The sequence below is a fragment of the Spermophilus citellus genome (genome assembly GCF_964194105.1).
Source record: "Spermophilus citellus genome assembly, chromosome: X".
Classification (NCBI taxonomy): domain Eukaryota; kingdom Metazoa; phylum Chordata; class Mammalia; order Rodentia; family Sciuridae; genus Spermophilus; species Spermophilus citellus.
The window spans coordinates 87,625,365-87,769,543 of NC_138190.1; the positions used below are offsets into that span (position 1 = coordinate 87,625,365).

The 144,179-nt window shown below is 39.6% G+C and overlaps 3 protein-coding genes and 1 pseudogene across 7 annotated transcripts; 2 read left to right on the plus strand and 2 right to left on the minus strand.

Moving 5' to 3' along the window:
* The first annotated feature begins 15,359 nt into the window (after window positions 1-15,359).
* TRMT2B (tRNA methyltransferase 2 homolog B) lies at window positions 15,360-63,361 on the plus strand. 4 transcript variants are annotated; one of them, XR_014020140.1, is made up of 16 exons: window positions 15,360-15,615; window positions 16,206-16,288; window positions 17,384-17,520; window positions 21,186-21,424; window positions 22,457-22,511; window positions 24,959-25,123; window positions 25,883-25,982; window positions 26,902-26,972; window positions 50,908-51,054; window positions 53,233-53,327; window positions 53,680-53,894; window positions 54,052-54,153; window positions 55,108-55,227; window positions 55,432-55,531; window positions 62,407-62,591; window positions 63,144-63,356. XR_014020140.1 is itself a non-coding variant. In XM_081278379.1 (16 exons), the coding sequence occupies exons 4-16, from the start codon at window positions 21,204-21,206 to the stop codon at window positions 63,155-63,157; spliced, it is 1,470 nt and encodes a 489-aa protein (XP_081134505.1). In that variant the 5' UTR covers window positions 15,360-15,615; window positions 16,206-16,288; window positions 17,384-17,520; window positions 21,186-21,203; the 3' UTR covers window positions 63,158-63,361. The 4 variants fall into 4 exon arrangements, 1 of the variants encoding a protein (XP_081134505.1); XR_014020141.1 differs by having other exon boundaries at window positions 24,959-25,093; window positions 63,144-63,353; XM_081278379.1 differs by having other exon boundaries at window positions 53,233-53,354; window positions 62,407-62,444; window positions 63,144-63,361.
* A 15,112-nt stretch (window positions 63,362-78,473) lies between these two features.
* Window positions 78,474-89,835, minus strand: ARL13A (ARF like GTPase 13A; the record flags this gene model as incomplete). The annotated part of the gene is made up of 8 exons (XM_081277720.1): window positions 78,474-80,344; window positions 80,432-80,716; window positions 80,855-80,909; window positions 81,187-81,374; window positions 82,083-82,188; window positions 83,011-83,305; window positions 89,337-89,407; window positions 89,777-89,835. The coding sequence occupies 8 exons, from the start codon at window positions 89,833-89,835 to the stop codon at window positions 80,051-80,053; spliced, it is 1,353 nt and encodes a 450-aa protein (XP_081133846.1). The 3' UTR covers window positions 78,474-80,050.
* Window positions 89,836-95,519: 5,684 nt separating this feature from the next.
* LOC308639491 (growth arrest-specific protein 7-like) lies at window positions 95,520-96,618 on the minus strand (annotated as a pseudogene). Its single transcript has one exon. The product of its transcript is annotated as a growth arrest-specific protein 7-like (transcript).
* Window positions 96,619-123,069: 26,451 nt separating this feature from the next.
* Window positions 123,070-134,294, plus strand: XKRX (XK related X-linked; the record flags this gene model as incomplete). The annotated part of the gene is made up of 3 exons (XM_081278155.1): window positions 123,070-123,404; window positions 127,964-128,232; window positions 133,549-134,294. The coding sequence occupies 3 exons, from the start codon at window positions 123,070-123,072 to the stop codon at window positions 134,292-134,294; spliced, it is 1,350 nt and encodes a 449-aa protein (XP_081134281.1).
* Between the last annotated feature and the right edge of the window lie 9,885 nt (window positions 134,295-144,179).

A 144,179-nucleotide genomic window follows, 5' to 3' on the forward strand; every position in this document is an offset into this window, starting at 1 on the left:
CACCATGTCTTGTTACAAACCAGCTTTTAATATTTGCCTGGCCTAGGGCAAGAGCACAAATGGAGGCCCACATATCACATATCAAGGAACCATGAATTGGAGCATAAAGAGAAGCAAGAAAGTCCATGCTGTTTACTAATGGTTATGAAAGAAACTATTGCTATTGAGAGAGGAAGGCTTTGACAAGTTCATTTGTCTTTTCTATTACTAAGCACTTCTGCTGCTCAAATTCTCCCTGTACTCCCCAGTAGTGTTTGGTTTCATTAGCAACATAACTCACAAACCTTCATGACATTGGATGCATTTACCTTTTGTTTCAAGTACGTGGAACAAGAGATAGGGAGAATTCTCCTTAGTGTGATTAATGTTAATTAGAGAGTAGATGCTTAAGGTTATTTCTTATGCTGTGGCAATACTGGGCACTGGATTCTAAGTGACACAAGTTCCTATGCCTCCCTTCCTTAATAAATTTGTTTTTATTGGGCAGAGTGGACATGCCTTTAATCCCAGATACTTGGAAGGCTGAGGCAAGAGAATCACAAGTCCAAGGGCAGCCTTGCCTCAAAATAAATAAATAAAAAGGACTGGGGATATAACAGTGGTGGCGCATTTTTCTAGTATGTGCAAGGCCTTAAATTCACTCCCCAGAACCACAAAATAGGTTTGTTTTTGAGTATTGGTAATAGTATCTAAAGCATGAAACACAGGGAGAAGCCACTCTTGCTAGGGTCTAAGGATGGTACTGATTACTCAGAACACTATTAAGTATTTGTAAATGGCATCAGCTGAGCTTTGTCTTTGACACTCAATTAATACAGTTATATATTGAGGGTTTGGTTAGCCAGGCATGGTGGCACATGCCTGTAATCCCAGCGGCTGGGGGACTGAGGCAGGAGGATCAGGAGTTCAAAGCCAGCCTCAGCAAAAGTGAGGCACTAAGCAACTCAATGAGACCTTGTCTCTAAATAAAATAAAACATAGGGCTGGGGATGTGGCTCAGTGGTTGAGTGGCCCTGAGTTCAATTCCCAGTACCCCCCCCCAAAAAAAAATCGAGGGCTTGGCTGGGTGTGGTGGTGCACACTGTAATCCCAGCATCTTGGGAGGCTAAGGCAGAAGGATCTTGAGTTCAAAGCCAGCCTCAGGAGCTTAGCAAGGTCCTAAGCAACTCAGTGAGACCTGTCTCTAAATAAAACATTAAAAAGGGCTGGGGATGGTGGTGCTAGGGTTGTAGCTACATCAGTAGAGTGCTTGCCTAGCGTATGTGAGGCCCTGAGTTTGATCCTCAGCACCACATAAATAAAATAAAGGTATTGTGTCCACCTGCAACTAAAAAATATTAAAACAAACAAACAAAAAGGGATGGGGATGTGGCTCAGTGGTTAAGTGTCCCCGAGTTCAATCCCTGGTACCATGAAAAGGTGTGTGTGGGGGGGGTTACCAGGTATCAAGTGCCATTCTAAGTGTTTTACATACATAATTTCATTCATTCCTTATAGTAACCCTCCCAAGTAGGAACTACTGTTATTAGGCTTTGATTAAGCAACGTGCTCAAAGTCACATGCCTGTTATGTTCCTGGGCTTGGATTTGAAACACAGATTGCTCTAAAGCAAAAAGCCCATTTATTTATTTATTTATTTATTTTAGAGAGAGAGAGAGAATTTTTTAATATTTATTTTTTAATTTTTCGGCGGACACAACATCGTTGTTTGTATGTGGTGCTGAGGATCAAACCCGGGCCGCACGCATGCCAGACGAGCGCGCTACTGCTGGAGCCACATCCCCAGCCCCATAAAAAAAAGCCCATTTTATTAACTACTATATTTTACTAACTTCTGTGTTATCATTTATCATAATGTTGGCTATTGGTTTGAGATAGATGTCCTTTATTTTTATAGGGCTATGGAGGCAAAGTAGGATACTGAATTAAAAAAAAATTTTTTTTGTAGTTGTAGATGCACAGCATGTCTTTGTTTATTTTTATGTGGTGCTGAGGATCGAACCCAGTGCCTCAACATGTGCAAGGTAAGCACTCTGTCACTGAGCTACAGCCCCAGCCCCAGGATACTGAATTTTTAAAAATATTTAATAAAACCCAGTGCCTCATACACTAGGCAAGCTCTCTTCCATTGAGCTACAACACCAGCCCCTGAATTTTTTAAAATTTTAACTTGAAACTGAGGCAATATCCAACACCTAGTTTCCTCAAAGTGGTGGCCCCCTTTGTTGTCTCTTAGGACCTGAGAAATACTGCCCTGTTCCATCTCATTCTCTATATCCTGATGCTTGGGTTTTTGTAGGTTTAGTACACTGGCAATAGATAGTAACCTGTTTTGTATTGTGACCCCTGAATACTCTGGAAATTCTGGGATGACTGCTAATGAAGCCACCAATAAGTGCAAACCATTATGTACTCTTTCAGTGGTTCTCAGAGAACCCCAACTGGTCTAGTATTTTCTCAAGGTTCTTCAGGAGTTGGACTCTTAGGATATTGCTATTACTTTGTTTCTGGTTTGCTTTTACTTGGCATCTTACCCAAAGAAGCATCATTTCCACTAAGTGAGGTGATGTATGCCTGTAATCCCAGTGACTCTGGAGGCTGAGGTAGAAGGATCACAAGTTTCTTTTGTTGTTGTTGTTTGTTGTTATTGTTATTGGGGAATGAACTCAGGGGGACTTGACCATTGAGACACATCCCCAGCCTTACTTTTTGTATTTTATTTGGAGACAGGGTCTCACTGAGTTGCTTAGCACCTCATTAAGTCACTTAGGGCCTAGCTAAATTGCCGAGGCTGGCTTTTACTTTAAAATCCTCCTGCCTCACCTCCTGAGCAGCTGGAATTATAGGCATGTGCCACCATGCCCCAGCAGCAGGTTTGAGCCAGCCTCAGCAAATCAGTGAGACCCTGTTTCAAAATAACATAAGATCATTAATAGAATCCCTGGATCCTGGATTCAATCCCAAGTACCAAAAAAACAAAACAAAAACAAAAATACACCACATCATTTCCTCAAACTTCTTATGAGAGAGGTTTGTTGTGACATGTATCAGGTAGATCTTTAGAGTCTTTGCTATCATGATGGCCCTGATTGAAAGACCATGACCATAGCAGAGTGGGTACAAGTACCCACATCTCACAGAGGGCAACTGCCTCATAACTTGCTCTGCAGGCTGAAGGGGCATGAATTAATTTTGTCACTAACTATCATCTTGGGAACAACCACTCTGTGCTAGGTATTGTGCAACTATGGCTCATTCCATGCTGTAGCACAGGACTGGGTTTGTAGCTCATTGGTAGACCATTTATTTGCTTAGCATGCTCAAGGCCCTCTGTTCAATACTCGATATTATAAACAACAGCAATGAAACATTGAAATATATTCTTTTCAATCCTCCTAACAGCCTTTGAAACAACTTCATTGGATTTTTTTTTTTTTGTACCAGAGATTGAACTCAGGGGCATTCAACCACTGAGCCACATCCCCAGTCCTTTTTTTATATTTTATTTAGAGATAGGTTCTCATTGAATTGCTTAGGACCTCACTAAATAGCTGAAGCTGGCTTTGAACTCACATCCTCCTGCCTCAGCCTCCCTCCTGAGCCACTGGGATTACAGGTATGCACCATTGGATTCTATTATTATGCCAATTTTTACAAAAGGGGGAATTGAGGATCAGAGAGGTTAAGCCATTTGTTCATGATCATCTTCTCATTAGCAGCAGAGCTCAAAATGGAGCCTACACAGGAGTGGAGTCTTTTTTTCTTGACCACTATTGGTTCGTATCTTAGTTGCATTAGTATCACCCAGAAATTTGTTTTTAATGCCACATCGGGGCCATCCACATGAATTCTGACTTAAAGTTCTGGGGTGAGGTCCTCAGCATTTTTGTTCTTTTTGTTTGTTTGTTTTGGTACTGGGAATTGAACCCAAAGATACGTTACTATTGAGCTACACCCTCAGCTCTTTTTAGTTTGAGACAGGGTCTTACTAAATTGCTTAGGGCCTTGCTAAATTGCTGAGGCTAGCTTCAAACTGGTGATCCTCTTGCCTTAGCCTCCCAAGTCACTGAGATTACAGGCATGCTCCATCATGCCTAGCAAGCATTGGTATTTTTAAAGAGCTTCCCAAGTGTGTGTAGTCACACTGATGAACAACACTGCACTATGCTTCATTGCCTAAAAGCTTAGTGACCTCAGCTGTATCTCAGGGAACTATAAGGGACAAGGTGAGAAAATTGAAGTGAAAAGACCAGGTTTGGTAGGGTGAGTGTTATGTTCAACTTGTGTCTCTGTCTGTCTACTGTAGGCAATGTATATTCTTTATAAGGTAGGTGTGAACAACAGCTCTGAGGAGAGCTTGCACAGTAATGGCTCTTTCCTCAGCTTCACAAGGTAGTGCTAATGGAGACCCTCCACAGGATCAGGCTGAATGTGTCAATTATATCAAAACCCCAACTGACAGGTATCTGTACTTGGAAAATACTGCTTTTTTATTTTAACTCTTTGAATTACTTCCAAAAGAGAATTAAAATAACATTGTATATGTATCAGCTTTTCATAGCATTAAGGACTTAGAGCCTAACCTAGCATATGTCCAGGTCTTTATAGAAATATTGTCCTTAAAAATTTAATAATATAGGGGCTGGGGATGTGGCTCAAGCGGTAGCGCGCTTGCCTGGCATGCGTGCGGCCCGGGTTCGATCCTCAGCACCACATACAAACAAGGATGTTGTGTCCGCTGATAACTAAAAAATAAATATTAAAAAAAAATTATCTCTCTCTCTCCTCTCTCACTCTATCTTTAAAAAAATTTAATAATATAAATAAAAAGATAAACAAAAAATTTTAAAGAAAAAAAGAAATACGGTGCCCTGTGAAATCAACAGCCCATGCTTTGTGTTCTCTCCCAAAGTAGAATCTCTAGCCAACCATCTGGTTTTTCTGGAGAGACAAAGACTGGTCAGAGTTTTCCCCAGGATGCCACAGAATTCCTAAGCACTAAGCCCTGAGGAGAGTGCAAAACCTCTACTGTGTACAAGTTTCTTCTTAGTTTCATTATTCTTCCATGGGAAGCAGTGGTACAAAATAGAAGTCCTCCAAATGTGGTCTCTGGTCCTGCAACATCAGCATCACCTGCAAATTTGTTAGGAATGCAAATTCACAAGATATCTGAGTGGCTGGGCTTGTGGCTCAGTGGTAGAGAAAATAAAATAAAGGTCCATTGACAACTAAAAAAAAAAAAAAGATATCTGAATTAGAAACTCCTGGAATAGGACCCAGTAAACTGTGTTTTAACAAGCCCTCCAGAAAATGCTGATGCACACTAACACTTGAGGATCACTGGTTAAAATTGAAATATTAAAAGTGAATGGAAGCTGGGAGCAGTGGCGCAGGCCTGTAATCCCAGCGACTTGGGAGGATGAGGCAGGAGGATTGCGAGTTCAAAGGCAATCTCAGTGAAAGTGAGGCGCTAAGCAACTCAGTGAGACCTTATCTCCAAATAAAATACAAAAAAGGTCTAGGTTGTGGCTCAGTGGTTGAGTGCCAGAGTTCAATCCCCAGTACCCGCTCCAAAATTTAAAAAGTAATAATAAAATAAAAAGGGCTGGGGATGCTGGGCGTGGTGGCGCACGTCTGTAAACTCAGGGTCTCAGAAGCCTGAGGCAAGAGGATCTCAAGTTCAAAGCCAGCCTCAGCAACTTAGTGAGTCCCTAAGCAACCCAGTGAGATCCCATCTCTAAATAAAATATAAAAAAAGGGCTGGGAATGTGGCTCAGTGGTTAAGTGCCCCTGGGTTTAATCTCGGTACCAAAAAAAAAAGTGAATGGACTAGGGGTGTAGTTCAGTAGTAGAGTGCTTGGCTAGCATATGCAAAGCCCTGGGTTGAATCTTCAGCCCTATAAAAAAAAAAAGAAATAGAGACATCAGACAGGGAGATTTAAGTTCCAGTTCCATCACTTACTATGTGACCTTGGACAAGTTATATTTTTAATCCCTTTCTAAGTCAGTTACCTCATCTGTAAAGTGTAGCTACTCATGTTCTCATCTGTAAAATAGCTACTCTCATGGGATGCTGTGTATAGAACACTTAACACAACATGTGGCATAAAGTAAAGCAAAATAAGGATTCAATAAATGTTGGATACACATTATTATAAATAGGGACTGTTCATTTCCAACAGGATTGGGTTCCTTCAGAAAAAGCCCTTATTATAAGTTTAAGAACCAAATAGCACATCTTTTTTTGCGGGGGGAGGGTACTGGGGATTGAACTCAGGGGCAGTTGACCACTGAGCCACATCCCCAGTCCTAGTTTGTATTTTATTTAGAGAGAGGATCTCACTGAGTTGCTTAGTGCCTTGCTTTTGCTGAAGCTGGCTTTGAACTCTATCCTCCTGTCTCAGCCTCCTGAGCCACTGGGATTACATGGGTACACCACTGTGCCCAGCCAAATAGCACATCTTAACAACTCCATGGGATGGGATAAAAAGTTTTTCATCTACCAGTTTCTTCACAGAATCATGGAACATAAAAGTGGGAAGGAACCTGAAAAGCAATCTAGTCCTACTGTCCCATTCAACATCACAATGGAGCATAGCATCAGGAAAGAAAGTAGAAACTAGTATCTTTATTAAGGGTTTCCTGAAGACAGTGATTTGGAGAGGATGAAAATTATAGCCTATAGGTGGTTGTAGAATTTGTGCTCTTGGTGCAGAGTCTCAGGCATGAAGTTGAGGTTCAAGTACTGAGAGTGTTCCAATGTGGTGCAGGATATGGAATAGTGATCCCTATGTTATTTCTCTACGTTTAGCTGTGGGTAATGAATCCTTAGTGCTAGAATGCTAATAACATTGAATTACAAATTTCAAAACTATTTAAAAAAGCAAAGGGTTGAGACCTTATTAAGTGAGAAAATGAACATCAGCACCAGCCATGTAAATGTATGGTAGTAAATATCTGTTATCCTAGAAACCAGAAGTATAAAGGTAGCGAGGTACTTTGGAGACAGTTTCCAGGGTAATTCCTCCCACATACAACATAAGAGCTTTGCTATTATGTTAACTCTTTCTCTACAAGTCCACTGGACTTCTACTTAGTGTTCCACTAATACCTCTCTCATCCCTAAAGACTCCCTCTCTGACTTCCTTATTTTTGTTACTGGCAGTATCATTCTCTTAAGTACAATCATCAAAACCCTCACTGTTTAACAGCAAACTGAAGGGCCCCAAAAGTAATGTGTATCTTCAAACCTAAGAAATAGAGTTTAGAAAAAAAATTGACACATAAATCAGGAATGATAGACTCCTCAATTGAAAAATTAAAAAAAGAAGAGTAGATGAAACTAGCCATCTGTGACTCTTCCCAGAAGCAACTTCTGGTAAATACAATTTGTAGATATACTGCAGATGAGATTAAGATGCTTCCCAATATCTCACCTGGGAGCTACCAACCTAGAATGTAATTCATGTAAGATGAGCTGTTACCTTGGCAACTGTGACATGTAATGAGGATAGGAGGTAGGTAATATTGTAATGACAGAATATTTTAGTAACTAGTTAGAGATGGTGGAAAAAAGAACATTGGAGAGTCAGTGTTTATGCCATACTTTTCAAGTAACAGGAACACTAGTCTGGTAGACATGTTATAAATAACTCGGTCAAAGAATTCCCTCAAAAGCATACAGTTCAAGCAAGGCACTGTGACACACACCTGTAATCCCAGTGTCTTGGGAGGCTGAGGCAGGAGGATCACAAATTCAAAGCTAGGGGCTGGGGCTGTAGCTCAGTGGCAGAGTGCATGCTTAGCATGTGTTGAGGCACTGGGTTGGATCCTTAGTACCATATATAAATGAACAAATAAAATAAAGGCATTCTGTCCATCTATAACTAAAAAAAACACATAAAAAATTCAAAGCTAGCCTTAACAACTTGGCAAGGCCCTAAGCAACTTAGTGATACCCTGTCTCAAAATAAAAAATAAAAAGGGTCAGGATTTGGTTCAGTGGTTAAGTGTCCTTGGATTCAATCCCTGGTACAAAAAAACAAAAACATACAGTTCCATTTGTTCAAATGATGAATGTTCTGATTACTAGTTTGGTTTCTCAGGTATGTTAATAGCTAGTAGGGATGATTCTAGATAGTAGATAAGAATATTTCTATCACTGGAAGTGATATTTCTCACTGGTACTTGGTTTGTAAACAAGTCTCCTGTAAATCTGCTTAGTGCAAGTTAGTTCCTCAGAATCTAATCATTCCCACATGAATTGATAAAATCTAGTTCTCAGAGTCCACACTATGGGGCTTCTCCAAGATTCAGCAATTCACTTTTTTTTTCTTATTGTCAGTATAATCCATGTCCACTGTAGAAAAATTGGGAAGTACAGAAATGGAAAAGAAACTGATAAATGAATCATCCCCTAGTCCACTATCCAGAAGCAACCACTATAAGTATTTGCATATTTCCTTCTAGTTTTTATTTCAGTGCATTTTTTTTTTACAAATTTAAGATCATACTGAATGGGTGCAGTGGCACACATCTGTACTACAGCATCTCCATAAGCTCAGGCAGGAGGATTGCAAGTTCAAAGCCAGCCTCAGCAATGGTGAGGCACTCAGCAACTCAGTGAACCCTGTCTCTTTAAAAAAAAAAAAAAAACATACTGAATGTACAATTGTTTTGTAATATGAATTGAAATGCATTCTGTTGTCAGTTATTTATTTATTTATTTTTGTAGTGCTGGCGATTGACCCCAGGGCCTTCTGTATTTGAGGCAAGCACTGTACCAACTGAGCTATATCCCCAGCTCTCTGTTGTCATTTATACAAAATTAGAGTAAAATTTTTTTTCTTTATTCTTTTTAGATATGTATGACAGTGGAGTGTATTTTGACATATACGCATGGAGTGGTTGTACATGATGTAGAGTTACACTGGTCATTATTCATATATGAACATAGGAAAGTTATTTCCGATTCATTCTACTGTCTTTCCTATTCCTATCCCCCCTCCCTTCCTTTCATTCCCCTATTTTATTTTTATTTTTTATTTTGAGACAGGGTCTCACTAGGTTGTTTACAGTCTCACTAAATTGCTGAGGTTGGCTTCAAACTGCCTCAGCCTCCCAAACTGCTGGAATAATAGGCATGTGCCAGTGCACCCAGCTTACTATGAAAATTTTAAAGGCTTTTTAATTGTAATTGCTTTCCATGAAAGTTGTATCAATACTGGCAGTGTATAAGAGTTTCTGCCTTACTGCCTGTGGTCTACTTTTGGGAATATCAGTTCTTATTAAAGCTTCACCAATTTGATGAAATAATATTACCTAATTGATACACTGTTCATGTTCTGTTGTTACTAGTAAGATGCAACAAATGACTTTATTGAGCATTTATATATTAATTTCTGCCCAGGTATGATAGTGCTGGCCTATAATCCCAGTTACTTGGGAGTCTGAAGCAGTAGGATCACAAGTTTGCAGTCAGTTTTGGCAATTTAGTAATACCCTGACTCAAAATAAAATTTTAAAAAGGGGGCTGGGGATGTTGCTCAGTGGCAGAGTGCCCTTGGGTTCAATACCTATTATCACAAAAAAGAAATAATAAATTGGAAAAAAAAACATTTTTTTTCCTGTGAATTATTTCTCCATGCCTTTGTTAAGATCTCTCCTGGGGGGCTGGGATGTGGCTCAAGTGGAAGCGCGCTTGCCTGGCATGCGTGCAGCCCGGGTTCGATCCTCAGCACCACATACCAAAAAAGATGTTGTGTCCGCCGAGAACTAAAAAATAAATATTAAAAATTCTCTCTCTCTCTCCTCTCTCACTCTCTCTTTAAAAAAAAAATCTCTCCTGGGGCTGGGGATGTTGTTCTGTGGTAGAGTGCTTACCTAGCAATGCATGAGGTCCTGGATTCAATCCCCAGTACCATCAACAAACAAACAAACAAACAAAAAACCAAAAAAACTCTACTGGGGTAATCATGCTTTCTCCCTCCTCCATTTTTTTTTTTTTCAATGCTGAAGATTGAACCCAGAACTTTGCACATGCTAGGCAAGTGCTCTACCCTGAGTTACACTATCAGCCCCTTTTATTTTTTAAAATATTTTTAGTTGTAGTTGGATACAATACCTTTATTTAATTTACTTATTTTTATGTGGTGCTGAGGATTGAGCCCAGTGCCTTGCATGTGCCAGGTGAGTGCTCTATGGCTGAGCCACAGCACCAGCCCTATCAGCCCCTTTTATATATTTATTTTTATTTTTTGATAGCAGGGTTTGAATCCAGGGGTGCTTAACCACTGAGTCACATCCCCAGCCTTTTTAAAATATTTTGTTTAGAGACAGCTGAATTGCTTAAGACCTGGCTAAGTTGCTGAGGCTGGCTTTGAATTTACGATCCTCCTGCCTTATCCTCCCAAGCCACTGGGATTACAGGTGTGTGTCTCTGCTCTTGGTTTATATAAACTATTTATACAAAAAATGACCCTTTTTATACTTTATATTTACTGATATTATTTAATGTTATTATTTGTATTTTTATCATATAGATGTTCTTGGTTGATGTAGTAAAATTTACCTACTTGCTTTTTTTCCTACTTTTTTAAATATTATGATGTTCTTATCAAAATTTTAGATGTATAATCATCTATATTTTATTCTAAAACTTTTATTTATTTATTTATTTTTTTGGTACTAGGGATTGAACTCAGGGGCACTCGACCACTGAAGCCACATCCCCAACACTATTTTGTATTTAATTATTTAGAGAGAGGGTCTCACTTGCTTTTTTGCTGAGGCTGGCTTTGAACTAGTAATCATCCTACTTCAGCCTCTGGAGCTGCTGGGATTAAGGTGTGCACCACTGGGCCCTGCATTGTTAGATATTTTGCCCCCTGTACTGGGGATTGAACCAAGGGTCATTCTACCACTGAGCTACACCCCTTCTTCATTTTTATTTTTGAGACAGGATCTTGCTACATTGTTGAGGCTGTCCTCAAATTTGTGGTACTCCTGCCTCAACCTCATAAATTGCTGGGATTACAGGTATGCACCACCATGTCTGGCTATGGTTTGAGATATATTCTCACATATTTATTTAGCTTCAACTAATGATACCAGGGCAAAGACCAGGTAGCTGATTATCAAAGAAAAGGAAATGGGTAGATAGCACTCCCTGTCACCTGGTTGCTAACGGCCTGGGGTGGGGGAAGGGTCACACTTTCCAACACAAGCAATCACACCCTGTGGCTCTTTTCCTGTGGTTTTTGTAAAGTAGGCTTGAGAAGAAAGGAAAACTGAAATCTGTAAAGGTGCTGAACACCCCCAGCTCTGGGCTTCCTCTTCTCTGGAGGAGTATCAGTCTCTCTCTCATTCATGCCCCCCCCCTTCTGTTTCGTAAGTAAAATTTACTTTTTGCTCTTGCCTTGGTATTTCTTGGGTGCTTAATGTTCAACACAGGGGCAGAGGGGGTGAATGGAAACGAGTACCTGATCCTGATTTTCAAGACCGGTTTCACTAATTCAACTGGAATTTCAGTTGGTGTGTGGTAATGGGGCTCAAATTTTAATATAGGCATAATATGGGACGCTTGTTACAAATTCTGACATTACAGAGAAAATTACAACTCCTGATATGACTTCCCCTGAGATTTTGATTCAGTAGGTGTGGGGCTGGGAGTTAGGAATCCACATTTGTTCCACTCACCCCAGTTGATTATGTTGCAGATGGGCCCCTGAACATATTTTAAGTAACGTGTGCAATATGTGGTATAGCATGCCTTAGTACAGAGGCCTGTCACCTCCCATCTGAATGACTGCAGCAGCCTTCCTCACTTCCAGGTCCCCATACTCTAAAATCCATCCTATACACATATACTAGAGTTCCCCTACAGAAACATTTCACAAGAATCCTCTTTGGTAGCTTCCTATTGTTATAAGAACTAGTTCTAACTCCTCCTCATCCTAGCACTCCAGGCCCTCCACTATCATCAGTCCTGTATCAGCCAGATGGCAATGACTTTGTTAACAATCCACCATCTAGCTATGCCTGCCTCTTCATAGCCTTGTACACATATTGCTCATTCCTGCTTTCATGCTGCAGCCCTTACCTTCTCCAAGATTATTCATATCTTATGCATTCAACTCAATTCTCACATTCTAATTCAAGTCTCAGATTCTATCCCTTCCCTGGCTACCAAGATATTGGCTGCTTTCCTAGAATTGCCGATGCTCCAGTTGTTGTGTATTCTCCTCCTGTGAGTTTTGTCTTGCCAGTAAGTCACACTATCCTCCAGGATTTGGTCTGTCTATCTATGCCTCATATCCTCTAGCCCAGTCCTAGGTGTGAGGAAAGTGTATGGAAGGACCTGTTTAATAGAACAAACTAGCTCTAACTGCCAAATAATTTTAATACATGTTAGAAATAACTTTATTACCAGCAAACTATATCACAACAAAGTGAAATCTCCAGAAACTTAAGGAAAAGATTATCTTGGTTCCAGGTCTTATTTAATTCAACAATATTGCTTATCACCTATGACATGTCTATTTATTGACTTTCCAGTTGAAGAGTCTAACCTTCCCTATAGTATGGGCTATTTCTTTCCCCTGTTGCAAATGTAATGATTTCTCCTTTCTTGAAGAACATGTTTTATCAGATTAAATAAATCTAAATGGGTTAATGGCTAAATAATTACATTATGGCTTCCTTAATCTCTTTTCTCTTTACCCCTCAGGGCTCTGCCTTCTTGAGTGACTGATCTACTTTAAATGAGTTTGCTTGGATGCTGGGAATGGGTGGGGATGAAGGAGGAAATATCCATTCCCTTTCAGTAGACAAGGTGGAATTTAGTTCATCAGGTAATTATCCAGCTCCTATTGGACACCTAGCTTTGTGCTGGGCATCAGAGAGAATGTCCAGATGAGAAATTATAAAGGGGTACAAGGGCATGGGAAGGAGAAAAAAGGGAAAGAGGAGCAAGGAGTAGAGTTGACAATCCACATAAAAGGGAACTGGAGGAGGGATAAAAGAGCCAAACTTGCATTCTCTAATCTCACCTGATAGCACCATAAGGAGGATCTAAAAACTTGAAAAACCACATAAAAATAAATAAATAAAATAAAGGTATTGTGTTTATCCCCAACTATAAAAAAATGTAAATGACCTCCCCCACCCTTTTAAAGATCTATATATGTGGGTGAGTGTATGCACACACAGTATATAAAATTATTATTTTTGAGGCACTGGTGTTCAAACCCAGGGCCTTGTGTATGCTAGACATGAGTTCTACCACTGAGGTACATCCCCAGCCTCTAAAATTATTTTGGAATAATAGCTAGGATTTATTGTGTGCTTACTCTGTTCTAAGCACTTTGTAGGTATCAACTCATTTAATTTTCATCATAACCCTATGAAGTAGGTATAATTATTATGGAATTTTTTTTCAGATGAGGAAACAGGCATGGAGCTCAAGTGCACACAACTAATAAGTGGCAGGTGTGACCTTTGAACCTTAGCCCCATTAACTCAATGTTTGCTATTATTTGAAGTTACTGGGCTCTGTTTAACTTACTACTGTAGTCACTAGAGCTAATGCACTGCTTTGCACATAATACTCATGGTATACTTTGAGTAAATAAAGTGAAATGTTGATAGTAAAGTACTTCCCACTTAACCCAATTACTTTTAAGCATAAACATCAAATGTCATTAAATGTAGGTTCACTTTGCTATAAATTTTGTATTAAAGTAATATGCGCCATATATATATATATATATATATGTGTGTGTGTGTGTGTGTGTGTGTGCGTGTGTGTAGTGGTACTGGGGATTGAACTCAGGGGCACTTGACCTCTAAGCCACATCCCCAGCCCTCTTTTTTTATTTTATTTATAGAGACAGGGTCTCACTTAGTTGCTTAGTGTCTCGCTAAGCTGATGACTGTAAAGCAATATTTCTTTACAGCATACACGTGTGCCTACTTCAATTTTCTTTTACTCATTCGGCTGGTCTTCTGAACCCTTTAAACTTAGGGGGATAGAAGAATCAGTGGGTGTGGTCCAGGTGCTGGTGAAAGAACCTTCTGAATTTTGTAGTTGTAGGGGAAAAAAACCGTTCCCTGAGGGTTTATGATTTAATAGCCTTGAGTGGGATCCACTTAAGAAACCTGGTTTACCTTGTCAAAAGTTTTAAAAAGAAAGTTCTGAAGCAACATAAAATAGAGATGCCAGGCACGGTGGCGTACTTCTGTAATCTCAGTATCTTGGAAGCTTGAGGCAGGAGGACCAAAAGTTCAAGGCTAGCCTGAGCAATTTTAGAGACACCTTCTTTCAAAATAAGATAGAAAAAGGACTGGGGATGTGGCTCAGTGGTAAAGCTCCCCGGGTTCAACTCTGGGTGCCCAAAATAAAAAATAAAGGAGAATGAATGCCTGGAAAATTCTACAGCCCAGAATGGGAGTTTTACTAATGGTTGGGTTTTTTGAAAACCATCTTGCCCCTCGCATATAGGACGCCTGCAATTCTACCATTAGAAAATCATTCTTTGGCCAGACGCGGTGGCATATGCCTATAATCCCAGCGGCTTGCAGAGTGAGGTAGGAGGATGCAAGTTCAAAGCCAGCTTCTGCAATTTAGAGGCCCTAAACAACTTAGCAAGTTGTTTCAAGACGCTGCCCCCCCCCCAAAAAAAAAAAAAATACAACGGGTTGGAGATGTAGCTCAGTAGTTAAGAGCTCCTCGGTTCAATTCTTGGTAAAAACAAACAAAACATTCTTTGGGTTGAAAGAGTTAAAATGAACCATTCCTGTGATGGGAAACGCTGTTAACACTAGCGCGAATTTTTAAAATCACTTTTCTAGGTTTAGAGGACTCACCAAATGGGACTGGGCAAAAGAAGCAGGCGGTGGGCGGGGTCACAGGGAGGGGAGGGGAGAGGAGAGGAGGGGAGCGGGAACTTGTAGAGAGAAGTCGGCGGGCCTTTAGGATATAAATACTTTTTTTTTTTTTTTTTACATTTTTTTTATTGGTTGTTCACAACATTACAAAGCTCTTGACATATTATATTTCATACATTAGATTGAAGTGGGTTATGAACTCCCAATTTTACCCCAAATGCAGATTGCAGAATCACGTCAGTTACACATCCACAATTTTACATAATGCCATATTAGTGACTGTTGTATTCTGCTACCTTTCCTATCCCCTACTATCCCCCCTCCCCTCCCCTCCCATCTTCCCTCTCTACCCCATCTACTGTAATTCATTTCTCTCTTTGTTTATTTTCCCATTCCCCTCACAACCTCTTATATGTAATTTTGTTTAGCAATGAGTGTCTCCCTTCAAATTGCAAGGATATAAATACTTTTGAAGCAGGTCCCTGGAGCAGTCCCTGCAAAGAAGTGTAGTGTTCTTTCCAAGTCCAGCGGTTTGGGACGGCGGCTCCGCCCACGTGGGGAGGAGCCCCGGTGGCTGCTGCACCGAGCAGGCTGTGCAGACCGCAGGGACAGAGGCGCCTAGCTTACCAGGAAGTAACTCTTCCTATGAGGCAGCAAGCCAGGCCGTCCGCTGATCTTTTCGTTTGCCGCCTCAGATAACTAAGAGAATTTATTAGTCACGAAGGGAAGGTAAGGCGGGGAAGCCGGGGAAGGATAAGTAGCCCGGAAAACCCAGTTTAAGCCTACTGGGCGAAAACCTGCTCACAGCGCCGAACTGCCCATGGGGCGGGATATAGAGGCCCGAGGGGCTGAGGACAGGATCCGAAAGTGGCTGCACAAGGGTGGCATCCAGTCTGCCCAGCGTCTGCCTGTGCTCCAACTCCTTTGTTCCCCCCTTCCCCACTTCCGGGCCTTTTCTGGCTGTGCAGTCCGTCCCACGTTAAGTCGTAGACTTTCCTGGGGTCGGCTTGGTTAAGCCTTCTTACAAACACGTGCGGCCAGAGTTTGCCTAAAGAGGGGAATGGATGTGCTGGCTGGTGGGGGAAGGAAGGACCTGTCTGCGTGTGCAGTGGTGAACATTTTGCTCCAAGGGTATACTTGGCCCTGCGCAGGTCAGAGCTTTCATGTAATCTAAGTAGAACCTCTGTGAGCCCTGGAGGTAAATAGCCATTGAAGCCCTGCAGGCTCTGGGGCCCTTTCTGATCAATTCCTGAGGTAGGAATAAAGCATTTGTAATATTTTTCTTTTATAAAGGAAAACACGCTAACGTTTATTTACAGGGAAAACCATAAGAAGAAAGTAATCTTTCTGTGAACAAATGCCCACTCTGTCATTAAGAAACAAATGGAACCCACTTTGACAGGTAAAACCAGAGTTTTGAGAGAGACTGGATTCCCTGCGATGCCAACTTCCTTCTGGGTTCTTATCTTTTTTTTTTTTTTTTTTGTACCAGAGATTGAACACAGGGTCGCTTTATTACTGAGCCATATCTCCAGCCCGTTTTATTTTTTATCAGTTTTAGTTTTGAGACAGGGTCTTATTAAGTTGCTTTGCTAAGGCTGGCTTTGAACTTGCAGTCCTCCTGCCCCAGCTAACTGAGACCCTGGGTAGAGTACAATTTTAGACAATGTTTGATATTTGGAGGAAAATACTTAGATGGACAAGGACCCTGTGCTGGGGTACAGGGCAAAAGAATCACAATCATGGTGGAAATCACCAGTGAGAGGATCCACATGATCCCCAAAATGTCCTAGTGTTGTAGCATAAGGATAGCTGTCTTCAAATTCCTCATTTCATCTGTCCTTTAACCAACCCCCAAATAGTCCTATAAGTTTCTTCATCCTTCCTACTTCCCTGCCAGCTGGAGGGACAGGGCCCCTTCTTGTAGTCAGGGCTTCAAGGCCAATGACCTCACCCCAACTAGACCGTTCATCCTTTGTTTCCTGCCTCTCTCTGGCTTTTGCTCTTCACTATGTTAATTAAATACATTTTTCTCATCTTGGAGAAGTGATGATCAGAGGTCACATACTTTAAAAAATTATTTTTAATTGTAGATGTACACAATACCTTTATTTTTATGTGGTGCTGAGGATTGAACCCAGTGCCTCCCATGTGTAGGCAAGTATTCTACCACTGAGCTACAACCCAGCCCAAGGTCACACACTTTAAAAAAAAAATTTTTTTTTAGTTGTAGATGGACACAATACCTTTTATTTTATGACTTTATTTTTATGTGGTGCTGAGGATCAAACCTAGGGTCTCACACATGCTAGGTGAGTGCTCTACCACTGAGCTACAACCCCAGCCCATGAGGTCACACACTTTTGATAGTATTAACAGGTGGTCCTGGGTGGGCTATGATCTCACCACACTGCAACAGACACTCATGCAGAGTCAGGAAAGTGTGTATTATTTTTTAAATTTCCACAATATATCCTCACAACACTTGCCTCACCAGTTTTATAGGTTGGAGATACTGAATCATGAAGAATCTAAGTGACATGCTTCAAATCGTAGCCTGAGGAAAGGCAGTGACACACATTGAACACCTGCTGAACACTTCATATACATGTATTCTCACCACAATTCTGAAAGGTAGGTGTTGCCATTCCTGTTTTTATAGATGGTGATATTGAGATACACAGTGCTTAAGTAACTTGCCCAAAGCCACACAACTAGTGAGTGGGGCTAGGATTACAAGATGGCTCCAAAGCCTATATTCTTTAGTTTTTCTTTTGGCCGTGCTGGGAATCAAACCCAGGGCTTTGCCTGAGCTAAGCAAGTACCCTACCACTGAGCGATATAACCCCAACCCTTGAAGCCTATGTTCTTTTATTTGGGGGGGGGGTGGTACCGGGGATTGAATTCAATCACTGAGCCACATTCCCAGCCCTATTTTGTTTATTTTAAATTTAGAGGCAGGGTCTCACTGAATTGTTTAGCTTTGAACTAATGATCCTCCTGCCTCAGCCTCCCGAGCTGCTGGGATTACAGGCGTATGCCACCACACCCAGTGAAGCCTGTGTTCTTTACTGTGACATCTTATTGCCTCTTGCCAAGGAGTTGAATGGAGAATATTAACACCTGAACTATGGACCAGCTTAAATATATTCTGTTGGAAATTTGAAATAACCCCAAAGTAATCATATGTTGAGATAGCTACTTTCTTTAGTACTTTGTAATCATACAAAATGGTGTATGGAGTAAAATATCAAAGCACCATGTCAACATTCTTTAAGTTATTTATCGATCATGGCAGCTATTTAGCATTAGTAGAGATCTTCATGGAGAGATCCTTGTAAATAAATCCATTGCATACATTGGACTTTAAAATACATTGGGCGGGGAGGTGCAGTGGTGCATCCCTGTAATCCCAGAAGCTCTGGAGGTTGAGGCAGGAGTATTGCAAGTTCAAGACCAACCTTAGCAACTTGGTGAGACCCTATCTCAAAAAATAAAAAGGCCTGGGGTTGTGGTAGAACACTAGCATAGAATGGTTGGGGTTTGAGTTTGATCTCTACCACTGCAAACACGTAATACAGACTTAAGCTAACTTAACGTTGGGACAGCATCTAAGGTATAGAGCAATGGCTAAAAGGTAACTTCTTAGCAGATCAGTAGGTTGTCAGGTCAAATCCATTCAAGTGTTCTTAGTACTTAAGGAAGGTATTCATTCACACAGCAAGGACAGATACCCTTAAGTAAATAGGCAAAAGGACAGAGCCTTTTTTTTTTTTTAATTGTACCAATGATTGAACCTAGGGACACTTAACCACTGTGCAATATCCCAAGCTCATTTTATTTTAGAGACAGGATCTCTCTAAGTTACTGAGACTGGCTTTGAACTCACGATCTTCCTACCTTAGCCTCCCTAGTTGCTGGGATTGTAGGTATGTGCTACCAAGCCTGGCCAGAGCCCTATTTTTTTTTTTTTTTTTTTTTAGAGAGAGAGAGAGAGAGAGAAAGAGAGAGAGAGAGAGAAAGAATTTTTTTTTTTATTTTTTTTTTATTATTTTCTTTTTTTTTTTTTTTTAATTTTTTATTGATTATTTAAAGCATTACATAGCTCATGATATATCATCTTTCATACATTAGACTCAAATTGTGGAGAAAGAATTTTTAAAAATATTTATTTCTTAGTTTTTTCGGCGGACACAACATCTTTGTTGGTATGTGGTGCTGAGGATCGAACCCGGGCTGCACACATGCCAGGCAAGTGCGGTACCACTTGAGCCACATCCCCAGCCCCCAGAGCCCTATTTTGGAGGAAGAGAGATTCCTTCTTCTTTATGTAGGAGCCTTCCACTTGTGTTCTCTGTCATCTGTTTTAACTCTTCCATCTTTTTAACTCTTCTCATCTTAACTCCCACTGTTCCTTCCCCCTGCTTCTCTGTGTCTTCAATATTGTCTCTCCCACTCAATTCCTTGCTGTCTTTAAAAACATTGTGACAGATATTAATACTTACTGAAGAGCTTTTGCCCAGGTACTGGACACCATGCTCAGAGCTTTATAGATGTCATCTCTATTTCATCTTCTGCTTTATTTTTTACTTTATTTTTGAAGTGCTAAGGATGGAACCCAGGGCCTCATTCATGCTGGGCAAGCACTGTACCGCTGAGTTACACCTCCAGGAGTACTTTTATTATCTTTCTTTAACAACCACCATATGAGATAGGTATTGTTATTATCTCTGTTTTATAGGTGAAAAAAGGGAAGGTCAGAGGGAATGCTTACCATGCCACCTATCTAGTAAATATTGGAGTCAGATAGCCCAGGCCAGGTCTGTACTCCAGATATCTGAAAGCCTTGATATGTTCCTATTGCCCACCATTTCCCATTGCTCTTTCTCTTCTTTTTTACTTTTTTCCCCCACCCCTTAGATTTAATAGGATGTGTCAATCCTACATCAAAGGCGCCTCTGTATCCTCCATGGCTCCACACGCTCCTGGTTCTCCTTCTGAGTCACCAGCGTCTCTTTTTGCTCTCTAAATATTATCTTTCCCCCAGGTTTTGTCATTGGCCTTTTGTTCTTTACTCAAAACTTTCATTTTATCTTACAGCTCGTACTTATAAACATTTGATCTAATCCCTGGTTCTGACTTCTCTCTTGGCTTGTATTCCTTCTCTACTTACTTGCTATTTCCATTTGGATATTTTCCTATCACTTCAAACTCAACATAAACTTGGTTTTTATTGGCCTCCTTATTTCATCTTATTTCTCTACAGAAAGCCTCTATCAACTCACTGTTGCCTTCACAATAAAGTCTGTATTTTATGCAGGCATTGAAGTTCTTTCAAATCTCACTTTGACTTGACTTTTCAGCCTCATTGCTTCTGTTCCTTGAAATGAATTACCATTTCAGCCAGACAAGTTTACCTACTGTCCTTCAAACATATAGTTTACTTCCCCACCATCCTTTAAGACATGCATTGCCTTCCTTCCTGCTCTGTGTAGCTTTTCCTGAGAACTCACCAGGAACCAAGCATTTTGTGTTATTTTCTAATGCCTTTCCTGTGTTGGCATTATTATTATTATTTTTTTCTACAAGGGATTGAACCCAGGGGCGCTTAACCACTGAGCCACATCCACAGCCTTTTTAAAAATATTTTTGAGACAAGGTCTCACTAAGTTGCTTAGAGCCTTGCTAAGGCTGGCTTTGAACTCAAGATCATCCTGCCTCACCTGAGCTGCTGGGATTACAGGTATGTGCCACTGCACCCAGCTCCTGTGTTGGCATTTGATCTCCTCAATTAGAGTGTAACCTTTCTAACTCCTCAAGTATCTTAACAGGTTACCTTGCACATAGTAAGTACTTAATACTACTAGTTAGTTGATTGGCTGTTGGTTGAGAGGGCAGAATAGAGAAAAGGAGAGACTATAGAAATGTATCGAGAGTTGAACTCTTCCCTGCGTAACAAAGACTATATTTTCCTCATCTCTTTATTTGGGCTTAAGACCTTACCTTTTATGTGCTAAATCAGTTGTGTTCAAGAGGCTTACTTTACTGAATGTTTACTCTGTGCCAACACTGACTGCTGGGTGCTAGAGAGTTCCATAAGAATGGAGGAGGATTTGCATGTTGTAATTTATTTATATTTTTTGCAGTACTGAGGATTAAACCTAGGGCCTTGTATATTGCTAGGTAAGTGATCTACTACTCAGCTACATCCCCAGATGGGTTTTTGTGCCTCTGTTTCCCAATTTCTATATTTCTGCCTTTTGTGCAGATGAATTGCAGTGTGTGTCTTTGGTTGGCAGGCATTAAGAGGAGTCCTAATGTACAGTCTGAGATGCTTCCTCTCCAGAGTGGGTCTCTTCTCCAAACCAGGACTGCTTCCCTGGTGTGCCAGAAAACCATCAGATTGGTCACAGCCCTTTTGGGGCACAGCATGTAAAGGAAATTTCAGCCATGGGATATCCAAGAAGTGTCCAAGAGATCAAAAAAGTTGTGAGAAACCAACTTATCTTGGACCACTTGATGGTTCCTGGCAGGAAAGGTAAGACCCAGTTCAATATACTTTTTCTAGCAAGTCTGAATCTGTGGGTCTTTACTGAAATTCTGTATTCCTAATATAACTAATGTGGCATCGCAATGATTCATGAGAACATCTGAAGGAAATTGCCTGAAATGTTTTGAGATCACAGAAAATGTTTTTGTCTTTGAGAGTTGTCAAAAAGAAGATATTGAACTTGGACCTTGTGTCTAAAAAGGGTCCATGGTGGTTATGCTGAAAACCAGGGACCCAGAATGGTATTAGATGGATTAGAAATGAATAGTCCCATTGCAGCCATGCGAACATAAATATACCTAATTTTATGCAATAAATGTATTTCGTAAATTAAATTATATTTTAAAAGCATCAGGGAGGTAAGCTATTTAAAGGAATCCAATAGTGAAGCTTTTTGTAATATGATTAATTACCACCTGATAAATCTGGATTTTTCTTATATTAGGTTTGCCCATCTGTTCTTTGTTAAGTAGGCAGCACCAAAATGGGCTTTTCTCCCAGACTCCATCTCCCTTGAGGCATGAGAGTTGCTTTCTTTTTTTTTTTTTTTTTTTTTTTTTTTGGTGCTGGGGATTGAACCCAGGGCCTTGTGCATGCAAGGCAAATATTCTACTGACTGAGCTATATCCCCAGCCCTGGGTTGCATGTTGTAATTTATTTATATTTTATGCAGTACTGAGGATTGAACCTAGTTTATGTTCTAGGTAAGTGATCTACCACTCAGCTACATCTCCAGAGGGGTTTTTGTGCCTCTGTTTCCCAATTTCTGTATGTCTGCCTTTTGAACTTATCATTATTTTTTTAATATCTTTATTTTACATTTATGTGGTGGTGAGGAACCCAGTGCCTCATACATGCTAGGCAAGCACTGTACCACTGAGCCACAATCCCAGCCCTGAGCTTATTATTCTTAATGATAAGTAAAACACCAGAGAAAGGGGTGGCAGGAAGTACTTAGGCATAGTAGGTGCTCAGTGCATATTTCGAAATTAACAAAGTGCATGGATTATTTTATTCAAGGCTGGCTGATGTTGTGACACCACTCTGGAGGCTGAGCTATGAAGAACAACTCAAGGTAGGTGCCCAGCTTAAATCTTAACCCCTTCTCCCCAGCAACGGAATGGTATTAGATTAATGGGAAGCCTGACTAGACAGTCTCAACAGGTCCTTAAACACACTATCCCAATAATTCCACAATTTGAACTTTAGGCCAGTTATATGTTCTAAACCCTCAAACCACAGATGAAAATGCTGATTTATTACTTGCTTGTTTTTGTCTTATAGCTCTGTATATGTGAGGAGCAGTACTTTTGCTGTTTCATATAACTGCACTTTTCAACAGGGTAGCCATTAGCCACATGTGGTTGTTTAAATACAGTCAATTCTGCCATAATGTTTGTTTTGAAAACAGAAATTTGTCTCAGTAGATTGACATATTAGGGAGCAGTTTGAGCATAATGCAAATTTCATGTTTGCTTAGGAATAATTGTGTCTGTGAGAAATGCTTGGTGAAAGAAATCTGCACCCAGGTGAACCAGGATATGTAAGAACACATAAAATATTTCAGGTGTGCATGTATATATCTATTGGCTACCTTAGTTGCCTGTGTGTTATGAGCCACACCCTTTTGCCTCTGTTAGAATGTTCCATTTGACTCACTTTTACCACTTCACTGGGCTACTCTGAGCTGTAGCCCACTTTTACAAGCAAACCTCAGGTCTTTGGGTAAAGTGTATTTTTTTTTTCTTTTGTGGTGCTGGGGATTGAACCCAGGGCCTTGTGCATGCAAGGCAAGCACTCTACCAACTGAGCTATAACCCCAGCCCAGTAAAGTATTTTTTTAAAAAATTTTCTTTAGACAGCATGCCTTTATTTTGTTTATTATTATTTTTTGTGTGTGTGGTTCTGAGGACTGAACCCAGTGCCTCACATGTGCTAGACAAGGTCTCTGCCACTGAGCTATAGCCCCAGCCTGGATAAAGTATAGTCTAAATATTATTTTATATTTTTTAAGTTGTAGATGGACACAATACCTTCATTTTATTTATTTATTTTTATGTGGTGCTGAGGATCGAACCCAGTGCCTAACACATGTGAGGCAGGTGCCCTACCACTGAGCCACAACCCCAGCTCCTAAAGTCTAGTCTTATCAGAGTATTGTGTTTCTTAATCATTTGATGTACGTTAAATAATGCCACTTTTTTTGGGTTCCTTTTCTAGGAGTGTTTTTCTGATAAAGTTTTGGAAGGTTGTGTGCCTAACCTTATTTCTACTATGAGCCTTGTAATTTTTTTTTTTGACATAGCACAGCATGGTATAGAAACAGTGTCACATTATAGCAGAACTGACTCTCTAAGTTAATCAGAATAAGACTAGAAATTCACTTTAGCTCCACCAGCCACATTTTGTTTTTCTTTTCTGTCAGGGATTAAACCCATGGGTGCTTAACCACTGAGCCACATCCCCAGCCCCCCCTTTTTTTTTGGTACTGGGGATTGAACTCGGGGGTACTCAACCACTGAGCCACATCCCCCATCCCTATTTTTGTATTTTATTAGAGACAGGGTCTCGCTGAGTTGCTAAGTGCCTTGCCATTGCTGAGGCTGGCTTTGAACTTGATCCTCCTAATTTAGTCTCCCAAGCCACTGGGATTACAGGCATGCGCCACTGCGCCCAGCTCCCAGCCTTTTTTTTTTATTAATATTTTTTGGTTGTAGATGGATACACTACACTTATTTGTGTTTATGTGGTGCTGAGGATCGAACCCAGGGCCTCACTCATGCTAGGTGAGTGCTCTACCACTGAGCCACAACCTCTTTCCCTCCCAGCCCTTTTTTATATTTTATTTAGAGATAGGGTCTCACTGAGTTGCTTGGAGCCTTGTTAAGTTGCTGAGGTTGGCTTTGAACTCATGATCCTCCTGGCTCAGCTTCCCAAACTGCTGGGATTATAGGCGTGTGCCACTGCATCCAACCACCAGCCACATTTCAAATTCTCAATTGCTGCATGTGACTAGTGGCTACTATATATGTGGAACATAGTACAAACAGACCATTTTCATTATAGAAAGTTCTACTGGACAGCAGTGACATATACCTTGAGTGTTCAATCTGAAAGGTCAAATAGAAGGGTGAGTTTACACAGAGCTCACTCTTTTATTTTTCCCAGAGCTCACTCTTGACCTTTTTCCAATACCTTATTAGGTCTCTTGCTGTTCATATTTTTGGGTTCTATATTTGCAGAGACTACAACCCACAAATATGTGGGGTATCCTTCTTTTCCTGTTTTTCATTATATATATATATGTGTGTATATGTGTATATATATATATATATATATATATATATGAGATTTGGTTGCTGATGGACTTTTTTGTTTATATGTGATGCTGAGAATTGAACCCAGTGCCTGATTCGTGTCAGGCAAGTGCTCTACCACTGAGCCACAACCCCAGCCCTTGTTTTTCATTTTTTGAGGGGAAACTACAAAAAGCTTTGTTTCATTGCTTATATTCTTTTACAGGTGAAATTTGAAGCTCAGAAGAAGATTTTACAAAGGCTAGAGTCTTCCCTACAAATGCTCAATAGAATCAATGGCACAATCACTGCACCCAAATCTGAGGGGCTCTGTTGTCTTCTCCATCCTGTTATACCCTCTGTAAGCTTCCACCCCACTATTCCTTACCTAGTAAGTCTTGTTAATGGCCAATGATTTCAGCTAATATGTACTGAGCACTTTCTGGGGACCAGGCCCTATTCTAGTTGATCATTATGCATCATTGTCTCATTTTACCGTTTGCAATAATGCTGAGGGGTAGGTACTATCGTTTTATAGAAGAAAACATTAAGGCTGAAGAGAAATGAATTTTCCAAGGATACTATATGTAGAAAATGCCAGATCTGAGATTCTCACTAAGGTCTTTCTGATATAGAGGCCCCCCCCTCCCTTATCATCCACTACACTATTATCTCCTTAGAGAGATTCCAGGCTTTAGAAAACTCCTCAATGAGACCTCAGAGAGGCATAATTTCATGAATGGCAGGAGTTGGCAAATTATGGCCCCCAGGCCAAATCTGTTCTGTGCCTGATTTTGTAAATAAAGATTTATAGGAACACAGCCAAACTCACCTTTTGATGTATTTCCTGTGGCTGCTTTTATGCTACCAAGTCAGAGTTCAGAAGTTGTAACATGAACCATACAGCCTGCAAAGTCTCAAATATTTACTCTGGCCCTTGACAGAACAAGTTTGTTGCCTTCTGCTTTAAGGCAAGATTGGAACTCCTATAATTGAGTGTCTGAATCATCTTGGCCACAGTCTTCCACGTATGCCATACCTTCCAAGCGAGCATCATTTGTTTTCATTGAGAGAACATTTCTGCATTCCCTTTATTTTACTCCTTGGATTTGTTTGACCTCTTGTCCCCATGTCCTTCTGCCCACTCCAGCCTATCATAAATGGTTACCGAAATAAATCCACCTTCTCTGTGAACCGAGGCCCAGATGGGAATCCAAAGACTGTGGGGTACTACGTGGGAACCTGGAGAGGTCAGTTGAAGGTTTAAGGAAGGACATGGAGAACAGTGTCAGTAGGAGTAGGAAATACAGTGAATTAAAGAAGGTTGATCACATGGTTGATTTGGGATACTTTCTGATGGGTAGTCATTGTAGCATAGTGATAGAAATCATAAGCCTTGCCCTTTCTTCTAAAAGCAGTTTACCCGACACCTAGTAAACACTCAGCAAATCTTACTATTATTGCTGCTGCTGTCTCATTGTTGTTCTTGTTATTGTTTATGCTATTTTCCGTACTGGGAGCAAGAGTCCTCATTAGAGTCTCTTTTCCTGTTTTACACCCTTAAAGCTCTGAAAACTAAAGCTTTCTGTAGTAAATCTGCCTTAAAAGAATTGGAAGGGAGAAGTGAGTACTGGTGAGGGAAATCATGGTAGCATTATGCTTAATTCTAGTATCCATTCCCAGATTCCATTCTTGAGCTTTGTTTGCCCATTTTCAATAAACCCACTTGAAACATCATCACTTTTACACTGTTTAATACCTGTATGCCTTAAAATACAGTTCATTAGGGCAAGCATTTGGCTCCTCCCCACCCCATGTGTTGAATTAAATGTGTATATATGACATCAGTGTTCTATTCAGTAATAGAAAAACAAAACCCATTACATTTTGTTTCCCTCTTAAAATCTGAACAGAAAACAGATGTTGTCATATGGTGCATTTGAGGTACAGGAGAAAATATTGAGGACTAGCTCTATTAAGAATTAGCTGCTTAATGGCTAAACCAGGAAACAATTAGGTTTTCTCTGAAAAATGGCTACATGCTTAAATTAATCACTCTGCTTTTTGATGTCTACATGTGCCTCTTTGAAGGAGGGAATTTGTGTTGCCAGACACTTTATTTTAAATCATCTTTTAGGAAGAAAACTTTAAATTCTTTTTTTTCCATAGATGGGAACATCGTCTGTGTACAGCCTAACCATCTGAAAAACATCCCTCAGAAACACAATCAAGTGGCTCAGGTAAAAAGTAACAAGGGCTGGTTGAAGATGACCTGGGGCATTGCAGTCTATAATAGCAGTGTCCCTGACATTTTAATATTATAGCTGCCGCTAGTGCTGGAGGGGAGGAGGGGCTCTGTACTAAAAGCAGACCTTTTAAATTGGAGAGAACATTGTCAGTGTTTCATTTTAGTGAGGGTAGAGAGGAGACAGAACTGCATTTATTATTGGAAATGTCAGGCATACAAGGACTTTAATAGCTGGAAAGTATTAAGAAAGAGGTACTGATGAGGTCACTAGAGCAAGTGTCAGGTGTCTGAAATACTTGGAAGGCTAGCATTTTTAGCAGAACAAAATAGAGAATTAAGTTGGTACAGGCCTGTAATCCAAGCTACTCAGGAGGCTGAGGCAGGAGGAACACAGGTTCAAGGCCAGCCTCAGCAACTTTGTGAGGCCCTGTCTCAAAATAAAGACTGGGGATTTAGTGGTAGGGCATATGCAAGGCCCTGAGTTCAATTCCTGATACTGTGTGTGGGGGAATTTTTCTTTGACAAACATCATGAGAGACATAGGAGTGGTGATAGGTATCTATGTTATGACGTTGACCTCTGGGATATTTTTATATCCTGTGTCATGGACCCACTATTTATTGAGTGCCTACTGTGGGTCAGGAACTATGGTAGATGCTGGGGCTACAGTGGTGACTCAGCATGTTAATAGACATAGTGCTTGTTCTCATGGAACTTTAAAGGCCAAAGCCTTATTAGTAGGGGCTGAACAACATTCCCAATTGACTGTCTTATGCCCTATTAATTCTGACCAGCACCCATTCTTCTAATAATTTTTATTTCTGAGAGTTAGGTGTTGCCTTCTGATAAAAAAACACATCTTGATCTCCAGACCTCCAGACTTGACCTGCTGGGACCCAGCTCTAGGATCCTACATGTTAGTATATAGGATCATGCTTCAGAAATTTTCCTCCATAGCCCTCATCAGCTGCTTCTCCCTTCTTTATCAGTGATTCTAAACTTTTTCCTTGAATTTCTTACCACATCATCTTTGCCCTTTCTTTTGGCAGATGACCATGCTTGGTTCTTAACTGGAAAACTAAAACTATTAGATGAGAACTTCCTTAGTTGCTTCTCCTATCTACAAATTTCACTGAAATCTTACCTCTCCTCCTCTCCTGTCACAGTGAAAGAGGTGATTAGTACTCCCCCTGGCCAAAACTTATCCTTCCCCTCTTTGGACTCGTCTCCCACCTCCCAGGATTCTTGCTCCTTTATTAATATGCAACCCCCACTTTAAAAAATAAATAAATAAATAAATAAACCTTTCCTTCAACCTATTTCAGTTCATGAGAGTATTAAATATCACCCATCTTCAAGAAAGTTTGATGTTTCTTACTTCTGCCCCCAATAGAAATTGATCTTGCCAAAGTCATCGGTGACCTCCATTTTGCCAAATCCAATAGAAACTTTGTCTTTAGCTTACTCAGAATTTTCTCTTCCTTAACACCACCTCATATTCTTATTTTCCTCCTGAAACAGTGCTTTCTCTTTGTTTCTGTGATACCATTTTCTGATTTTCTTATTTCATCACTTCCTAGTCTTCCTCAAGGGATATTTTTCTCATCCCCTTTTTCACTATAAATGTTGGTATCTCCCAGGACTCTATCTTTGGTTCTTTTCTTTCTGGTTATATTCATGGGAGATTATACCCAACCCTAACTGATGATGGAAATGACGACTTATAAATTGACAACTCCTAAAAACTTGTATTTGCCTTCTAGCGCCCTCTTGAGCTTTGGAATGTGCATTTCCAAAAGGCTACCGAACGTACTTGCTTGACTGTCTTGCAGAACTGAAATAAATTTTGCACTAGATCAGGGTTTCTCAACCTCTGTACTGTTAACATTTTTAATTGGGTTATTTTTTGTTATGTGGGGGGCTGTTATGTCTATTGTAGGATGTTTAGCAGTATCCCTGGTTTCTACCCACTAGTTGGGTGACAATCAAAAAATGTCTCCAAATACTACTAGATGTCCCCTGGGGAATGCAGTGCCCACTGTTGGGGGCCACTGCCATGAACTAAATTTACCTTACCAAATGTTGTGTTTCTCACCTTAGTGGTACAACCGTGTGCTAGAAACATGTCATCAAAGACTCTATCTTAGATAGATCTTCCTCTTGAGCTATATCTAATCAATTTCCATGTCTTTGTTAGTTTATTTTCTAGAAATGTTTTAATTTTACTCACTTCACCATTATTTCACTTTATACCAGATTACCATCTTCTTTCTCTCACCTGGACTACTGCACGAACCTAGAAACTAGCCTCACTGATTTTAGCCCCTTCTCAGTGTATAATCCCTACAGTAGCCAGAACTATTCTTGAAAGGCATGAAACGCCATGCTGTTTTTCTTAAAAATTCTGCAGTAGTTGCCCAATAACTTATGGAATAAAATATAAATTAGTTTTACTTAAAGATCATCATTAAGTTTCTAGCCTCATGTTTTGCCACATCCTCTCATGCTTTCCTCCATCCATTTATTCTGAACTGGTGTTCTTCTGCTATGCTGTAACATTCCTGCCTAAGTGTCCTGTTGAGAATGCCTTCATTTTACTTTGCCTGGCTCCTACTTATTATTTATTTATTTTTGGTACTGGGGATCAAACATAGGACCTTGTATATGTTAGATAAATACTCTACCACTGAGCTATATATACTTAGTCCTTTTTATTATTTGAGACAGGAGCTAGCTAGCTAAGTTGCCCAGGCTGGCCTCCAAGTTGCCATCCTTGTGCTTCATTCTCCCTAATAGCTGGAATGATAGGCATATACCACCATATCTAGCTGGTTCTATTTATTCTGTAAGATTAATTTCAGGCATTGGAGCCTGTAGAAAACCATATCTGACTCCTCAGACTGATTAAGGGTCTCCTTCTCTTGTACTCTGAATCTCCACTGTGGATCTCCTGTTGTAGTACTCAGTATACTATATTTCTTCATTTGTGAGTGCTTCCTACAATACACTTTGGAGGTAGCAGCTCTATTGTATCCAACTTTGTATTCTAGCACATAACATATTTATACAGATGGTGGATGCTCATCAAATATTTACTTGATTCTAGCTCTTACAGCTTCTTTGGGGCAAATTTCTAACCTCTACATCTATCTAGATGAATTCTTCCTCCCTACAGAATTTCTTCTGGACCTAAAATTCAATCCATTAAGGAATCAAATGCTGGCCATATGCTGATTGTAAAGTATCTTATGTATATAGCACTGGGATATGTACATATAAGATATTTTTTAATGTTCTAAGATTTTTAAATATTTATACCCATTACTGATGCTGACATTTCATTCCTTTAAGATAAGAATAATCTTTGTCTACTCCTCCACCTCTATTTTAGGTTTAAATTTCTGTTTTTGTGGTACTGGAGATCAAACCCAGAGCTTGTACATATTAGGCAAGGTCTCTATCAGTGAGCTATATCCCCAGCCTTAAATATCTACTTTTGAGTGAAAATGTGAATTTTATGGGACCTGGTAGCCAGAGCATCAAGGTCAAAGAAGAATCTTTAATAATATTTTCTTTTCTTTTTAATATTTTTTTAGTTGTTGATAGACCTTTATTTTATTTATTTATACGTGGTGCTGGGAATAGAACCCAGTGCCTCACACATGCCAGGCAAGTGTGCTACCGCTGAGCCCCAGCCCTAATATTATTTATTTTTTTATCAAAGAAATATAAGTAGGCTCCCCGCACATGCACAATGACCAGCTCGCACTGCTATTTTAAGCTCTCTGGGCCAGCTGTAGCAGGTAGTCACAATGGGATGGCGGCCCAGGTAGGAGGTAGAAAAGCTAACTCACTAAGGAATGCTGACCTGGGGAGCTCCTAGTGTGCTTGCCTAGCATGTGTGAGGCCCTGGGTTTGATCCTCAGCACCACATAAAAATAAATATAGGTATTGTGTCCATCTACAACTATAAAAAAAGAAAAATTAAAACAACAACAACAACAACAAAAAAATCCCCATCTTCCAGGTCCTGACAACATGAGACAGAACAGAAGTGCAGTCTGAAGACAGGAGTTAAAAAAAAAGTATATAGCATTAAATTGGACGCTGTGGCCCATGCCTGTAATCCCATATACTCAGGCTGCTAAAGCAGGAGGATTGAAAGTTCAAGGCCAGCCTCAGCTACTCAGCAAGACCCTCAGCAGCTTAGGCCCTGTCTCAAAAAATAAAAAGGGCTGGGGATGTGGCTCAGTAGTAAAGGCCCTTGGATCAAATCCCTAGTACCCTAAACAAAACAAAACAAAACAAAACAAAACAAAAAAACTGGGTGCAATGGCACACATATATAATCCCAGTGATTTAGGAGGCTGAGATAGGATTGCAAGTTTAAGGCCAGCCTCAGCAATTTAGGGAGGTCCTAAACAACTTAGCAAGACACTGTCTCAAAAATAAAGGGTTGGAGATATAGCTCATTGGTAATGTGCCCCTGGGTTAAATCTCCAGTACAAACAAAACAAAACAAAACAAACAAACAAAAAAACAGTATTAAAAGGTTAGCAAGGAGATAGAAGTCCTCTATTTCCACCTCTCCTTACTGTTGAGTCTTTTTCCCCAGAATCAGCAACTTTTTTTTTTTTTTTTTAGTTCTTTCTGCTGGTGTTCCATCCTTCTAAAGATTACATTACTCTATTATATACACATTAATTCTAACCTATAACATTTACATATAGTATGTTGATTTCTGGTTATGGCATAAAGAAATCTGTTACTCTTACTTTTGTCTCCCCTCCCAAACTATACTCCTCAATATCTTTTGTCCCTCAGTTCTGGGGTTTATTTATTTATTTTTTATTTATTTTTTTTTATTGGTTGTTCACAACATTACAAAGCTCTTGACATATCATATTTCATACATTAGATTGAAGTCGGTTATGAACCCCCAATTTTACCCCAAATGCAGATTGCAGAATCACATCGGTTACACATCCACAATTTTACATAATGCCCTATTAGTAATTGTTGTATTCTGCTACCTTTCCTATACCCTACTATCCCCCCTCCCCTCCCCTCCCATCTTCTCTCTCTACCCCATCTACTGTAATTCATTTCTCTCCTTGTTTATTTTCCCATTCCCCTCACAACCTCTTATATGTAATTTTGTATAGCAATGAGGGTCTCCCTTCATTTCCATGCAATTTCCCTTTCCCTCCCATCTCATGTCTCTGTTTAATGTTACTCTTTTCTTCCTACTCTTCCTCCCTGCTCTGTTCATAGTTGCTCTCATTATATCAAAGAAGACATTTGGCATTTGTTTTTTAGGGATTGGCTAGCTTCACTAAGCATAATCTGCTCTAGTGCCATCCATTTCCCTGCAAATTCTATGATTTTGTCATTTTTTATTGCTGCATAGTACTCCATTTTGTATAGATGCCACATTTTTTTTATCCATTCATCTATTGAAGGGCATCTGGGTTGGTTCCACAGTCTAGATATTGTGAATTGTGCTGCTGTGAACATCGATGTGGCAGTATCCCTGTAGCATGCTCTTTTAAGGTCTTCAGGGAATAGTCCGAGAAGGGCAATAGCAGGGTCAAATGGTGGTTCCATTCCCAGCTTTCCCAGGAATCTCCAAACTGCTTTCCAAATTGGCCGCACCAATTTGCAGTCCCACCAGCAATGTACAAGTGTACCCTTTTCTCCACATCCTTGCTAGCACTTGTTGTTTGACTTCATAGTGGCTGCCAATCTTACTGGAGTGAGATGGTATCTTAGGGTGGTTTTGATTTGCATTTCTCTGACTGCTAGAGATGGTGAGCATTTTTTCATGTACTTGTTGATTGATTGTATGTCCTCCTCTGAGAAGTGTCTGTTCAGGTCCTTGGCCCATTTGTTGATTGGGTTATTTGTTATCTTATTGTCTAATTTTTTGAGTTCTTTGTATACTCTGGATATTAGGGCTCTATCTGAAGTGTGAGGAGTAAAAATTTGTTCCCAGGATGTAGGCTCCCTATTTACCTCTCTTATTGTTTCTCTTGCTGAGAAAAAACTTTTAAGTTTAATTAAGTCCCATTTGTTGATTCTTGTTATTAACTCTTGTGCTATGGGTGTCCTATTAAGGAATTTGGAGCCCGACCCCACAATATGTAGATCGGAGCCAACTTTTTCTTCTATCAGACGCAGAGTCTCTGATTTGATATCAAGCTCCTTGATCCATTTTGAGTTAACTTTTGTGCATGGCGAGAAAAAGGGATTCAGTTTCATTTTGTTGCATATGGATTTCCAGTTTTCCCAACACCATTTGTTGAAGAAGCTATCCTTCCTCCATTGCATGCTTTTAGCCCCTTTATCAAATATAAGATAGTTGTAACTTTGTGGATTAGTCTCTGTGTCCTCTATTCTATACCATTGGTCCACCCGCCTGTTTTGGTACCAGTACCATGCTATTTTTGTCACTATTGCTCTGTAATATAGTTTGAAATCTGGTATCGCTATACCGCCTCATTCACACTTCCTGCTTAGAATTGCTTTTGCTATTCTGGGTCTTTTATTTTTCCATATGAATTTCATGATTGCTTTATCTATTTCTACAAGAAATGCCGTTGGGATTTTGATTGGCATTGCATTAAACCTATAGAGAACTTTTGGTAATATCGCCATTTTGATGATGTTAGTTCTGCCTATCCATGAACAGGGTATATTTTTCCATCTTCTAAGATCTTCTTCTACTTCTCTCTTTAGGGTTCTGTAGTTTTCATTGTATAAATCTTTCACCTCTTTTGTTAGGTTGATTCCCAAGTACTTTATTTTTTTTGAGGATATTGTGAATGGAGTGTTTTTCCTCATTTCCATTTCAGAAGTTTTGTCGCTGATATACAGAAATGCCTTTGATTTATGTGTGTTGATTTTATATCCTGCCACTTTGCTGAATACATTTATTAGTTCTAGTAGTTTCTTTGTAGACCCTTTTGGGTCTTCTAGGTATAGAATCATGTCATCTGCAGATAGTGATAATTTAAGTTCTTCTTTTCCAACTTTTATGCCTTTAATTTCTTTCGTCTGTCTAATTGCTCTGGCCAGTGTTTCGAGAACTATATTGAATAGAAGTGGTGATAGAGGGCATCCCTGTCTTGTTCCGGATTTTAGAGGGAATGCCTTCAACTTTTGTCCATTCAGAATGATGCTAGCCTGAGGCTTAGCATAGATAGCTTTTACAATGTCAAGGTAAGTTTCTGTTATCCCTAGTTTTTCTAATGTTTTGAACATAAAGGGATGCTGTACTTTGTCGAATGCTTTCTCTGCATCTATCGAGATGATCATATGGTTCTTATCTTTAAGTCTATTGATGTGGTGAATAACATTTATTGATTTCCGTATATTGAACCATCCTTGCATCCCAGGGATGAATCCTACTTGATCATGGTGCACAATTTTTTTGATGTTTTTTTGTATTCGATTCGCCAGAATTTTATTGAGGATTGTTGCATCTAGGTTCATTAGAGATATTGGTCTGTAGTTTTCTTTCTTTGAGGTGTCTTTGTCTGGTTTCGGAATCAGGGTGATGTTGGCCTCATAGAATGAATTTGGAAGAGCTCCCTCTTTTTCTATTTCCTGAAATAACTTGAAAAGTATTGGTATTAATTCTTCTTTAAAGGTTTTGTAAAACTCCGCTGTATAGCCATCCGGTCCTGGGCTTTTCTTGGTTGGTAGTCTTTTGATGGCTTCTTCAATTTCATACATTGATATTGGTCTGTTCAAATTGTGTATATCCTCCTGACTAGTCTGGGCAAATCATATGACTTAAGAAATTTATCGATGTCTTCACTATCTTCTATTTTATTGGAATATAGGTTTTCAAAATAATTTCTAATTGTCTTCTGTATTTCTGTAGCATCTGTTGTGATATTGCCTTTTTCATCCCGTATGTTAGTAATTTGAGTTCTCTGTCTTCTTCTCTTCGTTAGCATGGCTAAAGGTCTGTCGATCTTATTTATTTTTTCGAAGAACCAACTTTTAGTTTTGTTAATTTTTTCAATAGTTTCTTTTGTTTCAATTTCATTGATTTCCGCTCTGATTTTAATTATTTCTTGCCTTCTGCTACATTTGCTGTTGTTTTGCTCTTCCTTTTGTAGGGCTTTGAGATGAAGTGTGAGCTCATTTATTTGTTGTTTTTTTCTTTTTTTGAGGAATGACCACCAGGCGATGAATTTTCCTCTTAAAACTGCTTTCATTGTGTCCCATAGATTCCAATATGTTGTGTCTGTATTTTCATTTATCTCTAAGAATTTTTTGATTTCCTCCTTTATGTCTTCTGTAACCCATTGATCATTCAGTAACATATTGTTCATTTTCCATGTGATGTAGGATTTTTCTTTCCTTCTTTTATCATTGATTTCCAGTTTCATTCCATTATGATCAGATAAAATGCATGGTATTATCTCCACCCCTTTATATTTACTGAGGGTTGCCCTACGGCATAATATATGGTCTATTTTTGAGAAGGATCCATGTGCTGCTGAGAAAAAAGTATATCCATTTGATGATGGTTGATATATTCTATATATGTCAGTTAAGTCTAGGTTATTGATTGTGATATTGAGTTCTATAGTTTCTTTATTCAACTTTTGTTTGGAGGATCTGTCCAATGGTGAGAGAGGTGTGTTGAAGTCACCCATAATTATTGTGTTGTGGTCTATTTGATTCTTGAACTTGAGGAGAATTTGTTTTATGAATGTCGCAGCACCATTATTTGGTGCGTAAATATTGATAATTGTTATGTCTTGTTGGTGAATGGTTCCTTTTAACAGTATATAATGACCTTCTTTATCCCTTTTGATTAACTTAGTCTTGAAGTCGATTTTATTCGATATGAGGATGGCCACCCCTGCTTGCTTACGAGGACCGTGTGCGTGGTATATTTTTTCCCATCCTTTCACCTTCAGCCTGTGTATGTCTTTTCCAATCAGATGGGTCTCCTGGAGGCAGCATATTGTTGGATTTGTTTTATTAATCCATGATACCAGGCTATGTCGCTTTATTGGAGAGTTTAAGCCATTAACATTCAGAGTTACTATTGATATATGGTTTGTACTTCCATCCATGTTTGATTATTTATCCTTTTTTTAAATAATTTAGTTTGTTTCTCCATGATTATCTTTCCCCTCGCCCTCTGTCTTTACTGAGGCACTTCCCACTGATGGTTTTGGTTATTGTTTTTCATTTCTTCCTCGTGTAGTGTTTTGCTCAAAATGCTTTGCAATGCTGGTTTTCTGGCTGCAAATTCTTTTAACTTTTGTTTATCATGAAAGATTTTTATTTCGTTGTCATACCTGAAGCTTAATTTTGCTGGATACAGAATTCTTGGTTGGCATCCATTGTCTTTCAGTGTTTGAAATACATTGTTCCATGACCTTCTTGCTTTCAGTGTCTGTGATGAAAAATCCGTTGTTAACCTTATTGGTTTACCCCTGAATGTAATCTGTCTCCTTTCTCTTGTAGCTTTTAATATTTTCTCTTTGTTCTGTATATTGGATATCTTCATAACAATGTGTCTTGGCGTTGGTCTACTGTGATTTTGTGTGCTCGGTGTCCTGTATGCATCTTCAATTTGTATATCTGTTTCCTTTTTCATTTCTGGAAAGTTTTCTGTAATTATTTCATTCAGCAGGTTACTCATTCCCTTGGTTTGAATCTCTGTACCTTCTTGTATCCCAATGACTCGTAAGTTTGGTGTTTTTATGTTATCCCATAACTCTTGGATGTTTTTCTCGTGATTTTTTACCAGCCTTTCTGAGTTGGCTAGACTCTTTTCAAGATGATATATTTTGTCTTCATTATCTGACGTTCTGGCTTCTACTTGCTCCACTCTGTTAGTGATACTCTCAATTGAGTTTTTAATTTGGTTTATCATTTCCTTCATTGCTAGAATTATTGTTTGATTATTTTTTATAATCTCTATCTCCTGATAAAGATGCTTAACTTCTTCTTTTATCTGTTTATGTAATTCATTCTCAATGTGTTCTTTCGCTGCTTGAATTTGCTGTCTTGTATCCTCTTTAAGGTTCCATTCCATCTGTCTAAGGTGTTCCTTGAGTTCTTTATATGACCATTTTTCTGATGACTCTAGGTCCTCCTGAATATTTAGGCTGTCCTGCATTGTTTGTACTCCTTTTCTTCCTTGCTTTTTGAAGCTGCTCATGTTACTTCTTGTTCTGTTTGACTGCTGAGTTACTGTTTACTCCTATAAATTTATTTGATGTTTGGGAGGAAAGGTATTAGAAGGGAAGGGAAGAAGTCAGTAAAGAGAATGAAAGTAAGCAGGTAGAATTCAAGGAATGGGGGATAAGAGAAATGAAAAGACAAAAGAAGAAAAAAATAGGAATTAAAAAAAGAAAAAAAATTAAAAAAAATAATAATAAAAAATTAAAATTAAAATTAGAAGAAAAAAAATGTAAAAAAATTGTAAAAAAATTAAAAAAACAACAAGAAAGAAAAATGAAAATGAAAGAAAAACCCAAATCAAAAAAAAAGGGAAAAGAAAAAAAGAAAAAAAAACTAATAAATATAGTTTTAGAGTTTGATTAACTTCTCTTCCAGTAGGTGGCGCTGTGCCAACCAGGTCAAGTTTCTCCTGTCAATACGCGGGAACCAATCACTGTGCAGCAGCTCCTCCCAGACTGGGCGAGTCTCCAATCCTGAGTGTCTAGGGCCTCCTCTTGTGTCTAGTCACTTCCCACTTTTCCTCTAGCCAGGCCCCTCTCACGGGTGCCGCTCATCACAATACTGGCTACATGCCAGGTCTGCTGCTCCCGGGAGCCCTGTTTTCATGAACGACTGGGCACACTCTTCCAGTTTGCCATTCCCTCAGACCCTAAGTTTGTAGAGCTTGGGGCTGAGAATCCTCAGCGAATTTTACTTGCCCTCCGGTAGCCACTCCCCCGGTAGCTGGTGCAAGAGACCTCAGCAGTCAGCCCTGGTCGGAGCGGTAGTTCCACTCCGCGGGTCCCGCCCCACCTCTGATTCCCTCGGGCTGGCTGTCTTGCTCACGGGAGAGCTGGGAGGGGCCCTTAAGGTTTCCCCGATGTGTGGAGAGGGAAGGCTAGGGGATTATACAACTGTAGCCGCAGGTTTCAATGAAGTTATCTCCTCCGCCGCAGTCTGATGACGTCAGTTCTCTGCCATGGTGGTATCTCTTGCAAATGGCAACAGTTTGTTTCCCTTTGCTGGGCGACCAATGCAGTGGATGGGTCCTTACTGTCTCTCCCAAGCCCCGTTTCAAACCTGTGGCCACTACCTATGAAGGCTCGGTAGGCATTTACCTCCGTAGGATGAGAAGGGCTGACCAGTTGTTTCAGCTGGATGGATTAGTGCTGAGTCACAGCTGTTTGTCTGCGGGAAGCAGGCGAACGGGAGCTTGAATTCAGCCAATCCGGCCTCAGTGTGTGTTCTGAGAGGCCCAGACTGTTCGCCCCAGATCCACGTCAGCTCAGCATTGCCTAGTGATCCTGAGCAAACAGATTTAGGTTGTTCATGACTCCCTATGCCCGCACAGCTGAAGAGGTCAGAGACTTGATCTCTCCGCGCCCGCCGCCATGTTGGAATCCAGTTCTGGGGTTTAAACACAGGGACTTGCTACTCTGATCCACATCCACAGAAGTCTGCCCCACCCTTGTTTTTTTTTTTTTTTCTTTTGGAGACGGTCTTGGCAAGTTGTGAACTTGTGGTCATCCTTCCTTACCCTCCCAAACAGCTGGAATTATGGGTGTATTCCATTGTACCCAGCCTTTGAATATCTTTTTTTTTTTTAAGAGAGAGGGAGAGGGAGGGGGGGGAGAGAGAGAGAGAGAGAGAGAGAGAGAGAATTTTAATATTTTATTTATTGGTGGACACAACATCTTTGTTGGTATGTGGTGCTGAGGATCAAACCTGGGCTGCACGCATGCCAGGCTAGCGCGCTACCGCTGAGCCACATCTCCAGCCCGCCTTTGAATATCTTTATAGCACATTTTTTGTTTAATAATTTATATTAATGTGACCATGTAGATATTTACTGCTGAGTGAAAGTAGACGTACTAAGATTTAGTTTCCTTTATTATATAATTTTTTAATTTTATGTCATGAAAAATTACAAATACATAAAAGTAGAGAATGGTGTAAGAAACTTCATGTACCCATTCCCAGCTTTAGTAACCATCAACATATAGCCTATCATTTTATCTATACTCTCACCTACTTTCCATCTATCCCCTTTGAATTGGTTTGAAGAAAATTTCAGACATATCATATAGAATATTCATATTTTAGTGTGAGAACTAAAAAGACTTCTTTTTAAAACATAACCTTATACAGTTACCACACCTAAATATTAGCATTTTTCCCATATTGTCAAATATAAATGTTTAGATTTGATGACCATTGATCTCATAACAGTTTTGATTTTTATAGTGATTTGTTCAAATTAGGATTCAAAGTACACTTGTCCCTTGGTATCCACGTGGGTTTTGGGTTCCAGGTCCCTTACAGATATCAACATCCATAAATGCGCAAGTCCCTTATATAAGATGACAGAATGCCAGCTGTGGTGGTGCATGCCTGTAATCCCAATGCCTTGGGAGGCTGAGGCAGTAGGATTGAGAGTTCAAAGCCAGCCTCAGTTAGCAAGGCACTAAGCAACTCAGTGAGACCCTGACTGTAAATAAAATACAAAATGTGGCTTGGGATGTGACTCAGTGGTCAAGTGCCCAGGAGTTCAATCCCTGGTACACGCCACCCCCCAAAAAAGATTGCATAGATCGATCATTCCCTATAATTTAAATCATTTTAAAATTAAAAATTTAAAATGCCTGATACAATGTAAAGGCCATGTAAATAGTAAATAGCAATATAAATAGTATTTTTTAAAAATATTTTTAGTTGTATTTGAACAAAATACCTTTATTATCTTTATTTTATGTGATGCTGATGATAGAACCCAGCACATGCTAGGCAAGTGCTCTGGCGCAGAGCCACAAACCCTGCCAAGTTGTATTGTTTAGTGAGTAGTGACAAAAAAACATTCGGTACATTTTCCGTGCAGACATGATTTTTTTTTTACAAATATTTTCAATCTGGGTGGTTGGCTGTCTGAATGCACAGAACTTGTAGATTTGGAGAGTTGCCTGTATATACATAGCATTTCTTTTCTTTTTTTATACTAGGATTGAACCCAGGGGTACTCAGCCACTGAGCCATATCCCCAGCCTTTTTTATTTTTTATTGTCAGACTGGGCCACACTAAGTTGCTGAGATTGGCCTCCAACTTGCGATTCTCTTGCCTTAGCCTCCCAAGTTGCTGGGTGTACAGGTATGCGTCACCATACCTGACTCGGATTTGATTTTTGACAATAATATTTTCATACAAATAGGTCTGATGGATCTCTCTTGGTGATGCAGAGATGGATTCAGTTGCTGCCACTTGCACTCATTAACAAGTTCCCCATCAGCTTTTCACCTAATGGTTTCAGGAGTCATTGATCATTGCCTATATCCATTATATCTTGAATGTATGTATTATGGGATAATTTTAAGTCTATTGTGCCCTTTTCATTTATTCTAAAAATAACTTATTCATTATTTGGTTACACTATACTTGTAAAAGAAGAACAGAGCAAATGCATGATTCTTTCACATTCCTGAAAAGGTGAGGTCAGCTTAAATTTGTTTATTTTGGTATCATTATGAACTCATGGATTAATTTTTTTTTTTTTTTTTTGGTACTGGGCATTGAACCCAGGGGCACTTTAACAACTGTGCTACATCCCTAGACCTTTTTATTTTTTATTTTGAGATAGAGTCTCACTAAGTTGCTGACACTGCCCTTGAACTTGTGATCTTCCTGCCTCAGCTTCCTGAGGTGCTAGGATTATAGTCATGTGCTCCCACAGCCAGCCAAACTCGTGAATTCTTAACATTTGATCTTTCAGTCCACTGTAGATACTGGGTTGATTTTATGTTCAAATAATTCCATTTTGGGCTAGTTAAAACTTCTTTAAGTTGCCTCAGAGCCCTAGGTGTCTGTGATAACTTCTGGTATGATAAGTTATTCCATTTTCTGCCTGAGACTTGGAATCAGCTATTTCTTTAAGGAGTCCTTGTTTCTTTGAGTGGTAAACAGTATTTAGAGGCCATGGTATGGGTGCCAGGTTGGTCATATTTTACGACCTTTCTAGTGGACAGAATGATGTAGTATATATTTTTTTCCTGTCACAGTACTGGGGATTGAACTCAGGACTTCCTGGCCACTGAGCCACATCCTTAGCCCTATTTTGTATTTTATTTAGAGACAGGGTCTCACTGAGTTGCTTAGTGCTTTTGCTGTCTTAGCCTCCCCAACTACTGTGATAACAGGTGTGTGCTACTGCACCTGGCTATGAGGTAGTATTTTTTTAAAAAGAAAATTTATTATGTGTTGGTAGTGATATATCCAAATCAAATTTAGAATTACTTAAATCTTAAATATTTGATTTTATAGTTTCATATAATTTTAGCTCCGGCAGCATTAACGTAATTACTCATTTGATCTATCCTAGTATGTATATAATTTCAGAACAACAGTAACAATACAGTTACTGTTTTTTAAAAATAATTCAGGATGGGGCTGGGGATGTGGCTCAAGTGGTAGGCTTGCCTAGCACTGAGTTGGATTCTTCGACCACATAAAAATAAAATAAAGATATTGTGTCCACCTAAAACTCAAAAATAAATATTAAAAAAAAATTCAGGATTTCTTTTCAGTTCCTTTTGTCAAATAATTGTGGCACTTATTTTTTTTTGTCTTTCCATAGAGTCAGGATTTATTAAATGAAGATAAATTCACAGGCTATCCTACTTTTAGCAATCACAATTCATCAGATACTCATGGGTCTCTGGGCAATCACAAATTCTTTTATTTCACCTGAAAATAATTCTCATCTTTGTTATTATGCCACCAACCTGATGCTGGATACACATTTTTCCCCCATCTTTCAGATTTTAGGAATTATCTTTATATTTATTTTTGGTACTGAGCCACATCCTTAGCCCTTTTTTGTATTTTATTTAGAGACAGGGTCTTGCTGGGTTGTTGAGGCTGGCTTTGAATTCATGATCCTCCTGCCTCAGCCTTCTGAGCTGCTGGGATTACATGTGTGCATCACTGCACCTGGCAGGAATTGATTTTTAAGAATTTTTCATCTTGGGGTTGAGGCTGTGGCTCAGCGGTAGAGCACTTGCCTAACACGGGTGAATCACTGGGATTGATCCTTAGCACCATATATAAATAAATGGAATAAAAGGTTTAAATAAAATTTCATCTTGATTTAATATTTTTTTTGTATTGGGGATTGAATTCAGGGGCTCTTAACCATTGAGGCTCTTTATATTTTATTTAGAGACAGGGTCTTGCTGAGTTGCTTAGGGTCTCGCTAAGTTGCTGAGGCTGGCTTTGAACTTGTGATCCTCTTACCTCAGCCTCTAGAGCTGTCAGGATTACAGCTGTGCACCACCACGCCTGGCTCATCTTTATTTAATATTGTGTTATAATTTTGTAAAAAATTTGCATGGTTCCAAAGTCAAATCTACATAAAAAGGTACATTCAGATAGGTGTAGCTTTCACCACTGTCCCTTCTACCCTGTTTCTTCTTTCCTGCTATGGTAACACGCTATTTATTCTTGCTTATTTTATAAAATATCAAGAGATATCTGTGCTCCCCCTTTTCTTAGCTAAAAGGGCTTATTGTACACTGTTCTACACTTTTCACATAAGACATGCTTTCTTTTTTTATAGATTCATAGTTATATATTATGATGTATTTTAAAAGATTTTGTTTTTATTGTCATGAATAATTACCTCGCTTTTTCACTTCTTTAGTTTTCTGTGGATCTGTTGCTATTCTGTATGAGCAAAATCTTAAGTTTGTTTTCCCCAAAGACCTTTTTCTTGGAGTTCACCATCCTAGGGTCACTTTGCCTTTTGCATAGCTGTGGTCCTGGCATTCTTGCTGTTCTAAAGGTCTTGGTCTTTTCTGTTTCTTAGATTCCCCCGTCTTCTTGGTTTACACATTCATTTGGCTAGAGTACAACCTCTATTAGCTTCCTGAGGAAGGGTGCTTAGGAGGTAAATTTTTGGAGTTTTTGCATGTCTGTAAGTCTCTTTTCCATATCAACATATGACTGATAAATTTTCTAGATTTAAAATCCTGGGTTTAAAATCATTTGGTTTTATAAATTTGAAGACACGATTTCATTGTCAACTGACTGCCAGTGTTGTGTAAGTTAAGTCTTGATCCTTTGTAGATAATTCATTGACCCTTCCCTCACCATTTTTTTTTCTTTAGAAGCTTTTACAGAACCAGTATTTATCCCTGAAACTTCATGGCCATGTGGGCTTTCTTTCTAGGCCTTGACCCTCTGGATACTTAATATTTTTGATCTGGGAAATTTTCATGTTATTTCTTTGATTACCTCTTCTGCCACATTTTCTATGATGTCTCTGTGCCTCCCATTGTTTGGATATTAGACTTCTTGGATGGCTTTTGTTAATCATTCCTTTCTCCTATTTTCTTTCTTTCTTTCTTTCTTTCTTTCTTTCTTTCTTTCTTTCTTTCTTTCTTTCTTTCTTTCCTTCTTTCCTTCTTTCCTTCTTTCCTTCTTTCCTTCTTTCCTTCTTTCCTTCTTTCCTTCTTTCCTTCCCTCCCTCCCTCCCTCCCTCCCTTCCTTCCTTCCTTCTTTCTTTCTCTCTTTTTTTTTCTGTACCAGGGATTGAACTTGGGGGCACTGACCACTGAACCACATTCCCCAGCCCTATTTTGTATTTTATTTAGAGATAGGGTCTCACTGAGTTGCTTAGTGCTTCGCTAAATTGCTGAGGCTGGCTTTCAACTGGTGATCCTCTTGTGACAGCTCCCGAACCGGTAGGATTTCAGGTGTGTACCACCGTGCCTGGCCCCTTTCTCCTATTTTCTCTTTGTGTCTTCCTTTTTTGTGAAAATGTCTTGACTTAAAACCCACACTTTGTGGGGCTGGGGTTGTGACTCAGTGGTAGCATGCTTGCCTAGCATGCATGAGTCATGGGGTTAGATTCTCAGCACCACATACAGATAAATAAAGGTCCATTAACAACTAAAAAATATTAATTTTTAAAATATTTTTTATTTTTTAGTTTTTAGGTGGACACAATATCTTTATTTTATTTTTATGTGGTACTGAGAATCGAACCCAGTGCCTCAGCATTCTAGGCGAGCGCGCTACCACTTGAGCCACATCCCCAACCCCCTAAAAAATATTTTTTAAAAAGCCCACACTTTTATTGAATTTCTACTACCCTTACTTTTCAGTATTTCTCTTATTATTTCATTTATGTGGTGCTTTTTTCTGTTCTCCAACTTGTCTGTTTCCTTCAGGGTTTCTTTTTTTTTTTTTTTTTACTCATTATTGTCTTGGGCATGTCTTGCATCATGGAGGCTTTAATCAAAATAGTAGGTGATACTTGGCCTGGCTTTTCGTATTTAAGAGTGAGTCCTTAAACAATGGACTGGACTGGCTGTTCAGTTTGGGTGGGTTTACTGATACTTGTGTTTATTGCTGGTGATTGTTAGATGTTCTGATTTTTTTTAATATATATATTGAAGATTGAACCTAAGGATGCTCAACCACTTGAAACACATCCCCAGCCTTTTTTATTTATTTATTTTGGTGATGCTGGGGATTGAACCCAGGGCTTTGTGCATATGAGGCAAGCATTCTACCAACTGAGCTATATTCCTAGCCCTTTTTAATTTTTATTTTGAGACAGGGTCTCATTACATTTTTAGGACCTTGCTGAGTTGCTGGGGCTGGCTTTTGAACTGGTGATCCTTCTACCTCAGCTTGCTTAGCCACTGGGATTACAGGTGTGCACCACCGTGCTCAGCTAAATAGGATTTTTTAAAAATTTATTTATTCTAATTAGGTATATATGATAGTAAATAAGATTTTTAACTTAATTTTATTTTGTTGGTGCTGGGAATTGAATCGAGGGCCTTGTGCATGCTAGACAAGTGCTCTACTGCTGAGCCACACCCCCAGCCCTTGTCCTGCTTGTTTCTATCTCTTGACATTTGAATTATGGGGCTACCAGTCTCCTGAGAATCAGCTCTAAATCTCCTATGTGACTATTGCAGTTACATGTAGAAAGAGGGCAAAGGGTCTTGCCCTTAATAATGCAGACGTACACTGATTATTCCTGCTTCTATCTCTGTATCACCCACTGTGTCTGCCTGGTATTACCAGGTTCAGAGCAGTTGAAGGTTCATTTTCTCCTGTGGAAATAATCTCTAGTTCTCTGATAGAGGAAAATGGAAGCTCTTATAGGATGAGGATGTTTTCCAGTTTTGTGTCCAGATTATTAACTAATCTCTCATTTAGCCATGCACCTTACCCCATCTCTTCCTCCTCTGCTATATTGCATCTTCAAATGTGAGCCTTTCTTGGGTCATTTGGGGCTGATAAACCTACATCTTATCATGTCCTTCCCTGTTATACTCCATATGTAACTTCCTTCACCTTTCTAAGTCACTGTCACTCTGATCTGCTTTCCATTTTCTTAGACTTTATTGACATTTCTGTTGTCTTTTGTCCCATTATCTTTGTTCTTTCTTTCATTTATTCATTCAGTAAGCACTGTTGTGTCCTTACAAGTGCTAGGCACTATTCTAAACATGTAGGATAAGTAATGACAAAAATATTTCTTCCTTTGTGGGACTTAAATTCTAGTTGAGGAAAGAGATTTTTAAAAATAAACATAACAGCTGGGTATGGTGGAGTATGCCTGTAATCCCATTGGTTCAGGAGGCTGAGGCAGGAGGATTGCAAGTTCAAAGCCAGCCTCAGCAATTTAGCAAGGTGCTAAGCAACTCACTGAGACCCCGTCTCTAAATAAAATACAAAATAGGGCTGGGGATGTGGCTCAGTGGTTAAGTGCCTCTTGGTTCAATCCCTGGTACCACAAAAAACAAAACAACAATAAAAAATAAGTAAATTTTATAGTGTATTGGAAGGAGGCAGTAAGTGCCAGGGGAAAATAACAGAGTAAAGAAGAGAATAAGTTCTGGGGTTTGGGAGAAGTGTGGGATATAATTTTAAATAGGATTAAGTTAGACTACAGTGAAAAAGTACTATTTTTGTGTGTGTGATAATGGGGATCAAACCCAGGGCCTAACACATGCTAAGCAACATGCTAAGCAAGCATTCTACCATTGAGCTACATCCCTATCCCTAAGAAAATGGTGTTTAAATAAAACAGTGATTCTCAACTGAGGGCATTTTTGCCTCCTAGGAGATATTTGGCAATATCTGAAGCCATTTTTGGTTGATATCACTGGAGAATGGTTGTGTCCTGCTATTAGTATCTGATGGGTAGAGACCAGGGATACCATTAAGTGTCTGTACAATGCACGAGGAAGCCTCCTATAGCAAAGAATTATCTTCCCCAAATGTCAGTATTGCTAAAGTTGAGAAATCCAGGAATAAAAATTTAAAGAAAATGAGCATATTAGCCATTCAGAAGTCTGATTGAAGAGCATTCTATGCAAAAAGAACAGTTGTTGCAAAGGATCTAAGATGGGACTGTAACTTGCTTGGCTTCCTGGAGAACCTGAAAGTAGGCTCAGGAATGTTGGGAAGAACAAACTTATAGTAGGAGATAAGGTGAGAGTTGGCAGAGGCCAGATCATGCAGTGTCTCAGGGGTCATTGGAGGAACTTTAGCTTCTCTGAATGAAATGAGGACCAATTAGAGGGTTTTTTGTTTGTTTTTTGGTACTGGGGATTGAAGCCAGGGGCACTTAACCACTGAGTTATATCCCCAGGCCCTTTGTTATGTTTTATTTAGAGATATGGTCTCACTGAGTTGCTTAGGGCTGGCTGTGAACTTGTGATCCTCCTGCCTCAGCCTCCTGAGCCACTGGATTACAGGCATGCGCCAGCGCACCTGGCTGTTTCTTATTTTGAAACAACTTCTTGATAAGTTGCTTAGTCCTTCACTAAGTTGCTGAGGCTTCCTGTGAACATGTGATCCTCCAGCCTAAGCCTCCCGACCTGCTGGGATTACAGTCATGTGCCACTGTCACAGGGCCCCATTTGGAGACTTGTTTTTTGTACCAGGGATTGAACACAGGGATACTTAACCACTGAGTCACATTCTTGGACCGTTTTTGTATTTTATTTAGAGACAGGGTCTCACTAAGTTGTTTAGGTCCTTGCTAAGCTGTTAAGTCTAACTTTGAACTTGTGATACTCCTGCTTTAGTCTCCTGAGCCTCTGGGATTACAGGCATGCACCACTGTGTCCAGCTTCCCATTAGAGATTTTTTTTGGAGGGGGTGCAGGGGATTGAACTTGAGGGCACTCAGCCACTGAGCCATATCCCCAGCCCTTTTTTGTATTTTATTTAGAGACAGGGTCTCACTGAGTTGCTTAGGGCCTCACTAAGTTGCTGAGGCTGGCTTTAAACTCGCCATCCTCCTGTCTCAGCTTCCTGAGCCTCTGGGATTACAGGAGTATTCTACTGTGCCTGGCCCCATTGGAGTTTTTTCTTTTTTTTTAATAATTTTTTTAGTTGTTGTTTACACCTTTATTTTATTTATTTATATGCAGTGCTAAGAATCGAACCCAGTGCCTCATACATGTTGGGCAAGAGTGCTTCCACTGAGCCCCAACCCCAGCCTCTGAAGTTTTGTGGTGAGGGTGAATGTTATGTATGATCAGATTTTTAACAACTGTCACTCAGGTTGTGATGTTCAAAATGGATTATTCGAGCGGGAATATTCAAGCAGAAAGATCAATTAGGAGGCTGTAGCAGTATTCTAGGTGAGAGGATATAGGCCAGCAGTAGAAGCAGTGGTAGTTCAGTTTTGGACATGTTGCATTTAAGATGCCTATTAGACATCTGAGTGGCTGTTAAGTCGATGGTTCGATATATAGTCCTGCATCACTTAATAGCAGGAGTATGTTTTGAGCAATGCATTGATAGGTTATTTTGTTGTTTGAACATCATAGATTGTACTTACAAAAACCTGCATGGTATAGCCTACTACACACCTTGGCTATATGGCATAGCTATATGGTATAGTCTATTGTTCTTGGGGCCATGATGAACAAAATAAGAGTAAATCAAGCATGAGAGAAAATAATGCAATCAAGAGACATCATGAACATGAAATATGTGAGGCTGCTGCTAGTGTAGTTTGTTTTACAGTAAATTATGTACTATACATAATTGTGACATACTTTTATATGACTGGTGGTGTAGTAGGTTTGTTTATACCAGCATCTCCATGAATGTGAGTAATGCATTGTTATGACAGTACAGTGGTGACTTCTATGGTATCACTAGGTGACAAGAATTTTTTGGCTGTATTATAATCTTATAAGACCACCATTGTTGGTAGAAATGTCATTATGTGGTACATGATTGTATTAATCTAGGATTCCAGGGAGAGAAATCTAGAAGTTTTTTTTATTATGTAGATATTACTTAAAAATAGAAAACTGGGAAGAGATCAAGGGAGTGAAAATAAATAGAAAAAAGGAGAGGATCAGGGACTGAGCCCTAGGTATTCCCATTTTAAGACAAGGAGAAGAGGAAAGGCTAATAAAATAGTCTGAGAAGGAGCAGCCAATGAGGAAATAAGAAACTGGAGAGTGTGGTGTCTTGATTGCCAAGTAAAGTGGACAGAAGAATGACTCATCCAGCTGTACTCAGTGCTGTTGATAAATAATATAAAGGATTAAGAATTGGCCATTGGGCCTGGGGTTGTGGCTCAGTAGTAGAGTACTTGCCTAGCACATGTGAAGCGCTGGGTTCAAATTCTCAGCACCACATAGAAGAAGTTAGTCCAATGGCAAATTCTTTTTTTTTTTCCTTCATGACTTAAGATGTCCTTGGTTACTTTAATGTGAGCTGTTCTGGTGGAGTAATGAGACCCTGATTCAATCAGGCAAGGAGATTGAGAGGCAGTGAATGTTGTGCTTGTTGAGTTTTGCTATGAAGCGGAACAGAAATGGAGCAATAACTAGTGGGGAACATGGAGTCTAGAAGTTTTCTTTTTTCCTTAAAGTGGGAGAATAAAAGCATGCTTATATATTGTATTAATAAGGCAGGAATGTGAGGATTGCAGGAGAAAGAGAAGGAAGCATTGTTGGAACAATAAGCTAAAATAAATTTAGGCCTTTTCTTGTTCCTTTGCTTCATTTTAGTAGTATTTGCAGGAGGCATGTTCTGTTATTTTAACCTTTTAACCAGAAAGCCCATTTGGTCTTTTTTAAAAATTATATATTTTGTTTAGTTGTAAGTGGACACAATGCCTTTAGTTATTTATTTTTATGTGGCCCTGAGGATCGAGCCCAGTGCCTCACTTGTGCTAGGCAAGCACTCTACCACTTAGCCACAACCCCAGGTCCCCATTCGGTCTTAATACTTGGGCATTCCCATAGAATAGGAGTGTGTCTCTATTTTACAATGAAGAAACAAAAGTTTTAGTCATACAGTAAAGAAGCTGGTTTTCTTACCTGTTATCTTCCAGGTCAAGCTCAGGTTTTCAATTAACCGTCCTTTCAGGACTTCTGTGACATTTAGATTTTGCTTCCAAAAAGCATTGTTTCCGATGCAGCCAGTGAACAACTGTTGGACCAGGTCTTCTTTAAATCATCAACCTCAAAATTTGAAGAATATGTCCAGTGTAGATTAGTATCTATTACATTTATATGAAATTATAGCAAAGGTCATTAAGTGCATCTTTAAATGATTTGAACCTCTCAGATAGTCCTTTTTTTAACATTTATTTTTTAGTTGTAGTTGGACACAATACCTTTATTTTATTATTTTTATGTGGTGCTGAGGATCAAACTCAGGGCCTCGCATGTGCTAGGCGAGTGCTCTATTGCTGAGCCACAACCCCAGCCTGCACTATTTTTTGGTATAACTTCCCTGTTCCCTTTATAATATGGAGTTCATTTGAAAATATAGTAAGCTTTCATGCATTATGAAAATAAAAGGACTTAATCAGATGGTGTGTTTTGTAGGAAATGGCTTTTGTTTGAAAAGTTTGGTTTTAAGGATTATTGAGATCACAGCAACTAAATCAGAATTACATTTGACTTATATTTACTAGGAGGAAATGGAGGATCTGATTCATCTATAGTGTATTTGGTACCTGGTTATATGATGTTGAAATGATAGACTTATATCAGGAAGTTGAAAGTAAGAATGAATCATAGCTTAGACATCAGGAATTGCTGTTAGGAGGAATTCACGGAAATGGGAACTTATTATATTCCATGTTATATATAGAATGGACTGAGATGCTATGTCTGAATACCTTTCCTGTTTATTCAGTCATACATTCTTTCAAAGATATTTATTGGGCATATATTATGTGCCAGACTGAGGCAAGCCCTTGTGTAGCTCACAGTTTCAGATATAATGGATTGTGTCTTCTATAAGGTCAAAGGGCAGGGTTCATGTTTTTTTATACTACTGTTTTATTCTGCTAGGGCTGCCATAGTGAAATACCACAGAGTTGATGACTTCAGTAACAAATTATTTCCTCACTATCTAGAGGCTACAAGTCTGAGGTCATAGTCCTTAGTAGTTTTGGTTTCTTCTGAGGAAAGTGGCCATTTTTTTGTGTCCAAATTTCCTTTTATTAGGATACCAGTCAGATTGGATTAAGGCTTTCTTAGAGGCCTCATCTTAAATTAATCACATCCTTAAAGGCCCGTATTTAAATATAGTCACATTCTGAGGTATTGGGGGGTGAAGGTTTTAACATGTGAATTCTTGGGGAGCACAATATAGCTTCAAAAAATCACCTCTCAGAATAATCAGCTGTGGAACTTGACAGTTTTGCCCATGTAATGATACTGTTTTCTTCTTAGTACTATGAAGTATTCCTTCGACAGTCTCCAATGGAACCCTGTCTTCTGTTTCATGAAGGTGGATACTGGCGTGAGCTCATAGTTCGTACCAATAATCAAGGACATACAATGGCTATCATCATTTTCCATCCCCAGGAATTAAGTCAGGTGAGCCTCACAGGAAAAGGGACAATTTCTGTAGTAACACTGTTACTATGAATGCGGAAGTTTTGGGGCTGATAGTGGAAATCACACATCCACAAAATATTTCTGAGAGGGTTTGGGAATTAGGAGAAATTGGAAAGGGTACATACTGCTGGCAATCTATAAAGTTGCAGAGACTGGCTAGGTTGCCAAATTTGTTATCATGCAATAACTTCTAAGTATTTTCATAAGAACTTGGCTCATAATAGTAGGTACACTAAGCCAAGAAGACAATTCTATAGACTAGAATCTCAGAATTTTATAGTCCAGATAAAAGTATAATTTGAATTTGTAATGCACTTGGAGCTTTCAAATATTTCCAAATTAAAGCATTCCTATATTTAGGTAATCATCTCAACTAACTTGTGGAATAGGCAGGAGAAAGAGGAATGTTGCCACTCTTATTTTAAAAAATGAGCAAATGGAGGAATTGAAATACTCAAGGTTAAAGAGTCATTTAAGGGCTGGGGATGTGGCTCAAGCGGTAGCACGCTCGCCTGGCATGCACAGGGTGCTGGGTTCAATTCTCAGCACCACATACAAATAAAATAAAGATGTTGTATCCCCCGAAAACTAAAAAAAAGAAAAAAAAATTAAAAAATTCTCTCTCTCTCTCTCTGTCTCTCTGTCTCGTCTCTCTCTCTCTCTTTAAAAAAAAGTCAGTTAATAGCAAAACGAGGATTTGAATTCCTGGCCTGGTGTTTTAACTCTGTGGCTCCAACATGGATTTGTTGTTATTTTTTGGTACCGGGTTTGAATTCAGAGGTGTTTAACCACTGAGTCACATCTCCAACCTTTTTAAAATATTTTATTGAGAGGTAGGTTCTGGATGAGTTCTTAGGGCCTTGCTGCTGAGGCTGGCTTTGAACATGAGATCTTCCTGCTTCAGCCTTCTGAGCCACTGGGAGTATAGGAATGCACCACTACACATGGCTCCAATATGTTTTATTGAGCTATGTCGGTGTGTCAAGCTAATGCTTAGGCTCTCTGTAACGATGTAGGGATTTTCCAGATATTCTGAACTAAACAAAAGGAGCTACCATTCTCATTCTCCTCTGTGAATTTATTTCATTTCTTCTAGGACTCATGTCTTCTGAGGTAGTGTTTGGGTGGGTGGTTGGGATTTCTGAAGTGGAGAAGTATGAAGGGAATGGAAAGTTATTGCCATTGCATGATGGGACAGAAGCTTAGTTTAGCTCCTTTTTTACAAGAATAACTCACTGCTAGGAGCCACAAGCAGATAAATGATGCATGGCACCTTTGCTTGTAAAGTGACGCCAGCTAGCCACTGAGATGATATGATTATGTTAAGATTTACATTCATATGCAAATTGGGCTCCTGCTGTTCACCTTGGCCAGCTACCGGACTCAAGTTACGGGACTCCTGGAGAGTTCCCATTGGTTGGGGAAGGATAGTAGGAGGAAATTCCGGGGGAGGTGGGGGGGGGCCCCTGGTTCCGGGGAAAGGCGCGGTTCCGGCAGACGCCCGCGTGGGAGGACCGGGTTTGGCTTGCCGGCGCCTACGGAGTATTGGCGGCTTTTTCAAAATAAAGTTTTGTTCCTGCTTGAGTGGCTCGTGATTCTGTGCCCAGCCAAGACTGCGGCAACTCACACTTTCTTTTCTTTTTTTTTTTTTTTCGCTTTTGTTTTGGTGGGAAGTACCAGGGATTAAACTCAGGGGCATTCAACCACTGAGCCACATACCTATCCCTGTTTTGCATTTTATTAGAGGCACGGTCTTACTGAGTTGCTTAGAGCCTCACTAAATGGCTGAGGCTGGCTTTGAACTCCCAATCCTCCTGCCTCCGCCTCCTGAACCACTGGGATTATAGGCCTGCACCATTGCACCCAGACAACTCTCACTTTCTTTAGAGAACTATTAGAAGCTCTAACTAAAGAAAGTACCAGTTCTATTGTATAGGTTTGGTAAAAGCTGAAAAGTTAAGCAGTGCTTCTACTGAGATGTGAAAATAGTATGTTTTTTCTTCCTATAGAATGTTGTTTTATGTTAAGTGTTATAGTGAGATTTGAGAGACATATCTTCTTGTCTGACTACTGTAGGACTGATTAAGATAGAACTTGGAGAGAAAATTTATTAGAGGTAAGTCTTTCCTAGACTCCTGATTTTTGTGGTCTGGACAGGAGGAGCTCCATATTCAGAAGGAAGCCATAAAGGAATTTTTCATCAAAGGCCCTGGAGCAGTCTGTGACTTGACCTCACTTTACTTCCAGGAATGGTATATCTGGGACAGCCAAACAAGCAAGTAGGAGCCTGATGGCTTGCTGTAGTCTGGGTTTGTGGAATGCTGGGGTTTGTGAATTGCTGGTGCAGGGCTATTGACAGCAGAGGATCTAGGCTTGAGTGGTCCTAGTTTTCGTATACCAGCCAGGTCTGAGAATCCAGACCAGTATGTAAAAGTGAGAGTATCTGCATGTGCCCCCATCTCTTGAGATTGGAATTCCTACAGAGCCCTCAGAGCCATGGCAAGGAAGCTCTGTCTCCTTGCTGAGATGGGGGCATCCCCTTCCAACCAAGCACTAGAAATGGAATGGTCTGCCATTCTAAGATGCTTTGTCTTTCTTTCCTAGCAAAATGACCCGTTGTAGCCATCAGCAGTCCCCCTACCAGCTCCTATTTGGGGAACCTCATATCTTTGAAGATCTCCTGGGTTTGAAGATTCGCATCTCTCCAGATGCTTTTTTCCAGATTAACACTGCTGGTGCAGAGATGCTCTATCGAACTGTGGGAGAGCTGAGTGGAGTGAATTCTAATACCATCCTCCTTGACATCTGCTGTGGAACTGGCAAGTGATAGCCCAAGGAAGAAGCTGTGTGATGCGAGCTCCCAAATGCTGTCTACATAATATTCAGAACCATTTTAGGGTGGGTAGGGTAGGTGGTATAGGCATAAATGTATTTAAAACCCTGAAATGCCTTCCTCTTATCCTCTAATTTTGCCAGGTGTGATTGGCCTGTCTCTGGCTCGGCATGCATCCCAGATCCTTGGGATTGAATTAGTGGAGCAGGCAGTAGAGGATGCCAGGTGGACTGCAGCCTTCAATGGTAAACAGTTACCATTTTGGGGGAAATTAAGAGATACAGTTGAAGGGCCATAGTTCAGTGGTACAACACTTGCCTACTGTGTGCATAGTACTGGCTTCTATCTCTGGGACTGGGGAATAAAAGAGATGCAGTTGTTTCCATGATATGGAAAGAGTTATATGAAAAAGGGGAACTACTGTATCCCTGAACTTGGGAAGGCAAAATTCCGGAATAGTCAGGAGTTGGGTCCTGATAATTTTCTGGAAAAGTTCCCAGTATCATTTTTTTGTCCAGAAGAGCCTGAGAGAAGGAATAAGCCTAGCTGATAGGAAGGGAACTCATAAAACTTGAGACAGAAGAGACTTCTTGACATTAGAATCACAAGGCATCATTATGTAATATGACAAGTTTCAAACCTATATTTTCAGCAGCAGAACCTTTTCGTCAAATAAAATCATCCCAAACTATTATATAGAAAACAATTATCTTTTTCCTTCTACCCCACCTTCAGATAGCTCTTGAGGCTGGGCAAAATCCTCCAGTCCAGCGGGAAGAATGCTTGAGTAAAAGTCAAGGTTCTCATTTGGTATAGGTACTTACATACATGTGAGTCATTAAATTGTAAAATAACACTAGTCTTTCAAGCTGAAAGGCTTACTGAGATGTTCCAAAAATATTTTGGAAAAAATGAAGCAGGGGGCTAGGGTTGTGGCTTAGCAGTAGAGCGCTCGCCTAGCACATGTGAGGCCCTGGGTTCGATCCTCAGCACCATATAAAAATAAAGATATTGTGCCCAACCAAAAAATAAATATTAAAAAAAGAATGAAGCAGTCCAAATGCATCTCTTTCATTGTTTTTCATAGGTACGCTAGAATCAAAAGGAAGATGGCAGAGCCCTGGCTCCTATACATTTTGATAAAGCTGAACCTTCTCTTCCTGGGGTCAAGTTTTATCATATGTGCATCTCTTCTGCAGGCATCACCAACTGTGAATTTTACACTGGTAGAGCAGAGACGATTTTGCCACAGCTACTCAAATCAAAGGAAGATAGGCAGTTAATCGTTGCTGTGGTGAACCCAGCCCGCGCTGGACTGCGTAAGGAGGAATGGATTAGTTGGATGTTCCCTATGATGTCTTCCCAGCTTTGATTCCTCATTCCCACACCATGCTAAGGGGGCTCTTGGTGTACTAATTATCAGCTTCTCCTCTATTCCTAACCAATCCTATGTCCTTGTCAGGAGTTCATGATAATGTGACCATGATAGGTTAATTATGTTAATAAGTTATTTTTTCCATCAGATTACCAGGTGGTTCAAGCAATTCGAAACTGCAGGGCCATCCGCACTCTAGTTTTTGTTTCCTGCAAGCCCCATGGTGAAACCACAAGGAACATCATTGAGTGAGTCTTGGCTTCTTGTTAAAAACTACTTTTTCTTGGGCTGGGATTGTGGCTCAGTGATAGAGCGCTCGCTTAGCACAGGCGGGACCTGGGTTCGATTCTCAGCACCACGTTAAAAAAAAAAAGGCATTGTGTTGTGTCCGTCTACCCAAAAAAAAAAAAAAATCGATTTCTCTGTCTCTCCTTAAAAAAATTACTTTTTCTTATTATCAAAGTAATCCATGCTTACTGTACACAATTTAGAAAATGTAGAGAGGCATAAAGAAAACTAAAAGAAAAAAAATTATACCACTTTTAAAAGTCATTTAAGGTCCTGGTCTAGGTTGGGGCAAGACAGGCACTAACTTTGGGTATGTAGTTTTAAGAGGTTGTCAAATTTCAGTGATTGAGATGAAATTTTAATATAATATTTTAATTATTTTTCTTTATTTTGAGTACTGGGGCTTGAACTCAGGTGCTTTACCACTGAGCTATATAGCCAGCCCTTTTTTTATTTAAGAGTCTACACATGAAAATATGTGGTATTTGTCTTTCTGTGTCTTATTTTATTTAACATAACATAGGAATGAACATAGGTGTTCCACTATCTCTTGGATAAGATGATTTCATTTCTTGAATATGATTGTCATATTTACCCCAAAGTGGAATAGCTGAATTATATAATAGATCTATTTTTAGTTTGTTGAGAAAACTCTAAATTGTTCCCTAGTGGCTATACTAATGTACATCCCCACCAACACTGTGTTAGAGTTCCTTTTTCTCCACATTCTCATCAGCATTTAATTTTTGTCTTTTTTTATAGTAGCCATTTTACCTGGGATGACATGACATTTCATTTACATCATTGCTAATGTTATTGAGCAATTTTGCATAATTTTGTTGATCATTTTGAATTTTTTCTTTTGAGAAGTGTCCATTCATATCATTTATCCTTTTTTCCCCCCTTTTGGTGTTAGGGATTAAACCTAGGGTGCTTAACCATGGAGTGATATCCCTAGCCTTTTTATTTTATTTCAAGATGTGATCTCACTAAGTTGCTAGATTGACCTCAAACTTGAAATCCTCCTGCCTCATCCTATTGTTTCTGGGATTTCAGGTGTGCACCACCACACCTGGCCATTTGCCCATTTTTAATGAGATTAATTTTGTTAGGTATTACATTTTTTAGTTCCTTATATGTTCTAGATATTAATTTTTTGTTGGTTGAATAGTTTGCAAATATTTTCTCTCATCCTGTAGGTTGTCTCATTGCTAGTTGTTTTGTTTACTGTGTAGAAGTACTGGGGAGGGTGAGATGAGGGGGATTATTGAGAGGTTGGATGATAGGTACCAAAATGTAGTTCATTAGAATTAGTAAGTTTTAATGTTCTATACCACAGTGGGGGAACTATAGTTCACAATAACCTACTGTATATTTTATGAATAACTACAGGTGAGGAGCTTTAAGCCTCCAAACACTGATGATAAGGAGATGGAAATTTTAACTATCCTGATTTGATCAGTACATATTATATACATGAAATATCACACTGTATTCCATAAATATGTAAAATTATTATGTGTTAATTTTAAATGCCCTTGCACTTGCTAAACCTTGCCTCAGTGCCTTACCCTAATCCTGGTATTGAGTTCAATAAAACATTTATAAAAGTAGGTGACTAGCCTATAGGCTAGAACTTTCCAATTTGATATTCTAAAATATTGCATCATAGTATTTATTATATTGATTACTGGGATTTTTGATGGCCTGTTAAATTTTGCTCCAAATGCTTAAATGCTTATAACTCACTTCACTCTAGTTTTGGCCCTGGTCAGCTATTTTGATTTTTGCAATTGAACCCATGGTTTCATACACACTATGCAAACATCCTACCACTGACCTACATCCCTAGCCCAGATTAGTTTTTTTTTTTTTAATCATTGTTTTTTCTTTTCAGTTTTCTTTAGGTTTATTGTTCCTTTTTAGCTTGTGGACTTGAAAATCAAGTTGGCTGGGAATGTAGCTCACTTGTAGAGAGCTTGCCTGGCATGTGTGAAGTCCTGGGTTCAATCTCCAGTCCTGCCAAAAAAAATCCATAAGTTAATGAACTATGAAACAAAAAATCTGTTAACATTTGACATGTAAACAATAAGGAATTCTTAGAAAAAAATATAAAGCTGAGCATAGTGGTATAATCCTGTAATCACGGTGATTATGGAGGCTGAGGCAGGAGGATGGCAATTTTGAGGCCAGACTGGCAACGTAGAATCAGTCTTACAAAGGGCTGGGAGTGTAATTCAGAGGTGTATCACTCGAGGATTTGATCTCTAGTACTGCCCAAAACAAAAAGGTAATTAAATATGAAGGGGTAAAACAAAACCATGAAGTCATAAATGAGAAAAACGGCAAATCTGTGGATTTTGTACAAGGGATTGAACTCGGGGGCACTCGATCACTGAGCCACATCCCCAGCCCTGTTTTGTATTTCATTTAGAGACAGGGTCTCACGGAGTTGCTTAGGGCCTCACTAAGTTGCTGAGGCTGCTTTGAATTTGTGATCGTCCTGCCTCAGCCACCCAAGCAAGCCACTGGGATTACAGGTGTGTGCCACTATACCCGGCTTAAAATATTTCTGAATGTGTAGTGAAGGTCGCATCTTAAATGTGGAGGAAAAGATGAACTATTCAATAAATGGTGTTGGACAGCCATGTAGCCATGGCAAAAGAAAAAAAAAAGCTGTAAACCCAGGATAAATCAGAAACTAATCAAAGATTTAAATGGTAAAATGGGGGAGAACCATAACTTCACCCTAAGACATCGTAGCATTCATTATAATCTTGGCATGCAGAAGCCATCTCTGAGAATTCAGAAGCCATGTGATAAAAGGTTGTTCTATCTGACTATATAAAAATATAGTTGTGTGTTGCTTAACTACAGGAATATGATCTGAGAAATGACTCATTTGGTGATTTTTTCCAGTATGCATAGAGTATACTTACACAAACCATGATGGCTAAGATGTTACTAAATGAAATAAGCTTATGTGACCACTGTAAAAAATGCAGTCTGTTGTTGACTGAAATGTCATTATGAGGCACATGTAACTTCTCCTTTTGTTATACTATACACAGAAATGAATTCAAAATGTGTCATAAAACTTAATGTCAGAGCTGAAACTAAAGAACTCTTAGAAGAAAACCAATATGATTTTATGTCTCTGTGACCTTAGATTAGGCTTTTGATGTCACATCAAAAGCCCAAGGACAAAAATAATGTATTGAAATAATAAAAAAGAATTTTGTGCTTCAAATGATAGCATCAAGAAAGTAAAAAGTTGCTGGTTGCAGTGGTGCATGCCTGTAATCTCAGCAGCTTGGAGGTTGAGGCAAAAGGATCTTGAGTTCAGAACTAGCCTCGGCAACTTAGGCCCTAAGCAACTCTGTGACACCTGTCTCTAAATAAGATATTCAAAAAGGGCTGGGGAAGTGGCTCAGTGGTTAAATGCCCCTGGGTTCAATCCCTGGTACCCCCCCCCAAAAAAAAAGTCAACCCATGGAATAGGAAAAAGAATTGCAAAAATATATGCAAAAGCCAGACACAAAAGACCACATATTGTATGATTCCATTTATACGACATGTGTACAATAGGCAAATCTATGAAACATAATAGATTTATGGTTACCTAGGGTAGAGGTGGGTTATGGGGAGACATGGTATGTGATTGCTAAGAGGTGCGTGGAATATTGGGCTAATGAAATGAAAGTGATCCAAAATTGATTGTGATGATGGATGCACAACTCTGTGAATATACTAAAAATCACTGAATTGTAAGTGGGTAAGCTATATTGTATGTGAATTCTATCTCAATAAAACTTAAGTCAGTAACTTACACATGATGAAAAGCTCCATAAGCAATGACAGAAGACAAAAAATATTTGTAGTTTATATCACAAAAACTTCTTAGTCTATAGCAGACTCCTGGAAATCAATAAGAAAAAGAACAACAGTGTAGCAGAAAAATAAATAGGATATGAAAAGGACATTTTATAAATGGGTTACAAACCATGAAATGATACTGCCTCTCCCATAGTAATGGAAATGAAATTAGAAGTATATTGAGATACCACTTTTTACATCTCAGATTGGCAAAAGTATAAAAGTTTGATATGCACGGTTGGCAATAATATTCGATAACATGCATTTAAAAAACTAACTGTGGTAAATTGAGCACTAACCCTATGGAAATTGGTACTATCCTTTTGGAGGGAAATTTAGAAATATAGATTAAAATTACAGAAGTATATATACCCTTAGAACCAGAAATTCCATTCCTGAGGCTTTATTCTACAGGTAAAATTCATACATGTAAAGTGACTATAAAGTTATTGCAGTATTTTAACAGCAAAAGATTAAATAGACTAAAGACCATCGGAAAAGAACTGATTAAATCAAATGTGCTTATCCACACAATAGAATGTCGTACTAGTATGAAAATGAATGACTATGTTCTCTATGAAAATCTCTAGGGTGTGTTATTTTAACAGCTTTATTGATATAGAATTCATTTGTCATACAATTCACCCAGTTGAAGGATATGATTCAATGAATTTTGATATGTTCTTAGACTTGAGTAGCCATCTCCATGATCTAATTCCAGAATGCTTTGTCATCTCAAAAATGAACCCTATACCTATTGAAATCATTTACTTACTTCCCACCACCACCCTCTGATCCTAGGAAATCACTATTCTGTCTCTATAGATTTGCCTACTCTGGGCATTTCATACACATTGGATCCTATATTGTATGAGTCTTTGCATCTGATTTCTTTCAAATGGCATAATGTTTGCAAAGTTGTTCCTTCCAAAACTTTTTTTTTCTTATTGTATTAAAAATGTTCTATTGTAAATGTAATACTGAATATCTTTGTCTTGTACTTGATTTTTTTTTTTTTTTTAATTTTGGCGGTGGGAAAGGGGATACTTGACCACTGAGCCACATCTCAGCCTTATTTTGTATTTTATTTAGAGACAGGGTGTCACTGAGTTGCTTAGCACCTTGCTTTTGCTGAGGCTGGCTTTGAACTCACGATCCTCCTGCCTCAACTTCCTGAGCCGCTGGAATTACAGGCTTGAGCCACCATTTTAATGGAACAGTGCTGCTTAAATTTGAGTGTTATCCAGGGAAACAAACACTCTTCCACTTTCCTTGGGTTTAAACTGGTAACAACCTTTTTTAGAACAGTTTAGTGGTACATGTCTTAAGGCCTTAAAAAAATATAGGCTCTTCAACTTAGCAGTTCCACTAAATAACTAAAATTATGTGCAAAGCTATAACTACTTATATTCACAGAGGGACTTTTTGAAATAGCAAAAGGTTAGAGGCAGCTTAGATTTCCAGTAGCAAGCAATTATATAAATAAACTGTTACATCTATCTAGTGAAATGGCATATTGCCAGTAAAAGTGTGGTAGCTTTACCTATAATGGAGAGGTGCTCGTGATGTGTGAAGAAGCGCGTTGTAAAGCAGTACGAACTAAGTACAGTGCACCTCCATCTTTAAAAATCAACTTAAATACACATAATTTGTAAAGTATACACTGAAAAGTTTGGAGTGATGATTCTTCTGGAGTTTATAAGTGAATTTTTGTTCTTTTTTGTCTGACTGCATTTTCTGTAATGAGCCATTGAGAAAGGGGGGAGAAGTGATCTACTTTGAAAATTTCAATAGAATGAATATAATTCAGTGAATATTTAGTAATTGCCTTCTGTATGCAAATCATACAGAACAGTACCTGACTTAGGCTTCACATTCCATTTACCAAATATATGTTGAACTCCTGTCACATCTGGGAACACAGATGAATGATAAATGGCTTTTGCTTCAGTTATATCCTCAGAAATATTATACAGATGGTCTTTACCTTATGATGGTTGAAATTTTTTTTATGATGGTGTGAAAGGTATACACATTCAGTGAAAACCACACTTTGAATTTTCATTGTTTTTAGAGGTAGCAATACCATGATGCTTGGCAGCAGCAGCAGACCATATCTCCCAGTCACACGATTACCAAAGAATCTTTTTTTTTTTTTTTTATACTGTGGGATTGAACCCAGGGCTTTGTGCATGTTAAGCATATGCTCTAATCTAGCCTGTGAAATGTACTTTTGACTTGATATTTGCAGCTTACTATGGGTTTATCAGAACATAAAACCTCATCATAAGTTGAGGAGCATCTGAACTCCAGTTAAGAAGATGGATAAGGGGCTGGGGTTGTACCTCTGTGGTAGAGCATTTGCCTGACATGTGTGAGGCATTGGGTTCGATTATCAGCACCACAAATAAATAAAGGTTCACTGACAATTAAAATAATTTTAAAAAGATGGATAACAAAAACCATTACATTTGGGGTTGGGATTGTAGCTCAGTGGTAGAGCTCTTGCCCTTCATGCAGGAGGCACTGGGTTCAATCCTCAGCACCACATAAAAATAAAGACATTGTTTCCATCTGCAAATAAAAATTAAAAAAAAGAAAAAACATTACATTAAATATGATGAACTATATATATGAGAGAAACATGGGATGTTGTGGGAACACAAAGGAAAGGCTTCCATTTTAAGCAGTTTTTTTCTTACTACTGAGTATTGAACACAGGGGCACTTAACCACTGAGCCACATCCCCAGCCCTTTTTTGTATTTTATTTAGAGACAGGGTCTCAGAGTTTCTTAGGGCCTCACTAAGTTGTTGAGGCTGGCTTTGAACTCGTGTCCTGCCTCAGCCTCCAGAGCCACTGAGATTACAGGTGTGCACCACAGTGCCCTGTTCATTTTCAGCATTTGTGTTCTTGTATGTACTTTTGTTTTTAGAAATCAATATGATTTGTTTTTACAGGCTGTGCTGTCCTCCAAACTCTGCTAAGAAGCTTCTAGGTGAGCCTTTTGTCCTGAGCCGAGCTGTACCTGTGGATTTGTTTCCCCATACTCTGCACTGCGAGCTGGTGCTCCTCTTTACTCGATAAGAAGCCTCCTAGAACACTGAAGGTTATTTGTTGAGGCTGAAATGTTGGAAACTTCCAGGTTTGTGATACTGTTACACTGCAGCCTCTGAGAACATTATTAAGGAAACTAGTCTTTGGATCATGAACAGGAAGAATATAGTAGGCTCCTGTTTGAGGCAGATTTAACCTTAATTGATAGGTTCCTCTGATTATTCATGTTTGCCAAGTTTTGACCACTCACCACATCTTGGCCCTGGATTTAGACTTCTCCCTTCCTTTTCCTATCAGCTGACATAGATCTTTTGGCACCAGTTTATAGTCTTGTTTCCTCCTTCTCATTCTGCTTGCAGCATGACAACTGAGTTTTTTTAGCAGGTGATAATAATTTCACATTGCCTGGGATCTGTGCATTTTCTTAGATATTTTACTATTTCTAGATATTTTAAGACTTAAAAGGTCATGAGATAATCAAGAGTTAGAACTTGAAACATACATAGCTTTTTTAAAAAAGCACAGCCAGCTGCTATAGTGATTGTAGGGTGACTAAATGATCATCAGTAGAGATTCATTCCTTTGGTTTTCTAGGATTTGAGGCTTGTTGAATAACCTTTAAAAATATGGTTTTCTCTAGGAACAACCAATTAGATATCACCCACAGAAGGAGATTGAATTATTGGGGAGACCCCAAGGGAAGGGAGGTTTTCAAAGAAGAGATCAAATACCTGTAATTGTGCTGTGTAGTATGAAGGCAGAAAGCTACAGAATCTGGAGCTATTATAATATGTATTACAATAAAGTATATATGGAAAACTGACTTCAAAATTCTCTAATTCATGATTTCTTCAATTCTGGAGTTTTTCTTGAACAGTTGCCCACCAACACAGATTATGTTTTGACTTTTTAATACTCTAAGGATATGTAATTTAGCAATCATTGCGTAATTTAAAAAATGATATCAGGTCAACTGGTATTTGTAATTCTGAGTCCTAAATACTTCTAGAGAAGCCTCTTTATCAGAAAAAATATATGTTGAAGCTACTATATTTTATTTCCTTTTCTTTTATGAGATGGTCAGTCAGGTGCAGCTACAAAAGGAGACACAGGAGAGGCTCCAGAAAACAATATCTATTATCTCACAGGTCCTAGGGACAGAAGGCATCCCATATCACTCAGGGACACATACATAAGAAAGACACCAAGGTTGTCAGGAGGCAGGAGGCAAGAGCAAGGGGAAGGTTTAGGCCATAGCCTTTACTGGGGATTCTTCTGGAAAGATAAGGAAGGGTGAACAGTTTAGGATTAACTAGTTTGAACAATTGTGACAGGCTTGAGCTATAGGTGTGGTTTCTAGTTATCTGGTACTTTGCCCTAGGATGATTCGGGTAGAATAATGTTGTTCCTTGGAGTACACCAACCAGATAGAGGTGGTAAGCCTCTGAATTGGGTCCCTTTGTATATAAAGGACATTGCTACAGTTGGGACTTTGGGGCACATTACAGATCCAATGTGTTGAAGGCTTGATCCACAGCCTGTGGAGCGATTGTGAGATGGTGGAACTTTTAGGAGGTGGAGCCTGGTGGAAGGAAATTAAGTCACTGAGGTCATCCCCTCGAAAAGGACTGGGGCATCCTGGACATCTATTCTCTTTGCTTCCTGGCCACCATGAAGTAAACAGCTTTTCTCTACATTATGTGCTCCCTGCCATGATATTGTTCTTTTACCTAGGCCCAGAAGCAATGGGGCCAAGTGACTTTGAACTGAAACCTCTGAAATCATGAACCAAACAAATCTTTTTGTCACAGTGATGGAAAGTTGATTAACAGGCACCTTCTGCCTACACCCTTAAGGTAGCAAGAATTAGTTAACTCTAGGAAGGGCAGTCTCTGCAACCAAAAAGGTGTTTTTTTTTTTTTTTTAAAGATATCAAAAGACCATAATACACACACACACACAACACATATTACGATGACTATTCATTTTAATAAAAGGAAATAATCTAAAATGATTAAGCCTTTGCTTATGGTAGTCAACTAAGTTTTTTTTCCCTACTTCCTTATGTTTTAATTTTATGTAATAGAAAACAGAAACATGTATATATGCACATAAGCATACATATTTTATATATATATTTCATATTGAAACATACATTTTAAAAAAATTCCCCATCTTTTGGGGTTACATTTTGAAGATTTTTTAAAATATATTTTTAGATGTTGAAGGACCTTTATTTTATTTATTTATTTATATGTGGTTGCAGAGGATCGAACCCAGTGCCTCACATATGCTAGACAAGTGCTCTATCACTGAGCCACAACCCCAGCCCTTGAAAAGATTTTTATAACCGAAGAATTTTAAAATTTAGATTTTGTTTTGTTTGTAGTGCTGGGGATAAAACCTAGGGTTTCACACATGATAGGCACATGCTATACCACTGAACTACATCCTTGGTCCCTGAATTTATAATGTAACTATATCCCCCCCAATATGAGTAAATGGCAACAGCATCTACCCCGTTATCTAAGCCAGAAACCAGAGTTCTCTTATTCCTGTTTTAACTGCCTAAAAGGTAGATTTCCACCTGTATATCTTTTTAATTTTTTTGTACTGGGGATTAAACGCAGGGGTGCTTAACTACTGAGCCACTTCCCCAACCCTTTTTTATATTTTATTTAGAGACAGTCTTGCTGAGTTGCTTAGGGCCTTGTTACGTTGCTGAGGGTGGCTAGCTTTGAACTCGCAATCATCCTGTCTTAGCCTCCCAAGCTGCTAGGATTACAGGCATGCACCACTGCACCTGGCTCCACCTGGTTATTTACTCTAAATACTCCAAACTCAATGTATTCAATGTTGAGTCCTTTCTTTTCCCTGAACCTGTTCTTCCTCCTCTATTCCTATTCTTAATGAATATACCAGTCTACAGAGTCATTGGAGTGAGAAGCCTAGGAATGGTCTGAATTATCCTGTACTATTGCCCTCATCTAATTTATCATCAAATTGCCAACCCTGCAGGCTATAATCATTTCTCGCCAGATTTTTATTGCAAAAGTCATCTTTCCAACTGATGTTGTTTATATCCACTCCTTATCCCCTTCCATTCCGAAAATTCTCTACAGCCTGGGTTATTTTTCTCTAAAATGCACATTGCATTATGTTTCTCCATTGCTTTCAAAATCTGTCATTGGCTTATTACTATTTTTAAAATAAAGTACTAAACTCATTTTATGAACCTAAAAAGCCACTTCATAATCTAGGGAGCCTCATTTCTCTGTACACATTGAATAACTTTTCCTAAAAGGACAAATTTCTTCCATTTTGGTCCTTTTAAAATTCTGTTTCCTGGTTGGGTGTGGTTGCACATGCATGTAATCCCAGCAACTCAGGAGGCTGAGGCAGGAGGATCATGAGTTCAAACCAGCCCCAGCAACTTAATGAGGCCCTAAGCAACTTAGCAAGACACTGTCTCAAAAAAAAATGGCGAGGGATGTAGATTTAAAAGAACAACAACAACAACAACAACAAAAAACTGTTTCCTCAACTTTTTTTCCTTACCTCTTCTAGCTAACTCATCTGTTTTTAAACTTGGATATTTTTCTTTGAAGGGATATCTAGTGGATGGATAAATACAGGATTGTTATGGACAATTTCCTTCCTCATTATTTTGTTATTTTATATCCTGTTAGCTCATTTTAGAATTGAGCTTCCATCAATTTTATTATGAAAAATTTCAGGCATAAAAGAAAATTGAAAGATGAGTACAATAAGCCATAAATCTGCATGTGTAAATTTTTTTTAATATTACATTTTTAATTGTAGATGGACACATTACCTTTATTTATTTATTAATGTGGTGCTGAGAATCGAACCCAGTGCATCACATATGCTAGGCAAATGCTCTACCACTGAGCTACAACCCCAGCCCTGAGTAAATGTTTTTCAATAAACCATTTGAAAGTGAATTTGTAAGTACCTTGACACTTAACTTTTAAATACCTCATCATCTTGTAAGCATAAAGACATTTTTGTACATAACCATAATAGCATAAGCCCAGCTAAGAAAATTAACAAGTTCTCAGCACTTGTTACCGAGAAAATATGTAATCCATTGCTTCATAAAGTGTGATCTAGACTACCTTGTGGTTCACAGATATGATGGAGTTTGCACTAGAGTTTCTATCAGAGTACAACATTCTTCATCCAGAAAGTCATTGCAAGAAGAAAACAGTTAAAGTAACCAGTGTACTTAATAGCATGGTTTATTTACATGCATGACCTGGCTGAGTAGGTGTATATTCAATTTCCCCCCAAAAGTCTTTCATGGCCAATTCATTCTTTGTATTTGGTTGTGTCTTTTCAGTCTTTTCAAATCTAGTACATTCTCCCCATCTTTTTAATTTTCATGGCACTGGCAATTGAACCCCGGGGCACTTTATCACCAATCTACAACCCCAACCCTTTCTATTTTTAATTCTGATACAGGGTCTCATTAAGTTGCTGAGCATCTTGCAAAGTTGCTGAGGCTGACCATGAATTTGTGATCCACCTGCCTCATTCTCCTGAATCACTCTTCGTGGCACTGACTTCTTGAGAACCAGGCCTGTCCCATGTTATGGATTTGTTTGACCATAGTCTAAAAACTATCCTGGTTTGCCTTGGACTCTTGCCATTTTGAGCAAGCACTAATTCTGCATCTGGGGAATCCCATTAGTCTTGGGTAAATCAGGATGGTTTGTTTTCTTATGGGGTTTTTAATTCCTTCTTCCAACCCATGAATTTCTTGTAAACTGGAAATTAGGTCAAATTGCTTGATTAGATCCAGATTAGAATATTTTGATAATATCTATAATTATGTGTGTGTGGAACTGAGAATGGAACCCAGGGCCTAGCAGTTGTTACACGAGCCATATACCCAGCCCTGTTTCCCCCCCCCCCCCCCCCCGTACCAGGAAAAAAAAAAAAAACAGGAGCACTTGACCACTGAGCCACGTCCCCAACTGGTAACTTGCAACTGGTACTTGCAACACTCCTGTTTCCAACAACCTCTTAGCTAAAGATTTTAGCATCCATTTATTACTATTTTTTTTAGTTTTTAAAATTTTCTGATAGTAATTTAATTGGGAGTTGTACAATCTTGATTTCCTAAATCAGTCATTCACTGTTTATAGCTGATATTCTACTGTAAAAATGAGCTTTTCCTCATCTATAGGGCATTAACTAGTTTCTTCAAAAAGGCAAGGGAAGTGTATATAATCCTTTCCATTTAAATACAAATTTTCATAGAAAAAAGAAGTTCATATATTATTGCCAATTATGGCAGTTTTTTAAAATATCACTTGTATTTCTTATTTAATTTCAGTGTTATGTATTCAGCTTCTTTAATTTTGGTCCTGGGGGTTGAACTTGGGGGCACTCAACCACTGAGCCACATCCCAGTCCTATTTTATATTTTATTAGAGACAGGGTCTCACTGAGTTGCTCAGTGCCTTGGCTTTTGCTGAGGCTGGCTTTGAACTCCAATCCTCCTGCCTCAGCCTCCTGAGCTGTGGGATTACAGGCATGTGCCACTGTGCCCAGCTATTCAGCTCATTTTCTTTGCTCAAATTTTTCCAGTTTGGCCAGGGGGAATCCCTTTAGGCTGGTTCCCATTTCCTTTAGACATGGCTTCATTGGTCTTTGAACCCATCCTTAGATTTTGGCCAAGATTCCCAGGCTCATTGTGCATTTTTCCTGCCCTAGTCCTGGAACCAGCCATTTCCAGTGAGCCCTGGTTCCTTTTAATGTACAATTATATTTAGAAACCAAGATCCAGATGCTGGGTTTTTCAGGCAAAATCTAATCTTGTAGTACTGTATTCTAATATGTGAGATGTATGATCTTTCTGTAAAATATCTAGTCTATAGCAATGGATTGTTCACTTAACAGCACATTAGTATCACCTAGAGAATAATGAAAAATACCAATGCCTGGGTCCCAGATATCCCAATTTAATTGGTTTGGGGAAGGGCTCAGGCACCAGTATTTTTGAAATGCACCCCCTACCCCAAGATTCTAATGTGCAGTCAACGATGAGAATCAGTGATTTAGGTTGGGCTTTAAGTGTGGTCTCTGGACTAGCAGCTTTAGCATAACTTGGGTGCTTATTACAGATATTATCAAGCTCCAACTTAGCTAAATCAAACATTGGGGTTGGGGCCCAGCAGTCTGTTTTAACATGCTCTATAGGTGTTTGAGAACCACTTGTTTATAGCAACTGTTCTCAGCCTTGTTTGCACACTCTAATCATCTGAGGACTTTTTTTTAAGTACCAGAAATTGAACCCAGGGGTGCTTTACTACTGAGCTACATCCTCTGTCCATTTTATTTTGAAACAGGTTCTCACTAAATTGCTTAGAGCCTTGCTAAGTTGCAGAGGCTGCTTTTGAATGTGTGATCCTCCTGCCTCAGCTTCCTGAGTCTCTGGGATTACAGGCCTGTTCCACCGTGCCCTGCTCCTGAGGACCTTTTAAAACAGATTCCTAAGCATCATCGCCTCAGAGGTTCTGATTTAATTCATTTTGGGTATGACCTAGTATCACTAAAGTTTCTGTCTTCACACTCAATGTCTGGTGTAATGAGAAAAAGTGCACATAAAATTGTAGGTTTAAAAAAGAAAAGACAAGAAAACAGGCTGGGCACAGTGGTGCATGCCTATAATCTCAGCAGCTCAGGAGCCTGGGGCAGGAAGATAGCTAGTTCAAAGCCAGCCTCAGCAAAAGCGAGGCACTAAGCAACTCAGTGAGTTGTCTGTAAATAAAATACAAAATAGGGCTGGGGATGTGACTCAGAGCACCCCTGAGAGTTCAGTCCCAGGTACAAAAAAAAAAGTGATTTGTAGGTCAAATATCTTGTCTGCTTCTTCCTCCTCTAGACTTTACAGTCCTTTGTAAAGATTTTCATCCCTTTTAAGCATTTACTTTTCCCTTGCTTCATATAATTGTTTAGGTTATTGTGGTAGAAAGTGGGGATTAGGTACCATCAGTTGCAAGTAATTCTAGCTAAGCCATAAAATTAACCCTCAAACACACAAGGGAAATGTGAGCTCACTTAAAGTAGGATAGTTTTTTTAAGGGTTTACTCTCAACCTATTTCCTTTTTTCCTGCTTCTCCTTAGACTCATCTTAGAGTTACCATGAGTGCCAATTTTGCCATTGCCTTTATGTCATGTTTGGAGTTTCATTTAGCACAGTGGTTCCCAGTCTTAGCATATTGAAATCATCTGTAGAGCTTTAAAAACATCTCACAGTTTCTGGGACTTGAGTCTTACCCCCAGACATTCTTATTTAATTGGCCTAGAGTGGGGCCCAGGCATCTTGATCTTTAAGAGTTCCCAAGGTGATTCTAATGTGCAGTCATGATTGTGATCCTTTGATTAGGGCTTGGTTGCCAAAATTGTCTGCACCTTAAAATCCTCCAGGATTTTTCCCCCAAACTTCAAAGCCCAGGCCATACCCAGATTAAATGATCACAATCTCTGGGGGTGGGACACAGGCATTGATGATTTCAATGTGCAGCCAGCATTGAGAACCACAGTGTCAGAGTCTCTGATAATGCCATTTGACTGGGGACTGAAAAGGAAAAGAGAATGACTGTCATTTGCTGAGATTTTAGTTTTATAACCTTTCACCTTTAAGATCACATTGTAATTTATAACTTACAGGATCATTAGCCATTTTTCTAAGAAATATAATTCAAAATGGCATGCCAGTAAAGTGCAGTCATGAACCAATTGAAGCTCCCTTAGAGCTCACCAATTAATGCCAAGTGCAAAAGGACAGTTGAAATGAAATATAACTATTATGTGTGAGACTTTAAAATTTTCCATCAGTGTATGTGTTTCTACATTGTAGTTCTCATTGTTTCTCCTCAAAGGAGACTAAGCTAGGTGGCAATGCCTACACATGGTCCACAGCCATATAATGAAGGAACATGTAAATATCCTTAAATCCATTTATAACTGTTAGGGATCCTTGAGAAATTTGGAGGCCATAGACCTTAGATCTGAGGACCTGAACAAGGAATTTAAATATTTCAATAATTATTCATAATTTGCATCTTCTGATCACTTTTAACCAAGCCAAGGAATACTTGAGAGCAAGACGGGGGTGGGTTGTATTATACTCAGCTATTAAATAGTCTCTCTTCCATTGGTGCTGTAATGATTGATAGGATAAGGACTTTATTTTGGTTTCTGTTGTATCTCTGACATCACCATAGTACCTGAAATGTAGTAGATATTCATAGAGGTGGTGTAGCATGGTGGTCATTGGGGGCTGGGGTTGTGTCTCAGCAGTGGTACAGTGCTTGCCTAGCATGTGCAAGGCACTGGGTTTGATCCTCAGCACCACATAAAAAAATAGATAAAGGTATTGTATCCAACCAGAACTGAAAAAAAAGATTAAAAAGAACATCACTGGGATTTGACTGGGCTCAAACCTGGCTCTACCACTTATATGTTGTATGACCTTGGACAACTTACTTAACCTCTTCAACTCTGTTACCCACACCTCTCCATGTAAAATAAATGATCATAGTACAGATTCTCCTTGATTTATGGGGTTCCATCTCTTTTTTCCCCCCGATACTGGGGATTGAGCCCAGGGGTGCTTGACACTGAGCCGCATCCCAAGCCCTTTTATTTTTTATTTTGAGACAGGGTCTTACTAAATTGCTGAGGCTGGCTTTGAACTTGTGGTCCTCCTGCCTCAGCCTCACTAGTCATTTGGATTATATAGGTGTTTGTCGTCATGCCCAATTGATGGGGTTCCGTTTCCATAAACCCATTATAAAATGCATTTAATTCGTCTAACCTATTGAACATCATAGCTTACCAATGCAGTGCATTGTAGAATATTTGGTTGTTTACCTTTGTGATGGTATGGCTGACTGGGAGCTTCCCAGCATCACTTAGAGTATTGAACTGCATATCCCAGGTCTGGGAAAAGATCTTGACTCAAAATTTGAAATGCTGTTTCTAATGATTGCACATCACTTTTGTACCATGATAAGTTGAGAAATTAAGCCAATCACTGAAAATTGCTACTTAATTTCAGGCAAATAAAACTAAACACATTGGAAAGAGTCCTTTCCCTGTTGGTGTGGGTGTTGCTCAGCATTTATGTTATAGTTAAATATCAGTGCAAAGTTTAAGTACAATTTGAAGAAAAATGAAGCATAGAAAACAGGGAAGGCCACCCCTCTCAATTTGTCATCTTCATAATATTGGTTGCTAAAAATAGCCCACTTGTCAAATCCCTTTGTACTACTATGAGAGGTGTTAATGTAAGACATGTTTTCTGAAAATAGCTGTGATGAGGTGTCATGGATTAAGGGATTTGGTATAGAAGTGATGGAGTTCCTTCTAGGTGCAATAGCTCAGCCTCATAAATTGCTCAGAACACCTACTGGTTCACCCTTTAACCTCCTGAGAGGAAATTTGTTTCTGCCTGGGCGAGAGTTTAAAAGCTAAACATACTGTACACACTGCATGCAATCCTGAATTAGATCCTGAACAGAAAAAAGATACTGGTGGAAAAATTGAAATCTGAATAAAGTCAGTAGTAATTAGTATTATAGTAATGTTAATGGTAGTTTTTTTTTAAAAAAAATTTAGTTGTAGTGGACACAATATATTATAATGTGGTGCTGAGAATCAAATCCATTGCCTCACACATGCTATGCAAGCACTGTACCACTGAGCCATAACCCCAGCCCTAATGTGATAGTTTTGATCAATATACCAGGTAGGTAGGATGTTCCCATTAGGGAAAGCTGGGTAAAGGGTATACAGAAACTCTCTGTACTTTATTTACAACATTTCAGTGAGTCTAAAATCTATTTCAAATGCAGAGTTAAAAAAAAAAAAAAACTTGCCAAGTGCGGTGGTGCACACCTGTAGGGAGGCTGAGACAGGAGGATGGTGAGTTCAAAGCCAGCCTCAGCAATGGTGAGACACTGACCAACTCAGTGAAACCCTGTCTCTAAATAAAATACAAAAAGTAGGGCTGGGGATGTGGTTCAGTGGTTGAGTGCTCCTGAGTTCAATCCCTGGTACCAAAATACTAAACATACTGATTGAAAAGTAATTCTCAGGTCTACATCGGTATTGAGGCCAGGGCTCCAGGGAGATCATTTTACTCATCCAGATACCCAGATATGTGCTATATGGTTGACTCTGTACTATCTGGGATAGGGTGATGAGGGGGGTAGTGTATAAGCTTTTACAAATAAGGGACTTTAATCAGTTTATCGGGGGTGGGGAATAGTTCCTTTTTCCAGAATAAGCAAGCACATTCAAAAACATAGCAGCCTGACTTTAAAAGATGTCTAGATATAAGGCACTTTTTTGTTGTTACTGAGAATTAAACCCAGGGGTGCTGAGCTAAATACCCAGGCCTTTTAAAATTTATTTTAATTATTATTTTTGTACTGGTACTTGGGATTGAACCCAGGGGCATTTAACCACTGAGCCACATTCCCAGCCTTTTTTTCTTTTTTTTTAAGGCTGACCTCACTCTTGTGATCCTCTTGTCTTACTTAGCCTACCAACCCACTAAAATTACATGTGTGTGCCACTGTGCCTGCCCAAATATATTAAACTCCCATCTTGGTGTTGTTTGGTTGGCTGTGGTCATGGAAGGAATTTCTCATTGTAGTGCCAATCCTAAACTGGCAACTGTGTTCTGGTAGGTTCCCTGAGCCTAATAAGGGAGGGGGAAAGGACCAATCCAAAGCACTAGCCCCCTAGGCATTCAGTTCTTCTTTACTCCCTGAATCAAATCATCTGTAGAGTTAACTCCTAAACTAGCTAAAAGGTTGTAATCTAATGTGATCAGCAAGACAATTTTCTTTGGGGAAAAGAAGTACTATTAAAAACATTGCAGGAGTGGTATGGAATCTAAAATAGCTATGTGCTCTTTATTCTCTTAAGTTCTTGAGAAGTGTAGTTTTATATGTATGCTTTACATAGTTGTAATCAGCATATATACCTGTCTTATTCTTCTGTTTTCTGCTGTTTTAGCATCAGAGGTCTATTTTAGTTGCTGGAAGTGGCCAACTAGTTTGAATGTGGGACCACATGGGATTCTTGAGTCATCAGCATACAGCATAGTCTGAGTGCTTTGTTAACATTACTCTGCCCACCACCCCACAGCAAGAGCCTTGCAGGCCCCTTTGACCTGAGCTGGGTACTTCCTGGGCACAGGAAGAAGTACAAAGACCTCTGACTCCCCTTACCCTGAGCTGATATTATCCATGTGCCCATGGTAGAAAATATCTGCAGCTCTCTTCCTTGTCTGGGACAACAATGCCACTTTTATCTTCCACAGAGCTTGAAGTGAGTGAATAGGCAAGGGGAGTGGGGAGGATGGATGCTTACAGCTGAAGGAATAAGGTGCAGAGCAAGGATGCCATAGTTCTTCTAGATGCATCTGTGAAAATGAAGTGGGATGAGGGGATGATTGATTTCAAGTTCTGGAAAGTTGGTTAGCAGCTCTCATTCTCTACCTGCCTTCCTGTTAGAAATACAAGTTTTATGAGCCCAATAAAGGGCTTGTAAGTTTGAGTAACAAAATAGGGAGTCCAGGTTTGATCCCTAACCTAGCCATGGCCAGTGACACCTTGTGGTTAAGAACACCAGTTGACAGGATTCTCCTGAGAAGATTGATGTTATATTTGGTACATTCAAAAATTGTCTCGCTAGTAGCAACTGCCTTGCAGATGAATGCTTCAGAGAGGTTGCTGGGAGGGAAGAATCACATCCAAAGCACAGGTGGTATGGTTCAAGCACCCAAAGTTCTGGGGTATTTATAGCTAGGTTAGCTATAGCTGGTTTCCATGCTCCAACCCTAAATAATCAGTTTCTTTTTATTTTCATTTTTATGATGCTGGGATTTGAACCCAGGGCCTTGTGCATGCCAGGTCACTATTCTTTCTTAACTTCTTTTGTGTGCTAACTATATGATCCATGCTCTGCAGTTTGTAGAATGCTTAGCAGCCCTGCCAACAGGGTATTACTGGTAGATAGAATCAATACGTGAATGAATGGGGATCGGAGTTCAGGAGTTGAAAACCACTCAGACAGAAGGAGCCCTGTACCAATTCACAATGAATTTTCTAGTAAGAAAGCCCAGGTCTGTTGTTTTTATTGTTATTGTTTTTGATACGGGGGATTGAACCCAGGGTGCTTAACCACTAAGCCCCATCCCCAGCCCTCTTTTTGTGTTTTGAGACAGGGTCTCACTAAGTTGCTTAGGGCTTTTCCAAGTTGCTGAGGTTGGTCTTGAACTTGTAATCTTCCTGCCTCAGGCTCCTGAGTCTGGAATTACAGGTTCAAGCCAGTGTGCCCAGCCCAGGTCTGTTTTTAAAGACAATATGCACAAGTACTTGGACCTATGTGGGGCTTATTGAAACCAGATAGGTCAGGGCCATGTGCTCCTCTGACAGGAGCTAGGCCCTAAAATCCTGGAAGAAGACATTGACAACTGAAGAAGAGAAAACCCCAAGGCAACCATCTTTTCCTTTTAAGAAAATTTGCCCTCCTGGCTCAAGAAACTATCCTTATCTTGGTCCCTAGGCTGCTGCAGATACACAGATTTGTAAAACATCTTGGGCAGTTAGGATTCTCAAAGAGGGGAAAATGGAAGGTGGTGGTTATAATTACCCTATATTTTCTCTTCTTTGTCTTTTAATTATATTCACAAAATAAAATATAAGACATCCCTCTTTGGGTTGTTCTCTACAGAAAAGGGGATACCTTTTGAAATAAAACTTTGTGTTAACTGGCCTTGAACCCAGGACCTTGCACATACTAGTCAAGCATTCTATTACTGAGCCACAACCCCAGTGGGCTGCCCCCCACCCCCTTTTTAAAATTCTGATACAGGGTCTCAATAAGTTGCTGAGGCTGGTCTCCAACTTGTGATCCTCCTGCCTCAGCCTCCCCAGTAGCTGGAATTACAGACATTTGATACCATGTCTGTACAATACCATGGTTCTTAAGAAAATTGGATCATCCACATTTCTCCTTAGGCCATGTGTGCTTCTGAGGCAGGCATACTTTCTCAGTCAACAAAGGAGGGGAAGTGGGCAAGAAAAGGGGATGGGTGTATTCCCTATGAATATGGGCAGTGTAGAGAATTTAGGTTGAAGACCTCTAACAAAACTGAATTTCATCATATTGGTGCACTTCCCTTTATGCGATATATGTATGCCTAGGTATCAACCAAAATTTCCTACACACAATCTATAGTCTTAAAAAGTTACTTAAAAGAATAATCTCTATACAACCAGTACATGTTGATTCAAAATAAGAAAACTTTTTGAATGAATCTGAATTTTGTTGCTATAGGCTATTAATGTACTTTCCAAATCCCAGGCAGAAATAATGGCAACTCCTTCAGAGGCCTGTTTTAAAGTTTAAAGGGGAGAGTGTGGGGATATAGCTCAGATGGTAGAGTGATTGCTTCACACGCTCAAGGCCCTGGGTTCAATCCCCAGCACCCCCACCCCCTAAAAAAAAGTTTAAAGGAGAAAAGTCATATAAAAATGTCTAGATAGCCTCTGGCACATCTTAGTAACTTGGTAAATATTAGCTACCAACACTATCATTTAGTGGAAGATCTTGGTCAGATCATTAGAAAGCTAGAAAGCTGTTTTTACTTTTAAAAGTAATTTAAAAGCTTTAATCCAGGCATGTGGTTTTGTTTTCGTTTTGGCAGTGCTGGAGATGGAACCCAGACTTTGCACATGCCATACCATTGAGCTACATCTCCAGCCCCAGAATTATTGTTCAGTAGAAGTGTTTGCTTCCCTTGGTGAGAATGTTTATTAGCAGAATTCTCCAGTGACATTTATCAGGAAAACTAGAGAAAGTAGGTAGGTAGGCTTCTCAGCCTAAGACTCAGTGTACCTAGCATGGATATAGTATTTTGGGACAGGATGGGGGGATTTTTGAATAGCTTTGCCAGTGACCAACTATCATTTTGGGCATGTCACTTAACCTGTGTATACCCTAAGCTTTTCTTCTGTATAACAACGGGATTGAACTAGAGATTCCAAAATCTTCCTCTCAGCTCCATGACTAATAAGCTGAGCACAAAGCCAATCAGAGACCCTTGGAGATAAGAGCAAATGATGCAGCCTTAAACAGTGTCAGATCTTCCAAGTGAGGTTGTAAGATGGATCTTTCTGTGTCAGATTTCTGTCCCTCAAACAATTATGGATTAGTTGGTTTTTATTGCTTTGTAAAATGGTATAGAGTAGAGCTAAGACTGTGTTATAGAGTCAGACCTTGGTTTGAAAATCAATTCTGGTGCCTCCTAGTGGGTGCCATGGGTAATTATCTAAACTTTCTTAACATCAGTTTCTACCTCTGTAAGGTAATAATTATGTAACTACATCTGCTTATGAGGATGAAAGACAATAATATATGTAAAGCACTTAGCCCTGGAAAAATGGAAGTGCTCAATCAACCATGTCTGCTATTGCTGCTCTTATTGGTATTAACATAATTTTTCTGATATGGGCATAGATATACTTCAGCATTTTTTCTTGGTTATAGCTTTCTTTTCCCCCCAGTACTGGGGATCAAACCCAGAGCTCAAACACATGCTAGGCAGAGTTCTCTACTCCAGAGCTACATTCCCCAGCTCTATAGATTTCTCTCTTTGAAGGGAGGTTAAGAAAGGCATAAGTAAATCTTTCTGACCTGAAGTTGCTCTAAAGTCAGACAGGTCTGGATTCCATTCCTCGCTCTACTTTTTACAGTTTCCTCATCTGTAAAATGCAGTCAAGTGTAATGCCTACCTCCAAAGATAATCAATAAGATAATCAATGTGAAGCGCTTAGCACTTAGTGCTTTAAGTACCTCTGACGGGGGTTAGGCCCTAAAAGTCGTGGAAGAAGACCACCCTCTGTCCCAGCCTCACACTTTCTCCTATTCTCTCCCCTCTGTCCTTCATTTAAGATGTACTAACACAGGAACCAAGGGCTTTTCCCAGATATCCACACTTAGTGTAGTGTGTATTCACACTTAGTGTAGTGTGACTGACATCGAGAAGGTACTCAATAAATGGTGGCTATGGCACTCATAATGAAAGTAATGATAGAAATAATAGTAAAAACTACTACCACCACCACCACCCTTGGGATACAGGGTTGAATTTATTTAGTTGGTAAGAGAGGCATCAGTTGCCGTCCCTGAAGAGACAGCAAAGAAATGTTGGGCTTATCAGATAGTGGCTAGCACTTGAAAACCAAGTTGTTTTCTTGGAGGTATGACTTAAAATGATTCAGTAGAGCATAATTCTCAACAAAAAGATTCTATTTATTTTGCCATCCCCTTGACGTGCAAGAACCTTAAAGGAAAAAATGTGATTCTAAAGTAACTCTGTACTTCTGACAATCTATTTCAGTTAGTCACCCACGACATCTTGCCTGAAGCTTCAGTAGGAGCATCTGGGTATGAAAGATGTAAAGTCTCTGTTCTTCTTTGCCAAGTTGGTGTTCCTTCTCAAATGGACACCCCCTAACTTCTTGAGCCTCTTAGTGGGTGTAGGATTAATTTGCTGAGTATAATACAGACGTACAGGTATAATGGTGGTTCTCAAGGATGTGATGTTAGAGTAGGTGGACTTGTGCATGGTGGACTGATATTATCAAATAGAAGTTTAAAAAAACCTGAGTGTCCCTGCTGGTTCTGGTGATGAATCCGTTTGGTGAGGGAAGTATATTGAGATGTTTCTTTGGATTTCCCTCTGTTTTTCTCTTTTTTAATAGTCCTTTAAAAGCCTAATAAAAGAAAAGGTCAGTCACTGCAAGTAAAGCCAAGTGTCAGGTTTTCTTTCCTTCCCTGAACACTTAAGGGTAGGAGGGTGCAAGCCAGTTTCCGGGGGTGGGGGTATACACTGCAACCCATGAGGTGCCTAGCCTCATGCTTTCTCCTACTCTCTCCCCTCTGCCCTTCATTTAAGGAGTACTAATACAGGAACCAAGGGTTTTTCCACAGGAATTTTTTTGTAACATCTCCCAGGTATCCATTTTCTTTTTTGCAGTAGGTTCTGAGGTTATAAAAATGAAAAGGGATTTCAATATTGGACAAAGATTTAGGGATAGTTGCTGATAATCTAGAAAGATATCCCTTCTCTTTTTTTAGATTCCTTCTACTTTTTAAAATATTTATTTCTTTTACTTATACACCTTTGTTTTTAATTATTTACTTTTACTTGGTCCTGAGGATTGAACCCAGGGCCTTGGAGGCACTAGGTGAGTGCTCTACTGCTGAGCCACGACCCCAGCCCTAGATTCCTTCTACTTAATTCTCATCCTTTCCCCTTTATCCGTGTCTTTGCCTTATTGGCTCTGGCTAAGTCCAGGTCCCTGGACTTCTGGGTATCCTGAAGGGCTAGATTCCTTTCAGAACTGAGGTGACATTGTAAGATTGACAGTTGACAGTTTTGAAGAATGGTCCCAAGGAAAAATAAGGAGTGGCCATTAATAACAGTGAGCCTTTAAGCCCTTACAGCTTTTTTTTCCAAATGTCTTTATTGTATTGGGAGGGATTATATCTGCTTATAAAAAAGAAAATTTTGAATAAAATGCAAATCCAAAGACTTGTTAATGTCACCCAGTACCTTATCCCTAGAGAAAAATCACTGCTCATTTTTGGTGTTACCTACCTCTCTCTGTCTCTGTCTCTCTCTCTCTGTCTCTCTCTCTCTCTCTCTACACACACACACACACACACACACACACACACACACACGTCACACTATGTATTCTAATCTATTCAATATTCTATTCAATATAAATAATGCTATTTTCCCAAAATGTCAGGTTGTGGAAAACTTTCCATGTCACATTTTTAATAGCATTTCATTATGTGGAGGTATCCTAATTTATTTAGCAATTTCCCATTGTTGGACACATAGTTTATTTCCAACCTTTAGCTGTTGTACACAATGCTGTGATTTAACATTCTTGAGCATACTTTCTTTTTGGTGGGGGGGTACTTACGTAATTATCTTTGGATGTAGCTGAAGAAATGAGACTATTGGGATCAAAGGGCTTCTACATTTTTTTTGTGTGGGAGGTACTGGTGATTGAACTTGGGGGCACTCGACCACTGAGCCACATCCCCAGGTCTATTTTTTATTTTATTTAGAGACGGGGTCTCACTGAGTTGTTTAATGCCTTGCTAAATTGCTGAAGCTGGCTTTGAACTCGAGATCCTCCTGCCTTAGCTTCCAGAACTCCTGGGGTTATAGGTGTGCGCCATGGCACCAGGATAGGCTTCCACATTTTTAAAATTCCTTGATATATATATTGAGGGAAGATGGGAAATGGTCAAACTATCCTCCATAAAGATTTTACCAATTATATTTCCACCACTGAGAGTCAACCTTTAAGATATCCCTATGGCCATCCAAAGATCATATATCAAACAATGCTAGGGTATCATACTGGGCTTTTAGGTGGTGATCCCTAAGCATTCTCCCTATACTTAGTCTAGTCATCAACCATGGTGTGAGAAAAGGATTTCAGCCTCAAAATAGGAGTAATATTGTTGAAATTGTGAGGGAAAGGGAAGCCCTTTTCTTTAGTCACTGGTTCAATATTACCTTCAAAAAGATCATCACCAACATATGGAGCTGGAGTCTGTAAGTTATTGCTTCGGTTGTAGTGAGGCTCAGTAATGTTCTGTGCTCCATTTCCCCCAGAACATTCACCTTCCTCCATGGGTTCATCTAAAGCAAATGTCACTGATATATTCTTTTTAGGCCTTAATCTTAGGCCATCTTTCTGTACAGCAAGAACATGGGGGGAAAAGTCAGTTGGTGCTCAAAGAATTCAAGAATTGTCCCTGGGTAGTAACAAAGAGCCATTTACCTGTAGAATTGGTTTTAGAGGCCTAGCTTCCATGGAGCGTTGTCCAAAATGCTGTCTTTTCTCAAAATGCTGTCTTTTCTCGAAATTCTGTCTTTTTTCTTTGGACATTACTATTCTGGTAGAGAAGCTGAGGAAATTTGAAAGAACAAAGCAGTAGTAGAAACAGACACACAAACATCTAATGTAGCTATTACCCCATTTCTCCCATATGCCTTTGGGCAATGAAAGTGACAATAGAGCAAGAGGACATTTAGGCTTTTTATTCCTGAAAATCTTGATCACCACCTGTTTTATTTTTGTTTTCTCTTTTCAGTATCTCTGTGCTGTCTTCTTACTCATTAGGAGGATCAGATAACTGAAAGCAGAAATGTGGAATAGCTCCATGACATACATTCATTGAATAATACCACTAGACTCCTTAACTGATGCTAATGTTCCTTTTCTCCTCCACATGGCAAGCCAGAGAACAGAACAAGCCCTGTTTTGGAAAAGCTGTAATGGGGTTATATGGACTTTACCTTTATGCAACTTTTCCCTCTGGCGTGACCACTGAAGTTGTGCCAGGAGTGGTGTGTACCCGACTTCTTGGAGTGTTGGTGGGCACTGCCCTAGCCCCACTTGGCCCATGTGATCTTGAGAGACTTGCTCAGTACTTCCCATAACCTATCTCTCAGAACTACTTGCTCAGGTTGAAGATTGACTCTTGCTTCTATCAGTAAACTAGTGGAATAAATCTAATGGAGGCAGTTCATTACCTATCTGATGAGCATCTTTCTCCAGAGCCTCTGGTACTCTTGGAGGTTGGAAAGCTCAAAGTGGGTGGTTGTTGGCTAATATACAGCTCTTCATATTTATCTCCAATGGCAGCTAGTAGCCAGCGCAGCCCTTCAATTATGGGGTGATGGTTCCTCCTTTGGAGGTTTTTGATGGCTGAACATGGCTCCTGTGACAAAAAAGAAGAGAAGGTCTGAGACTTGGAGCCTGGGACCCTTGGGGCCAACAAATCAATCACTCATCTAAATAGAAGAGGTACATATAAGCTGTGCTGTGTCTGGAGAGACTCTAGAGTCCCTATGAGACACTCAGCATTCACATCTGAAAAAGTAAATGGAAGGCACAAAAGCTGAAGTCCTTTAACAAAGTGGTTGGGGTATCTTGGATGTGTGACTTGGAGCAAGTCACTTCTGATCTCTGTTTAAGCCTTAGCATTTTTTTGATTTGTTTTTTGGTACTAGGGATTGAACCCAGGGCACTTAACCACTGAGCCACATCCCCAGCCTTTTTTCTATATTTTTATTTAGTGACAGGGTCTCACTGAGTTGCTTAGGGCCTCACTAAGTTGCCAAGGTTAACTGTGAATTCTTGATCTTCCTGTCTTAACCTCCCGAGCCGCTGGGAACACAGGTGTGTGCCACCACGCCTGGCAGCCTTAGTTTTCTTATCTATAAAATGGGGATATTAAAACTTTCAACTGTTTTGAAGGTAAAATGCAATATTTGTTACCACTATCAAATTAGAAATCATCACTGTAGATGTTGCCTGTCAGGGAGTGGCTTTGCCCCAAATCCAACATATGGGGCTGATTATGAAATGGCCTAGACTTTATCAGACAGGTTATAGAGGAAGAGTGAAGGAAGAGGTTAACACTTACCACTCTGCACTTGGACTTATTCTCATTCACTAGCCTTTCCAGAAGTAGGTATTCAATAATATCACAAGGCAAGAGGGCATCCTTTTTGTCTTGTTTGTTAGCCAGGCTAGAATAGAACATATAGAGGGAGGAAAGAAGAGAGAAAGAGTGAACCAAAATAGAGGCAGACAGTAAGAGGAGAACTAATCTTGTATAACTATTACATATCCAGGAATTGGGTTTAAAGACATCTAATGAGACAGAAAATTTTCTAGCCAGCTCTCAGTGGAGGAAATAATGGTACAAATAATTTGAGTCCAAAGTAATCCACAGGGCTCATTTCTCATTTCTCTTACTTTATGCTATCAAACTTTTAACTACAGTTGCTAACTGGGATATGAATGGACTTAGCATTTTTATATCTTCATTTAAACTCTATTCATGTTCTAGTTGGGCTTGCTAATGAGGAATGAAAAAGGAGTTGTTAGGGGTGAAGATTGACTGGTCACCTAAATTATCACCCTGAAATAAGTGCCAGTTATATAACTCTTGAGCAAGTTGATAGGGGAGCTAGTTCTTAGTGGTTGTTTTCTTGTACTATGAGGTTTCAGGATCAGAGAATGAAACCAGAAAATATGAGAAGCAAAGTTGGAAAGAGTTGAGGAAGAGTCCAGATTTGGGGGTGGGTGATCCAGATATCACTTCTATTTTTCTTTGATGAATATCTTCAGAATTACCTTTGCACAAACCAATAATGTATTCCATGTGGCAGTGTGTAGTAGAATGTGGCTCTTGAAAACAGAGGACTGGGCCACTCCACCTCACTGAGCCTAAGTGAAGATGAGATCTAGCAAGGTGTGACAAAGGGACTGCCCAGCCTTTTATCTCTAGACTTCTCTTAAGGTAAAAAATTGGGAAAGAGAAATAGGGCATAAAAGCAGAATCTTACAGTAAGATGGGTTTCCCTGCCACTCTTTTGTCAGACATTAGACGTGTTAAGATGTTCTTTGCTTCCTGCATACGTTCTATATCACTGGAATCCACGACAAAAACAAGCCCTTGTGCTTGAGCATAGTAGTTTGGCCATTTTTCTTGGCCCTTCAGATCTCCATTTAGGTCATACATGGCCACTTCATACTCATCTAGCAGGAGTGTAGTCAGTTCTGATTTCACATCATTGTTTATCCTGCTGGGAAGTACTGGATACAGGGGCAGAGGGGAGAAGCAACCACAAATCAGGGAAATATTAGGTCAAACAATTTGTTGAATTTTGACTAGATCCTACTCTGAAAAATGTTACTGAAAAATCCTGTCACCCTGCTCATTCTGGTGGATGCATCTTTTCAAACCATCACTTTGCCTGTGCCACCCCTTCCTGGCTTAGTAACCTGCAGTGAATAACCCTTTGCTCCCAGGATAGAATGCAGACATCTTTAGCTTCTAACCTGCCAGGCCTGTCTCCTGCACTCTAACAAGGTTGATGGTCACAATGTCTCTGGCTCCCATCCAGTCTGTTCCTCCCTCTGCTCCTTTGCTCACACTTTCCCCACTTGACACACATGCCATGCTCTCTCTTTCCTTGGCCTTCACAGGATGCTATTCCCTCAGCTTAGAATACCCTTCTACTACTATATGTTTAGATAATGCCTATTTTTTTAAAAAAATCAATTAGATCTTGTTTGTTATAGAAAAATTTGCTTTACACCACCATCCCCAGTATGGATAATGTGCCTTTCATCACATATATCACAGTATTATTAATTTTATGGTTTACTTATCAACTAAACTACAACAGGAAAGGGAGCCCTTTTAATTTTGTTTGCTATTAGATTCATGATGCTCAGCATGACGGCTGGCACACAGGTACTCACTAAATATTTGTTGAAAGAATTTGATGAATGAATGAACCAACAGGAGGCCCTTCTCTCTGCCCCACTTTCTTTAGGCCCCACTTAAGAGCCTTCTCTGGTCTGCTCACCTCTCAACTCTCTCAACACATTGTCTGGACTGGTCCTTCATCTATTTCTGTGCTTGCCTATTACCTGTTAAACCGTGGGTTACACCGAATGTATTCGCTTAAGTGTTTATGGTGGCTGTTTCTATGGATGAAGGTATGAAGCCTTGTCTCACATATCTCTTCCAAGAAACCATGACAGACTTGGACACATTTCCCTCTTTAAAAGCCATGTCCAGATCATAAAATCTCATACAGAACTCCATACTTCATTCAGCATCCATAGAAATTCAGTTCAAAACAACAGCCCTAGCCAGGTGTGGTGGCTCATGCCTGCAATCTCAGCTGCTTGGGAGACTGAGATAGAAGATCTTGAGTTCAAAGCCAGGCACAGCAATTTAGCGAGGCCCTAAGCAAATCAGTGAAATCCTGTCTCTAAATAAAATACAAAATAGGCATGGGGATGTGGCTCAGTGGTTGAGTGCCCCTGAGTTCAATCCCCAGTACCAAAACAAAAAACAACCCAAACAGCCTTTATATGAATTTCAGTCTGCTGAACTGTTAGTTCTGGCCTAGCTCTCTGCTCATGTTAGTAGCAAAATGCTTTTATTGATTCTTGACACCCACACCTGGGAGTACTAAGACAAGAATCAATAACTTCTTATAGCCTCAGATCTGCCTGTGACATTCTCCACAGGATTGCCAAAATGAGTCATTAAGCTGAGTAGTTAGTAATATGCTTTTAGATCTTTAGAAATGTATGATTCCACAATTTTATGACTATATATGTTTATATGTATATTATCATTACATTTTAATCTGATTTTATAAAACCTGTTTTATAAGTCAATGATCTTTTTCATTATAGCTCTCAGATAACAATTTTCAGTCACAACTTTGATATGACATTTGGTATGTGTGTATTAGACTACTTAATAAGTGAATAGGTTAAAAACTCGGAAGGTAATTTTAAAATCTTGATTCCTGTACCTTGATGAGCTTTATGCTATTATTTCCATGTCAGAATTTTAAAAAAAGTTTTTCCTATTTTTTTCCTTCTACTTGAAATCGTGCTAATTCCTTCAGTAACAATCTATTGTTGATGAACCCTAGATGTCATAAGTTCCCTTACAATTTACATTTCCCTTATTTCCTCTATTAATTCATAAACACCCCCAAGGAAAAGTACTGGCTCTCATTCCTGACAGTGTTTCATAAAGCATGGTTGGGGGATTGTCTACTTCAGAGTTGCATGGGCATGATTGTTAGCTCCTAACCTGGGCCAAATGATTCAGAATCTCTAGGTTTGGGATCCAATCATTTGTATGTGTAACAAACTCCTTATAATTAACAAAATCCCCGGGTGATTCTTCTGCACATAAGAGCAGGAAAACCACTGCTCTAGAGAGACATGAAACTCATGCCTGATGTATCTCAGTATCATCTGGAGAAAGTTATTATGTTACGGATTTCATAACCTGCCCCAGACCAAAGTATCTGGGCCTGCAGGTGCTTAGTCAGAGGTTTGAAGGCTTCCTAGGTGATTCTGGTCATAGGCTCTTAGTATTCGTTGTTCATGATTACCTCTGAAGCTTTTTGCTTTACTACTGAACTATATCCCCAACACTTTTGTTTTTTAATTTTGAGACAGAGTCTCACTTGGTTGCAAGGCTGGTCTCAAACTTGCAAACCTCCTGCCTTAGCCTCCCAAGTCACTGGGATTATATGCATGCACAACCACATCAGGCTACCTGTGGAAACCTGTGAAGCTAGGCTTCATTCTCTGATAGTTTGATTTCATAGATCTGGGGTGGTGCTTAAACATCATGGGTTTTTGTGTGTGTGTGTGTGTGTGTGTGTTTTTTAATAATGCTTCTAGGTAATTAAAACACATAGCCAGTTTTGAGAGGCACTGGTCCATATGTCCTTATTTAGGGCACCTTTTTGTGCTCATGCTCGAGTTTCTTACCCCATATGACCATGTCAGAAAAAAAAAAAAAAAAACAGTTACAGTGAATGGTGTCATCAATAACCATATCTTGCCAGGGTCGGTAGGTGGCACACACTTGTCATCCCAGTGGCTCTGGAGGCTGAAGCCATAGGATTATGAGTTCAAAGCCAGCCTCAGCAACTTAGCGAGGACTTGTCTCTAAATAAAAATATATAAAAGAACTGGGGATGTGGCTCAGTGGTTAAGCACCCATGGGTTCAATCCCAGGTACCTGCCCCCCAAAAAAGTGTACCACAATATTTTATAGCTGATGTCTCTAAATGTTCACACAAATTACTACTTGTAGACTGGAATTTCCTTCTAGGCAATTGTCTGTTCTTGGCAATCATCCTAAAAACATTTGCAGGAGTAGGGGAGGTGACCTACTCAATTTGGGGTACAGAATAACCTACTGCATTGACTCTGGTGGTCCTGTGTGAACAGAGTAACATGAGATATGCCTCAGAATGTGATATCAGTGCTCATTAAAAACTCTTCTGAGAATGAAGTCACCACTATAAACCAATACATTTGTGAATTAGTCCCAAGTCATTCACTGAGCACAAGGCAAGTTATGCAGTAAGAATAAATAGACTTCAGGCATTTTTCTCAGGAATTATAGCAGAAAACAGACACTATTCTCATAGACAAATTACATAGGGCTAATTTCAGATGAGTACTTCCCAAAAGCTGGCTGACCATCAGTAACACCTGGAGAGTTCTTAAAATAGATTCCCAGGTCCCACCCAACCTGAATGGGAATCTAGACATGAAGCTGAGTTGGAGCTCTAGAAAATTAACCCCAGTTTTATCAGTAATATGGTGGTCTATCCTGGATCCTTGACTTTCCTGCTGCTGCTGATTTTCTTATAATGTTTGCCTATCAGAATTAAGAAGCAAGGAATCAAGTTTGCTGGCTTTACTGAGCAGGGAGGCAGGGAACCATTGGCTAAAATGTGGTGCTTGGAGCTGCTGTTGGGGCAGGGGAAGAAGATATAAGATGGGGGACTGGGGCTGTGGCTCAGTGAAAGCACACTTGCCCAGCATGTGTGAGGCACTGGGTTCGATTCTCAGTACCACATTAAAGTAAAGGTCTATCAACAAATAAAAAAAATATTAAAAAAAGATAAGATGGTAAATGTAGTCTTGGGAATGGTGGAATGGGGGAACACATTAATTCCACAAATATGTATTGAGTACCCTCCTGAAGATACTTCACTTTAATGCAGGCACTAAAGATAGAGAAGACGAGATCCATTATGTCTCCTCAAGGGGATCACAGTCTAGGGTATGGACTTGGAGTTGAACAGGGTGTTGTTACAAATGCATGCTATAGGGATGCTTAGGATAAAGTGGGAGTGAGGTACTGGGGATTAGAGGAGGCTTTCCTGTGTTCAAGCTTCCACTGTGACTTGAGGTGTTTGATTAAGCAGATAGATAACGGAGGGAATGAAATTCTAAGTAGTGGGCAGCAGGTACAGAAAATGCAGTCCTGTGACTTAGAGTGCTGTGGTGACACAGGATGGCAAAGCATCTGTATTGATTTTATCAGAGGACATACGTGGGGAGAATGGGAAATGAAGCTGAAGGAGGAGTTGGGGACCAAACCATGAAAGGCTTTGTGTGCTGCTAAGGAATGTAAGTTTTGTTTTGAAGACAACGGGGAGGCATTGAGCAGTTTTGTGCAGGAAAGCATGATCAGAGTTTTGTATAATTCCTCATGTTAACTGGGGGTGGGGAGGCTGGAGATAAGAAGATCAGCCAGAAAGCTGCTGCTATAGTTTAGGGGCTTCAAATTGGCCAGTGGCAGAAGAGTCAGCTTAGGGCTGCCAGTTTAGATAAAACTCAGCCATGTCATCATACCCCTTCATTTATTCAGTGAACATTGAGGATGTCCTAAGCCAGACACAGTACTGGCCTCTTTAAGTGATTGACTAGCAGTTAGCTGGGTCTTCACAACTAGTATAGTAGCTTCCTGAAATTCTGTGTAAGTGCTTCTTGAAATGTCAAGGTATTAAACTAGAGATATGGTATTAAACTTGCACATCTCCAAACTGACAGTTCTGAAGCTCCAACTTTCTATATTAGTTGTCACCAAGGGTTTCATGTTATTAAACTTCTTTTTCATCCACACTTGTCTCTTATCTAGACCAAATTCCACTTTAATTGAGTTCTGGAACTAGACACCATTTCAAACATGCTCTCCTTCATAATTGACTGCAATGCTTTACATAGTTTGAATTCATTTATATTGACAATATGAGAAGACTTTCAATTAGGACATCTTACAAAGGGAATGCATGACAGATATTATATAAACAGGCTGAAATACGGAGATTCCTTGGAAAACTGGGTATGGAACCACCATTTGAGCCAGCTATCCCTCTCCTCGGACTATACCCAAAGGACTTAAAAACAGCATAATACAGGGACACAGCCACATCAATGTTTATAGCAGCACAATTCACAGTAGCTAAACTGTGGAGCCAACCTAGATGTCCTTCAGTGGATGAATAGATAAAAATATGTGGCATATATACACAATGGAATTTTACTCAGTATTAAAAAAGAACAAAATCATGGCATTTGCAGGTAAATGGATGGCGTTGGAGAAGATAATGCTAAGTGAAGTCAGCCAATCCCAAAAAAACAAATGCCGAATGTTTTCTCTGATATAAGGAGGTTGACTCATAGTGGGATTGGGAGGGAGAGTATGGGAGGAATAGGTGAATTCTAGATAGGGAAGAGAGGTGGGAGTGAAAGGGAGGGGGCAGGGGATTAGTAAGGATGGTGGAATGTGATGGACATTATTATACAAAGTACATGTATGAAGACTTTAATTGGGTGTCAACATTATATACAAACAGATACAAAAATTGTGGTATATATGTGTATTAAGAAATGCAAAAAAAAAAAAAGAATAGTGTTATCTTGATTAGGTAGAGGGAAGTGAAAGGAGGGGAAGGAAGGGTATGTGGGGATAAGAAAGATAGTAGAATGAAACAGACATTATTACTTTATGTATGTATGACTGTATGACCGATGTGATTCTATAATATGTATACTCAGAAAAATGAGAACTTATATCCCATCTATGTATGATATATCAAAGTATATAAGTGCATTCTACTGTCATGTATAACTAATTAAAACAAATAAAAATTTAAAAAACAGGCTGGTAACACTGAAGGGTGTGTGTGTGTGTGTTTTGGGAGGTGTTTATCCTTCAAAAGAGGGAAATTAAGGTATAGGAAATAAGACTAGGATGGAATGACTATTTCACTGGACTCTGGAAGACCTACACCAGTATCTAATGCTCTTAGTTTCTCACATCTTTGAAAAGCCTCCACAAGAACAGTTTTGCCTGAGTTTTCCAAGCCAATGATAATGACAGTCACATTCCTGGAAATAGAAAAGAGAAATTAGCCAAACCCATAAAACACTGTTAATTGTTCAGCGAAAGATACTAGAATTCTAGTCTTCCTTAGTGTTTGAGGATATGTAGTAGTCCCAATGCATGTAACATAAAAAGCCCAGCTAAAGTGGTAGAGGTGCTATGTGAGCCCCCCCCCAAAGCTTCCAAGGATGCTCTTCTTTCTTAATTAACTTACCTTGTAGAATACCCTTCCTCCCTCAGCCCTGTTCCCCATCATGCAGCTACTACTCAGTCATTTCCCAAATATATCACAATGATTTGTCCCTTGAGGGATTGTGGGCAAATACATGGGAGGAGGTGGTAGAATGGGTTTAGAAAAATAATTGTAACATTACCTTCGTTTCTCTTCAGTTGGTTTTAGCCGGGACCAGCAAGAGGTCAGTAGCCGGAACATGATTCACCTTGGTTCTTGAATATTAAGAGTAGAAAGTATATGAGAACTCAGGCCCATTATTAACACTTGAACCTAAATCAACTTACAACTACACAGGTGCTGGTAAACAGAAATCCTGGGACTGTTATAATTTCATTACTTTATTCTGTCCAACTTTGTCTATAAATGTCATAGAGAAACAGGTTATCCTCAACTCCAGTGACAGCTCTTGTGCTGATATATATCTTCCAACAAAATGAAGTGGCTGTTTTTGGGTGGGGGACAGCACCAGGGATTAAACTCGGGCATTTGACCACTGAGCCACCTTCCCAGCCCTATTTTGTATTTTATTTAGAGACAGGGTCTCACTGAGTTGCTTAGGGCCTCCCTTTATTTATTTATTTATTTGTAGTTGGAAACAATTCCTTTGTTTATTTATTTTTATGTGTGCTGAAGGTCAAACCCAGCACCTCACCCATGCCAGGCATGCACTGTACTACTGAGCCAAAACCCTGGCAGTGCCTCACTTTTGCTGAGGCTGGCTTTGAACTAGCGATCCTCCTGCCTCAGCCTCCTGAGCTGCTGGGAATTAAACTACAGGCATGTGCCACCATGCCCAGCTAGTGGCTTGTTATTAAAGCAACCCACATAGACACAGGTGGTGTGGTCTATCCCTTCAACTAGTTTGTCCCTATTTGTTAGTAATATATTTATTCTACCTTGGGAAGGGAGTAGGATTATATCTTGGAGAGAAATCAGGTTAGATTTAAAGAAGGTCCTGTTGGGAAATATGTTCTCAGTAACAACTCTCCATTTTTATTTTATTTTATTTTTTATTTTGAGATAGGGGTCTCATTAAGTTGCTCAGGCTGGCCTTGTATTTGTGACCCTCCTGTCTCAGCCTCCTGAGTCATATTTTTATTTAATTTTGAGACAGGGTCTCAATAAGTTGCCCAGGCTGGCCTCGAATTTGGAATCTTTCTGCTTCCGTACTCCCTCACCTCCCAATAACTGGGTTTACAGGTATGTACCACTGCATCTGGCTCCTTGTAGTTTTGGTTTACATTTCCCTAGTAGTTAATTATATTGGAGTTCAGAATTAGAGGAAGGCCTGGTTGGCTTAGGAAAATACTTCAGTTGATACTTAGATGGGCTTTTGCTATCTGATGAGCGTTTGTGTGCCAGCTTATTAATGGATAACTTGGCAGGGTTTTGCAGAGTCATCCAGTCATCCTCTTTTGGAGAATTGCCATTCCCAAATAGTCACATTTCATAGCATTTCTTAGAGCACAGCTCTCTCTGTAGGAAATCATTCAGCTTCCATAAACACTCCTGGAGTATGGCTCTGGCTTATGCCATACAAAAGGGAAACCTTATATACGGCTAGTGATCAAAACCGGCCTTATTCCAGTTTTGCTGATGAAGCTGATAAGACCTGAAGCTTGAAACACCAGAGTCTAATTGTCTGGGTTCCATGATAGCTATCTCCCCTTGAGATAAGCAAGGCCCAGTAACAGCTTCATGTCTATTCTGATCATTGGCAGAGCATCCGAGCTTGAACCCTGGCTCTGTGTATTTGTCAGTGCCACTAAGAAGAATCAAATAGGCATCACAGAAGTTCTTCCTTTAGAACAGAGAGTAAGTAGTATAACCAAGTGGGAAAACAATTGAATTAGTGACAACTGATCCTATCTTTTATTTCTAGTGCCTCTCCTGTGTATCACCTACATTGAAACTACTGTTTTCAGATTTCTCATCTGTAAAAGGAGATTGACATTATAGTTTGCTTACCTTGAGGTGGTTAATTACTTCTGTAATGAGTAGTTGCTCCTTTTTGGATGAGAAACATAAGGTATGTAGAGTAATGAAAAGGTTCATTGAGCTTTCTAGCCTTCTTGACAGAGTAACAGCCCACTTGTCCACTTCTAAAGGGTAGGCGATGTCCTAATAATGGCTGTCGAGGTTCTGGTATATCTATGGCAACCACTACCTGGTTCTTAGCAACCATGGTCATATCTTCTTAACTTGTGTGACTATAGATAATTAATAATAACTTTATTCATTTTACAAGTACTTATGTGGAAGTTACTGTGTGACATCATTCATTTCAGTACTTTATGTGTATTATGTCATTTAATCCTTATGACCACAAAAAAAGTTGGGACTGACATTCTTTTTTTTGGGGATTGAGGCTAGGGCCTCACACATGCTAGACAGGCATGCTACTAATAAGTGACATCCCCAGCCTCTTTTAAAAACTTTTTTTAAAATTTTGAGACAGGGTCACTCTAAATTGCCCAGGCTGGCCTTGAATGATCCTCTTGCTTTAGACTCCCAAGCATCAGGGGTTATAGGAGTGCTGGGGTTACAGGTGTGTACCACCACACCTGGTCTGCCATTCTTACATTTAAGAGAAAAGGTTAAGTAGCTTGCCAACAGCTAGAAAATTGTGAAGCCAAAATCAAAACCTAGGCAGTCGGGCTTCAGAGTCTGTGTACTAGGTAAAAGGTCTGACAGGCTATGTGAGTGAGAAGCCCTGAGGTACCAGAGAAACTGCCTATGATTTGGGCCTCTCTATCTTTTCTGTCTAAACTATATCATTGCTTATTCATTTTTAGTGAACTTAAAAAACTTTACTTTTTAGAATGCTTACAGAAAAATTAAAAATATAGTACAAAGGATTCTCATATGCTATTTAGACTTTTGAAGGAAAAGTTAACATTGAGGAAGATGAATGAGGAGTCGTGACTGAGACCAGTCCAAAACTGATTTGACCTCACACAAGGTAAAATGTTAGTAATAACTAGGATCATTTACTTCTTACTGACTAGCATTATATTGGATAGCATGAGTATCAGTGAATAGCAGGCTTAGGATAAAATTGGACCTAACCAGATGGATATTTATTATAGTAGTTAATATCATTGATTATCTTTTTTTTAGCTTTTTTTTTTTAGTTGTAGTTGGTACAATATCTTTATTTATTTTTATGTGGTGCTGAGGATGGAACCCAGTGCCTCACAGGTGCAAGGCAAGTGCTCTGCCACTGAGCTACAGCCCCAGCCCCTCATTGATTATCTTTACAATTAGTGGAGATAAAATTAGTAAGCATAACCGTAATTGTTTACTGTTAAATGTCATCAAGAATAAATTCTACTTTTGAAGCAGTGAAATATTAGAGGAGGATAAATATGTGTCAGCAGTTCTCTATATAGGTCCAGTTTTGTCCTAGGGCATTGCTTGTAGGATCTTCTACTGATTTGACCCTGGTGTGACACTTCACTTCCAAACCAGCCTGAGTTGCCCATTAGAGTTCTTTCATGACCCTTTGAAAATAAAGCTATTTTTCTTTTGAACTTTTTTTCAGATTCCTTTATTACTACCTCATAATTACCACCAACCTAGTGGCACTGCCTCTCACAGTACCTCTATGTCTCTGATTTACTGGCCATTTAGTTTTTTGTTGACCAATTCTGCTAGGAATTTTTGACAGTTAATTTCTTTCTTTTTAAATATATATTGGGGATTAAACTCAGGGATGCTAAACCACTGGGCTACAACCCCAGCCATTTTTTTTCTGGTTTGCTTTAGTATATTGAACATCTTTCTAAAATAAACTATGAGAAAGCCATTTTAATTCAATGGAAGAGATGCTGAAAGATTCAAGATTAACATCCATTATTAGCACTGTAAAATGGAGGTAAAGATTCTGCCCCCAAGGGAGATGGAAGGGTCAAGCCAAAAGCCATCTTCAATGGGAAAGATGAAGAAAGATGGGCTCTCGGAGCACGGGTTTCTGGCTAGAAGCTGTTCCTTGCTCACTGTGTCAATTTTTTCTCCCAGCCCCCTCAGGCTGATTCTCTAGGCTAAGATGGTGGAGATGGTGTTTGCTGTAGTTGAGAGAGGAAGTGACGGGCTGTGTTGAGAGCCACAGCCAAAGGGGCCCCAGCAAACTTCCAGCTGCCAGCAAACTTCCAGCTGCCGGCTGATGATTGGCTCACAGTGGCCCCAGCAACATCTAGCTGATTGGCTCCTCTGCGGTGATGTTCATTGGGCTGTTTCCCGGCCCTTCAGACTGCAAAGCTGATGATTGGCTCACAGCGGCCCCAGCAACATCTAGCTGATTGGCTCCTCTGCGGTGATGTTCATTGGGCTGTTTCCCTGCCCTTTCAGATCGCGGAGCTGCTCATTGGGGGACTTCTTTGGCTCCGCCCATGCAACCCAGCCAATCGGCCTCAAGAGCAGGAGGCTTGTGGGAGGTGGTGAGGGTTGTGTGGGGGTGAGAGGCTTGTGGGAAGCCGGTGGTGGCAGTTGGGCTCTGAGGGTTTTTTCCTGAGGAGCTGTTTTGTTTGGCATTTGTAGTTCTAAAAATAAAGTTAGTCTCTTTTGACAAGTGGCTCCTGAATTGTGCCCAGCCAGACTGCGGCAGGGCTGAACCCAGGGGTAGTGCTGAAAAGCTTCCCGAGTCACGCTTGGCTCAGGCTTCTCCAGGGAAGATGGACAGAGGGAAGAGAGGTGCTGGCACCAAGGAAGGGCTTGGCACAGGACTCTGGAAAGTTCAGAGGAGCTGGAGGCCCAGGTGGCAGGGACACACCTGGATAGCAAGGAGAGAGTCTGCAATGCTCATACAAGGGACAGCAGTCCAAACCCCCTCATGCATAAGCAAGATGGAATCCGACAAAGACTTGCCCTAACCTGTCTCCCATGTGGGACTGACCTAGCCCTATTAAGCCCTTGGTGGGCAGCCTGGGAGAGCGGGGGTCAGGGTAGCCCAGTGTTGGATAGGACACCATGGGAGACAGACCCCATGTGGTTTCTGGCTCATCTCCATCTCTCAAAGCTTTTGGACATGCACACAGTTGGAGGAGGTCTCCCTGGCGGAGAACTTTGGAAAGCTCCCTCTAGTGAGACTGGGCAGGGGTGGCAGGGTGGGGGTGGGGACTGCCTTGAAAAAGCAGCTGAGGAATGGAGGGATGGGGATTTCCAGAGACTTCAGAGATGATGCCTGGTCTGATAGGAACCGTGATTCAATGATCTGACTTGGGGCTAATTTGCTGAATGAGGTAGTTCCATCCTGACCTCTCTGGGCAGGGTTGGTCAGGGAAGACAGAAAACCGGCCTTCCCAAGACCCACGGGGATGAAAAGTGGCCAAGAAAAGCCAGATTTGGGCTCCCAGAACACAATGAGAAAAAGAGAGAGAGGGCCGTAAAGGATTCTAGGTGCAGGCTGAGCTGACGGTGCCTTCTATCCAAGATTCTGATCCTGACATTGGCTTGGAGGCAGAGACAGCCCTTCCCTGATCTTCCAAAGCTCCGGGAGATAAAGGGACCAGGTGAAGGATGGGCTTTGGGGCATCCAAGGGCACAAGTATGTGACCGCCACCCCTATGGAACTCAGCAGGGACCACAAAGTTCCAGCCTCAGTTTGTTCTCAGAGCAACAAGCACGGCACGGGGTTTGAGGGGGCTTCAGTCTTGGAGTCAAGGACGGGGTTGCAGGTCTGTCTTCTTGGCCTGGGAATATTTGGGATTCCCCAGCTGAGCCATCCAGATTACCCTTCTGGAATTGCCAGCTCTCTCCTCTATCCTCAGTGGACAGGAGAGTGGGTGGGAGGGCAGCTTCACCCAGCGGGAGCCACCACCCCTTCTCCACGGGACCCCCAGCCCCTCTCCTGGGGCAGGATCCCCGGGGCCGCACAGGTGTGTCTAGATCTCCATGTCCACGGGGCGAATGTTGCCCGTTTTGTGCTCTCTGACCCACAGCTCTCTGTCTTTGGCCAGGGGAAACAGTTGGTCCACAGGCTCGACTGTGCTTTGGTTGAACATGTCTGTCTCATGCCGCAGCTGTGTGTACTGACACAGATGTTGCCGGATCATCTCCACCCTCTCTACCTCCAGCCGCTCCAGCTCCAAAGTGGTGGTCACCATCTCTTCAAACCACTTGGACTGGGCCTGGTTGTAGAAGTCCACACAGCGCATGAGGTCATCACCAGCCTATGTGGACTTTCTCCGTGCCTTCTTGATGTCCTCCTCTGTCTTGTTGCTCAGCTTGATCTCCAGATGATGGGTCTTCATCTCCAGGTCACTCTGCCGCTCTGTGAGGGCTTTCTGGGCCTTCTCCACCGACGCGTAGCGGCTGGCGAGCTGCTTGTGGAGGTCAGCGATATGGTGGTCACACTTTTTCATGTCTTTCTTGAAGTTCTCACGAAAGTTCATTAGGGGCTTCTCTACCTTGCTGTGAAGCTTGGCGGAGAACTTGAGATGAACCTCTGCTTCATCTGCCAGACTCTTCTTCACCTGGGCCCAGGCTTCTCCCAAGGAGCCTTCTTCTTGTGCAGCCAAGGAGTTCTGAGAGAGCTTAGCCAAGTTCTTTGCATATTCTTCTTCAATCTTTATCCTCTCTCGGACGAATTCAGACATTTCTCTGCATTTGTTTGCCTTTCAGTTGCTTTTGGAGCAGCAGTTCGAACCCAGCCACCGTGCCATTGCCTTGGGGATCCTTCTTATCAGCCCAGAAGTAGTCACAGTAGCTCCACTCGGTTGGCTTTAGCAGTTGCTGCTCAGGCATGGTGTCTGGGTGAGGGAATGTCACACAATTTATCATCTTCTCTGTGGGGTCAACTTTATTTTCAAGATTATATATTTTGTCTTCATTGCCTGAGGTTCTATCTTCCAAATGGTCTTGTCTGTGGGTGATACTTTCCATTGAACTTTTAAGTTGGTTTAGTGATTCCTTCCCTTCAATGATTTCTTCTTTATTTCTTTTCAGGACCTCTAATAGATCTTTACAGAAGCGATCTTTCATCTCCTGGAGCGATTCTGTTATTTTACTGCAAAACTCCTGTGCCTGCTCTCTTATATAATTTTTTAAGTTGTAGAACAGTTTTACTAAATACATCCTCAACTCCTTCTCTGATATTTCTTCGATGGATTCTCTTATGGGAGCAGCTTGGTTTGTTTGGAGCACTTTATTCCCTTGTTTTTTTCATTTTGTTTGTATGTCTTCCCATCTAGCCGTGTGTTCTGAGGCAGGATAGTTTCTACTCTGTAGATTTGAAGTGTCCCTGAATGTTTCCAGAAACTCACAGATCCAGGATCCGGTTTCTGCAGGCTCTGCCACACTGCAGGACCCAGGAGGCTCACCGACCAAGGACGATGGATGAACTCCAGGAGAGAGTCAACCCCAGCCCTTTTTTAAAAAAATAATTTTTTAGTTATACATGGACACAATATTTTTATTTTGTTTATTTATTTTTATGTGGTGCTGAGTATTGATTCCAGTGCCTCACATGTGCAAGGTAAGCACTCTACCATTGAGCCAGAACCCCAGCTCTTTTTAAAAATTGTATTTAGAGGGGCTGGGGTTGTAGCTCAGTGGCAAAGTGCTTGCCTTACATGTGTGAGGCACTGGGTTTGATCCTTAGCACCACATAAAAACAAACAAAATAAAGATATTGTGTCCATCTATAACTAAAAAAAAATTTTTTAAATTGTACTTGGAGACTGGGTCTCCTTAACTTGCTTAGAGCCTTGTTAAGTTGCTGAGCTGGCCTCAAACTTGTAGTCTTCCTGCCTCAGCCTCCTGAACTGCTGGGATTACAGGTGTGTGCTACCACGACTGACAGTTTATTTTCTATTTCATTATTATGAAACAATTATTTCTTCACAAATACATAATTAACCCTTTCAATCTATAAACATACATACATGTTTATGTTTATATGAGGATAGAGAAGTATGATTTCACAAAATCAGGATGTTATATTCATTATTTTGAGTAGTAGAGGTAGGAAAGCAAAGAGGGGGTAAGGAAGATTATTATTTATTTTGTTCCAGTGTTGTGAACAATTGTGCATTTTGATTGTTGTGAAATATAAAAATAGAAATTAGAAACCATCCATGGCTCCTACCCACCTGCAAGCTCCCATCACCTCTTCCTTGTACTTCTGTGGTAGCCTGCACTTCCATTTGTGCCCCTTCCCATATAGTGTCCCATCGAATAAGTGGCAGAGTATTTAAATGAGCCAACACAGAACATAGCACTCTAAGTTTAGAAACCTCACCTGTGCCAGGTGTGGTGGCACATGCTGGTAATCCCAATGCCTCTGTAGACTGAGGCAGGGGGATTGCAAGTTTGAAGCCAGCCTTGGCAACTTAGTGTGACTTTTCTTCAAAATGAAAAAAAAAAAATGGCTGGGGACGGGGACAGAGACAGGGTTGGGGCTCTGGCTCAGTGGCAGAATGCTTGCCTAGCACATGTGAGGCACTGGGTTCGATCCTTAGCACCGCATAAAAATAAACAAAAGGCATCTATCTGTTCATCTACAACTACAAAATAATTAAAACATAAATGGCTGGGGATGTAGCTCAGAGCTACATAAGAGTGCTCTTGGGTTCAATCCCCAGTGCTGGAGAAGGGGAAAAATAAAGAAAGAAAACCTTTAAATCTTTCCTAGATTTTTCAATAAATTCCAAAGTTCTCTTCGTACTCTGAAAATTCCTGGCTGATTTGTACCTTTCCACCTTGCCAGCTCCTCCTCTTTGTTCCTGTCTCTCCCCACGCCCTTTGAATTCCAGCCTCAACTCAGCTTGTACGATGTGAACAACTACATATTCTTTCCTTGAGGCATCCTTATATCCTACTCCTTCTATTCTCCTTGTTCTTTGCCTTAGATTTCCCCTGCCATCCTTCACTTTAGTGGCTCCTTTTCATTTTTCAGGGCTCAACTTATATGACTCTTCCTCAAAGAAGACTTCTCTGACCCATCTTATTTCTCTTTCCCCTTTTATTTCTGTTATGTTCTTTTCTAGTCCTGTTATATTTATTTATTTTTAATTTTTTAATATTAATTTTTTTAGTTGTAGTTGGACATAATACCTTTGTTTAATTTATTTTTTTATGCAGTGCTGAGGATTGAACCCAGGGCCTCCCATGTACCAGGTGAGCACTCTACCACTGAGCCACAATCCCAGCCCTTATATTTATTTTTGACTAGTTTTTAGTATAAAATAAAGCATGATTAGAGAAAACTACACAAAACATAGCTAAGCTTAAAGAGTTATTTTAAAATGAACACCCTTATAACCACCACCTAGGTCAAGAAGGAGAATGTTGTCAGCCATCCTATAAGACCCTTTTTGTGTCTCATTCAAATCGCAGCTCTCTCCTTCCCTGCAAAAGTAGCCATTATCTTTTTTTTTTATTATTATTATTTAGTTTGTTCTAATTAGTTATACCTAACAATAGAATGCATTTTGACACAACATACATGAACAGAGTATAACTTCACATTCTTCTGGTTGTACATGATGTAGAATTATACTAGTCATGTAATCATATATGCACATAGGGTAATAATGTCTGATTCATTCTATTATCCTTCCTACCCCCACACCCCGTCCCCAGTAGCCATTATCTTGACTTTTTTGGTAAAATCACTTCTTTGTGTTTCCTTATTTTTATCACCTAAGGATCTATTCTTAGACATTATAGATTTTCTTCTTTTTTAAGGTTTTTTTTAGTAGTTACCCAGAGACTATAATTAACAGCCTGAATTTATGACACTATTTCAAATTCATATCAACTTAATTTCAATTGCATATAAAAATTGTTACTTTACAGCTGTACTCCCACCTTGTTGTTATCATGACTTATATCTTTTTGTACATCATATTCTCTATAATATAGATTTAGGATTATTTTATGCATTTGTCTTCTAAATCATATAGAAAATAAAAATGAAATTGTAAACCAGAAATGCAGTAATACTTTTTAAAAATATTTGTTTAAGTTGTAGATGGGCACAATACCTTTATTTTATTTATCTATTTTTATGTGGTGCTGAGGATTGAACCCATTGCCTTACATGTGCTAAGCAAGTACTCTACCACTGAGCCACAACCTCGGCCCAATAATACTGTTTTTAATTTTTATGTAGTTTCCTTTACTAGAGAGATTTATTTCTTCCTATGGTTTCAAGTTGCTGTCTAGTATCTGTTTTGACTTGAAGGATGCTGTTTTGCATTTTTTTATAAGGCAGGTCCACTGGTAGTGAATTCCTTCAGCTTTTTTTTTTTTTTTTAAGCTGGGAATGCCTTATTTGCCCCATTTTTGAGGTTTTTTTTTTTTTTTGGATACATAATTCTTGGTTGACTTCTTTCTTTCAACACTTTAAATATACCAATTCCAGTATTGAGGTTCCTCAAAATACTAAGCATGGAACCACCATATGACCCATCTATACCATTCCTCAGTATTTATCCTAAAGAATTGAAGTCATCATATCATAGGGTTACAGGTATACTCATGTTTTATAGCAGCACAATTCACAGTAACCAAACTGTGGAACCAGCCTAGGTGTTCATCAATAAATGAATGAATAAAGAAAATATGGTACATATAGACAATGGAGTTTTTTTTTTTTGGGGGGGGGTATACCAGGGATTGAACTCAGAGGCACTTAACCACTGAGCCAACCCACCAGCCCTATTTTGTATTTTATTTAGAGACAGGGTCTCATTGACTTGCTTAGCGCCTTGCTTTCGTTGAGGCTAGCTTTGAACTTGTGATCCTCCTGCCTCAGCCTCTCAAGCCTCTGGAATTACAGGTGTGTGCCACCACACACCTGGCCAGCAATGAAGTTTTATTCAGTCATAAGGAAGGAATTTATATCATATCATTTTCAGATAAATGGATGGAACTTGAGACTATTATGTTAAGCAAATAAACCAAACTCAGAAAGTCAAGGGATATGTATGTTCTCTCATGTGGAAGCTAGAGAGGAAAAAAAGAAGGGTGGGTGGGATCTCATAAAATTATAAGGGAGATTAATAGAGTATGAGGACCAGGGGGAGGGGAGGGAAAGCGGAAATACTAGGGAATGGCATTTTCCAAATTTTATTTTTATTGTGTGCATATGTATGAATATTTAAAGTTGATAATTTTAATCTCCATATATGTTCAGGTTAACTGATTCTTTTTTTAAATATTAATTTTTTAGTTGTAGTTGGACACAATACCTTTATTTTACTTATTTATTTTTATGTGGTGCTAAGGCTCAAACCCAGGGCTTCACATGTGCTAGGCAAGCACTCTACTGCTGAGCCATAACCAAGTCCCCTGATTATTTCTTTTGCTTGTTCAAATCTGCTGTTGAAATCCTCTAGTGAATTTTAAATTTTCAATTATTTTTACTTTTTAGCACTAGAATTTTTATTTGGTTCCTTTGAGAATATTTGGGACAATTGATTTAAAATCTTTGTTTAGTAAGTCCAATGTCTGGGCTTCTTTAGGGTTGGTTTCTGTCACTTTTTAGTTTTTTTTCTTTCTTCCTGTGAATGGATCTTGCATTCTTGTTTCTTTGCATGCCTGGTGATTTTTTTGTTGTTGTTGTTGTTGAAACCTGCATATTTAAATGTTTTATTGTAATAATTCTGAAAATCAGACTCTCCCATTCCCTCAGGGTTTTGGGTTTTTTTTTTTTTTTTTGAGAGCTGTAGTCATCTGTTTATTTAGTGACTTCTCCAAATTATTTTTGTAAAAGTTGTATTCCTTGTTGTGTGTTATGACTGAAGTTTCATTTCTTTTAGCTTATCTTGTCATGTTTTGACAGAAACTTCCTTAAGCTCAAAGAACTAAAATAAACAACAACAAAAACCCACCTTGCCGAGCGCAGTGGCACATGCCTGTGTAATCCCAGTGGCTCAGGAGGCTGAGACAGGAAGATCGCCAGTTCAAAGCCCGCCTCAGTCAAAGCCATGTGCTAAGCAACTTAGTGAGACCCTGTCTCTAAATAACATACAAAATAGGGCTGGGGATGTGACTCAGTGGCTGAGTGCCCCTGAATTCAATTCCCAGTACCTCCCCCCCCAAAAAAAAAAAAAAAACCTCACCTCTCTTTGGGTCTGTTATAGAGGACTTCTTCAACCTTTATGCAAACTGTTTACAACTTTGTCTTGGCCTTCACTTCCTGCCTGCATTGGATCTAAAGATCAGTCAAAGGCAAATGTTTAGGGTCTTCTCATATCTTCTCTGAGCACACATTCTACCCCATGTATGTGTGTGGCTACATTCCCAAGTATACACAAGCACTTACAAAGGCCTTAATTTCCAAAATAATTTTTCCCCAGCTTTTTCTCCTAGATTTCAGGCAGAATGTTGTATGATTCTCCAGTCATCTTTGCCCCAGGCAGCTGCAGCTGTGGTGGTTTTATGTTTGTTGTTGTTTTGCCTTACAATATTTTCAAGCAATTATCCTCACTTTTCTGCCCTGAATGGTACCTTGGATACATTCTTCAGCTAGCCCCAGACAGGTTAGAATAGACCTACATTGCCACAGTCTGGCTGGGCACAATTTAGGAGCCACTTGTCAAAAGAAAATGAACTTTATTTTTAGAATACACACACCGCACCACACAGCTCTTCAGGAAAACCCTCAGAGCCCAACTGCCACCACTGGCTTCCCACAAGCCTCTCCTCCTCCCCCACTCCTCCTGCTCTTGAGGCCGATTGAGTGGGTCACATGGGCGGAGCCAAAAAAAGTCCCTCAATGAGTAGCTCCTTGGTCTGAAAGGGTGGGGAAACAGCCCAATGAGCATCATCGCAGAGGAGCCAATCAGTTGGCAGCTAGAAGTTTGCTGGGGCCGCTGTGAGCCAATCATCAGCTGGCAGCTGGAAGTTTGCTGGCAGCTGGAAGTTTGCTGGGGCCCCTTCGGCTGTGGCTCTCAACACTACATAATAATTTATCAACAAAATCTGTTCTGTGCTCTCTTTGACCAAGTTGTATGGTCCCACATTAGGAATGCAACCCACCATCTTCAAGACCACTCATGAATGAAGAAAGAAGTAGGGCAAAGATGAATAGAACACCACAAAGTTCTTCTACCATTTTGAAGCTTCCCCTTTTTGTTTTGTTCACTTGACTATTATAACCTTTGTTATAACAAAGTTGGTTATGACCATTTCTACTTGTTTTTCAAGGAATTTAGTCAGATGCTTTTTCTACATCATTTGATATGATCATGTGGTTTGTAGTTTTAAGCCTGCTGATAGGTGGATTACATGCACCACCATATCATGCCCTGGTAATTTTCTTTATTCTAAAGTCTACCTTATCTTTTGATTTTTGTATGCATGGTATATCTTTTCATATCCTTTTATTTCCATCCTGCCTGTGCCATTATATTTGAAGATTTCTTGTAAATAGCATGTTTTGGTCATATTTTAACTATCAATTTGTTCTTTTCTTTTTTAGTACTACGGATTGAACCCAGAGGCCTTTAACCACTGAGGCACATCCCCAGCCCTATTTTGTATTTTATTTAGAGACAGGGTCTCACTGAGTTGGTTAGCCTCACTTTTGCTGAGGCTGGCTTTGAACTCACCATCCTCCTGCCTCAGCCTCCCAAGCCACTGGGATTACAGGACCTCTTTTTTTTTTTTTTAAAGTTCTATTTTGATTTATCCAAATGGTCTTTGAGTGTATTTTTTAATATATATGTTTTTTAGTTTTAGTTGGACACAATACCTTTATTTTGTTTATTTTTATGTGGTGCTGAGGATCGAACCCAGGGCCTCTCACATGCTAGGTGAGTGCTCTACTGCTGAGCCACAACCCCAGCCCATGATTTGTTGTTGTTATTTTCATTCAAGTTGAGATTTTTGTGGTTCTTGGTAATAATGAGTGATTTTTCTATTGTATTTTGGATATTTGGGTATTATGTTGTGAGACTATATTTTATTTCTTCCTTTTTTGCATGTAGTCATCCTGTTTAAGTGTGTTGTGCTGTGTGAGTTTGTGTTGGGGTAAATATACAGCTCTCTATTGGACTCTGCTGACCCTGGCAAAAGTGAAATACTACCTCACTGTGTTGTTTCAATGAATGGGAGTGAAAGTTTCTCTCCCCACTCTACCTACTGACATCTTCCTGCCAAAAATTTAGTACTACTTGCATCAGCTTGTTGATTCTGGCTGAAGTTGGAAATTATGCTCCCTTTTTTTTTTTAAGTTTTTTTTTTTTTGGTAAATTTTTAGTTGTAGATGGACATATTACCTATATTTTATTTATTTATTATTTCTATACAGTGCTGAGGATCCAACCCAGGGCTTCACACATGCTAGGCAAGCACTCTACCACTGAGCTACAACCCCAGCCCATTGATATAGGATTTGGGAGAAGTACATAACCTGTCTTTTTCCACCTTGTAGGCACTGGAGGTGGGAGAGGTAGAATGTTAGCCCCCTGATGGGCCCTATCCAAATGACAGGTAAAAGAATGGGGAATGGAGTGTGGATTATCAGGTGGGCATGGTCCCACTGACACTACCCTAGTGGGGAAAGTAGAATGCCAACTAGCACTACCTACCATAGTCTTGTTCTACTTGTTTGCTACTGGGGAAAGCGGGTAGAAGTTCAATTCCATTGATCCTGCTGACACCACCTTTTTTAAAAATATATTTTTATTAGTTGTTCATGGATCTTTATTTTATTTATTTATTTATTTATATGTGGTGCTGAGGATCAAACCCAGTGCCTCACACATGCTAGGCAAGTGCTCTACCACTGAACCATCCAGCCTCCTGCTGACAACACCTTTATAGGAAAGGTCAAGGACCTACTAACCTTGCCTGACTACAGCCATGTGAGGCCAGAAATTGGTATCTCTGGTACAGCTGACACTGAAAACAATGGGCAGATTATCCTGTAATATTTGACTAGAGTAGGGTGGGTATTGTGTTAATTGGCTTTTCATCACTGGGACAAAATACCCAAGAAAAACAGCTTCAAGAAGGAATGGCTTATTTTGGCTCTTGGTTTCAGAGGTTTAATCCATGGTTGGCTGACTGCATTGGTTTGGGCCTGAAGCAAGACAGAACATCATAGCAGAAGAGAAGAGCAAAGCTGCTTACCTCATGGCAGCAAGGCAGCAGAGGAATAGAAGGATAAAAGTGGTGGGGACAAGATATACCTTTCCAGGGCATGCCTCCAGTGATTTACTCCCTCCTAGTGAGCCCCTCCTCCTATAATTTCCATCACCTCCCAATAGTCCATTCAGCTATAAACCCATCCATGGATTAGTCCATTGATGATATCAGAATTCGCATGATCTGTTTACTTCCCAAAAGCTCCCCTTCAACACATGAGCCTTTGGGGGACATTCTAGATCCAAAGCATAACAAGTATTTTCAAAAGGTTTTCTGTTCTAGCCACCATTTTCCTAGTCATTTAACTAATGGGTACAGAGTTTTCTTGGAACTCTTTTTGGGGATGTGTACCTATTAGAAGTTTAAAGTAATGAGCTTATTCTTCAACCCATCTGGAATATATGAGAAACAAAAAGAAATCCCAGGCAACTTACCACCATAGTGTTCTTTAGGTCCTCTAGTCCCTAGGCAGTCCACCCTGTCCTTTCTGCCTTTCAGTATCTTTTAATAATTGATTGTTATTACATCAAAGTTTTATAAAACTATTATTTTTTTAAAGAGAGAGCGAGAGAGATAGAGAGAGAGAGAGAGAGAGAGAGAGAGAGAGAGAGAGAATTTTTTAATATTTATTTTTTAGTTCTCGGCGGACACAACATCTTTGTTGGTATGTGGTGCTGAGGATCGAACCCGGGCTGCACGCATGCCAGGCGAGCACGCTACCGCTTGAGCCACATCCCCAGCCCCAAAACTATTATTTTTTTAATATTTATTTTTTAGAAGTAGTTGGACACAATATCTTAATTTTGTTTATTTTTATGTGGTGCTGAGAAGAGTGCTCTACCACTAAACCACAATCCCAGCCCCACAAAACTATTATTATAAGAGTGAGAACTAGTGAGAAATGGGTCATTGATTTTTTTTTGGGAGGTGTTTGGGATTGAATTCAGAGTCTTGCATAAGCTTAAGTACATGTTCTATCACTGACCTGCATCCCCAATCTGATGGTCATTGATTTTTTTTTTTAAAAAACCTTTAATTCCTTCATTGTATTTTCTTTGGGTGTGCTTTTTGTTATTTATCATATTCTTGAGTTGACTGTTTATTTCATTTATTGTCAGTCAAAATAATTCATGCATTGTCAGTTAAAATATATTTGTATATATTGGAATAAGTAAGTGAATTTAATGCTGTAACTTCCTTATGAGTACCATGTTAGCTATATATATCATGGGTTTTTAACTTTTTTTCTGCTGGACTGTGGATGGACCCCAGTGCCTCATTATGCTAGGCAAGTACTCTACCAACTGAGCTATACCCTCAGCCCTCATGGGTTTTGATGGGTGTTGGTTTCCTTGTTGATAAGTTCAAATGTTTGTAATTTCTGTTTTGATTCTCTATTTAACTCAAGGTTTATTTAGAAGAGTGTTTTTAAAGTGCCAAACAGACAGATGGGAGGTAGAGCTGTCTTTTGAGCCTGTGTATTTCCACATGAGGCCAGGTAGGCTCTCAGAGCACTAGGATTTTTCTCTGAGAAAAGTTCTCATGGAAAAAATGAGATTGGGTATTTGGTCCCCTGCTATTCTTTTCCTATCTTCATTCTTTGGGTAGGTATTTATTTTATACTTATATGCAATACCTCTCAAGATTCTTGCTCTCATCAAGGAGAAAAAGTTAAGACATAGTTCTTGACTTTAAGTAAAGTGTAGTATCAGGTCGATGTGATGGTATGTATACACAAACCAGTTAAAAATAGTAGTCAGGGGCTAGGGTTGTGGCTCAGGGGAAGAGCACTTGCCTAGCATGCGTGAGACACTGGGTTCCATCCTTAGCACCACATAAAAATAAAATAAAGTTATTGTGTCCATCTAAAAATAAATGTTAAAAAATAGTAGCCAGTAGTAGTGATTAAAGGGCTGGGGTTGTGGCTCAGTGGTAGAGCACTTGCCTGGCATGTATGAGGCTCTGGGTTCCATCCTCAGTATCACATACAAATACATAAATAAAATAAAGATATTATGTCCTTCTACAACTAAAAAAATAGTAGTGACTAAATTATTAGCAATGTTTTTTCATAGACTAGGGATATCAGTGTGGGCTACAGTAATTGTTGGGGAAGATCTCATGGAAGATGGAGAAGTATTTTAGTTGGACATAAGGGATAAGTAGGACTTAAATATGCTGAGAGAAAATGTAAGGATGTTGCAGGCTGAGAGACTGGCATATTCACAGGCTACCACAGATCGTAATGGGAAAGTTATTGGTAGTAGAGGAAGATGAATTTCAGTTTTAGTTGTGTTGAATTTTGTATGATTATAGGACATCCAGTGGGGAGATAATCTTGGAAGTTGTTGATCCTCATTTAGTGAGTTTAGTGTTGTCTAAAATAGAAGTCTCTTCTCTCTTGGTCAGAGGAATACAATGTTCTGATTTGAATGTATTTTGGTTGAGTGTATGTACCATAGGTGGTGTACCAGATATTTTCTACTTACCTGGTCCTAATTAATTTACCATCCTTTTGTTCTCTGCTCTGTTCCCAGGGAGGCTAACCTATATGGTCACATCAGTGAGTCTCTTCCTGGCTTCTGGTAGATTTGAGTAATGGAGATGCCTGGCAGGACTTCAAAGGAAGGGAAGAAACTGAGGTCAGAGTGTTTATTCTTGGCTTACTCCTTGCAGCGTTGCCTCAGGCTGGCAACTGTCCCTTAACTAAAGGTCACAGCTCTTCTCAAAGGGATTCTTTCTATATACCACATTCTCCTTTTTTTTTTTTTCTTATACAACACCAGTTCCCTCTCTTCATCCTAGAGTGGTAATGCCCCAACTTACTTTACTCTCTGTCCTTCTTGGTTTTCCTACACTCTGCTCACACCTTTGTAGATAGTCCTTTTGTTAAACTTTCCACTAATTATGCTAATTTGAGTATGCCATCTGTTTCCTGGTGGGACCCTGATTGATAACAGATGAGGTCTCAATTTTCAAAGAATTAGAATACAATGACATAAGCCTAACAAAATATGACTAAATATGATTCAATCTGTCTCTCTGATTAATCTAGGCTCTTTCAGTGCTTTCAGATAATCATTCTGAACTGCAGTCTTCAGAGAATCATCGACATTTGGGAGTGCCAGTTCATGGAATATTATTAATAACTAGCATTTATTAATTATTTGCTCTTCCCATGCACTGTGCTAAGCATGTTTTATGCGCATTATTTCTTGTAACCTCCATAGCAACGCAATGAAATAACCCATTTTTTTTAATCTTCCTTTTGTAGGCAACGAAACAAAAGCTCAGAGAGATTAAATAGCCTGCTACAGATTTCACAGCTAAGAAAAAACAGAATTGGAGTTGAGATTCAGTCTGATTCCATACTTCATGTTCTAAAGTCTCAGATCAGCAGCATCTAGGAACTTGTTAAAAATGTAGATTCAGGCTGGGATTGTGGCTCAGTGGCAGAGTGCTTGCCTTGCATGTATGAGGTATTAGGTTCAATCCTCAGCACCACATAAAAATAAATAAATAAAATAAAGGTATTGTGTTCATCTACAACTAATTTTTTTTTAAAATGTAGACTCACGGGCTTAACCACTTTTTTGGGGGGAGGGGGTACCAGGGATTGAACTCAGAGGCACTCAACCACTGAGCCACATCCCCAGCCCGATTTTGTATTTTATTAGAGACAATTCTCACTGAATTGCTTAGTGTCTCGCCTTTGCTGAGGCTGGCTTTGAACTCACCATCCTTCTGTCTCAGCCTCCTGAGCTGCTGGGATTTCAGGCATGTGCCACTGCGCCTGGCTTCACCTCGCTTTTTGAGTCAGAATCTGTGTATTAGCAAGATCCCTAAGTGATTCCCATGCATCTTAAAGGTTGAGAAGCAGTACTCTAAATAATAGAGTTATAGTCTTGCTATTGTAGACTAATATAGAATGTTCTGTGTTTGATGCTGGGTTTAAAAATCACTGGCCATTCTGAGCTCATTAATGCTAATATTGCATGATCTTCCGACTAGAATCTGAAAAAAATCATCCCATAGTCACTACTACTCACACCCTGATGCCCTCCTTTTCAACTCTTTTTTTGTTCCTGATACTATCTACTTAAAAAAAATATATATTGGGCAGGGCTTGGTGGCACACACCTTGGATGCCAGCTACTTGGAAGTCTGAGGCAGGAGGATTGTGAGTTTAAGCCCAATCTGGGCAATTTCGTGGTATCCTGTTGTAAAATTAAAAAAAAATAGTGCTGGGTGTATAGCTCAGTGATAGAGCACTTGCCTAGAATGCCTGAGGCCCTGGGTTCAATATACAGGAGAACTGGGGGGAAAAATAGTTCAATATACAGGACTGGGGGAAGAATCGGCTGATAAATCTATGAAATGTTTCCTGCCTTAATTGTAATCAGGGAAATTAAATGAGATACTATTCCATACCCATTAGAATTAAATATAATAATAATAATAATAATAATAATAATAATAATAATAATAAAAGACAGGAAATGCCATATACTGATGAAGATCGGATGTTTTGTATATTGCTGTGGCGATGTAAATTGGTAGAACTATTTTGGAAAGCTCTTTGGCAGTATCTACTAAAGCTGAACTTAGGCATGTGTTAATGACAAAGTAATACCATTCTTAGATTTTTAACCAAGAGAAACTCTCCCATATGGGCATAAGGATATGCATGCATTTATCAATGTCCACTGAAGAATTTTTTTTTACTACAGTAAAGCATGGAAAGCAACCTAAATGACTATCAATAGAATGATACATAAATTATGGTGTATTCATCTTGTGAGATTCCATAAAACCAGTAAAATGAATTATTGCTACACATAGCAACATAGAACCAGAGCAAAATGGGTTGAACCTACATTGTTGAAGGAAAAATGCAGAAAATTATTTGTAGTAACATTTATGTAAAATATAAAAGCATAAATATATAATAGGATATTGTTTGTGGTACATGCACAGACAGTATAAGGAAAAATTTAGATTTTTATGTTCATTGTACATGAGTAGATCAGATGTTTATGGCACAGGTATAGATTGTAAAAGAAAAAAAGTTCTTACCAAGTGATCAGTTGCAGAACTAGGATAAGAAGCCAATTTTTCTTACTCTTCATTAACCTAAGTATTAGAGGCTTCAAAATCCAAAGGTCTGCACAATTATTTGCCACACTCCCATAATGTGTTATGAACTACACAAGGCCTAGCTATCTCCTAGTGTGTAGCTCATAACACATTATGGGAGCCTGGTGAGATTGTGGAATCAATAAGGTTAATCATCCTTTTATAGGAAGGCAGGGGGCAAGTTTGCTATAAACTTTTTTCCACATCCTCCCCTTCTGTCTACTGGCCAGGAATACTGAGTTTGAACTGCTTCAGGGTATCAGTAAACAGGGTAACATAAAACTGTAGTAACCAGGTGACTGTTCCAACCTAAAGCTGACCCCCTCTAGCACTTCTCAGTTATGTTTGACTAGCTCTGGCAGCAGCTGCAGACATAAAGACTAGCCCAGCGAACCAAAAAGCTATAAGTGGTCCCTGGTGTAATTAAAATGGACCATTGGCAAAGTGCTTAGATGGAAATTCTAAGTTCTGAACAACTCAGATTTTAATGTAAAGGGCCTACAGGGTGTTTAGGAGAAAACAGAATTCTGGAAAATGAAAGCCACATGGTCTCTGCTCTCTTGGACCTACTGTGGTTATTTTGTCTCAATTACTTGGTAATTGCATTTAAATTTCCAAGGCTATTACAACCTTAAAAATCTACCAGAGGTGTATTGGGATAAGTTTTAGAAATAGAAAAAGAAGGCTTTTTTGAATAGATTGTTTCTGTTCTTTGATGTTGAAATTGATTGCTTGACTGACCTATTTTATCCATTTGATCTAGTAATGACTTATAAGAAGAGTCTTTTGAGGTTTAGGTTTTAGTTTTAGCACCACCAGCTCAATGACCTTGAACATGTCAAGTAATATCTTTGAACTTTAGGTACCTCATCTCTAAAATGGTGATAACACAGACTGAGTATTCCTTATCTGAAATGCTTGGGACAAGTGTTTTAAATTACAGTTTTCCAGATTTTGGAGTATCTGTGTAGTCTTTACTGGTTCAGCATCCCTAATTTGAAAATCCAAAATCCTACCACACTAAGTGAATAATCCAGTCTGAGAAAGCCAAAGGTTGAATGTTTTCTCTGATATGTAAAAGCTAATCCACAATGGGGAGCAGGGGTTAAAAAAATGAAAGTTCAATGGGGTAGAGGATGGGGAATGAAGGTAAAGGAGGGGAGATGGGAATAGGAAAGACAATGGAATGAATCTGACATAACGTTCCTATGTCCAGATATGAATATACCACAGTGAATCTCCACCATTGTGTACATCCACAAGAAATTAATTTTGAAAATAACTGGATAAATGGCAGAAAGATCATTAGAGGGAAAGGAGCAGCAGGAGTGGGGGAAGGGGAGGTACTGGGGACAGAATTAGAAAAAGATATATCCCATGCTTTTATAATGATGTCAAAATGGATTCTACTGTCATGTATAAATAAAAAGTACAGATTCAGGGGCTGGAATTGTAGCTCAGTGGTAGAGTGCATGCCTAGCATGTGTGAAATACTGGGTTTGATTCTCAGCACCACAATAAATAAATAAATAAAACAAAGGTGTATCAACAACTAAAAATACATTTAAAAAATACCGATTAAAAAAATATCTAGGATTGGGGCTGTAGCTGAGTGGCAGAGTGCTTGCCTAGCATGCATAAGTCACTGGGTTCAATCCTCAGCACTGCATAAAAATAAACAAATAAAGGCATTCTGACCATCCACAACTACAAAAAGTAAAAATAAAAAAATCCAAAATGCTTCAAAATCCAAAACACTTCTCATGCTCAAAGAGTTTCAGATTTCAAAACATTTTGGATTTCAGATTAGGGATGCTCAAGCTGTAATAATGTTTACCTAATGTAGTTGTTGAGGTACCTAAAGCATTTACCATGGTGTGTGACACAAAGCTATCAATAAATTAGTGATGATCATTCTTCTCTTTGTTACAGTGTCATAGACACAAAAAGGACAATTTTAAATGTTTTTATCAATGCATTATAGTTATACATAATAGTGAGTTTCATTTTGACATAATCATACATGCATGGAATAAAATTTGGCCCATTTTAGTCCCTGGTGCTTCCTCTTTTCCCTCCCTTCCTCTCCCTGTATTCCCCTTTCTCTACTCTACTGGTCTTCCTTCTATTTATTTGTTTTCAATTGGTACTTTATAGATAATACATAAACATGTAATTTAATGTGATATATTCATATATGTAATAGAATAATTTAGTCAATTTCATTCTGCAGTTCCTCCCTTCTCATGTCCCTCCTCTCTCTTCCTCAATCTCTTCCCACCCCCACTCATTCCACTGATTTCCTTCCAATTTTAATGGGATCCCCTCCTTTTTTTACTTTATTTTGCTCTAGCGTCTGGATTTGAGAGAAAATATTTGATCCTTGACTTTCTGAGTCTACCTTATTTCCCCTGACATGATGTCCTGTTCTCTAGTTCCATCCTTTTACCAGCAAATACCATGATAACATTCTTCTTTAAATAAAATGCCATTGTTTATATTTTAGCCAACTTTTTTTTTTTTTATCACAGTGCCCAAAAGACTTCACAGGAACATTTAGAAAAGGAAAAGTTTATTTGGCTCGTGGTTTTGTTACCGCTGTTGACCGGTGACGAGTATTTGCTTCCCCAATGTTGAAGAATAACACCAAAGAAGCACGCCGAGGCAAGGTCAGAGGAGAAATTAGAAGTTTATTAAAGGACAGCAGAAAAGACTTCTCCCGGAGGAAGAAGGGGACCCAAGAGGTGGAATCCGTGGAAGTGCGGTTGTCTCCCCTTTTTATAGTTTTGGTGATGGAATGTGGGTTGAAAGGCCCGAGGGGTGGGACACAGGTGGGCCAAAGAAGTAATCTGGTCAGGAAGGACTTCATTATCACTTCTTTGGGATGGACTTTGGCCTAGGGCCTTTTCAGGACTTCATTAACATTCCATTAGTTGTCCTGCGTTTCCTGGAATCATTCTCAGCATGGCCTCCATTTTAGATTTCACTCGGTATTAGACCCGATTTACCTAACTACACTGACTACCTAACTTTAAATCTGGCTTCAGTTTTAGAGGACTCGGATCATAGACCACTGACTTCATAGCCCTGGACCAGCGGTGAGGCAGAACATCTTGGCAGAAGGATGTGGCAGAGGAAAACAGCTCAGGACATGGTAACAAGGAAACAGCATTCTCTTCACCAGGGACAAAATATAAACCCCAAAGTCATGCTCCCAATGACCCACCTCCTCCAATCACATCCTACCTTCCTATAGTTACCACCCAGTTAATCCCTACAGCTCTCATCATCTAACTATTCCACCTCTGAACGTTCCTGTGTCATTTATAGATGAGCTTTTGGGGGGCCACCTCATATCTAAACCATAACTCCACAACTGAGTTATAAAACAGCTCCTGATTTTATTTCTTTTGGATAAACCCCAAGGAGTGAGACAGCTGGGACAATTTTTGAGTAGGAGAGGGAAGCTGGTCTACATAATGCCAGGTGCAGCTGGGGCTCAAGGAGGATGAGAATTGAGAAAAATCAAGAGTATTGAGACTTGATTAGAAATGCTAGTGATATTTACATTTGAGACATCTTCTGAGCTCCTTTTACTAGAAATAAGAATTGGAGTTTAGGGCTGGGGCTGTGACTCAATGGTAGAGAGCCTGCCTCGCATGTGTAAGGCACTGGGGTCGATCCTCAGCACCACATAAAAAATAAATAAAGATTGTGGCCATCTACAACTAAAAAAATATTAAAAGAATTGGAGTTTAAAAAGAAAATTCATTTTTTTTGTGTTTAGGATATATAAGTTTAGAGCAAGCAGTGTTTACATAGAGTGAGTATGTAAAAAGGTAACTAGAGCTGTGACGGCCTTAGCAACCTTTGTTTTATTTATTTTTATGTGGTGCTGAGGATGGAACTCAGTGCTTCACATGGCAGGCAAGCACTCTACCACTGAGCTACAACCCCAGCCCCTCCATTAGAACTTTCTATTATGTGGATAGTGTAGTTCTGGTTGCCCTGGGAAAGCCATTAGTCTAATTGAAGAGCAAGGTATATATTCTTGAGACCAGTTAAACACCAAAAGTAAGAGGTAGAGGCTTAATTGTTTAGAAAAAAATGCCCTCTAGAATTTAGAACCTTATAGAGCAGGTAAAACTTGGACTTGACCTAGAGGGAGGTATGAGGGTTTGGATAGGAGGAAGGCAGGCAGGAAGTTATTCCAGATGGGTTGAAAGGGGCAGGTAAAGGCTTGGAGTTGTAAATGCATGTATTTGAGAAGTTTGGGGACGACAGCCATTCTAAAATGGAACATTCATAATAGGAGTTAGCCAGGTGTGGGGCAGATTATAGACAACCTTGAATTTTCAATGCAATTTGTTTGCTGTTCTAAATGACTAGGGCCAAGGCTCCCTCTATTCAGACCTCAGCCCCCACTATATAAGCTACTTTAGCTTGGACATGTCTTAACTTTTCTGTGTTTCAATTTCTTTACCTAATAGGAAATTGGAGATGAATACAGCTCCTATCTCAGAGGGCTTTGTAAGTATTAAATTAGTTCAGAAAGGGCTTACAACAGTGCCTGGCACTTAGTAATCAATAAATATTGGCATTAACATTATTTAAACTGAAAAACTCTTTAGTTTATTCCCATTTGTATAATAGAGCCAGTCAATTACATATCACAAAAGTGTTAAATTTGCCCATTCAGCATATTAAAACTGAGTTCATTTTTAGTCTTTTTCATTTATTGTATTTCAAAGCATAATGCTGCCCTTAATTTAATATATAATTATTCTTCATAAAATAAGTCTAAACAGAGGATGAATTGTTCTTCCTATTAACCTATGATCAGTTCTTGGGTGTAAATTTTAGATCTTTGTAAACTTTTCACTTTTGGTTGCCACTAGCTTTCAGTGAATGCAGTTTGTGATAATTATTTGAGGAAAAAAAAGACTTTTTAAAAAAAGAATTAAAGCCAAGAATGAGACATGTAAATGCTAAGGAGGTGATCTGGTAAAAGATTCATGATCTTTCCTTTTACTTTCTATGCTTACCTCTTTCATTGAGTCATCCTGCAGTACAGAAGGAGTCCCTTTTCCTCTTGGAATTACCGGAACATCTCCTTCCCTTTGTTATAAGATTGAGAATTGCTAGGCCCAACAAATGTTGAATGTGCCCATTAAGAAAGAATATCAGGGCCTGGGGTTGTAGCTCAGTGGTAGAGTGCTTGCCTAGCACATGTGAGGCACTGGGTTCAGTCTTCAGCACCACATAAAAATAAAGGCATTGTGTCTGTCTACAACTAAAAAAAATCAAAGTTTGTACACACAGTTTCATTCTTACCAAATTATAGTAGAAGATGATATTCTTTGTGTGCAGACGAAGGAAATCGAGAATTTTGGTGTTGGAGACATACCCTTGTGTGCAGATTACCCCTTTTTTTTAAAGAGAGAGAGAGAGAGAGAGAGAGAGAGAGAGAGAGAGAGAAAGAGAGAGAAGAGAGAGAGAGAATTTTTTTAATATTTATTTTTTAGTTTTCGGCAGACATAACATCTTTGTTTGTATGTGGTGCTGAGGATCAAACCTGGGCCGCACGCATGCCAGGCGAGTGCGCTACCGCTTGAGCCACATCCCCAGCCCCAGATTACTCTTAAGTCAATTTTTTAAAAGATTTTTTTAAAACATGGACACAATATCTTTCTTTATTTTATGTATTTATTTTTATGTGGTGCTGAGGATCGAACTCAGTGCTTCACATGTGTGAGGCAAGCGCTCTACCTCTGAGCTATAATCCCAGCTCCCTTAAGTCAATTTTAAATCTGGCCCAGGTCATAGAGTGGTCAGCTGCTGCAAATCTTTATGAAATGCCCAGTATGATGATGGATACAAGTGTTCTAGAAACAGACTATAGAGCTATCCCTAGGACAGTTTTTCAGAAGCATACTTAACCTGAGCACCTGTGTTGCTTGACATTTGGGGCTCTGGAGTTGGTGATTTGTCATCTTCTGCATTCAAGTAAAAATATTTTTTAGTTGTCTATGGACCTTTATTTTATGTGGTGCCTCACACATACTAGGCAAGTGCTCTTCCACTGAGCTACAACCCCAGCCCTCAAGTGATTTTTATGTGAATTTAACTGAGAACTGTTGGCATAAGAAGTAGTAAACTGGAGAGATGGTCATGAGCCTTTCAATTTGGGGTGGACTATAAAATTTGTGATAAGAGTTGACTAGCAAATCCAGGTAGCATGTAGGTATTTTATTTGGGAAGACAAAGACTGGGTTAGATTCCTCCCCAATGTAATCCCATGGACTCTACACTTCTCTTATGCTGTATTGTATTTGGATGTTTTTGTCCTGTCCCTGTATAATCTGGAGAGTTCTTAGTTGTGAGCAAAAGAAATTGACTGGTTAATTTAAGAAGAATACGTATATATTGAAAGTGTATTAAATAGCTCACAGAATTGCCAGTCTTGGACTAGAGAACCAGACTCAGGCTACACAGTCATCATCACAGCAGCCACTGTTACTACTGCTACACTGAGGTCATCTGAGGAGCAGATAACGAGATGGGATTCAAGAAATTTGTTGGAGGAAAGTGTGTGGCAGAAAATAGGTCTAGGGGAGGTTGGGACTGCAATATAAATTTTATCTATGGATGAGGGAAGGCAAGAAGAAATTTGGGTAGGAAGAGTTTTAGACTGGAGTGCAGTTCTAATAAAATTTGGCAAGGTTGACAGCAAGTTATGTAGCCAGAGACATCAACTAGAATAGTTTGATATTTCTCAGAAATAAGCCTGCTGTGCTCAGTCATTTTCTGGGAGTGGTGTGACCTCAGAGCAAAGCAGCAAATATTGGGGTGAATTTAAAGCGTAGCAGCTGGGGTCAAGGTCAATAGTGCTTTCAAACTGGGAGAACTGAGATACACATTTTCATAGATGTTTTAGAGATTTTCCACTGCTTTGGGCCACTGGCTCCCAATTCAAGAGCTAGATCATTGGATTTAGTGAGCCTTAGTCACATACCTGTGTCCTGACTTCCCCCCCAACAAGAGTCCTAAGTACTCTCTCCCAGATAAAAGGGTTGAGATGCTGGAGAGCAATCCCCAAACCTCCAATAAAAAGCACATGTCCACTGCACTATGTAAAATTGAGACCAGAGATCTTTGTCTTATTTACTGAAATAATTGCATGAATGTAGGCAGCTACATGCCCTTACACACACACATACCTACACTCAATTTAGCTATATGGAAGTGCAAATAAAAATCCAGTACAATGGTTATAATAAAAAAGACAACTGATGTTGAGAATGTGGAGAAATTAGAAACTCATACAGCCAAAGGAAATGTAAAATGGTGCAGCCATTTAGGAAAAGTCTGATGACTTTTCCTCAAAAATTTAGACATAGTTACCATATGATCTAGCATTTTACTTCTAGGCATATACTCAAGTGAATTGAAAACACATGTGAAAACTTGTACACAAATGTTCTTAGTTGCTTTATTGATGAGAGTTGAAAAGTAGAAACAACCCTGTCATGTTTTTGTGTATCAACTTGTCTAGGTTATGGTGCCCATTTGGTCAAACACCAGTTTAAATATCATGAAGATATTTTTCAAATTTGATTATCACTAAAGTCATCAGATATTGAATAAAACATTACCCTCCATAATATAGGTATCCAATCCATTGAAGGCCTAAAGAGCAAAGGTACCCTGCAGAAGATAGAATACTGCCTCCAGACTGCAATATAGAAATTCTGCTGACTTTTCAACTTCCAGATGAATCCTGCCACACCATCTTTTCCCTGAATTTGCAGCCTCCCAATGTGCCCTGAATTTGAGAACTACAAGTGACCCAGTGATTCTGTTTCTTTGTGGTAGACCTATGTGGTGGACTATTATTCATAAGGAACAAAGTAATACATGTTACAACATGAATAATCCTTGAAACATGCTAAGTAAACAAATCCAGACACAACAGGTCCCATATTAAATGATTTCCATTTACATGAAATACATATTTCATGGTTTGTCTCCTAGGTCTTCATGTGTTGAAATTTAACCTCCATTGTGAGGTATTAAGGGGATGGAAACTTAATCCAACTCTGGTGTTTAGAGATGGGGTCCTTGGGGAATAATTGGGATTAAAGTTATTAGGGTGGAGCCCCCATAATTGAATCTTGGAAGGTTCATAAGAGGAGGAAAAGAGAACACATTCTCTTGCTATGTGATACTCTTTGCCAACTTGGAATTCTGCCAGCAAAAAAAGTTATCACTAGCCTGGCACCGTGTTGCACACCTTTAATCTCAGTGGCTTGAGAGGCTGAAATGGGAGGATTGCAAGTTCAAAGCCAGCCTCAGCAATAATGAGGTGCTAAGCAACTCAGTGAGACCCTATCTCTAAATAAAAACAAACAAACAAAAAAAATAGGGATGGGATTGTGGCTCAGTGGTTGAGTGCCCCTGAGTTCAAACCCCAGTACCAAAAAGAAGAAAAAACAGTTATCACCAAATGTGGCCCATCATCCTTCACCTAAAACTATGACCCATAATAAACCTTAAATCACCCTTTCTATGATATTATTGGCAACAAAATAGGCTAATACAATCCAGAATAAACAAACCCAATGAGATGAAAAGTAGATTTTTAGATTGTTTAGGGAGTGGGGAGTGAGACTTAATGGGTATGGGTTTCTTTTGGGGGGTGATGAGATGTTCTGAAATTAGATTGGGGTAATGGCTGCACAGCTTTGTACTAAAGACCACTAAATTGCACGCTTTAAATGGGTGAATTATATGGTACGTGAATTATATTTAAAGGTATTATTTAAGAAATAAGTATTATTCATTGCATCCCTCTCCCTCATTCCCTCTACCAAGCAATGTAAATGGAGCTTGCCACCATCCCCATGTTTTATGCTATATTTTGTGATAGCCCTTCATTCTCTTCAAGGCTGCTTAAGGGCTGCAGAGAGATCTAATTTGTGTTTTGACTTAAGCCCAGATCCTACCTATGGATAATACTAATGAGGGCATGGACTCAATACTAAAAAGCAAAAGTCATTGTTCTCAAGGAGCTTACAATGAAAAAAATCAGATCCAGGTGACTGGTTTTGCCTTAGATATCTTTCAAGAACTCTTTTTTTTTCTTTTTTTTATTGGTTGTTCAAAACATTACAAAGTTCTTGACATATCAAGTGGGTTATGAACTCCCATTTTTACCCCGTATACAGATTGCAGAATCACATCGGTTACTAAAACTTTTTTTGTTTGTTTTTTTAAGAGAGAGAGAATTTTTTAGTTTTTGACGGACACAACATCTTTGTATGTGGTGCTAAGGATCGAACCTGGGCCACACGCATGCCAGGCGAGTGCGCTACCACTTGAGCCACATCCCCAGCCCTTTCAAGAACTCTTAACAGCCCAAACAGAATTCTATGGAAGGAAGGCATCCTTCTGCCCTAGGAATTGATACTCTGGACCTTGTTCATTACTTCCCACCTACCAGCCACTTGTACATTTGTGACTGGACAATCAGCCACTTGTTGCTCATCTCTCTTCCTCTCCTCTTGTAGAAGCCAGCTAGCTGCCTTTTACAGAAGCAGCTCCTGGAACGTCTAGGAACCATTTTTCTTCAGGCCATGGTGGCATAGAAACCTCATCCCTATCCCAAAGCTTTATGTGATTTCAGGGGCTTCTGAATGCTGCTAAAGATGCAAAGAGCTTTTAGGTCAGATAGCTTTTAGGCCCATTATTTGTTCCTTCTGGATCCTAGGCCTCCCTTTCTTGCAGAATTTTGGTGCTTCCTGGAGGGGAAAATTGACCCTTGAGCATTACCTAGAATTTAGGGGGCCACTTAGAGGTACCACCTCAGCAGATTAGCCCTTGGGAGATCTGTGCTTTCAGTGGGGAAGGGGCTACTGGGCAGGATCACCACTACCAACATTTCCAGCATCTCATCCTAAGAAGAGTAAAGTTGGAATCTAGAGATTGCTTTAAAGGGTAAGGAGTATTAGACAGAAATAGGGAACATCTTCTTTTAAGTTTCTCCCAGCAGGGCAAAGGAAAAGGGAAATCAGAGACCAGGGATTTAGTGTCCTAAAGTGCCAGAAAGTCTTAAGGATGAAAATGGAGAAGCTGATGGATGAGGGGAATCAGATGGCAGGAAATTTACAGGTCTGTAGCAGCCATGGGGGAATCCAATAAAAGCATTATAGTAGGACTTCTGCCATCAAGAAACCTATAATAATTTAGTTGGGGCATAAAAGTTTGTACACTTGAAACAAATTTGTAATTTGGTGCTAAACTGGTATTTGACAAAAATGTCTGAGAAGGGACTGGTCATGTAGGCTGGCTTCCTCTGAGCTGAATGAGTGAATAAGGCAGTGTTCATTCAGCCAAAGTACTTTAAGCTACAGTGCCTACAGCTTTTAGAGATGAGTGTGTCTGAGTCTTGCCTGGTTTCATGGAGGAAGTATGGGGGAGGAAGTTTCGTCATCATTTGTCAATCACCATTGTCATCAACAAGATCCACAGTAAACATTCATTGCACATCCCTTCCTCACTAACTTTACACTTATATTGGGGAGGCAGAGCAAACAAAGAGTTGAGGGACTAGTTAGTACAAGAGACATGTGCCAATAGCACAAAGCTAGGAAAGGGTTGGAGAGGAGAGAAAGCTTGGAGAAGGTCATTCTGGAGCTGACCCTTGAAGGAAGGTTTGCATTAATAGAGGAAAAGGTGAATGGGGCTACAAATAGCATCAACAAGGCACATAAGGTGGTAGTGAGCAGGTTGAATATAATTGAGAAAACCTGCTGGACTGGAGCAAAAGGTGTGTGGCAGGGTAGCGTGGGCAATTAAAATTTGAGAGAGAAGCAGGGTGATTACAGAGAGCCTTGGATGGCAGAAGAAAGGAGTTATTTTGGAACAAAGTAGACAGGCATTGTAGATTTGCATATTTGGGGACTGGTAAAGGTCTGGGGAAGAAAAACTAGAACACTAGGGTTCTATATTCTTCCTAGCCTCATTCTCCCGTGTTAAGATGATTAATCTATTCCATCTTAGCAAAGTGGAATGAGTTAGTCACCCTGCCTGAGATCCATCTTGCAAGCAGGTTGCTCAGGATCCCCAAGATGATCTGTATTGTATGCCCCTGGTAGAGAACCTCTTTCCAGTTAGAATGTTTCAGGTAATCAGTACTTGGACTGAAGTTCTCTATACTGTTGACCTCTAGTGTGAAATGGGAAGGAGGAAGTATCACCCTCTTAGCCCAGCTGCTACCACAGGTGCAGACCAAGATGGAGAATCTGCTTCAGAAAGCAACAACCCTTAGATGCTGAGTCTGTCCCCGAATCAGTCCTGAGGAAAGGAGGCAGCAATCCAGGAAACCTTAAAAAAAAATGACAAGACTAAGTCTATCTTGAGGCCATCCTTTTGGTGGCTAACTTGACCACTCCTCACTGATTCTTTTAACTGCACCAACAGGAGATTGGCACAGGCTCTAGTATATTTATATTACCACCCAGAGGCAGATGTTTTCTCCTTTTCTCTGGGGTTTAGAATTATGCAAATTAGGCATGAAAACAAAAGCTTGGCGAGGTGGGGGAGGATTGCACTTAAGAATCCAGCAAATTTTCAGAGCTAAGACATGTCAGTTTTACTAACAGCACCCTTGGCTACTTGCCAGTCTATTTAGAATTTGGCCCCTCTTTGGAACGTTTTAGCCAAAAACCTGAAAGTCCATAAAACTCCAGTCCTGGCTTCATTTTGCAAGTGGAGAAATCAAGGCGTATAATATGAGCTTTCAGTGTCTGTGGGCTAGTTTTGTGTCTTGATTTCTACCCTGTTTAGTGTTCCTTTAGCTAAAATCAACTGAAAAGGAAATTCTTCCCCAATTGCCTCCCAGGTACCCTCTCCTGTGATATTATCTGGAGGGCAATAGGACCTAGGGAGGTTCAACCCTGCGCCCAAGGGAGACACACCTGCCTAACCGCGTGGGTTGAGCTAGTGTGGGAGCAGCCACTTAGCTAGTTAGGGAGGGTGGGGGTAGAAGTGGGTGCCTTCTGCTCCTGGGGAGAGGAAATCTTTGGCTCCCTCCTGGGTCTGGGGGTCGTGCTGAGCAGTGCTTCTGAAGAGTGGTCCAAGCCCTCCTTGTCGCGCCTGTACACGGAGCATCCTTTGGCTGATTGACTTGGAACTCTCGGGTTTCTTTTTTTGGCCCCAGCTGTCCCTCCTATCTCGCCCGCCCCCGCCATCCAGGTGCTTTAGCGCCTGAAGCCACCGGACCTCCTGTGGCTTGAACCGCAGGCCAGACTAGACCCGAGCAGCCTACAACGTCCAAGAGTTTGGCGACATCTGCCCGGCCGGTTTGGCGGCTTGCACCTTGTGCCTTTCACTAGCAAAGTTTCTGGGTGGAGAAGCCCCTCCAGCCTTTGCTTGATTCCAGTAGCAAGCGTGCAGTGCTTCTCTTCCTAGTGACTGAGCTTGGGGACGGAGTAGTGACATTACTCCTGCCCCCAGCCCGGCTGTCTTGGAGGCGGGGCCTGGGGAATCCGTAGAGCCACCTGGAGAACCTGTGATTTGGCGCGGATCCTGAGAGAGCACCGGTGAACACATGAGAGGGCGAGCTAAGAGCCATAACCTAGAAGTAGCTAAGGTACCATGGCGCTGAACCCAATCCTCCAGGGAACGCTCAGACTGCGCCCTTTCTTCTGCTCTGGCTCAATTTGCTACTGAATTGAGAGGGCACACTGCTCAGAATATCTCCCGGGGAGTGAGATAGCAGTGTCTTGACAGAGTGGCTCCCCTCCTGCCTGGAGCCGGGGTGCGAAAGGAGCTGCCACGGAAAGGAAAACGCTGTTCCCATGTCTTTTCATACGCTTGGAATTGGACTCCAGACTCGGCGCTGGGATGCTTGCTTTTGCCTTGTCCAAATTTCTCAGCACGTATATTGACGATTGGATTCTTGGGCCAATCAAGAATCAAGTTCAGAGTGGTCCTCTTGGACTCTTCATCCCAGACTCCACATCTAATTGGGTCTAGAAGACAGGAGTCTCTGGTTCTAATTAGTTGATCTCCATTCTGGAATTCAACTTGACAGAGCCCACTTGACTGTTACTTGGACTGCAGTGGCTACAGGTTCTGTTGGGATGGGTGGAGTGGTGCTGTGAACACCAGACCACAACACTCAGAACCTCCACAATGGACAGAGTTTATGAAATTCCTGAGGAGCCAAATGTAGATCCAGTTTCATCTCTGGAGGAAGATGTCATCCGTGGGGCCAACCCTCGATTTACCTTTCCATTTGGTATCCTGTTCTCCACCTTTTTGTACTGTGGGGAGGCTGCATCTGCCTTATACATGGTTAGAATTTATCGAAAGAATAATGAAACCTTCTGGATGACATACACCTTTTCCTTCTTTATGTTTTCATCCATTATGGTCCAGTTGACCCTCATTTTTGTCCACAGAGATCTGGCCAAAGACAAACCACTGTCATTATTTATGCATCTAATCCTCTTGGGACCTGTTATCAGGTGAGCTCTTTTTAAATCTCTACATACCCCCTCAAAACTTGTGCAGAGAAAGAGAAAACTAATATTCACAAGACTGATACTGTGCCTCTAATCTTTTTACAAAATATTTATTTTTTAGAAGTACTTGGACACAATACCTTTATTTATTTTTATGTGGTGCTGAGGATCGAACCCAGGGCCTTGCATGTGCTAGAGGATGGTTCTACCACTGAGCCACAACCCCAGCCCCTGGGCCTCTAATCTTAATGACTCTCCCATTCCTTTCCATTCTTGGCTTCCCTGCCTGCCATCCAGAAAACTTATCTGGAACCTTAAGTGCCAAACTGATGAACATGTGGCATGTATCTGTGTTCCAAAACTGTAAATGATACCATCTAAGAGATTTCATTAAATTATGCATGATATTTGGATTTGGACTGTGGAAACTGATTTGAGATTAACAGATGTGGTCACCCTGTGCACACAGGCCAATAGCTGCAGAGTGTAATTTTTCCCTTGGTGCTGGATTGAACCCAGGGCCTTGGGTATGCTAGACAAGTGCTCTACTACTGAGTTACATACACACTCTGGGTTGGGTGGGGGTGTAATTTTAACTTTGTCTTTCAGACATTTTGTAAATGAGATGAAAGTTTTTCCTTGCATCCCTCATATCTCACATTTATTTTCTTTACCTTGAGCTACTTAGGCTGCTGCTGCTGCCATTTTCAAATTCTATAGTTATTTGACATCTGAAAAATACCAAAATAGCTACCAGTGGTAATCCGGTACCCCAACCCAATGTAGTTCATTTTTCTCTGTCAGGTCATCAAATCTCCTGTTTATTTATTTATTTATATTCTGCAATAAAAGTACGCAGTTGGAAGGGGGCAAAGGAATCCATTGCTGTCTGGATGCAGTAGCACAATGTAATAGAATCATGTGTTCCCATCCAGGTTGCTTTGAAGGGAAGATAATGTACTTAATTGTAGGGAGAGAGGAATCTGTGTCAACAGTCTCATTTGGATACTATAGGGTTTTCAAAGTAGACATTGCAAAACTTATGAGGTCAGGAGGGAGGAATGGACCAAGTGTGTCATGATTGCAAGAGAGACAAACACCTGCAGTCAGCTGAGAAATATGGGTCAGAGTGTTAATGTTGTAATTGGCTGGGAAGGTATCTCATCATTAAGAACTAAAAATAGGCTATGAAACTGGTTAAGGATGGAACTTCCCCCTTTATAAAAAATTTTATCTGTAAATACACATAATTTTACTGACAATTATACCTTCAAAAAGCTTGAAAAAAATTTTATCAGTATGGTTTTAATGGAGAGGAATTGATTAGGCTCCATCACAGAAAATATGAGATATCTTAGAGTGGCCTGGAATTCAGGAGACCTGGAATCTAGTCCTCCTTCTGCCATTGACTAGATGTGTGGCCTTGGTGAAATCTCAGAAGATGCCTTGGGCTTTAGTTCCCTCTTTTGTAAAATAAATTGTCTAAGCTAGATCACGAATCCTAAATGCTTGCAGGAACCAGGCAGGTAATTTAATGATTGATGTAGGGCAAGTATGAGAAAACCAGTAGTCTCACGTGTGATGATAAATGAAAACAAAGTCTCATTGTTAGAGAAATGTTGGGAAGTATCATGGTAATCTGGTGTCTGGGACCTGCCTATAGAGGAGGCAGCCATTCTACAACTCCAGTCCATTATCCATGTGAGGATTCAGAGCCAGTATTGCCAGATCTCCTAATTTTTCAGGAGAATTTCCCAATGCAGGATTTTATATGAAATGTCATGACTTTAAATATTGGCAACTGACTTAAAACAAACAACATTGTACAGTCCAAACTACATGTATTGGTCAGAAATGACTTAGCTGACTATATATAATCTTTGGACTGGGTGGTCTAAAGGTACTTTCCAGTTCTAAATTTTTGAAGTTATAAAGGAAGACCTCATCTTGAACTTGGAACCAAGAAATTTTAAGATGTCACTAGAGGAGCAAGGGGACCATTCTTCTGTCCCTTTTCAAATACAATATATTAAGATCTAGAATTCTCAAGAAGCAAATTTCAGACCCCAGGTTTCTTTTTTTTTTTTTTTTTCAGATCCCAGTTTTGACTTTTGCTTGTGACTTCCTAAGCTTCTTTGATTTGGACCCTCTGTATTCACTGTTTTTTTCATTTTTGTTGTTTAGCTTCCACTAAGAATAATTAAAAAAATATTTTTAGCCTCAATCACTTAAACCCACAGCAGGGAAAAGTAATTGAAAACTCATAAATTATATTCTTTTTTTTTGAGAGAGAGAGAGAGAGAATTTTTTAATATTTATTTTTTAGTTTTCGGCGGACATAACATCTTTATTTGTATGTGGTGCTGAGGATGGAACCCGGGCCACATGCATGCCAGGCAAGCACGCTACCGCTTGAGCCACATCTCCAGCCCATAAATTATATTCTTTATATGCTTAAATTCAAGGCCAATTACTTTTTACTAATCAAGTAGGAACCTGATTAGTGCTATCGAGCAAATGAAGGTGTTTGTAGGGACTGACTCTGTTACATGAAATCCAAACATTCTTCTGGAAATGAAAATGTACTCTGGTTTACTGAAGCTTATAAGCCAGGCAAACACCCTATTTCAAACCAGCCTTGAGAAGAGAAGAATAGCCTGGTGCAATATCAAATGCCTGTAATCCCAGTGACCTGGGAGGCTGAGGCAGGAGGATTGGGAGTTCAAAGCCAGCCTCAGCAACTTAGTGAGGCCTTAAGCAACTCAGAAAGGGCTGGGATGTGGCTCAGTGGTTAAGTGCCCCTGGGTTCAATCCCTGATACCAAAAAAAAAAAAAAGCATAAATAAAGAGTAATAGTTTATTCCACAATAGTGTGGATGGACTTGGGTTAAAATCTAAAATTTTTTGTGGAAAAGGCACTTATGCATTTTCCCTAATTAGGAAGAGATATTGCTTTTTCTTTTTTATTCTTTCCCAGGTCTTTGAGTTTGTCTCTAGAATGTGGGAAGTTTCTGGCTACGCACTTTGAATTGGTACACCTGAATCAATCTCTGGGCGATCCTGTGGAGAATGGCAGTCAGTGCATATTTCAAACCTTCCTACTGGGGGATAAAGACTAGAGAGCATATAAATCTCTAAGCTTGTCTTTCATCTATTTTTCTGTTAAATCTCATTGGTGCTATTATCCTCTCCTTCTGTCATTTTCACCCTGTATTCTTTGTTTTCCTTTTCATCCTTTCATTTACTCAGCAAATATTTATCAAATTCCCACTATGTGATAAGGCCTTTGAGCAAGATAAATACAACCCCTGCCCTCAGTCTATTGGGGAAGATGTCTTAATTTCCACCACAAATGTTCTTACTTGTCATTAAAAAAATAGCCCATAACTTCCATTGAGTTCAGAATTAATGGGGGAAGTGGTAACTCAGGTGTTCCAAAACAAGATGTTCTAGTTGTTTCTCATCTATTCACCACTTCAGAACTACTAGAGACTTCTGATACAATGGGGGAAATGAGAGAGATACAGCAGGAAATGTCTTATCACTATTTCAAGAGTGATAGATTTTCATAAGGATATTTTCTTCTTCATAAAGAAGTAATCAGGTTTAAAAGGCTATTGTTTTCCAACAGGTCTCATGACACAACAAAGGCACTTTCTTGAAAAAACAGAATTTGAGACCCCAATTATAGAGCTGAATGCCTTGAAAAAAGAATGCTTGGGGTTGGGGCTCAGTGGTAGAGTGCTTGCCTAGCATTTGAAAGGCACTTGGTTCAATCCTCAGCACCACATAAAAATAAATTGTGTCCATCTACAACTAAAAATATATTTTTTCTACCCCTACAGCTAAAAATAAAAAACAAAACAAAAAACCCAAACCAGGGCTTTTTGGAACCTTCACCTTTTTCTCTGAATAAAACATTTCCTCAAATCTATTTATTTTTTTTTTTGGTACTATGGATTAAGCCTAGGGGCGAGTCACCTCCCCAGCCGTGTGTGTGTGTGTGTGTGTGTGTGTGTGTATGTGTGTGTGTGTGTGTGTGTATCTAGAGACAGAGTCTCACAAAGTTGCTTAAGTCTTTGCTAAATTGCTGAGTCTGTCTTTGAACTCACGATCCTCCTGCCTCAGCCTCCAATGCAGGCCTGTTCTTAAGCAGACAAAATAATTTCCTGTCTTCCAAGAAGTACTTCTGAAATGGTGTTGTTAGGTTAGTAGATTAGACCAAACAGAAATGGACTTAGACTCACATAATTTGTAGAAGGTCTGACCAATCCTTTTTTTTAATATTTATTTTTAACTGTAGTTGGACACAATACTTTTATTTTATTTATTTATTTTTATGTGGTGCTGAGGATTGAACCCAGGGCCTCGCACGTGCTAGGCAAGCTCTCTACTGCTGAGTGGCAAGTCCATCCCCATGACCAATCCTTTGACTCACCAGAAATGAGCAGAAGAGAGTAAAAAGCAAAAAGTAGCATAACCTCCCCAAATTTCCCTCCTTGTTACAACCTCCCTTCCCAGGACAGCTTTAGTTAAGTTTCCATGATGCTTTACACCTGCAGGTGTTTGGAGGCCATGATTAAGTACCTCACACTGTGGAAGAAAGAGGGGCAGGAGGAGCCCTATGTCAGCCTCACCAGAAAGAAGATGCTAATAGATGGCGAGGAGGTGCTGATAGAATGGGAGGTGGGCCACTCCATCCGGACCCTGGCTATGCATCGCAATGCCTACAAACGTATGTCACAGATCCAAGCCTTCCTGGGCTCAGTGCCCCAGCTGACCTATCAGCTCTATGTGACCCTGATCTCTGCAGAGGTCCCCCTGGGTAGAGGTGAGTGGGGTCAGGAGAGGGGAGGGATCCACTTAAATCAAGGGTCTTAGAAGTTTAGCCTTGAGCTGTCCAATATACTGGCCACTAGCTTCATGTGACAATTTCAATGAGAATTAAATAAGATTAGAAATATACTGGTTCAGTAATACTGGCCACATTTCAAGTTTTCAATAGCCATGTAGGTTAGTGACTATTGTTTTGAATGGCACAGATTTAGAATATTTCCATTATCACAGAAAATTCTGAACAGCACTAGTAGTTAAAAAAAATTAGGGAGTCAGGCATCTTAGGCCTGCCTGATTTTTAAGTTGGAGCAAACTGTTTAGACTAAAAATGTTACAGATAAACCCTACCTGGCCTCAAAAGAAGCTAGTAACACCAACAGTCAGTAGGATATTTTCCCTTGTTCAGAGTGTTTAAATTATGATGTCAGTTGTTTTGTTTGTTTAGGGATGGCCATCTTTAGGAAGAGGTTCCCAAATATTACTGATCATCAGAATCATGTGGTAAGGTTCTTTTTAAAATCACATTTCCTCCCCAGATCTGAATTAATCCCAGAATGTGGGGAGGTCAGGAATCTGCATTTTTATGAAGTACCTTAATTGATTCTGAGCAGCCTGATTTGGGAACCACTAATTTAATAATTTTCTCCCAATGTCAGTGAAGAGAAAGCAAAAGGGTATGGGATGAATACTGAGGAGAATCAGACCTAGTTCAAGTTCTGACCCTTGCTGTAATCTTTGGAGGAAGTTATAAAGCAGTCACTGTCTTAATTTTTCACTTGTAAAAAAAATGGATCCTGAGATGAGTAAGACCTCCAGCAGAGGATGAAATGTGAGTCAGTGTTTTCAAAGTCAAGATAAAGTGCTGTTAATGAGTTTTAACAGCCTGTGATTTGCTTCATCTGCTTGGACAGAAGCTGGTATGGGTGTGGGTGCAGCTTTGGATCATTTTTTTTTTAATTATTTTGTGTTGATCCCGCTTGGCAAAGTCCCCTGTCTCAAATGCAGGGAGAACTAATTCCACTGAGAACATTTCATAAAGTTCTATTGGTTCTGAAGCTTTTCATGTACATAGAATTGACAGTAGTTTCAGGGAAATGATGATGGTTTTCCTCTTGAGAATTTTGAGGGTCATGAAATCTTCCAATTAAGATACATACGTATACTACAAAAGTAATACATGTGCAAAGTGATTGACCTACAGACAATTGTATATACACAGGAATTTTCCAGAAAGCTATGAAAGATATTACCTCTGAAGAGTGGGAATGACAAATTAGCAGACTTTTATTTTTACTTCAGTATGGCTTGAAATTTTTGCCAAGATCATGTACTATTATTTTTAGTCATTTTTTAAATTATAAAAATAGGACTAGCTATAGTAAAAATTCAAAATAAACAATAGATATAAAAAAGGAAATGTAAATTCACTCCCCCAAAATAATCTGTTAGCCATTCAATATGTATCATTCCAAATTTTTTACTATGTAAATATAAACATACAACATATATGTACATGTTTTGCCAAAAATGGACTGTATTAAACATGTTTTTCAGTGATATCAGCCTCAAAACTATGCTATTTTTCAATAGTTATTTATACATACATGTATAAGTATATAAAATATATTTCTCTTGTATGAATTGGAACATTCTTTTTCATTTCCCTAATTTTCTAAAGTTTCTAATTTTTCACAATTTTTTTCCAATTACAAATTATGCTACAGTTAACATCTTTATAAACATCTATGTATGTGAATTAAACTTTGTACAATAAATATATGGTATTAGAATTTCTGGATGAAAGAAAATGTGTGTTTAGAATTTTATTGATGCTGCCAAATAACTCTCTGAAAAGGGGTTTATGAATTTATACTCCCATTCACAGTATATAAAAGTATCTGTTTCCTCATATCTCAAACTAAATATTTATTTTTATAATTATAAGTAACTGGCTTTTAAAATAATTGGTTTTCTTTGTGGCTATAGCTAAGTATCTTTTATGTTTGGTCATTGTATGTGTTCTTTGAATTGCTAATTACATATTTTGCTCACTTTTTCTAGTGGATTGTTTATCTTTCAAATTAATTTGTAGGAGCTATTTACTTATTCTAGCATTAATTCTTTTTTTTTCTATGCACACAAACATGTGCATACATGTTTGTATATTTTTGTGTTTAAAATACACACATTTTCTATGTGCATATACATATCACACATGTGCAATACCCTACACTTAATGTGCACAATATGCTTTGCTATATCTTCTGGTATTGTGAATTATTACATTTTTATGTATTCAAATTCTTTATTGCTTATAGATTTTGTGTCTTTCTTACAAGAAAGGCCTTTCAGAGTCTTAGCTGATAGAGTAATTTACTCATCTTCCAAATATATTAGTGTCTAATATAAATTTGTCAATTTCCCCACCAAAGAATAAAGCAAAGCAAAATAATAACCAAAAGATCATGGGCTGGGGATGTGGCTCAAGCGGTAGCGCGCTCGCCTGGCATGCGTGCGGCCCGGGTTTGATCCTCAGCACCACATGCCAGCAGGGATGTTGTGTCCGCCGAGAACTAAAAAAAATAAATAAATGTTGAAAATTCTCTCTCTCTCTCACTCCCTCTCCTCTCTCACTCTCTCTTTAAAAAAAAAAAAAAAAAAAAAAAAGATCACATTTCATGGAGATTCTGATTGAAATTGCAGTAAATTATTCAAGTTATGGGATGTTCACAGGATCAATCAAATTCATATAGGAAGATGATAAATCTCCATTTCATTAAATGTTTTAACATGTACTTCAGTAAAATTATGTAGTTTTCTCACCATAAGTCTTGAACTTTAAAAAAAATTATTAATTTATTTTTATTGTTTTCATTATCAATGGACCTTTGTTTTATTTATTTATATGCAGTGCTGAGAATCGAACCCAGTGCCTCACACATGCTAGGCAAACACTACGCCACTGAGGCACAACTCCAGCCCAGGTCTTGAACATTTTAGAGCTTATTTCTAGGTGTTCTTTCAGTTTTAAAATATTAGTTTTTTTAACTTTTATTTATTTTTATGTAGTGTTGAGGATCGAACTCAGTGCCTCATACATGCTAGGCAAGCGCTCTAACACCTAGTTCCAACCCCACCCCTTAAATGCTAGGTTTAAGTGCAAGGACAGAGTACTGGTAAAGTAAATGTACATACTATAAATTTTAAATGGTAGGGGGGTGGGGGGTGGAGAGAGTAGAAAGACAGAAATTAGCAGATAGCTTTTATTAGGTTTCAGGCATTTCTCCAAGCAATTTACATGTAATTATTTCATTTCATCTTCAAAACAGTTCTTCAAGGTTATTATTAACCCCTTCTTATGAATGAGGAAACAGACTCCGGGAGGTTAAGAAAATTCCCCAAGGTCTTATAAGTAGTAAATGGCAAAGATTGGATGGAAATTCAGGATGTGTGCCTCCAGAGCCTATGTTTCTAACTATAGCAGCATTTTGATCTCTTATGGCATGAATCTATTTGTAGGGAGACATATGGAAAATGTTTTTCCATTTATTGGAAGCATCAGGTTTTCTTCCTTCTATTCTACTATTTTCAATAAATGAGTTCTAATTTAAGAGAAGGCATCAGCCACTTGACACTTGGCTCAATGTATAGTTGATGTTCCCATGTCAACAAAGAGTATCATTTCCTGAGGATAGGAATGAGAGTGGTTTAGACATACAAAAGTACTAGGTTGGGCTCAGTGGCACATGTCTGTAATCCCGGCAGTTTGGGCGGCTGGGGCAGGAGGATCGCAAGTGTGAAGCCAGCTTCAGCAATTCAGTGAGGCCCTAAGCAACTTAGTAAGACCCTGTCTCAATATAAAATATAAAAGGGGGGCAATGTGGCTAGTGGTTAATCTCCAGTACAAAAAAAAGAAGAAATTTAAGAGTAGCCACTTCGAGAGTCTCCCACTCTATTCTTTAAGATTCCAACACTACTTATTAGCTGAAGAAAATTCTTAGAAATGAGAGCTGTATTTTCTTTTGAATTTTCATGGGGAAGGCTTCACTTTTCTTGAAGATTAACTTGATATACTATGGCTCAAGTTTCTCTGGATCCATTATTTTTATAGGAAGAGAAAACTACAGATTTTCTTTTGGGGGAATACTCCTTAAACCTTCCACTTTTCTTGAGAGCACTAAACCCCACCCCTCACCCCTGCACCCCAGTAATCAGTATACTTTAACCAAAAAAAAAAAATAAGCAAAGGGCCAACTGTATGGTCTATAGTTAAGGAAGGTTAGGGAGCATTCTGCCTTTCTTGGCCCCTACTTTAACATCTAGTGTTATGGATGCCATGGACTGGGAAACAGAGTTTTAATGTTTTTAAACCACTCTACTGGAAGTTCAGAGATTCCTAATGTGTACTAACAAATAGGAGTGATGAATTGGCATTGCTGATGACAAATACAAGCAACTCTAGACTATCTCATGAATTGGGAAACTGAAGCACATAGATATTCAATGATTTCACAAGCTCATACACAGCTGAATCAAGGACTTCTAGGTATTCTTCATTAATTCCACACACATTTATTGTGCATCAACCATGTTCTAGTCAGTATGTTAGGCTCTGAGGATACAGCAGTGGGTAAAATAGATATGATCTCCTCTGCCCTCATGAAATATTTAGTATACTTTTTGACACATGCAACTGGAGTTAAATATTCTAGAAGCCCACACAAAGAAGATTTGCTCCTTGAAGAAAATATACATCAAAGAAGGGACTTCAATTAGAAAATACATTCTCTGAGTCTCCTAAGCTTGGATTTTTTTTTCAGAAAGTTTATTTATTTATTTATTTCCCTCATACAGTTTTTGCTCAGAAGCCTGCTCTGTTAGGTAGTCCTACCTGGAACCTTTATATGTCCTTTTCTTATATTAGTGACTTCTTAGTGTTTTAAGACCTACCCTTTTTTAAAAAAGCTTAGTTTGTACATTTATGATTATTAATGTATTACAGTATATGTTTATACTGAGCTACACTCCCAGCCCTCACTTTGATTTTGATTTGATTTTCCCTGATGATTAGTGATATTGAACACCTTTTCATGTATCTCTTGGCCATTTGGTCTTCTTTGCAAACATGTCTATTCAGGTGCATGTTATTTGTTTGCATAGCTGTTATCATACATGAATTTACTCTTAGGTGAGGCTCTGAAGTCCTACCTATCATCTCTGGACCTCTGGGTCTGAGTACAGGTTTTATACCAACATTGACTGCTTGCCTCTCTCCCCCTCCCCCATTCCTTGTTTTGTTTTGTTTTTACAGCTGTGCTAATGGTCTTTTCCCTGATGTCTGTAACCTATGGGGCTACCCTCTGCAATATGTTGGCTATCCAGATCAAGTATGATGACTACAAGATTCGCCTTGGGCCACTAGAAGTCCTTTGCATCACCATCTGGAGGACGTTGGAGATCACTTCCCGCCTCATGATTCTGGTGCTCTTCTCAGCTACCTTGAAGTTGAAGGCTGTGCCCTTCTTAGTGCTCAACTTCCTGATCATCCTTTTTGAGCCTTGGGTTAGGTTCTGGAGGAGTGGTGCCCAGATGCCCAATAATATTGAGAAAAATTTCAGCCGTGTTGGCACCCTGGTGGTGCTGATTTCAGTCACCATCCTCTATGCTGGCATTAACTTCTCTTGCTGGTCAGCTTTGCAGTTGAGGTTGGCAGACAGAGATCTTGTTGACAAAGGTCAAAACTGGGGACATATGGGCCTGCACTATAGTGCGAGGTTGGTAGAGAATGTGATCATGGTCTTGGTTTTTAAGTTTTGGGGAGTCAAAGTATTGCTGAATTACTGTCATTCCTTGATTGCCCTGCAGCTTATTATTGCTTATCTGATTTCCATTGGTTTCATGCTACTTTTCTTCCAGTACTTGCACCCATTGCGCTCACTCTTCACCCATAACGTAGTAGACTACCTCCACTGTGTCTGCTGCCATCGGCACCATCAGCGAAGGGCTGAGAACTCAGAGCCAAGCTTTGAGGCTGAAACAAGACAAAGCATTGTCTGATTCTATCTTCTGAGTATCATGGGATGGTTTGGGGGTTGCCAAGATCAACTCTGAAATTGAAGGAGAGGGTGAGGCTCATGGATGAGTACTCAACAGAACATTTTCTTGAGTATTCTGGTAAGTCTATCAGAAGAGTGACCCCCAAATAGGTTTTACTTCTTGGAGATTTACTGCTATGTTGGGAAACCAGGAGTGGAACAGTCAGAAATATTGTTCACACCCCTTCTACCCAGGTCAGTTGAGATAACTGACCTCTAAGCACCTTAGGCTCTCTGTGACTTTTCAGGTCTGTTTGTTTGCTTGGGGCAAAAGAGTTTGCCCAAAAGGTGCTGAAGACTCAGAATCTCACTAGAATATATCCTGCTAAACAGAGTATGTGGCAGCTTCCTAGATATGGGTATCTCTCAGGAAACCCTCTGACTATTGTGGAACCTACAGATATGAGTGTGACTAGATTCTTTCAACTCCAATGAGAAGCTCTGACCAAGAAGAAAAAAGCTCCACCGTTAAAAGAGCTGCTCCCCAGATGTATTAGATCTCTATTAGGATTTTACTAATGGCCATTCACAGGTCATTTGCAGTGGCCTTTCATAGGTACACCTTGAGTAGGGAGTGCAGGGTAGGGTTCCTTCAGGGTGTAAGCCAGAATGACTCTTTTCTTAGGAACCTGCATGGGCATCCAGTTGTCAAGTGGAATGGTTACTTATTGCCTCATTAACAGGGATTCCCTCTAACACAGCTATTCTGTGCTCTTGTCATTTTACTATTTGATGTAGGCCTCAGGGAATCTGAAATGTAATTGAAACTGTTTCTGTATATGAAAGAAATGAAGACTTCTTTGTGTCTGCTACTGTCCTGGGTATTTCATTGATCTGTGGTTTGCTTTTTAGGACAGGAGAAAGAGAAAGTAATAATGGCTGTGTTATCACCCTCATGTTGCTTGGATTTGGGATGGGTGGCTAATACTCCAAAGTAGAGTGAACAGAGAGAGGGGAAACCAGATAACATTAAATTACCACAGGTACTTGTTTTTGTTTGCATGACTTTATTTTCTAACAAGGAATATGGGTTTCTCAACCCCTCTGACCATTCTCAGAACCAGTGAATGAATTCATACCTCCTTTTTTCATGTACCTCAATGTTTACCTTTCATGTTTAATCTCATGGTGGGAATGTAAACTGGATGCGTCTAAAGTAACCAAGGAATTGAGGTTACTATGACCACTTCCTATTGTGACCAAGTATCCCAATCATTACCTAAGGAATGTTTTTCCTCCACAGACCAGGAAAGTGAGTAGTCCTCCTAGTACTGTGTATAGTTGTGGCCACTCCCAATGCTTCAATAATTTATAAACAATCTGACCTAAACTTTTCCATCCCTATCCACTTTTACTCTTGGGATTATGCTAAGAAATTTATCTTTGTAAAGGGAAGACCAGTAATGTAGAAGAAAGAGATCCAGAGGTAGAGTGGAGGGATGGGAAAGGGGAGGCAATGCAGAATGAATTCTTTAAAAATCATGATATGTGCATATATAAATATACCACAGGGAATTTCACCTGTATATATAAGTAAAAAGAACCAGTCAAGTATAAATAGATGAGTGTAAGGAAGTCTAATAGAGTAGAGAAAGAAGAACAAGGGAGGGGAGGGAGGGAAGGAGGGAAAGGGAAAGATCATGAACTGAATTTGAATTCCGTGCATGGTTTGTTGGGATGAATCCAACTACTATGTGTAACTATAAAGCTCTAATTTTTAAAAAGAAGTTAAAAATAATTTTTTGTGTGTCATTTCCCCTCCTATTTATTTATTTATTTATTTATTTGGTACCAGGGATTGAACTCAGGGGCACTTGACTACTGAGCCACATCCTCAGCCCTGTTTTGATTAGAGACAGGGTCTCACTGAGTTGCTTAGCACCTTGCCATTGCTGAGGCTGGCTTTGAACTTGGGATCCTCCTATCTCAGCCTCCTGAGCCTCTGGGATTATAGGCGTGTGCCACCATGCCAGCTATGTTTTTCATATTTTTATTTGTGCATTATAGTTGTACATAATGGTGGGATTTGTTGTTATATATTCATGCATGCATATAACATTTTCCCCTCTTCTTATCCAGTGTCAGGGCATTCTATATATTGAGGGAGCTTCCTCTTCTAAGTAGCAAGGCTGTTAACCAGAATTATCCTATTTCCTGGCATGGCTAGTGTGGTTTTCCCAACTTCAGCAACTGTTTGGAGTTAAAAGAATTGGCTACTTAATTTGGAGGAGATGTAGGGACTTTGGAGCAACAGAGATTTTCTTTTACAAACCCAGTTCCCTCATTCCATTTTTCATGATGAAGAGACTAAGCTGATTGTCCTATAAAGCTCACACTGACTTCTGTTATTTGAGGTGAACTTGAAAGAATCCATCAGATCTCTAGAAGAACACACTGCCTCTTTGGAATTCAAACAAGAATTTCTCCTCAATTGTTAACATGCCCTTGATTCAGAGCAGAACCAGCATGGAACAATAATTTGGTCCATAAAAGCCAAGTGAATCAGCTAATTAAGAGGAGGCTACTATGGAAACAGAGAAAGACGCACACACATATACACATATGCACACACGGAGTCAGGCAGATCAATTACAGATAAAGAGAAGATGCACAGGGCAGAAAAGTGTTCCTCAGTACTGGACAAAGCAAAATTTTCTCCCCTATGTCCTCCAGCTGCAGTGACTTAATGTGGTAGGAATGTAGAGTGTTTAGGGAGAGGGTGTGGAGTAGCTTCCAACCTGAAAAACCTGCTGTCCTCACCCAAGGAGGAGACTCTAGTGATACATTATGCAAATGAACCCTCAGAACCTCTTATAGGTGGTGGCTTTTCTGTTCCACAGAAATCTTCCAGATACACAGAAGAAGGAATTGTGGAACGTAAGGTGGTGGGCAGGGGAAGTACCACCTTCCGTGGCAAACACGTCTTTAATTGTCAAATCTCTTTTTGATCCTCTGAAATCTTACAGCAGCACAGGGGACATGTGTGGGGATAAGTCTTACTGAGTAAAAGAGGAGGCAGAGATGGGGTCAATAAATGGTTTCTGGAGAAGGAAGCAGAATCGTGGAAGTCTGAGGAAAGGAACTAGGCTATTGTAACAACACATATTCTCATTATTGGGAATTTGATAGGCTAAGTGTGAGTAAAATATCCTGTTAGGGAAATATAAATGAACTAATACTTGTCAATTTCTTCTTTTTTGAGAGAGAGAGAGAGAGAGAGAGAGAGAGAGAGAGGGAGGGAGGGAATGAGAATTTTAAGGTTTATTTATTTATTTATTTATTTTTTTTTTTTAAAGAGAGATTGAGAGAGGAGGGAGAGAGAGAGAGAGAGAGAATTTTTAATATTTATTTTTTAGTTCTCGGCGGACACAACATCTTTGTTGGTATGTGGTGCTGAGGATCGAACCCGGGCAGCACGCATGCCAGGCGAGCGCGCTACCGCTTGAGCCACATCCCCAGCCCTTAAGGTTTATTTTTTAGTTTTCGGTGGACACATCTTTATTTGTATGTGGTGCTGAGGATCGAACCCGGGCTGCAGGCAGGCCAGGCGAGTGCGCTACCACTTGAGCCACATCCCCAGCCCAGTTGTCAATTTCTTTGCTCCACAAATACTTTAAAGATTTGGGGGAATGAACTGGGAGGTACTGTGGGAGAATTGAATAATAGCTTGAATTTCTGGGCACTTTTTGTCTGTCATAGGCCCTTTATACACATTACTTTGTTCAATTCTTACAACCAACCTGATGAAGCTATTGTTATCATCTTTATCATCTTCCACTTTACAGGTGAAGAATATAAGGCATGGAAAAGTCAAGTGACCTGGGCTGTGGTTGTGGCTCAGTGGTAGAGCACTTACTTAGCATATGTGAGGCACTGGGTTCAATCCTCAGCACTGTATATAAATAAATAAAATAAAGATCCATCAACAACTAATAAATATATTTAAAGAAAAGAAAATTCATGTGATCTGCCCAAGGTCACAGCTAGTATCAGAGCCAGGATTCATTCTTAGGCTCATAGGTTCCAGAACTTAGTCTTAACTATGACCCAAGCCTCTTGAGTCCTCTTTGGTCTTTGTGAAATTATTTTAATATGTTCCTGGTCTCAGGAGTATTTTCTGAGCTATGAATGGGTTTGTACCAAACATTTTTCCCCACAAACACTTCTTATCAGAGAATACCCCTCAATTCACAGTAAAAAGAGAAGGCACAAGTTCTTAGAAGCCTGGGATGAAACTGAGCACATGCTTCCATGTATTTGTAGGTTAGTATTAAGGAGGTGTGAGAGAGTATGGTAAAGGAGCACATTTCCTTTCTAATTTCAGACTTTGTTTCATTTTGTTCTTAAACACATACCTTCAAACTTTGTCATGGGGAGAAAACTAGGGAGCAATTTATACTCAGGCTTGTATGAACTTTGACCCCGGAAACAATCCATCAGGGAAGTTCCTAACCCCTTTCTTTTACACTTCCTCTTGCCAACACTGTTCTTACTCCCATTGAGAAGCTGACTCCTTGTTCTAGAGCCAGGGGAAATGGATGCTGAAGAATAATGACCCTCTTTCTGCTATCATAGTCCTAAGGACTTAGGTCAACTTTCAGTGCCCTCAACTAGTCCCCACACACCTCATAAGGGTGTAGTCCTTAGTGTTGCAGAGTTTACTGTCACTTCCCAGGGTGGAGGCAGGGTAGATACATAGGGTAGGATGCCCACCAGAATGGTCCATCTAAAGCCATGAAGCTCTGTCTCTAAGAAATCCTTAAATACATAGGTGACTATGAACTCTCCAAAATATTCGCCTATCCAAGAGGGAATACTAATTCTTTGAAGCTTTTGCAATTGTGCTATTTTTACTATCATTAGAGAACACATATGTCCATAATCTTATGTCTTTCCTCCTGAAGGACTGGTACAGTTAGTCACACACTTTAAACCTTAAAGCTTGTGGGGGACATGGTCAAAGTATGTTGTGGGCCTTAACAACAAAGCATATACAATGTGAAACAAAAGTAGTGAGTTCAACCTGTGTAATATATGAAAACTAAGTGTGAAAAGACCACATTTCATGCATGAAAATAACATTGGAATAGCACTTTGTAATATACAAGGCACATTTATGCACATTATCTGTTCCAAAGACATCACTGTTTAGGACATGGCTTATGACTTGTTCACATGAATTTGTATTGCTCTAACCTCCAATTCACCAAACATCATTAAGCTTTGTGTGTCTGTGTGTGCACCAGGAAAAGCAATGTGGCTATTATAAAGTGCTATATAGATGTCAAAAGACTAAAAAATGAATCCCAAATACATGGCATAAGTAATGTTGGAGAAAAACAGGCACTCTCTATTGCTATGAGTGTAGAATATTGCCACACATTTTTTTGAATAAGGATTTGTCAAAATGTATGTACATTTTGTCTTAGAATTTTAAACTCTTTGATTTTTTCCTATGGAAATATGGTTGATTGTACAAAGAGATATGTACAGGGATGTTCATTGCACCACTATTTATAATGGTGAAAATTGGTAATAAATTTTCATCTATGGGGACATGATTAAACTCTGGCAATTCCATTATTGGAATGCTATCTATCCATTAAGAAGAGTGGGGCAAATCCTACCCCTTGGGAGGCTGAGGCAGGAGGATTATGAGTTAGAAGAGTGGGGTAAATCCTACACCTTAGGAGGCTGAGGCAGGAGGATTATGAGTTCAAAGCCAGCCTTAGCAATTTAGGACTTAAGCAACTTGGCAAGACTCTGTCTCTAAATAAAATTTTTAAAAAGAGCTGGGTGTGTGGCTCAGGGGTTAAGCACCACTTCTGGGTTCAATCCCCAGTGAAGAAGAAGAAGGAAAAGGAGGAGGAGAGGAAGAGGAGGAAGAAGAGGAGGAGTCGATGTATACAGCATGTGCAGAGTGAAAGGATAAGTGACAATATCCAAGTTGAATAAAACACAAGATGAGGTTATAAAGAATCATTCAAATTTGGAAACAAGGGTGTGATAGGAAGAATATGACCCCACCAATACCCCTGGTGATATTGATATCCTATTCCTTTTAACATGTGAATGTTATGTTACATGACTAGGGGAATTAGGGTTGCTAATCAGTTGACTTTGAAATGAGTTACCTAGTTATGCTTGATGTAGTCATAAGGGTCCTTATGAGAGAGAAGCTGATATGAAGATGAAGGCTGATAGATTTGAAGAAGATTTGCAGTTGGCTTTTTGGATTAGGTACCGGGGATTGAACTCAGGGCACTTGACCATTGAGTCCCAGCCACAGCCCTATTTTGTATTTTATTTAGAGACAGGGTCTCACTGAGTTGCTTAGGGCCTCGCTTTTGCTGAGACTGGCTTTGAACTCATGATCCTCTTGCCTCAGCCTCCCAAGCCACTGAGATTACAGGAGTGTGCCACCACACCTAGCTGCTATTGGCTTTAACAATGGAGGAGGAGAACGCAAACCAAGGAATGCAAGAATGCAATTCTAGAAACTGCAAAAAGCAAGGAAATAGTCTCCCTTAGAGCCTTCAGAAGGAGTGTGGCCCTGCTCACATATTGATTTCAGCCCAATGAAACTGATATCCAACATCTAACCTCCAGAACCACAAGAAAATAAATGTATGTTTTTTTAAGCTACCCACTTTGTGCTAATTTGTTACAAAGGCACCAGAAGCTAGTATGCAAGATGATTACTTGATGCTTTAAGGTCATATTAAGACATTTTCTAACATGCTGAGAGTCATCTGACTCTCTACATCTACAGTAAACTGTGATTTAGCATAATTGATTAGGGTCCAGTCATTTTATAATTCTGTAAAACTGATAAGATGCAGTGATACTAATTTATACCCACCTAAAGAAGACACCATTAGCTGGGCATGGTGAGGCACACCTGTAAACCCAGCAGCTTGGGAGGCTGAGGCAGGAGGATTACAAGTTCAAAGCCAGCCTCAGCAAATTAGGCCCTAAGCAGCTCAGCAAGACCCTGTCTCTAAATAAAATACTAAAAAAAGGCCTGAGGATATGGCTCAGTGATTGAGCACCCCCGTGTTCAATCCCTGATACAAACAAAACAAAACAAAAAAGACACCATTAGGGCAAGGGGAAGGGAAGGGGAAAGGATTAATAAGTGGAGCACAAAGGGTATTTGTGTGTGTGTGTGTGTGTGTGTGTGTGTGTGTGTGTGGTGCTGGGGATTGAACCCAGGGTCTTGTGCATGCAAGGCAAGCACTCTATCAACTGAGCCATATCCCCAGCCCTTGTTGTGTTTTTTGACAGTACAAATATTCTATATGATACCACAATGGTGGATACACATCATTAAAATTTTGTCCAAATCCATAGAATGTATACCATGAGTGAACCCTAATGTAAACTATGAACATTGGATTATAATGATATATTGATATAAGCTCATTCATCACTTGTAACAAATGACCACTCTAGTGAGACATCTTGATAATGGGGAAGCTATGCATGTGTGGGGTCAGGGGTATACTGGAAATCTCTGTACCTTCATCTCAATTTTGCTGTGAACCTAGAGTCGCTCTAAAATAGAAGTCTTTTAAAAAACCAGCAGCATGCCAGGCATGGTGATGCACTGTATAATCCCAGTGGCTCAGGAGGCTGAGACAGTAGGATCTCAAGTTCAAAGCCAGCCTCAGCAGCTTAGCGATGCCCTAAGCAACTCAGTAAGACCCTGTCTCTAAATAAAATATAGAAATGGGCTGGGATGTGGTTCAGTGGTAAAGCACCCCTGGGTTCAATCCCCGGTACAAAACAAAAAGCTGGGTGTGGTGGCACATGCCTGTAATCACAATAGCTCAGGAGGCTGAGACTCAGCCTCCTGTAATCTCAGTGGCTCAGAAGGATCAGGAGTTCAAAGCCAGCCCTAGCAACAGCGAGGTACTAAGCAATTCAGTGAGACCCATCTTTAAGTAAAAAATACAAAATAGGGCTGGGGATGTGGTTCAATGGTCGAGTGCCCCTGAGTTCAATCCCTGGTACCAAAAAACAAAACAAAACCCTATAGCATAACATTCTTGAATGAAATAATTAATTGTAGTAGTATCCACATGTGAATCAATAGGACTGTTTCAGCTCTAAAACTATTATTTTAAATGCATCTTTATAGAAAGAAAACCATATAATTAAACTGTGCTAAGTAAGTTTTAAAAAAGTGCCATGAAGACGGGTATGGTGGTGCATGCCTGCAATCCCAGCAACTCAGGAATCTGAGGCAGGAGGATTGTGAGTTTAAAGCCAGCCTCAGTAACTTAGTGAGATCCTGTCTCAAAATATAAGTGCCGCTGAGTTCTATCCCTGGTACAAAAAAATTGCCATGTTTTGGTTCTAATTGCCCTATAGGACATTAATCAGTTTTAATTCTAACTTATCAGTCTTATTTTAGAGTTCCTTTTTAAATTGACTATATGTAAAAATACCGGTTTTCATATCCCCTTTTGAGTTGACTTTGCTGTCCTGCTGGTTTTTTCCTCAATGAGTTAAATAAAACCTTGACAGATGCACACTCAATTTGTGTGAAACATTCTTTCTTTGCTTCTTGAGAATCAAGTTTAACAATGCTTCTATTTTTGTAAAACAGCAACAATATGGGTGGAAGGAGTTGAAGGAAATTTTTCTAAACTTCAGATCTCATTTTGGGGAGGTAGGGGAGATTTTTGGAGATTTCTCCTGTATTAAGTATTTTGCAATATTTGGACTTTGTATAACTTTACCTGACACTTATAGTCAGAAAAATATATTACTTTAAAAAGTAAAAATGTAATGAAAACAATCAGATGTGTCTTCAACAGGTTTAAAATTTGGTAGGAGAGAGATAAACATGCTTCATATAACTAAATAGAAATATACAGCAAGTTATGGTAGGTGCCCTTGAAGGAAGAGGGTTATCTGTTAAGTGCTTACCAAGGTCCATGTTGAATCATTTATATAGTTTGATTTTATTATCACAATGATCTTGTGAAATAGATGCTATCAATCTCTGTTTTTCAGATGAAGAAATTAAACCTGAGAGTGACTTGCCCAAGGTCACACAACTACTAAGGCAAAGTACCCGAATTTAAATCCTGAACTTTCTGATTTCATAGCTCATAATCTTTCTATTTTCCCATGCTCCCTCCCATAGATGTTGGGACTCATGATCTGGACTGGGTAGTACTGAAGTCAGTATATGTTTTTCATCTTTTGCTCTTTAAATTGGAGCAGGTCCATTTACACATGACACACACACAGAAGGGAACAGGAAAAAGGCCTTTGTTTCTAATATTTACCTAAAGGGATCCTGATCCAGCTTGACATGACAACAGCCATCTTGGTTGAAACTGCTATGTTGCCTGCCAGGTGACCCTGGATTGCATTATAAACCCTATAGGAGAAACAAGGTTGTCAAAACAGTCATCTGAGCATTTTTTGCCTGGCATCAATGCCTGAACTGTTCCTTAACTGAAGATTTAAATAGTTTCTGATAAAGATCAGGTAAATTCCAGTTGACTGTGGTCCATCTTTGTATAGCTTAGTATTCACACCCCTTCCTCCTGATACAAGGTACAGGGATCTTTTTCTCTTGCTGCTGCTCAGAACACACTTCTGTCCATGAGTTCCTAATAAATTGCATTTTGTACAATTCTGGCTTCATCTGCCTCTCTCATTGGTCTCTTGGCATCTTCTGCATTTGACAGCCAGTTTTTGTACATTGGTTTCCACAAAACATTACCCAAACCAACTTATGGCTTAGCCTGCTCTAGAGATTTCCTGCCTTCCCTATGCTCATATTCTTGGTTTTGGGCCCCACTCTTTCTTGCTTTACTGAACCAAT

What these genes read in the sequence shown, in the direction of transcription:
- TRMT2B (XM_081278379.1), top strand. Translation starts at nt 21,204, where the DNA reads ATGTACAGTCTGAGATGCTTCCTCTCCAGAGTGGGTCTCTTCTCCAAA. An exon ending in ATCCCCAGGAATTAAGTCAG is followed by an intron (nt 51,055 to 53,232) that starts GTGAGCCTCACA and finishes TGGTCTGGACAG; the next exon opens with GAGGAGCTCCATATTCAGAA. An exon ending in TGGGACAGCCAAACAAGCAA is followed by an intron (nt 53,355 to 53,679) that starts GTAGGAGCCTGA and finishes TTTCTTTCCTAG; the next exon opens with CAAAATGACCCGTTGTAGCC.